Source organism: Electrophorus electricus, chromosome 7, assembly GCF_041902795.1.
Source record: "Electrophorus electricus isolate QZ-2024a chromosome 7, ASM4190279v1, whole genome shotgun sequence".
Classification (NCBI taxonomy): Eukaryota; Metazoa; Chordata; class Actinopteri; order Gymnotiformes; family Gymnotidae; genus Electrophorus; species Electrophorus electricus.
The window spans coordinates 22694738-22838916 of NC_137503.1; the positions used below are offsets into that span (position 1 = coordinate 22694738).

Consider the following 144179-nt stretch of genomic DNA (forward strand, 5'->3'; position numbering starts at 1 on the left):
AATAATGAATACATGAAATGAATTCGAATAAAATGCTATAACCGCTGTTCCTAATGAACTTGCTAGCACTTGCTTTGACAGTGTATGACTCTTCTATGACTCCTTTGCGACAGATTAGGGTTTCTTTCTGACACCTTGCCATTATTACCCACGGTCCAAAGCCTGTCGCGGCCACGGTTACCGGCTTCGGACCCCGTTGCCAGCGCCGCCCTCGTGAGTGCTCCCCAGGAACCGCTGTAAGTCTCCCACCGCATCCATGCTGTTCCATTACCCATAATCCATTACTCACTTTCAGGTGAGAATTCTTTTTGCCCCTCACTCACAGTGTCTGTAAATCTGCGAGGCCTCCCTGCCTGTCTAAGTGCAGAGAAAAGGAACAGAGGAGTTCAGCCATCTGCCAACAGTATGGCTCAGAGATCAACAGTGATGCCTTTTCATCTTAACTGCATATATGCCCTTACGCTAAAATTAATGAATTGGTAAGATAGCCCAGGTATATTTACCGATAATAAGATGGAGCCTTGAGACCAGTGAGGGCTCGTTGTGACTGGTTATCGTTTAATCTTTTTTTCTTTTTGCCCCTGTAAATCGCATTTATTAATGCTGAATCTCTCACAGCTGAGCAGCTCTGGGCACGAGGGACTTTTTTATGATGTGTAATTCCAGTGAGTGACTGGAATTACTGACAGGATTTTTAAGTGGAGGTAAACAAAAGAGGCTGAGCTGGAAATGGAAAAGGTGGCAGCCAATAAACCTGAAGTGCTGTCGATGCTTTAGGTCGTCAGTTCTGATTCACTCCCAGTACCTGCACTCACACACATGCACGCATGCGCGCTCACAAACACACACACACAAACACACACACACACACACACACACACACACACACACACAAAAAAAAAAAGCAAACACAGACACATTCTGGTGTTCCACCCCAGTAACCATCTGGATCAGTAAGGACAACTCTATCTCAGCTCCACAAGAATATGCCCAGACGCTGTCACATGCTACGGCATGGCTAATTTAATTGGTGCTGAAGCTGTGTGATGTCACTGTGTTTGACGCATGGGAAAAACTCTGTAGTGCAGCACTGACCAAATATTTCCTTCTGGCTATGAGCAGTAGCTGCACATGTGCAGATTGCCTTGTGGTTTTGCTCCTGTGTGTGTACGTGCAGGTGTGTGCAAGCACTCTTAAATGGAGAGAACACACAGATAAGGAGACTGATCCCGATCACTGCTGTTTCCCATTCCTTTATATAATTCTGTAGCTTGATAATGCCTCCCTTCTCCCTGACGGATCTTTAGAGGAGGGAGCTTGCGGAGGTGCCACGCCTCCTGACATCCTCATTAGTCCTGCTTTCACAAAAATACACCTCCTGTGTTTCCTCCCACGCCTTAGTGACCAGGCCGGACCCAGCTCCACACAGGAGAGAAGGCTCACAGGTGTAAGCACTTGCTGTGATTCCTCCTGGAAGCCAATCACATCTCTGTATCCAACCCTCCTGCTACTCTTCCAACACTAATTACCTGAAAGTGGGGCACAGCGGTTTATCTCTGCGATAACGGAGCAGTGGACGTACGCGACACATCACCGCTGTATTTAACAGGCCCAGCCAAGTGATTCGAACAAAAGCCCATTATAGAGAATCATTCCTCACTGACAAAGAACATAATTCCTTTAATAGTCTAAACACAGCAATATGCTACTCCACTATGCAAATGCACCAAAATAAAAATCCATGCAATGTTGGCATCAGTGCGTGTAGAGAGAAACCAGTGCTAATTTACAAATCATACCATATAAATCTGATTTATTGCTAGTAAGCAGCGTGGAAGCCAGTCCAGCACTGTTGTTCATTTAGTGGGATGGCTTAGGAGTAAAGCGTGAGTATATAGTAAAAGTAAATGATGATGCTCTCTTTTAATGTGTGTGCGTGTGTGCATGTGTGCAAGTGTGTTTATTTTGTGTGGCTTTTTACTATGTGCATGCATGTGTGTGGATGTTACCCCTATTTTAATGAAGTTTTATGTGTAGCTTTTTGCTGTCGGGGTGTGTGTGTGCGTATGTGTTTTTTATTTTTTATTTTGCTATTTGTGTGAGTATGTTTATATGTGTGTAGGTGTGTATTCGAGTCTAAAGTACTTGTACCCACGCACCACCTTGCAGGCAGTGTGCTAGCTAGCTCTCCGTGGTGGAGCTGTTGAAACACCCCACCCCCGGACACAGGGAAATGTCACCTACACCCTCGACTAGCTATTGCCCGTGGTCTTCTCTACGGAGGTGTGCATACTGATGAGGGCACCTTCACAGCCCCTGCCTGAGCACAAACTCCACGGGGCCCCTTCAGCTATAATCTCCTTCTCACCCCGCACTGAACGGAGAAACCCTGGCGCGGGGCCAGAGAAGACACCCAGCTGGCAGAGCCAGATAAGTGCAGAAGTTGTGGGTGGCCAGGTAGAGGAGCTCAGCGCACAGCAGACAGGTATGCCTAGAGATACCAGGAATAGCGCGTGACAAGGCGCCATGTACTGTAATGCCGCGTTAACGTAGACGAAGCTGGCTGGCTTTTGGGCACGCAAAGTTGCGTGTTGGACACCTGGCAATCGGAGCGATTGTTTCAGTGCCTGAACTGTCTGTTAACGTTACGGAGCTATGAGTGAGAACAGCCCGCTTTATGTGAGAGACTTGGCCATTAGCGTGGATGATAAAAGCTGATCTGGATTAACGAGTCTGGCCGTGAGGAAGGGCCAGGGTAAGCACTTACTGAACTGACACACACACACACACACACACACACACACACACACACACATACACACACATAGTGTAAGCCTGCCAGGCGTTCAGCCTCACTGCCTGTCACTGAAACTCAGCCTGTCATTAATGCCGAGCTCATGCTTTTTCCTGCACACTCCTGTGTGCACAGACACACACAGACACACACACACACAGATCTGAGAACAGCTCCATCTCTCTTTCCTGCATACTACTGCGCACACAAACAGATCTGAGAACAGCTCCGCCTCTTCCCATGCTCCACTGCAGAAGGTCTTGACCTATGGATTTCTGTATTCTTTCTCTGACAGGACTTCCACCAGATCTGTCCTACAGGTCACAATTTTGGCAATCATAAGAAATAAATGAGAGGATAAAGGATTCTAAACTTTAGCTGTTTGTTTGAGTAATGACATCTGGTGAGGCCTGTTCTACTGTGCTCAGCTACACATGGAAATGTTAAACCAGCATGTTTCACTGGCTTTCATAAAGTTTGCAGGCTGGAAAAAGAGAAGAAATATTACATATTGCCCGTGAAGGGGCAATATTGTGTATCTGTTGCAGACGATAGTGTCATACTGAATAAACCTTGTATTTACTTCTATTTTGCAGTGTGGAGGAACCTTCCAGAATACAGGCAAGGAGATTGGGTGATACTCTCAACCAAATGAGCCCTCAACCAAAGCTCCACTCCTTTAGCCTGGAAGATCACCTCCCTAATGGGCACCGTGTCAACTCCGTCGCAAGTGGCATCGGTTTGGATTCTTGCACTGCTGCCTATAAATCAGTCAAAACAGCATTAACCAGCCAACCGACTAAAACACCACAAGAAATAATAACTTCATTTTAAATTATACTTGCAAGCATTTGAAATATTCTTATATTCTTTGGTCAAAGCTCCACACCCCCCCACGCACCCCCACCCCACCCCGCCACCCCCACATCACTTTTTACCCTGTGGAACGGCCTATCATAGGCCTGTATTACTAATGAAGCCCCATTGATTCCATTTGGAAATTCTCCTCCTCTCCTCAGAATAAACATCCTGAGGCCTCGTTGTCAGTATTTTCACTATCATACAAAACTCCAGCCTTTTACAAAACATCATGCAAAATATACAAGCAAATATACAAATGACAAACCCGGCCCATCCCATATGACAGTCCAATCACCCAAGCTTTATTTGGAGCAGGGAGGAAGAATTTTCCAAGAAGAGATGCTCTGAGAAATTTGAAATATGCATAAGGACATTCAGAACATTCTATATTTAACAGCGAGAAAAGCATGTCCCCTCCATCCCATACTAATACATCCCCCAGCCTTGTATTCCTGGCCTTCGGTGGGCTTCTACCAGGTCCCAAGCACTTCATCACCTAAACACCTGTTTGGACTATTTAAAACAAGGGCTTACGGCCTCAGAAGAACAGAGAGATCGATAGAACTGTATTAGAACAGAATGCACTATAACCCATGATTCTTCTCAATGTTTCAATGCAGTTGCTATTGCTCAAAAGCATACAGATCCATCACATTAACACACTGGCCCTTCGAGGCTACAAAATACTTTAAATTTAGACCCACAGTTTAGCAAAATCCTTTAAACTTACCATATGATATTTTCAGGCATTTCCATGCATTAAATTAAGAACTGAGTTTAGGGTTTTTAGCCATTTTATTTGTTATTTTACACCTGTCACACCCCAGTGAGCCAAAACTAATTGTGGAATTGGTTTTGGGTGTAAAGGAATCACAGTGAAAAGATTCCTTTTTCTCTCACAGGAATGTGTTTGCTCTGTTTGGAGTGTGGCCTTTGTATTTCTATAGAAGAATAAGTCCCTTTAGAAAGCCATCAGTGAATAGAATACTAGAAAAAACACAAAGTAGCAGAGCAACACTAGTTTTTATCTAAAATTAAAGCCAGGAACAAAATTGACATTTAATTGAATGAAAGAAGTAACATGCCATAGTAAATAGTACAGTAGAAACTCTTTCTTAATTTAGACTAATCATGTCTTGATTTTGGGGATTTGGGTTTTGCTTCTTTGTTTCTTTGTTTGATGCATATTGTCCATGTTAAAAAGCTTTTGCCTAATGCTTCACTTTTATGAAGGTGTTTCCAGCTCGGAAAGGATACGCAACATCGTGGGATTCCCTTTGATATGCTAATCAACCTACAGAAACGCCGTCAACTACCTTGTAAAAAATCAATTTAACTGAGTTTTTCTGAGTAGTTGGGAATTACTATGAATCTCTGCCTAAGAGCAGGAATGTGTCTCACTGGGATTAAAAAACGACCCCTTTACTCTTCCTGCGGTAATGTGCTAATGAGGGCTAAATTGGACAGAATGTGTTTTTAATTAAAAGCATATTTCAGCTGCTACAGGGACTGAGCCCGCATCCGTGCACATCAGGTGTCACTCGACGCACGCCACGCCCACAATGTGGAAAACCACGAGATGGGCAGAGCGGAGCCCTGACAGACCGCTGGCTGCTTTAAACCGGAAATGAAGGCTGGCTCCAGTCAGCTTTCTGCTCGTGGCTTAATTGGATCTCTCTTAATTGGATCTCTCTCTCGCTCTCTCTCTTTCTCTCTATGTATATACTGTATCTCTCTCACTCCTTCTGTATATGCGCATACAAATACACCCCCCACCCCCACCCCTCTCTGTGTTCTGGCTGTGGTACCAGAAGCATTGACTTGAAGCACTGGTGCCTATTAAGCTTGCACACACTGCCTCCCTTCTTCCTGGTAACAATACACATTCTCATTCACACACATACCCATACTTCAACCTCCACAGGTAACTGTTAGCTTTCAATATTTGCCAACAACAGGGTAAATTTCTGTATGACACTGATCACACTGAGGTAGGAACCCTGTATACAACTCTTGACTGCCTGCAGAATAAATTTAACAGGATCAGTTCTGTGTGTTATCATACACAGAGTCTTGTCCTCGAACAGGGTTTCACGGCCAGCTCTTGTTAATTGCCAGTCCAAATGCACGACCACTGCAGCTATTCATCATCATTTAAATATTCTCACATGTTTTGCTATTGTTGTTGTTGTTGTTTTTGCAGAGCAAAACCTCAGCGGCTGGTCATCAGAGCTGAAGCGATGAATCATGTCCTGTCAGAAATAACACCAAAATGTGGCAGCGAAACCTTGAGTTTGGTTCCTCGATGTCGAAATGATAGACAGTAAGGCCTATGTTTACTGAACTGGTTTATTTGAATGTTTGTGAGCTTTATTCTTATTTGCTGGAATGATAAGACATGGCTAGTTTCCAGTAGAGAATTTTTCCTTTCCTCAGGCATAACTCCTGATGTCCCCACTGCTGAACACACACCCCATTCCTCTCTTTTGTTTGCCTCCCACAGGAAACGCTTGTTTTTCTGTGTTTCTCAGCTCTTCTTCACCTCAGTGTATCGTTTTATGATGTCAGATCTGTTTGCAAAGATGTTCTTTGGGACAAAATGTATATGTGCATGTATAAAGACGTGTGTGTGTCTGTGTGTGTGTGTGTCTGTGTGTGTGGATATAAAGCTATGCTTTATATGTTTAGAGGTACAACCTAAGCCATCAACACACTTGACTCATGATACAAATACGTACCCCTGAGATCTGTAATAAGCACTCTTCCGAGGCCTGACTAATTGAGTATTCTGATAGTAATAAAGTGGTTAATCTCCATTGCTAGCATCCTCTTGACATAGCACTCTCATTGGCAACCCCAGCATTCTTTAGCATCTGACACAGAGACACCGATATAGACTCTGTGTGTGTGTGTGTGTGTGTGTGTGTGTGTGTGTGTGTGTGTGTGTGTGTTGGAAAGTGAGGGTCATTATATCTGCTTTCTTCACTCTCACCTTCTTTCTGATGCTGGGCTGCTCATCAGCTCATGTGGGGGCAGGTGTGCACACTCAGTGCTGAGCATCCAGGTCTTCTTTGTGCAATGCTGCTGTTTCAGCACCATGGACAGTGCCTGCTGGACTGAGGGCAAGTCCAGCGATGGGACGTGGTATGGCGTCACATGACGATATAGCCTGAAAATGAATAACAGATTGTGTATGGTGACAGGATTATAGTTTATTGCTTCAAGGTAGGTGTTCCTAAAATAAGGTTTATCATTTGAATTTGCATTATATTAAGGTTTGTCTGGTCAATGCCAATTTATTTGCTTTGTACAAATATTGACTATTCATCCCTGTCTTTGAAATCTATGGGTTTCTGTACAGCAAGTTCCTGTTGTTGTTGTTATTATTATTATTTTTTTTACATTTGCCTGTTTAAGCTCTGAGCATAATTGTGTCAGACATCCACTATCTTAGAGAGAGAGGGAGAAGGAGACAGAGAATATGTGTGTGTGTGTGCATGTTTGTTTGTGTGCCTGTGTGTCTGTGTGTGTGCGTGAGAGAGAGAGAGAGAGAGAGAGAGAGAGAGAGAGAGAGAGAGAGAGAGAGAGAAAGAAAGAAAGACAGAGCACAAAAGAGACAGATGGTAATTGTAAGTCTCAGTCTTGAATCTGTCATTTTTGTGCAGGTCTTGGCTTTTACTGAAATTAAAAAGCTGCACAATTTACATGAGAACCACAGAATTTGTCCATTGCCACAGTTCTGCATGTGCTAGAAGCTAGCACCAGTTGGTCCCTAGCCATTGGAAGGCTGCTATCCTGAAGAAAGGACCAGGAGTGGGAAAAGAACCACCAAACTCCCATGCGACCAAGCCAAATGCCATGGCAATGCAAATGCTCAGTAAACCAACAAACCATTCTCTTTTACCATCGTCTGTAGAAACATATGAACAAAATGAATATAAATGGTACTGGAACCAGTTAAAGAAAATATGAATGCAATAAAACAGTAGTGTAGTGTAGTCTAGGCCAGGTACACATGTGAGAACCACAGAGGGATGTCCAGTAGTGTGCGCAGTGCAGGTGCATTTGTGAGAGCAGCTTGTCTGGTGGTGCCCATAGATACAACTTCAGTCAGGACTGGTGGGGCTTGACCATATGTAGATGTCCTTGTATTCTCTCCAGAATTGAAACTTCTGAGTCTGTGACTCACAAGAGGGAAATAGTCACTTCAGGAGGTGAGTCATGCCACACATACCAACATGAGGACTGGAAGTGCGTCAGAGTTTGAATAAAAATGATCATGTCCTTGGTCCTTGTGGCACTTGTTTCATTTTTTATGATATTTTCAGCAATTCCTTACAATAAATGCACAGTGTTTGTAATGTATGAAAAAACAAATGTTTGTGCGGCTATGAAATGAAGCATATCGCTGGCGCCTGCTGTGTTTTACAGTTTGCAGATCATATCTGATGTGGTAAGCTGACAAAACTAACAATAACTGCACATACCTAACGATAACTGCACATACCTAACAATAACTGCACAGACCTATCAATAACTGCACAGTCACTAACTACCGCCGGTCGCCTGCTTCTACGTGCTTCAGTGAGCTGTTTTTCACCGTTCTCCTGTCAAGGGCTGGTTGCCTTTTAAGTGGTGAACTGTCAAATAAAAATCACATAAATGCCGACAGAGATCAGAGGTTCAATCACTTTGACTGAACCAATTTTCATGCATGAGAGAGGAGAAGCCAATTCAATCACCTTGGCCCAACTTCGGCAAAAACACTATTTATATGGAAGGTCAGGTGCTCTGAACCGCATGCAGCACCTATATATGGAAATCGCAAGCACCAGAGAAAGTATTTTTAGAATAACATTACAAATCCCATGAGTTTTAAGCCACAGAACCGTGCCAGATCCGCATGAGATTGGTAAGACTGGCAGTTTATCAGCTCCTGACTCCAGAGTCAAACCACTATTCCTGGTACCTACATCAGCCTGGGCAATGCATGTAACATTCATCTTTTTTTTTTGTTTTCTCTCTCACATACATTATGCATGGCTCAAATGCCTTGACGCTGTGCGCCCCCCCCCCCCCCCCTTCCTCCCACCCGGGGTTTATAATCCAGTCCATGGGGACCTGCAGAGAGTCCTTTTGCAGTGTTCCAGCTCTTTATGCCCCTGTATTGGGGCATAAAGCGCTGTAGACCTCTTGATCACCTAGTTAAGGGATGTCGGGAGCTGAAACAGAATTAAAATGCTTTTATCTGCTTGTAAAGTTTTGTCTGTTCAGAGTCTGGTCAATGCATGATGTGGTTACTGTGTGGTGGGTGGTATTGCATGCATTTTTCTTGCTTGTTTGTTTTTATTTTTTAAATGATGTTATGAATAATTCAGCTGAGGCCTAGAGGCAGGTGTAGTAGTCATGGTTTGAATACGGTTTGCATTTGCATGAAATTGCCTTGAGAAATTCGCATGACTTCCCATTAATTCCACCTGAGGTCGTGTTTATATCCTACCCAAGCTGATAGCATTTGGATGAAAATGGTCAGGCTAATGCTGAGAGTGTGTTTTGCTCAGTAAGTGACTTGTGTTCAGGAAGTTAGAAGAACCCAGAGATAATGAAACACAGTTCACAAATTCTTTGCCACTATGCTTTAATGCGCCAGACGCCAAAGTCAAATTAGCCAGAGCCAAGATATGGGAGGCAGGCATGGGAAGTGACCTGGCAAGGAAAGAACGTAGACCGCTTCAACAACATGAAAAAATCAAATAATGTTAATGGTTGAAAGGAGCCAGGGCAGAGGGCTGCCATTGAACAGGCTCGGCGAGATGGACAAATGGTGCCAGCGAGCAAACGGAACAACGCTGGGTGATGGTGAAATCGAGCCCGAAATTTAGCTCAGCTAATGCATCTTCTTAGGGTCATTTAAAATGTATCAGCAGCTGCAGCTGAGAAAGGTCTGAGTGGGTAGTTCTCGTTAGGAGACAATTAATTTGTCTCAAGAGTCCTATTCCGCACTTAGTGTTATGGAGTGATTAGGAAGCTCCGGGAGGTTCCGGTGAGTGGTTGGATTTGAATTTCGTCCTTTTTTTTTGGCACCGGTGTTGGCAGGAATTGTTTCTGGGGTCAAGTCTGCATCTATGATGCAAAAGCACTTGGACATTCAGTGAGAAAATTGCGAAGAACGATGAAAAAGTACATTTTAAAAAAAGGATTCAGGTATTAGTGTGTTCTGGAACATGCTTAAAAAGGACCTGCAGAAAAAACAAAGGGGCAAAACGATGGTCTTCGGTCAAGTGTAAAGGTGCTTTGCTTATTTTTTTAGTGAAGTCATTTGTCACTGGTGGAGGAAAGCAGGGCATTAGACCCACAGAATGAGCCCCCATGTCACTATGTCGCACTGCTGCACTGGCAGGGGACATAAAGGTGACATACGGGGAGTTGTGAACTGGGGTAAGCTGTGTTATGCATAGTCGTGTCCTCAGGTTCAAAGCTCTTGCTGAGAGATGAAAGAATGTCCTGGTTACTATACGGAGAGCCCCTGGGGACAGAATGACTCAGCAGACATGGTAGCTTTTACTTTCACTGGTTCTGATATGCACAAAAAGCTAGTGAGGAAGATTTTAGTCATTTGATTCCTAAATGTTTTTAGATGTTGGATTTTAATTACCAGGTCTCAGCTCCTGGTGATGTCCTGCCTTGCAGGTTAGGTTTAAATTGCCTGGTGATGCCCTGCCTTGCAGGCTAGGTCTAAATTGCCTGGTGATGCCCTGCCTTGCAGTCTAGCTCTAACGTGCCTTGTAATGCCCTGCCTTGCAGGCTAGCTCTATTATACCTGATGGTGCCCTGCCTTGCAGGCTAGCTCTAGCTTGCCTGAAGATGCTACTAAGCCTTTTACTGTATTGTGTATGATAGATTAGGGTTGGAGCAAGACTATTCAGGGTAGTTTATCTCCAGGGCTTGGAGGGAGACGCAAGGAGAGAACTCACACTCCTTATGAGAACTCTGGAGCATAAAAATTCTCCTTTTTTTCCTTCCAAATGATTAGGAATGGAGAAATTGGGAGTTAGTGAGCCCTTTGGTGTCAGGTTCAGAATCGTTATAAAAGGGTGACTTGTCATAATCCATCGCAACCATTTTACTAAGAAACTGAAGACTGGCCAAAAGGATTCCACATATTGGCATTTCCTTTTTAAGAGCACAGGGGGCATCTAATCCCACTCCCCAGTATAAATCAAAGAGCTAAAGTGCTGAACCCAGCAATGGAAACATTTATGTCTTATTGTCTTTCTATCACCCTGGTAGCATGCTTTATGCCAGGTTTCTGTGACAGATTTAATCCTGAATTCAACCTGAATACCTGACAAATTACTTCGTCATAAAGATTTTTTTTTTTTAATTACAGAAAATAAAATGAGAAAAGTGCTATGATTTTAAAAAGTGTTATTTTTCATTAACACCAAGTGTTACATTCACCTCAGGGCAGCCAAACACTTTTTTTTCTTCTACCAAGTATATTTGAAAGGGCAGGACTATAAAGAAACTTGAAACATATTGATTTTGGAGAACTTACCACCTGTTAAGCCACCTCTCTCTCTCCAGGCTTCCAAATGTCCCTCACTTCACTGTTAGTGCTTTCTGTCATGGTTCATCCATTCTACGCAGCCCAGAGATTCAAGTTTAAATGGCTGAAAGGTTGAAACAGTTCCCCCTTCAAAAGTCCTTTAAGAGCCATCTCCTTGAGAGGGAGAGGCAGAAGCCTTTGATTAGGGAGCAGAGAGAGAGGGAGATAGCTTTCCCTCTCGGCCCGACCAAGATAACGACAGGGTAGATTACTGCAGGCTCACAAACTATGGCGTGACGCTGCATTAACGTACACACTGTAGTAGTTAATGGCATTCCAGGGTTCTGCATTTGACACAGACACTGTGTCTAGACTGCATGTTTGTACGTATATAATATATTCTGTCTCTTGTTATCTGGTTGGGTGTTATATCTGTCCAGTCAGGCCTTCTAGCAGAGTCTGGGGTCTCAGGAAAGGAGTTTTGCTGCTCCTAGCACTGCGTACTTCTGGATTTCTCAAACTCTTTCCTTTGGATGTTTCCATCATTTGGGCCACGTCTGAAATCAGGTGAACACATTTTCCATGGATCAATTTCAGGGAGAATTCACATTAGAATGGGAAAATTGAGCCATCTGAGCATGGTCGTTGATGCTAGACTAGCCGGGGCCAGTACAGATGGGAACCGCAGACATCCAGTTCAAGTGCAATTTCTGTCTAAGGGAAACAGAAAGGCTAGACACCAGTGGACAAAAAATCAAAAAGTGGATCACTAACCAGTGGAAAAACAAGTCAGATGAATCCAGATTTCTGTTGCACTATGCTGAGGGGAGGGTCAGAATTTAGCACAAGCAGCATGACTCAATGAGGCCTTCCGGTCAGGTGTCAACAGTTTATGCAGGTGGAGGTATTTTCTTGGTACATCCTATGTCCTCTTATACCTATGGATGGACATTTGGACAGTAGAGCTTATCTAATCATTGTTGCTGACCAGGTTCTTCCCTTCCTAGCAGTTGTTTACCCTGTGGCAGAACAGGACATTTTCAGCAGGATAATACACCATGCCAGGGTCATATAGTCACGGATTGGTTCCATGAACATGAGAGCGAGGGGTTTATTTTGGTTAGCTTGGACCTCACACCCAACTGCTAACCTAAAACCCAACTGCTGACCTAACACCCAACTGTTGACAGCACTTTTGGTAGGGGAGACGAGAGGCTCCAATAGGAGAGGACAGAAACATGAAAGGAGAGAGAATGGATACAGATGCACACCTTTAAACACAGCCCTTCTACCATAGCATATAAAACAATGCCATCCTGAATCTGCTATTATTACAAAACAATTACACCAGATGCATGCTGGGATAATGAGAAGAGTGGGTGCACCAGCGTGGGTGTTTTCACTGGATATCGCAGCATATAAAGGATGTAAGTGTTGCCATTAGCTGTGCGTCTAGGAATCATGGTAGGTCCGCCTGCCATCCCCTGGCCGCAGCCCATCTGCAGTGTAAGTGCCGAGGCCTGCCCCTTCTCACCTTCTGCAGCGGCGCGGGGAGAGCTTGCACGTGGCTGGCTGGCTTAGCGATCGATGTTCCCTGCAGGGGTTTTTGTCCTCGCTGTGTTAGCCGCGTGCGAAATGCCAGGCTTCAGAGCCTGGTTGCGTAAGCCAGGCAGACCGGCCCAGTCCACTGTAGGGATCAGACTGTTTCGGTGCCGTGGGATTTGTAGCCGCCGGAACGTGAGGCGAGCCAAGGCCATTCTCTGTTTCTGTAGCGCGTGAACGTTTTAAGCTGTAGCACTCTGGATATGATCGCTACGTCTGATGTGACCACCACAAAAAGATATCGACACACACTGGCCACTTTATTAGAAAGCTTCCTTGTCTGGTGTGTGTATAAATAAAAGAGCAAACCATGGGAATGATGGGAAGAGCAGCAGCAAACCATGGGAATGATGATAAGAGATGATGATGATAGTTACGAACTTCCCAGCTTTCTTTCTTTTAGATTCCCATTAGTCAGACAGCTCAGGTCGAAACAGAACCGTAACAGACCCGTAATCTGACCTGTAGTCTGAGTGGATTCGGCCTGCCCTCTTGTCTACTCATCACTTTTTTGACTAAGCAATCTGACAAAGACAGACCCCTGCTTCTATTTGATCTGATATTTACAGCTTGTGTGTTTGGGTCCTGGACATGTCTGATGTGCATATTGTAATAAACATATAAACAAGACACATGTTGATTTGGTTTGTTCATTTTAAACCTGAAACACTTCCAGGAACGTAATCTGTCACTTGTTTATCTTTGACTGTGAAGATGCTAATTCATCCTCTATACTATATACACTATGTGACCAAAAGTATGTGGGCACCTGACCATTTAAGCTTCACAAGCTTGCTGGACATCCCATTCCGAAATCATGGGCCAATATCTTGGCCAATATCACGAATGGCTGTCTGTGACATTTTGCATTGTGTCCGTGCGAATCTGTGCCCATTCAGTCAAAAGAGTATTCGTGTTAGGCACCGATGTGGGAACGGGAGGGCCTGGCTCGGAATCAATGTTCCAATTCATTCCAAAGGGTTGAGGTCAGGGCTCTGTGCAGGCCAATACACAAAACCTGCAAAAACAGCCCAGACCATCAGCCCTCCTCCACCAAACGTTACTGCTGGTACTGTGCATTCTGGTGGCTAGTGTTCTCCTGGTAGCATAAACCCATCCGACTCATCGGACACATCACTGCAATCCATCATTCTGTAGATCACATTTCCACTGCTCCAGGGCGCAGTTGCGGTGTGCTTTACACCCCTCCAGCTAATGCCTAGCATCGTGCATACTGACCTCAGGCCTGTGTCCGATTGCCCGGCCGTGGAAACCCATTTCACAAAGCTCTCAATACAGTTTTTTATGTTGCTTCCAGAGGCAGTCTGGACCTCTGCAGTGAGTGACACTACAGAGGATTTTTATATGCCATGCGCTCTGTTAGTGTGTGTTCTACTGCTTAATGGATGAGCTGTTGTTGCTTTTATGTGTTTCGATTTTAAAATAGCAGCACTTACAGTCGACCGGGGTGGATCTAGCAAGGCAGAAATTTCACATACTGACATGTGGCAAAGGTGGCAAGTCCCACGGACTTTTACCCATATGTTGTATTCGGTTTTATATAAATGACCTAGGACCGCATGACAAGACCACATGACAAGTGTTGTGAGGTTAGTGTGGCATCTCCGCAGGAACTGACGTAAAGGAAAGAGTACAGATATGTACTCCAAGCACTGTGTGTCTGCGGGACGGAGAATAAAGTGTGTGCTGTAGCCATGCGCATGGGATGGACTGCACACCAGTGTGGAACGCAGCCCGGCTTAATCATGTCAGGGAAACAGCTCAGGCTGCTAAGCCCATTGCATGGTTACAGTAAATACTGTCCCAGGGGAATGTGCTGCGAGAGAGTAGTTCCCAGTAGTTTCCATGCTATCGCAGAATTCATATAGATAAATATAGAGTCCTGCCTGTTTGGGTCCGGCCACTGGGGGCTTACGGCGGGAGAGAGGGAGACCGGTGGACAAGGGAGACAGTGTCCCTGCATAAGATAAAGTGCTGAGTGCAGAGAACAAGTCCTCAAGGAGGTGGACATAGTTGCTTATGAATATTCATCGGCTTGCGGAGCTTGAATACATAATGGATATTTTCTGTCGATGTGGGAAATTTGGGTGTGGGTGTGTGTGTGTGTGTGTGTTTGTGTATGCAAGTGTGGCCCAGCCTGCAATTTCAAGAGAGACAGATGTTATTGGCTCTTTCTCAGCATGTAGCCCCGCGTGTAAGGCCGGGAGGTTGCGGGGTCACCCTGGAGAGGTGTAGACAGAAGGTAGAACTGGTAGTTGCAGGGAGCGATGAGCAGATGTACACAGCAGAACACAGGGTCAGCAATGTTGATATATCTGTGATGGAGCATGCGCAGACACTGGGAACTAAAGGGACAAAAACTGATTAAATTTACCCAAACAAAAAAAAGTTAAACACAGTGTATATGTAATATGCAATGGTCACTTACTCTCAATATTTCAATACCGGGAATTAAAACAGAAGGCAAATTCATTAAGATTAATTAAGATTAAATAATACATTGCAGGCATGCTGCTTGCTTCCCTGCAGCGAAAACAGGTGGGGCTGGTAGGGGATCTGCTGCATTGTGGGTGAACAGAGGGTGTCTGGGCCCATCATCCGGACAACGCCTGTAAAGATGGGACTAGATGAGACTGCCAGAGGGACGTCGAGCCTGCGTGCTGTGACGGACGCTCTGGATGTGACCTCTCCCACCCTTTGTAGGCAGCCTGAGTAAGTGACACACAGCGTGGGGGGCCAGGCACTGTGAGGAAGGAGCGCAGATCTGCCGCCACACTTCAGTGACACAAACACCAAGGCCGCGCTTAAGCCCCGGACCTCCTGCCTCGCGCCGGGAGTGTGTGCGTGTGTGTTGTTTCACTGTCCTCTGTTGAGGCTGTGGGTGCGCTGGATTGATAATAACAAGGTCTCTATGGAGCTTGCGTCACATGACATGCACTTGTAAAATTAAGGTTGTTGTTATTATTGCATTATAAATTGAGATGTGGAGTCATTTCAGCTCTACACACATAACAGTTTGCCACATGTGAGGGTTATTCAGCGATGTTTGCTGAATTCCTATCTATAATATGTTGCCCTTTGTTTACTCTTGCATGGCTGTGCACTGGTCTCAGGCCTGTTGGCATGAAGATGGGCGTATGAAAATGGCTGTGTTCGAATGCACCAGTCCATACTGAAATAGGTGCAGTCGGAGGCATTAAATCCCCATGCCTCATGATGGATATTGATTTAGCATTCCAATTGGGCACAGAGAGGAGGAAAGAGGAGTGATGGGGTGGGGGGGATTGAGCAACTGACAGAGGGAGAGAGAAAGAGAGAGAGAGAGAAAGAGAGAGAGAGAGAGAGAGAGAGAAAGCAAGAGATACAGAGTGACAGAGTGACAGAGAGAGAGAATGAGAGATAGTGAGAGAGACAGAGGGAGCAACTGAGAGAGAGAGAGAGAGAGAGAGAGAGAGAGAGAGAGAGAGAGAGAGAGAGAGAGAGAGAGAATGATAGTGAGAGACACAGAGAGATGGAGAGACTGAGAGCTACTGGCTTATTGTGCCATTAAACGATTTAGAGGAAAAACCTCCAGAGATGAGAGCTGTGATCAGGTGAAGTGAGGTGCACGGGGGCTCTTTTGCCCAGATTTGCTTTCCCCTTCCTCTACGTGGAGTTTAACACGATGAAAAGGTCAATCATCCTAATGTGAATCATTAAAAGTCACGTCATGGTTAGAACGCGCCGTGTCCACACTGTAAGCTGCAAATTAGCGGTGAACCGTCAGGCCGTGAAACGGGTTCCACGTTGCACCGTGTTCGAGAGGTTTGTACAATGCGGTTTGATTGGGCTGACTGTTCCACTTTCCCACCGAGTGCGTCCTTGATTAAATTCAAAGCAGGTGCGGAGATCCAGGGGCGTTTTCCACATGCGTCGGAGGAAACGGAGCGCGATCTTTCTCCAATTACTTATTTTCTGCAGTGCAGTCTTTTCATTCGGCCGCTCGCGACAAATTTGCCTCTAGTGTCTCTTCAAAATGGAAAATAGCCCCAATAATTCCGAATCAGTCCCATATATAGTGACACGATCTGAACGTAGCATTAAACTTCAGGCTTCTGTCATGATAGTCAAGCTCATCCCTGGCATTTGCTCTGATTGTAGCCAGAACCAAGCTTGGAATCTTAGTCAGCTGTCGAAATGATGTTGCAACGCTAATGCTTACTGTGCTTTAGACAAGAAACTGAAGTACAAATGAGCCTATAGAATTTCAGTGACAGTGTTTCATGTAAACTAAACCAACTCTATTCTTCTCACGTCGTGCAACGTATAATTATTACTTGTGAGATGTATCATATACAGGCCTATCCACCATGTTTTTTGACAAGGTCAATTAAGACAGTGTTACATAAAAATGCAAAGAACGTATAGTAAAGTTTATGGGTGTTTAGCCATGAACATTATCTTTTCCCAACCTCGCAAACTCTAACTGTCCACGAGACGAGATTCCAGGTAAATATGGAGCTTGTCAAATGGCGCACGCGGATCGCTTCCATACGGCTCGTTATATTTCTCGTGCCAGTGAGGTCCTGTTTGCACAGGCAGTTTAATGAGGGATGCGTCGCCGTGTGGACTGGTGGCGTGACCGTGGAGTGTCTCCGGCTATTACGGTCTAATGATTGTTTCTCACGAGGGAGAATATTGACGTGCGAGGGATCCCTCGTGAACTCAATATTTGTGCGATTCTCCCGCGCGCGCTTCTGCTAGGATTCCTGAAGTCTAGCCTGCTTACAATGTAGCCTGCATTCTCTGTGCAGTTTTCACCTTAGATTACTGATCTAAGCCTCCGCTAAAGCGAACAATTATCTGAAGTGTTTAAAGGACTTGTGTGTGAGATATATATATACTGGATTTAACTAAGCAAATAGGTAAGAGCCTCCCATTGGATAATTACTGCATGGGTGATTATGTTTCATCTGGCAATAAGTTATTTAACCCTAACTGATGCAATGAGTAGCTTCTCATTTGTTAAACAACCATGTCGAAAGACACATCCTGTGGTTGTGGAAAAGATCAAATTATTGGCATGCATCAAGCAGAGAAAACATGTAAGTAGATTGCTGAAACTACTAAAATCAGGTTAAGAACTGTCCAACACATTATTAAAAAGTGGAAGGACAGTGGGGAAACATCATCTTCGAGGAAGAAATGTGGTTGGAAAAAAATCTTGAATGATCGTGATCGGCGATCACTTAAAACTTGTGGTGAAATCAAATCGTAGAAAAACAACAGTAAAACTCAGGGATATGTTTAATAGTGAAAGTAAGAGCATTTCCACATGCACAATGCGAAGGGAACTCAAGGGATTGAGACTAAACAGCTGTGTAGCCTTAAGAAAACCACTTGTCAGTGAGGCTAACCGGCCGGCAAAAACGGCTTCAGTTTACTAGGGAGCATAAAAATTGGACTCTGGAACAATGGAAGAAGGTCATGTGGTCTGACGAGTCCAGATTTACCCTGTTCCAGAGTGATGGGTGCATCAAGGTAAGAAGAGAGGCGGCCTAGAGCCTACCCTACAAGCCTGGGGGACAGTGCTATGATCTGGGGTTGCTGCAGTTGGTCAGGTCTAGGTTCAGCAACATTATGTGCCCAAAGAATGAGGTCAGCTGACTACCTGAATATACGACCAGGTTATTCCATCAATGGATTTTTTCTTTCTTAAATTGTGAAAGAGTGGTTCAGGGAGCATGAGACATCATTTTCACACATGAATTGGCCACCAGACCTGAATCCCATTGAGAATCTTTGGGATGTGCTGGAGAAGACTTTGCTCAGTGGTCCAAATCTCCCATCATCAATACAAGATCTTGGGGAAAAATTAATGCAACTCTGGACAGAAATAAATGTTGTGACATTGCAGAAGCTTGTGGAAATGATACCACAGCGAATCCGTGCTGTAATCAAAGGTAAAGGCAGTCTAATGAAATATTAGAGTGTGTGACCTTTATATATATATATATATATATATATATATATATATATATATATATATATATATATATATATATATATATATATATATATATATATATATATATATGTGTGTGTGTGTGTGTGTGTGTGTGTGTGGATTCACTCTGCACATTTATCCTGCGCTAAAACATTTTGTCTCATATCTAAATTCATTACCAGGTTTAGCGGACAAAAAATGAATGCTTATTAGTTTTCACTGAAATACAGGAGTGCAATTTTTCACCTTGACGGACCAATCATAGGTTAATATTTGTTGCGACAGTGCTCTGTGAATGCTGATGTTTCATTTGCATACCCATATTAATTGCATTGGATATGCAAAAGATTAATGATCAGCAAAATAGCGCAAGGGAAATTTAACATGCACCTGCCTAACGTGGTTACTCTTCACATCCATAATGCATTTGCAGGACAAATAAGTGTTGAAGGTGTTGCGTTTAGATTATTAATTGATGTGTGAGTTAACTCCCTCTCTTTGTTTTTAGCTAGTGCGTAGCTCTAAGCGCTAGCAAGACTTCGCAGTGCTGGTGCACACTCCTACTGTCTTAGTTCAGCGGGCTTGTATAGTTTTGGGATTGCTTTTGGGATGTTTGACTCCTTGACTTCTCTGATCCCCGCAGGTGCACGGTATTTCGTGCGTTTCAGCCCTCGCGCACACATCCCAGCGCCACGGGGATTAGAAGGATACCAAAGATAACCCAAACCAAACAAAGCTGCCTTTATTTCTGTTTGTTTCTGGTGAATTCTATATACTTTTGCTGACAGCGCAATGAATATAACCATCAACTCCAGGGATAATTACCTTGTGATCATGAGAAAAGATCCCCTGTCATTTCCTTCAGACATTCGTGTTATCCTGCGCTAGCATTAATGAGCTGTCATTGCAATCACTGCCCCCCCCCCCCCAACACTTTAAAAATAAAACTGTGATTTCAAAACTCTCCCCATAGATATTTTGCAGGGTTTTTGTTTTCCCATTTTTCGCTTAGGTCATTGGTGTGTAGGAGCTGGGAGGGGGCACTGGAGGTTTGACCAATGTGTGCCTTCCGCTAGCTTCTGGAACCAAATTCCCACTGCGGGTTCCTGGGCCAGGGTCTCATCCAAGCACACAGACAGAAGGTTCTTTGAACTTGTGCTGCTGTAGCACTGAGAGGAGGCTGTTTTTAAGTGCTTTGATCTCGACTTAAATAGTCACTGTGTGTGAAGATATGAAGACATGACGAATCCCTCGTGTACCGAGCACGGACATACCCCTCGCGAAGCAAGTGCAGATTCAAACCTATACAGTCACACTAATGTCTCTCTCTCTCTCTCTCTCTCTCTCCACACACATGAAACATGCAAAGTGAGGGATCGGGTGGTCAAGTGTCCAATCACCAGCACCCAGCCTGTGCTAGTCTGGCCATTGAGCCTAGCCGAGCCGAACCAAGCGGTGCTGTGCCGAACCGAGCCGAGCAGTGGAATCCTAGCGCACTCCTCTAGAGTCAAATGTAATCAGGAGCTGAAAGATGAGAGGAAGAAAATGCTGCACTTAAGATTGAAACAAATGAGCCTGAGAAGTCAAGTTCACCCATCTTGTGATGACGTTGTCCTTGACTGTGGAAGGGTGGCATTTCTTTTTCATACTGCAGGGGTCTGGGCGGGGGGTGAGTAGAGTAACAGCATTAGGAGAGTGTGATTCCGGAAACAAAAGCAAAATGTGCTGCTTCATTCTTCATTCACTGTTTTTCCGGGAAATTTTCACATTTAGGAGGAAAGTACTGATCACGTCAAAGGGCAAAGTCGTCTAGAACTCCAGCCTGTTATCTGATACACATCCCCCTTCCACTAATGTCTCATTTGCACCTGGCTTCCTGCACTCCCGAGCCTGCCCCGCTGCTAGATGCTACGTGTACCCCGCCAGGGTCCTCAGGAACGTCACTTAAAATGGCCATCACGTGCGCGGTACCTCCAAGCATGGAAGCAAGGGGTGGGGGCTTGGATGCCGAGCACATGCTGTTGGGGGGGGGGGAAGGGAAGCCTCCAGCAGAGCCCAGCCGCTCGTCGTTCCCAGCTAGGAAAAGCCCTGGGAAGAAACAGGGAGTGAGAGAGAGTGAGACTGTGAGAAGAACAGAGGTGGCAGACAGTAGGCCTACGTGGGCTGGCGACGGAGGCGTGTTCTTTGAGGTGCTGTCAAGGGGTGCGCAGGATCTGTAAATGGGTGTGGCTTGTGCAGCTTCATTCACTTGCATGGTAGTACAGGTCGAGCATTGTGCTTTCGACACCAACGTCATGGGTTTGATTCCCATGGCAATAACATGTCATTCCTTAAATATGTGCCCCTATAAATAAGAGTGATGGCCAAATGGTTTAACTGCATGTAGGACTAAGGCCTTATTATTAAAGCAGTATATCTGGTCAGTAAAATCTCTTTTCCTTTTCTTGCTTTTTGTATCGTACACACTGTCGTACAATGACTACCAGCCGTGGTCCGTGCGGTGAGCACATGCTTCCTCCAATACACGTGAAGCCAAGCACTGCGTCTTACTGAGCTGCGACCCACAATATAGGGCAGCCAAATGCACTTGTAGGAACACACTAGCCGCCCTCTTTACCCGGACATCCACAATTGGCTAATGTCGCTCCTGTGATTGACAGGGAACAGAATAAGCACCAATTTCACTCTCTTGAACTCTTAGCTATGGATGGCCGTGACGTCACCTCTCCTGCGGCGCTGGCCTCCTCCTAAACTCTCCCTCTAACTCATCCTTTTCTGCACCTCTCTTGTGATGCTGGCCTCCTCCTAAACTCTCCCTCTAACTTATCCTTTTCTGCACCTCTCTTGTGATGCTGGCCTCCTCCTAAACTCTCCCTCTAACTCATCCTTTTCTGCACCTCTCTTGTGATGCTGGCCTCCTCCTAAACTCTCCCTCTAACTCATCCTTTTCTGCACCTCTCTTGTGATGCTGGCCTCCTCCTAAACTCTCCCTCTAACTCATCCTTTTCTGCACCTCTCTTGCGGAGCTGGCCTCCTCCTAAACTCTCCCTCTAACTCCTCTGCCGATACGGGAGCTTCCAGCTCTCCTTAATCCTCTTTCCCTGCTCAGTTCACCATCTTCCCTCGCTCTTTCATCCGACTGCCCCCCTCGTCCTCCCCCTACCCTCCGGTCTCTCTTCTCCCCGCTCCATCCTCTGCTTCTCTCCGCGGGATACCGGGGTCCGTTCTGTTTCCGTCACCGTGGCTGAGACTTAAACACGGCCCCCACCCCCTCACTCCCCATCTGCTGACATGGTGTTTCATCTCTTCCAGAACTCTCCCCTCAGGCGCCCCGGCCCAACGCAGCCCGTTATTCCCCCACTCTGGGCCGGCACCGCTCAGCTGGGGAGCTTCCGTTTCGGGCCGTTACATCGCCTGGACTGACTGCGACCATCAAACTGCCACTAGTTGTCCCTTTTGGAGGGAGCAAAAGTGCATTTCAGAAGCGAGTGGGTTATTTCGTTCCAACACCCCGGTGGTCCGTGCGGGCAGCAACCCCCGTGCGACTTCTAAAGGCCCGTCTCTGAAATACCGTGTTTACACTCCACAAACACATTTGGTTTCCGAAGTGAGAAGAACTATTTGCAAGCATAACGACGGAAGGTCCCAGCCCTGCCTCCTGGCAGAGGTACAGGTGATCAGGTCCAAAGGGTTCTCCCATCGTTCTGGATTATCTCATCTGTTTGACTGAGTAAATTTAGCTGATGGCTGGAACATTTAGCAAATCCAGGCAGCTGGACCGAAGTTTCGAGGAGCACTTGTGCTCTGTGAACCTGAACCACCCACCTCAGCTTGCTGGTTATCTTGCCTTTGCTATGCAAATGCGACATGTTTACTTTCTCCCATGCCTTTCACTCTGCTCACCCCCAGGTCCCACACAGCTCTGTGATTTCTCTGCTCCAACACAAACACTGAATCTGGTAATGAAGCTGAGCCAAATTAGGAGTGTTTGTGATGGGCGGCCGCCACGCTGTAGGACTTTGCCCCCCCCATCCCACCCCTCCTGTTCCCCCTCGTAGCCCACCCCCCCATTCCCCTTTGGAGCCCACCTTCTGATCCTCTCGTTGTCCATCTCTCTCTTCCTGCGCCACTGGGCAGAAACATTAATAAACCCTCTGCTCTCTTCCACACCCAAGTCTCTGCTGCTCTGGAGGCACATGTGTGTGTGATTGAGTGTGTGTGTGTGTGTGTGTGTGTGTGTGTGTGTGTGTGTGTGTGTGTCCGTGAGTGTGCTTGAGTGCTCTCAAATTATCAAATTATTCTGCATTGGAGACACATGTTCGGTGCACTGTGTTACATGCTTAATAGCAGTTTTGTGAAATATGTCACTGTTGTTTTGTTTTTGATATGTGAAGTGTTATTTCTGGTCATTGTGATTTAGTTTCTCTATTGTCCTGTGTCCTCCAGGGCTTTTCTTCCTCCCAACGATTTTCACACTCTTTTCCCTGTGAATGTTTCATGAGACTAAATAAGTGATGCTAGAAAACCCATCAATGACATACCCAGAGAAAGTGAGTTATTCTCTCTTGCACAAAGACAAACTACCCCTTCCCTTTTTTACATAAAATATGCTTTTTTCTTCAATAAAGCAAAAATGGGAACAGAGCATTTTAAAGTGTGTGGCAATGCAAAATTTGTGTGTGTGTGTGTGTGTGTGTGTGTGTGTGTGTGTGTGTGTGTGTGTGTGTGTGTGTGTGTGTGTGTGTGTGTGTCACCTTGTCAGTGACTCGGATACAGGCAGAAATTAATTCCCCTTTACCGTTTCCAAGGCCCCTGCAGAAATAAGCCCCACAAGTGGCAGCTCTAGTGAGCAATACCCAGAGCTGTGTCATTCATCACACTCAAGCAGCGCCTGACAAACACCGCTGCCTTGTGCACCAGGCCACACAAACCCTCCACTTCAGTTAAACTCCCTTCCATTTGAACAAGGACTTTTACAACAGACATGTAACAACTTTACACTTTTCACCGAAAAAAAGAAAGCCATCACGGAGATCCAGGTCCAGACCCTAATAAGGTACAATGGAGGGAGTGTATAGAGCAAAGGCTCCTGTAGCTCACCTGGTAGAGCAGTGTGGGTATGTTACTAGCACGGCCTGGTAGAGCAGTGTGGGTATGTTACTAGCACGGCCTGGTAGAGCAGTGTGGGTATGTTACTAGCACGGCCTGGTAGAGCAGTGTGGGTATGTTACTAGTACGGCCTGGTAGAGCAGTGTGGGTATGTTACTAGCACAGCCTGGTAGAGCAGTGTGGGTATGTTACTAGCACGGCCTGGTAGAGCAGTGTGGGTATGTTACTAGCACAGCCTGGTAGAGCAGTGTGGGTATGTTACTAGTACGGCCTGGTAGAGCAGTATGGGTATGCTACTAGCACGGCCTGGTAGAGCAGTGTGGGTATGTTATTAGTACGGCCTGGTAGAGCAGTGTGGGTATGTTATTAGTACGGCCTGGTAGAGCAGTGTGGGTATGTTATTAGTACGGCCTGGTAGATCAATGTGGGTATGTTATTAGTACGGCCTGGTATAGCAGTGTGGGTATGTTACTAGTACGGCCTGGTAGAGCAGTGTGGGTATGTTACTAGTACGGCCTGGTAGAGCAGTGTGGGTATGTTACTAGTACGGCCTGGTAGAGCAGTGTGGGTATGTTATTAGTACGGCCTGGTATAGCAGTGTGGGTATGTTACTAGCACGGCCTGGTAGAGCAGTGTGGGTATGTACCTAGTACGGCCTGGTAGATCAGTGTGGGTATGTTACTAGTACGGCCTGGTAGAGCAGTGTGGGTATGTTATTAGTACGGCCTGGTAGAGCAGTGTGGGTATGTTATTAGTACGGCCTGGTAGAGCAGTGTGGGTATGTGCCTAGTACGGCCTGGTAGAGCAGTGTGGGTATGTTACTAGTACGGCCTGGTAGAGCAGTGTGGGTATGTTATTAGTACGGCCTGGTAGAGCAGTGTGGGTATGTTACTAGTACGGCCTGGTAGAGCAGTGTGGGTATGTTATTAGTACGGCCTGGTACAGCAGTGTGGGTATGTTACTAGCACGGCCTGGTAGAGCAGTGTGGGTATGTACCTAGTACGGCCTGGTAGATCAGTGTGGGTATGTTACTAGCACGGCGTGGTAGAGCAGTGTGGGTATGTTATTAGTACGGCCTGGTAGAGCAGTGTGGGTATGTTATTAGTACGGCCTGGTAGATCAATGTGGGTATGTTATTAGTACGGCCTGGTATAGCAGTGTGGGTATGTTACTAGTACGGCCTGGTAGAGCAGTGTGGGTATGTTACTAGTACGGCCTGGTAGAGCAGTGTGGGTATGTTACTAGTACGGCCTGGTAGAGCAGTGTGGGTATGTTATTAGTACGGCCTGGTAGAGCAGTGTGGGTATGTTACTAGTATGGCCTGGTAGAGCAGTGTGGGTATGTTATTAGTACGGCCTGGTACAGCAGTGTGGGTATGTTACTAGCACGGCCTGGTAGAGCAGTGTGGGTATGTGCCTAGTACGGCCTGGTAGAGCAGTGTGGGTATGTTACTAGTACGGCCTGGTAGAGCAGTGTGGGTATGTTATTAGTACGGCCTGGTAGAGCAGTGTGGGTGTTACTAGTATTACAACCCAAGGTTGTGGGTTCAATACTGAGGGACCCCATGTACTGTTATACTAACAAATATATGTGAGTTACTTGGGATAATAATGTCTGCCAAATGCTGCAAATATCCTCCTGTAAAAAGCCTTATCACTGGGGTCCCCAGTCCCTGCTCACTCCGAGGGTCACCTGTCACCTGTCCTCCTCTAAGAGGAGCTGGATAGTGAGGTGTGTGTCTGTTTTGGAATCCTTCTCTTATCTAAAGCCAGCCTTCCTGTGGGGGGTTAGGTGCACAGTGCCTACCATCTCTGTTAAGTCAATGAGAGCAGCCTCTTTACACAGAGGGGCTTGTGGCAGCACAGACACTAACTCACCCAGACAGAGCCATAAGTCATCCGAGTCATTTCCTGCTTCTCTTTCTCATCTGGGTTTCTGCTTATGTAAATAGAATTCAGAAACATCTCTTATGCAAAGTGCGCATTACTGGGATAATATCCTCCTTTCGGTCTATGTGCTGCTTCATGTGCTCACGTCATATGTTGTGCCAGTCTGAAGAGTATATGTTTGGACTTGCTCTGCAGGCATTACACATATGTACTAGACATTACATAACCTTACAAAGCACATTATAAATTAGAGCCATATTAAGACATTCTGGGGCCCTGGGCTGACTCCATCTCCGAGCCCCTACCACACCATAGAAAAGCATCAACATGTTGACCATGAAAGAGGAATGTTCTCTAGGAGATATCAAATCTAAAGGTCTGTCATTTTAAACTTATAGAAAGGCTACCAACAGTTGGCTGATTTTTAATCAACACAGCTGGGGCTATAAATTCCTAGTATTGTTGAAAATGTTACATGGGTCGTGGTATCACGGCGGGATAGCCTCTAGGCCGGTGGCTTAAATCCGGATGAGCACGGTCGGCGGGAGCTTCTGCTCCTGATCCCTCCAGCATGGTTTGGCTCTGCACCGTTACTGCTAATACTGGCTAAAACTCCTTTCGTGTTCGTCTTTTCCAGTTTTTCTCCGTTTTCTTTGCTTCTTACGCTGGAGTCGTTACTTTAGACACCCATTTTCATATTCTCTATCTGACACAATTCAGTTAAACTAAGAGGGGATAGACTAAGAGTTACGCTAGCTAAAGTCGACCGGCAAAAAGTGACGTTAGATGCAATACAATACAATTTAACTACAGCTAATGCAGAAGGAGAAATCTCAATCAGGCATATATTCCTAGTTAGGCTAATTGTGCTAATTTTTACCACTGCATTTTTCAGACTTGTTCGAGGTACCCCCTGGTGGCCAGGGCCCTGGGCTGCAACCTCCAAATCCCATTAGGTTAATAAGGCCCTCATTACATAACTTTACGTAGCACATGTATATTGTATGCTAGATTGCACCTAGTTACACATGAACACTAGAGATTGCACCAGGTTACACATGTACCCTACATTAGTAACACACATATAACGCGTTGCGTGACATTACGTAACACAAATACCGCATACTAGAGACTACGTTACGTAACACACGCTGGAAACTACTTAAGGCTACATTACATATTTTGTGATGTTTTTGTATATTAGGGTTTTCAGTCGAATGCATGTTCTTACACAATCACCTCCCACTCTGTGGCCTAGTCACTCAGGTGAGGTGCTCTAATAAGAAAAAGCAACGAGGCGGAGTCTTTAGCCTTCAGTTCAATCTGTGTATCTGCATCTCGATTACATGGCGCATCCTCCCCAGCAAACAAACCCTACTGGTGCTTACCTCAGGAAAGATTTGAAAAACCTCTTAATGTATTACTGAAATCTAATTCAACTTGAACAAGCCTAATTATCACATGTTAGGACCATAAATCTAAATAATTTAGGCTTTAATCGTTCTTGTTCATGTTAATTGTCTTAATATTCGTGGCTGTTGGAGTCAGCATTCTTATTTAAAACCTTGTTAACGATGCTAATTTTAAAGACAGTTCAACTGGTCGCAATTACTGTGTGATTATTTGCCTCCTGTATAGCTGTTGGGCTGTGATTATGTTTCTAATTGTGTAGAGACCGCCTCCCAGCTCGGCACACCAGGTAGGCTGCTGCTACGTAGAGACTGGCGTGCAGCTCTGCTGCCATCTGCTGGACAAAGAAAGCATCTAGTAGTCACATTACCATGGCAACCTTCAACCGACCAATTATATGCGACTTATGATATAGCTCTATATTTAGAAACTGCCACACATTAGGGAATCCAGAATCGCATTTCTTGTTCTCAATAATGTTTGCAACTATAAGAAATACGGTAAAAAGAATTCTCATGTAATTTCTTTTTATTGTTTTCCATTAAGTAAATTAATCTTTTGCACAAAACCACAACGACATAAATCTATGAAACTGACTTCAGTCAGTCTCAGTCTTAGCATGACTGGAAGCAGGATAGCAACCACACGCAGTGATCAGGTGTTACTGAATTATTTGGTCCTCTAGGCCTACATTATGGGGTTGTCTGCGTGTACCAAAAATAAGCAGTTAATTCCTAGTGTAGATCGTTGAGACTTGGCAAAGAGAGTACCAAGTACTCTCAACCCAACCCCTGTCCTGACCTTCCAGCAGGTCGGGGTTTCCGAGCAGATGCCAAAATCAACGCAGGAGAAAATTACATTTACCTGCGAATGTGCACGCACAAAACACAGCGGCTTCATTCGCGATTACAAGCGCCCCCTGTGGGTTGGCAGAGGGGCTGCACTACTGCAGTCATGGGTTCTAAGACGCTAGGCAGTGAGTGGAGTCTAAAGATAATTTGATATCAGAATTGGCCCATTTAACCATGTTGTGGCATGTCCCTGTCCATATCGCCGACAAATATTCATTATTGATCATTTGGGAGTCAAAATGATCATTTTTCATCTTTTCATCCAATGATTTTTCCCCCCCACCTTTAAAATGTCTTCTGATTTTTTTTATGTTGTTGATGCTGAGCACACAGTGGGAAAAATAATGTTAACCAACAATATCATGTCATGTTTTCACACTCCAGTCAAATTCTCATAGATAGAATGAAACATCTTCATGCATTATTTCCAAATGTCCTGTTTCACTCAGTATCTATGATATTGAAATACAGTGTGATTTATGTTTCATGCTGCCTTTCAAATCAACAGCGCGCTGGTTAGTTAATAGGAGCTTAAATGCTATTTCTTATCATTTTGTCAAAAGGACTGTTTGTTTTCTTGTCTTGTGTGGACATTTCATTGAAGAGTGTAATCGACAGTTGGTCGAACTGCAGTAGTTGGTCAATTTGCTAACTAATGGCTAAATGTGCATGATTTTTGGTTTTGATTTACAAAGCAGGTGTTTTCCTTGTGGCTGTAGGCATGGTGAGTATTGTAAGAGGACTGTGCAAAAGACACTGCTAAACAAAGCAAGAAAACAAACAAACCACTAAAACAAAAATCAAACAAGCTCACCTAGAAAGCCAACTGCTTAAGAATGAAGCAGAAATTCACTTGGACTTTGCCCTCTCGATCTTACACTGTATGTGGTAGTAAATGATGAATAGTAATTAGCTGCAGTAATAAGAGTATGTGGCAGTAAATGATGAATAGTAATTAGCTGCAGTAATAAGAGAATATGGGAGTAAATTATTAGTAGTAATTGGCTGCAGTAATAAGAGTATGTGGCAGTAAATGATGAATAGTAATTAGCTGCAGTAATAAGAATGTGGGAGTAAATTAGTAGTAATTAGCTGCAGTAATAAGAGTATGTGGTAGTAAATGATGAATAGTAATTGGCTGCAGTAATAAGAGTATGTGGCAGTAAATGATGAATAGTAATTAGCTGCAGTAATAAGAGAATGTGGGAGTAAATTATTAGTAATTGGCTGCAGTAATAAGAGTATGTGGCAGTAAATGATGAATAGTAATTAGCTGCAGTAATAAGAGAATGTGGGAGTAAATTATTAGTAATTAGCTGCAGTAATAAGAGTATGTGGTAGTAAATGATGAATAGTAATTGGCTGCAGTAATAAGAGTATGTGGCAGTAAATGATGAATAGTAATTAGCTGCAGTAATAAGAGAATGTGGGAGTAAATTATTAGTAGTAATTGGCTGCAGTAATAAGAGTATGTGGCAGTAAATGATGAATAGTAATTAGCTGTAGTAATTAGAGAATGTGGGAGTAAATTATTAGTAGTAATTAGCTGCAGTAATAAGAGGCATGCAGCTTTTTACTGCACTTTTCCCCACCTCTAGCATACCTGAATCGGCTCACCAACCAATCCTGAACCAATCCTGAACCAATCCTGAAACTCCTCCTGAGCCGAATGCCAGTTGTAATGAAATCACATAACTTGTCAATCAATAGAACCATGCACAATTTAGCCACTAGATATCAAACAGACAAACGGATGCAATCACACCCACTGTTGCTTTTCACAGGCGTGTTATAGTGGGGGGGAAAAACATAAAGATGTGGGTTTATGAGAACGGGATCCGGCCAAAGAATCTGTACTTTTCATTTCAAATTTTAACCAGCTTTCTTCCCCTCGGCTGAAGAGATTATGTAACACCGACATTGAGCGGGTAAGTGAGAGCGCTTCACTACCTACTACCCATCTGTACTGCTCTGCTGATGAATGCAAATTGATGTTTTGTAACATTCTTGCCAACATTTGGCCCCGGGACGGACTTGCTGTTATGAATATTAAACCAACGCACACCCCTGTCTGAGCAGTAACTGGCCAGGAGCGATGGAGTGTAATGTCTTTTAAATTATTTCTATCTGGGGTGATGTTCAGCATGTGCATATTCCTCAACGCACCCCTGTGGAGCTACTGAGTGCGCAAGCTTACAGTAGGCACAACGTGCATCCACTTAGTGTTTGGGAGGCTTACTGTTAGGAAGGCTTTGTGGTTCATCTGGTGTTCAGCCTTTGCAGCTGGGGCTGTGCACTACGTTCCAGTTGGACTAAGCACTCCAAAAAACGAGAATGAGTTTTTACATCACAGCCTGAAAGGCTGGCACTGGTTTTAAGTTAGAAACTTAAAGACAGAGACTCTGTCACAGACTCAGTTGAAAATGGGCATGAATTAATTACTGACAATCTATATCCAAGTACATGAACATGGGCAAAAAGATCAAAGATGAAAAGTTTGCACATGTGGCAATTCACAATGTCAATGTGCATTCAACAAAGTTAGATACCAGTTAGATACTAGTTGTTTGGCATGTAGATGGCAATATTAAATGTCAACGGTAGGTGGAAGCACCTCAATATCAGCACATTTAGTCCGTCATTATTTAATTTTTTCTTATATTTTTCTAAGAGTAATTCAGCGGGGGCACTACTGAAATGACAGTAGGGCTAAAATCAAAAGGCCAGCCTTGGCAATACAACAATCTTCTTATTGGAACCCGTTTTGAGCAGATGGTTCTGCTCGTTTAGTGATTCAGTATTCAAAGGAAAGGGGTCAATCAGGGACAGGTTAAGAGGGAGTCTGTTGCTTTAGATCATTGTCATTCCTAATCCCAGAAATTTAACGCAGTGCAATTTTTTTTCTATTTTCCTTCACCTAACATTACTGATTGGGTTGATTTAATAATTACCAAACCCTTAATCATCTTTACTGATGGTGGATTATTTATATCGAACAATGGTATAGAAATTAAGAGTTTCTCCAGCTTTCAACGCATCAACTGGTAATTGGCTGAGTTGAATCGTGTTTCTTGTTATTGAATCATTGCTCTTTCGCCTGCACCGATAAACAGTGCATTCATCACACCAGACAAACTTGTCGAACCGGGGAAAGAAACGACAGCAAAGTGATGATCGAGAAAACAAGGGACCGATTATCTGAGCTACAGACCCCACTTTTATCGTCAAGTAAGTCGCCTACACGACGAAGCCGTAAAACAATAAACCGTTATGTCCGGACCTGTGGTCACGCCTGGCGAAAAGCGCAGAGTTACGGAGCCGACCGGCGCGCCGCGCGCCCGTCTGTCCGCGAGGCTGCAGTACAGCAAACCGACGCTGGCGTGCGCACTGCAGCCTCGTGTCAACTCGGCACGCGCTGCTTGTCGAACCTCTCCGAGCGGCTAAAGCGACAGAGCGCGGACTCGCCGGGTCCCGTTTTTCCCATCAGCTGCTAAAAGACGTCTCCATCGCGTGGAGCGCCGCGCTTCATCCTTTGACGCGCCGGGTGTGAGGTATGTATGGCTCGGCTTTGGTGCGCGGGGAGGAAAGCGCGAGCGAAAGCGGTGTCGGTTCTGCCCCGCGGGGTCGCCCACTTCCCGGCCTGTTGCGACGTGCCTCGGTTGGTATCGTACTCGCGGTCGCGGTTTAGGGTCTTACTCTGAGCGACGGTGTTCGCGATAAGCAGCGCTCGCATCCCACGCCGCGTTTGCCCAGCCGCGTGGCTCTTAGGGAAAACCGCACGGCCGCGTTGTTGCACGGACTTCTCTCGTGGAACCGGTTAGTTGGGGAGTGTTTCCACGCACCCATGTTGACAAACAGTGGCCTTTGCTTATAGTTCTTGCTTGCAAGCTTTTAGAAGACCGATAAAGGTCGCGGGGACAGTCGTGGGATGGTCCCGACGCTACCGTCGCGTTGTAGCGTCTTAGTATGGAAAGCTTTTACTCTTTTAGCAACAATTAGTCGCGAATGGACCGACAGTCACCATTTTAGAGGAGACATTGTTGTCCGAGCGAACAGCAATACCGTGGCGTCTTAGCAATAGGGGTTTTTCAGTCCACGGTATTAGAAAAGCGAGTGATTACGACTGTAAGTGCCTCCGTGAAGACTGTTCAAACAGGCGTGGAGCCTTTTCATGACTTTGCTTTGCTTTCCTGCGGTTAAAAGGGGATCCGCCGTAATGCTTAATGGGACGAACTTGCGATGCTTGGAGAAGCGTGGTGCAGGTGTTTGTCTTGGAAGCAGGTCTGCGGCGACGTCTCCACTTTGTTTCCTTCCAGTTTAAATATCCGACAGAATAGATGGTCTTAAAGGCGTCTGTTTGGCAGAACGGACAGCGCTCCATTTGTTCGGTCTTTAAAACTGTGGGAAAATATCGTCATTTGGAAAAGATGCTATATTAAAAATAATTATAAGTTTATTCACAATGTGCGATATACCCCCAACCCCGACCCCCTCTGTTGCTTGGTTTTCTGTATGTAATTTATATTATGTGATTTCGCAGTGCAAAGTACCTATAACTTTAGAGCTCCGTTTCAGTGTTCCTCAGTCTTACTAAATGGGTAAGTAATTAGCAGACAGTGAAGGGCTGAAGTTTTCCAGAAGCAAACCCTGCTTCTCTGGTTTACTAATGACAATAAGTGATTATAATGGATTCTAATAAAGCAGTACCTCACAGAGTCAGCGAAATGACCTAAAAAGAAATCTACATTTATCACAGTGGCCACTTTATGCCAAATCTTTAGACTCTGTGAGGAATGGAGATACTTGCTGCTCGAAAGCACTTGACTCGTCTCCTCGTGTAGGCATTAAGCCCTTTTTGACAGCGGTCAGGGATGTTAGAGGTAGATTAAAACCACAGAGTTGACCAAAAACATCAGTCTCTCTTCCAGAGGACGGGAGCTTCACCCGCAGTTGTGCAAAATTTACAGATTCAGTAGAGGGCGGAAGAAAAGCAGTTTGAGTTGAGTCAGGTGTGTTATAGCAGGTAGCGGAGACTTGCGAGCGAGCAAGTTTAAGAGGGCTGTAAATGGTTTCAGATCAGCAGAATGTGTTTGCAGTTCTTTTTGCTGTTCTGAGGAACATTGTCGCTGCATAGTTTACTGCTTGCCACTTGATTCGGCGCAGGGAGGGTTTCGCACGTAACCGATGAGCCGAGGCCACTCTTGGAGAGAAAGTTTTGCAGGCCAGGAGTGGATTTGGCAGCCGCGTCCTTCGCCTGTGTGGCGGCGGAGCCCGGATTCGTTCCGGATGATGCTCTGTGCAGCACCATTTCACATTGCTAAAACTGCGCACATCTGTGACTATCCAGCTACCCTCCTGGTTTGAACCAGGCAAACTTGCTGCAATGGGTCTGGCTGTCACCTCCTGCTCTCACCAGCTGGCAAGTCAGACTACTGAGATATACATATATGTAAAAAAAACAAAACAAAACCTCAAATGTAAATGCATTTATAGATAGCTGAATGATTGGCTATAGATAGGTTTCACTTGCAAAGGGGAGGAATCCTGCCACTGTAACACCTGGCCACATATGGATGGGTGAACTGTGCACTCTCATGTTTTTGACTGAGTACACTTCAGGGTTCTATCAGTAGGAAGACACCTTAGACATCATTCTTTCAGTGCAGCAAAAGCATGAAAAGTAACATTATGTCCATGTACAGTTTGGCCATTCAATAATTGATCCGCGTGTCGTGATTAAGGTTGGCCTACAGCTGTTCCTTGCTGCCTTTTGTGCTTTGCGCAGGCATAATTACGTATGCGAGTGTGTGTGCGTGCAAGTGTGTGTGTGTGTGTGTGTGTGTGTGCATGTGTGAAGAGGGTGTGTGTGTGTATGTGTGCGCTTGCAAGTGTGTGTGTGCACAAGTGTCTGCGTGCATGAGGAGAATGTGAGTGCGTTTGTGTGCTTGGGAGTGTTTGTGCATGCAAGAGTGTGTGTGTGCAAGTAAGCTTCTGAGTGCATGCATGCATGCAAAAGTGCGCATGTGAAAGTGTGCTTGTGAGTGCATGCCTGCATGCATGCATCCGAGAGTGTGTGCTTGAGTGCATGCGTGCGTGTGTGTGTGTGTGTGTGTGTGTGTGTGTATTGTTCCTGCAGCTTCTTCAGGGCCCCTGCCCGTTTTCATTTGTGTGGTAATGACTCCATTCCCGTAACTCTGATGAAGTGCAGCAGCGTGTCTACAGCAGCGAGGAGGAGCTCAGGCCTGCCGCCTGGGTCTTTGCTCTGTTTTTACCTGTGCTTAAACAGCGCCGACGCCCCTGTTCGCTGGGACCTTTCTCCCTTTCCTCGCCGCTTCAGTTCCTTTGAAAGCTAACACACCGTGAGAGTTTGCAGTTCGGAGACTCTCTCCGAACTTTGTAGCTGCCTCCCCTGCTCATGTTTCTCTGACTGTGATTTTCCCCTCCCTTTCACACCAAAATGCTTTTGCTCATCTGCTCCTTCACATCACATTGTTTCAACCCGGCAGGTTTTGACTTGGGGGGGGGGGGGGGGATGTGGGGGGCGGGCAGTCTTTGCAGTATGACCGTCTACCTTCCTGTCCTGAGACGTCCTGGGGAGGTGTGTGGCTAGAAAGGTGTGCGGCTAGCTTCCACCGCGCCAGACGGGTCTGCACTGGGTGCATGGCGGCTAGCCGCAAACATACCAGACACCATGACGGCTCAGTCTGGTAATCGCTCCTCGGGGCACCGCAGCAGATGTGACAGGCGAGCAGCAAGGCCGTGTGCATGACAGCCCACTCCCATGTTTTAGCCTCGACAAAGAAAACACAACTACTAAACTGGCTGTGTACATCCATATGTGTGTGTACATGATATAACAATATGTGTTGGTGCTAGATTAAAGAAAAAATCCTGCATCATCTTTTGAAAGATTCTGTGTGTCAGAGTGGTTGTGTGTGTGTGTTCACACATTCATGCCTACGCACAGCGAGAGGTCAAACAAGAAGCCTTACATGAACACTGCTGGCATTTGGATGGCATTTTTTGACGACGCTTGATGGATGCAGTAGTCTTCGCTTCTCTTTGCACTTAAAGCGCAGTGAGTGTGTGTGGGCACGCGCATGTGCATGGCTCTTAGCGAGGTGATTAGATGGAGGGTCATGGTTACCCTGGTCTGGGTTGTTCTCTGAGAGATCTGCTCCTGTTTCAATCTCCATGGCAGTAGAAACCGAAACGCACAGCTGATGGATCCCTCGGACTTTGGATGGATAAACCAGCAGACTTGTAGTTATGTTTTCACTGACGCTTGTTCACTCTGCAGTGTAATATGTACCTTTGCTCTGAAAACAGTCACGAGGCTAACATCCAGTTTGCATATCTCTCTCCAAGCGCTGTTCCCTCCAACATCCCATCGCCCCCTGGGGGAAACGGATTCATTTTAATGATCATGGCAGCCGACTAGACATTTAAATTGCCGCTGCGATTTGAATGATTCGGGTGCTTTGTTTGGGTTCTCCCCCTCAGAAACGGTCGGACTAATTAAGGTTCGTTTGCATCGCCCGTGTTATCATCTAATTAACAAAGCGACAACTGAAATGTTTTTAACTGTAAAAACAGGTTTACTGGCAGGCTGCCAAGTCATTTCACATGTGTCGTTCAGCTGTGTTTGCGGATTCGGTCCTTGTCCATCTTGCGGTACGCCGTACAGATTCTTGCGAGCGTATTCCATCAGAAACACGGCTGCTGATGTGAGGAGAAGCGTGCATAACAATAGTGGCCATCTGCCATCTTTTCTTCCCCATCAGAAAGGGTCTCTGTTCTTGTCCTGTCGCAGTGCCCGTGGCCCTATGCACACAATACACTCTGGAGTCGTCTGCTCCAACACATATAACCAGTCCCTTTAATTAGCCTAAAGCATCTTCATTCTCACCTTAATCACTGCACTACACTTTTAAAGCTTAAATCTTATGATTTTTTTACATTTTTCTTCCTTTAACAGTTTTGTTTGTTTGTTTGTTTTTCTTTGCTTGCTGTTTTTATTTAGATTTTTAGGCCCTTTAAGTTTTTATCCTGTGTATCCTTTTTGGCACCTGAACAAGCCCGTTAGGCTCCATTTTCGCTGGATAAGTGGGTGTAGCTGGGTGTCCTTCGCCTGTGGGAATAAGGATTGGATTTAGGTAATTCTGTTTCAGAGGCTTGGGCCTCCTGTGTAGTCTTGTGTAGTCTTGTGTAGGCCTAAATCACGTAGAGTATGCCAGTCCACACAGCAGCAAGCATTCATGTTCTCTTGAGCATTTATATGCTATGAGGAGCATTTATATGGTCTCATGAGCATTTATATGCTATGAGGAGCATTTATATGGTCTCATGAGCATTTATATGCTATGAGGAGCATTTCAGTGCTAACAGCAGGCGACTTCATCTTGACTCATTTCCATTTTTAAAATAAATGGCAGAATATGACACTGATGTACAGTAAGCATAAGCATAGCACACAGATGTTTATTATTTATAAGGAATACTTTTTTGTTGGTCTGTTCATCACTTTTGTGGGGGGGGGGTTGTGCTTCTCTATTATGTCATCACTGTGACGCTACGAGGCTTAAGTAGGATGCGGGGACGAGGCACGTTGAAACAAACGTTTTAATAACACAAAACACCTACACTTAGCACACATGCTATATTTCGTCAAACACCGACAAACATATGACGACACACGAGATAGATATAGATATAGATATATATATATATATATATATATATATATATATATATATATATAGATATATATATATATAGATAGATTATATATATATATATATATATATATATATATATATATATATATATATACACACACACACACACACACACACACATGACAAGGATCAGGTGGATGACGGCGGGGTCGTATCGTGACACTCACATCCATGTTTGTAGTTCGGGTAATTCTATGGGTAACGTCTGTTAAAGTGGACTCGAAGTTCGCAAAAAGTATGTATTACCGCACTTAGGGCCTATATAGCTGGCAGGAACAGGTGCCGGTCACACACTGCCTTTTTAAACTTTCCAAAGCACACTTTTGTGAGCACTGTGACTGACATGTGTTTTTAGCTTGTGAAATGTGTTTCTTGTTTGAAAACCTGCGGTTACGTTTTGCGCTGCGCAAATATAGTCACCCCACGGCCCGCCCCTTTTGCCATGTCCCGCCCCTTTTCTCACGGCACGCCTCCCTGCCATTGCCTGCCTGTTGTCTAGTCACTCTACTATTGCCTCGACTTCCATCATAATCATCATCCTCATCATCCTCATGCCTTTGTTTTATCATGACAAGAACATCAAGGTTATTTTAATACTTACTGCACTAGCTCTTATCTCCTGGATTAAGTATAAAATCCTTCTGACTTTCAAAGCTCTTCAGGGTCTTGCTCCTGCCTGTCTGAGCTCATTCACTGACACCGCCCGTCTCGCACCCTTCCATCCTCTAATTCTGGTCTCCTTGCTGTCCCACAAACTCAACTCTCAGCCATTGGGCTTTGCGGATCCTCCAGTGCTCCCGCTCCTAAACTCAGATTCTGTAGTCCTCTCCATCTCTCTGCCTGGCAATTACCTGCTTGGCTCCACCCCGCAAGAAGTGAGCCTCTTAATCTTGCGTTTAAATCGGCTTCAGGTGAACGCCCTCTTAGCGAGCCCTTTGACCCTGTGAAAGTCCACGGGTCTAGAGAAGGCAAGATATTTCGGTTGGTCAAACAGCACACCAACTGAGCACGCCAACTGGGCACAGCTTCAAAGGGGCAGCCGTAGTGAAAGTTGTGTAGACCAGAAATAATTTCAGGTACTTCGAAATGAAATTGGCATGAAACATTAAGCACAACATCAAGTACTTTGCAGCATTTAGAATTAGTCACTCATTTACTTTAGGATATATGCTACATACTTTTTAAATTTATTGCTGACCGGCTGTCACCAAAAGAAAATATTCTTTAGTTGAATAACACAAAGAAAATTTGCATACAGTTCAAATAGGATAATGTTTTCCTTTACAAACATAAATGTTGCATTATTTATCGTGACATTTCATTGTATTGTCATTTAGGTTTGCTATGAAATAATTTTTTCTTCATGTTGAACAAAATTAAACTGTTTTACTAGGAACAGAATGGAAAAATATAACAACATCAAAAAACTAAAATAGGACAATGGCATAATGTGTTAAGGCCTGGTCAGATAGATGAGTGAATCACTATAACGATACCAACAACAAATCGTATTGCCCACCCCCACTTTTAAGCATAATATATTCTTCCTTTAAAACTCTTTGACTTCTGTATGAGAGTTTCCTTATAGGATTCCCCTCGTGTAATCCCTGATAATTAGCTAGCGAGGCATCACAAGCAATGTCACATCTGATCAAATTAAGCCTTTAATGAAAGGTACTAAATAATGAAATAACCCTTATGATAGAGGGGAAGTGATGCACGCACACACTTATCCCATCCTGGTACCACATTAATTTGAACCCCCGCCCGGGGTCTGGGCTTTTGGCGATGGTGAGTGAGTCGAACGCCCACAGCTGCGTTGCCCTCTAAGGCTCATTGACGCCTGCTGGAGGTCAGAATTGCTGCATTCTCTCGTGTGTTTGCCAGAAGCATGGGGCATTACATCCTGGATTCCGCTCGCACGTGCCTCTTACACTAAGGCGAGGCCCTATTAATGTCACTGAATCAATTTCTCCTTTTTAGTCTGAAAAATCCAAGGTAAAGACATCTTGAAAATGAAAGCTTTTGATTTTTTTTTTGTGGGGGAGTGGGGGGGGGGGGGTCATTTGCTTTAATTTCCACTGGAATGCAGACCGAGAAGAGTATTCTGATATGTTGCGGTATTTTCTGTAGATAGAGATACTTACCAGTCCCACAGAGAACTTGACCTTGCGGTGCGGTCGGGTCACGTGACAATAGGTTATCGTTATCGTACCACGTTATGTCAGGGCATTATGGGACCCTTCCGAACTCGATACCAAACCATCATTGTGCTGCATTGCTGTAAAGTGTGTGGCACATATGTGCATTGCGAAAGGCCGTTTCAGTTTTAGGAGTATTACTCACCTCTGCCCCTGAGTAGTTTTTAAAATGGCAGTTTTGGTCTGGATACGCGGACACGGGACAGCTGGGAAGATTTTTTTTTTTAACAGAAATCCTTCAGAAGGAAAGCACTAGCAGTAAGGATAAGGTAAAGAGGAGCATAATGAGTGAGTCTGTATGCAGTTATTTATAGATAGAAATGATTAACACTTAGTGTTAAGAGCATGTGTGTTATCTTTTGAATAAAATAGTGTCACAACAGTTTTTAAAAAGTAACCAGATGTGTGTGTGTGTGTGTGTGTGTGTGTGTGTGTGTTTGTGATGGGGATATTCAGATGCGTTTTAGTTTTAGGCAAATATTTCTTTAAAATAATAATAAATGTTCTTTCTATAAAAACACTTTGTCTCAGTTAAGGATAATGTATTCTTGAATAAATGCAGTATCAACAGGGATAAAATGTTGTAGTGGTTTTAATAGTCCCTTGTAGACGTTCAGTTCCGAGCTGCGTTTCTTTTCAACGTGCAAGCCAACACATTGGACTGTCTACCAACTTTGTACCAAACAGCAGAAGAGTCATTAAACGCACTTCCAGCTGACAAACAGGCAAAGGACCAGGCCTGCATGGCCCTTTTTCCTGAGAATAAAAAGAAAAACCTTTGAAAAATATCCAGTCTACCCTATCACAGACATGTTTACAGAGAAGCTCGTCCAAGTCGGTGCTCTCCTAAATGAAACAAAACTGTCCTTCGGGGTGACTTTCCGACCAGCCAGATAACACGTCTTGACAGATTTGGTGAGTTACAACCAGGAAGGCCTCTGTCTATATAATGGAAAAGAACCAATTATTCAGAATCCAATTTCTGCCAACACTTCACTGGCAGTTGAGATGAATATGGAAAAACATGAGTAGAATAAATCACCATTAGAAAATGGTTTAAGTGTTGGTTTTAGAGGAGTAGGTTGGTCATGTTGCAAAACTCCTTCATTTGTCCGATTTAATGAGCGTCCAGTCTGTATGATTCTCACATTACCGTCCAGTCTGTATGGATCTCACACGACCATCCAGTCTCACATGATTCGCACATGTAACTAGCTTTTTTCAGTCTTTATTGTTCATACTTAAATGTTTTCTAACAATATTTCTTAATAATATAGGGAGAGAAGTGATTTTTTTTACTCTGATATTTTTTTACGCTGGTGTGTGCGTGCGTGCGCATGCCAGAGAGAGCACGGGCTGACTGACGTTTCGAGGAGCCACAGGAACTGGCGTGTGATTGCCGAGAGTGATTGACGGCTGATATAATTAGGCACGAGTGGGAACACCTGCGATCGACAAGATTGCCGCCATTTGGTAAAATGTCAACAATGCGTCGCTTTTTTTAATCCGCCGAAAGACGTTCTATAGGGGTAAAAGATGCTCCGCTTCTGGGTAGAAAAGACCTGAAGGACCCTAATGCAGTTTGATGTCGGAATTGGCGCGCTGAAAATTCTACCTTCCTGTCCCACGGCGTCTTATCTCCATGATGTTGCAAGCGGCCAAAGGCCTGCCGGGATTGCGTCATAACGCGTGTGCGCGCGTGTGCGTGAAAAGACCTTGCTCTCTGAGCGCATCTGCCTGAAGAGACTGCTGTGTAGCAGAGTGGCTGAGAAGTGGCATGGTAATTTCAGAGCAATTTTGGACATGTCCCCAAATGTCTTTTGACGCTATTTTCCGAAGGAGGGGGATGCTGGCCTGGCGGAGGGGCTGCCGCTTGCCGGACCACTCCCCAGAACGCTGGCGCTGAAGGATTTTACCCCAATTCCTAAACCACCAAGCAGAGATGGTATGCACTTACACACATGCCCATAAAAAGGCCAATAACTTGGGGCTGTTTAGGTCACTGTGTGCATGCGTGCGTGCGTGCGACTCTGTGTGTGCAAGTATGAGTGTGTGTGGATGCTGATAAAGCCCTCTGTTTCCCACCCTGGGAAGGTAAGCTGGTGTTGACTGCACTGCTGTCTGACGCATGTCCCCATGGACTCTAGTTCCCTTGCCTGTCAGAGCTCCTCTTTCAGGGAGGCCTGTGTGAAACGGGGCATCTGCTTCAAGACCCCACTCAGTGAGGCCTTGCTGGGAAACGGAGATGAAGCACTATGACCAACAGGGGGCGCCCAACAGCGTTACTCGTTACCATATAACAAAGCGCTATATTTCTATACTTTGAATGTTTGGTTCAGGATCATTATGTTGAGCACATTTTGTGTGTGTGTGTGTGTGTGTGTGTGTGTGTGTGTGTATATATATACACACTTTGGTTTCTTTGTATTTCTTGTTGGTCTGTTAGAATAGTGGGCAGCCAACGGACAGGAAGAGAACACAGGGGGTTCAGTGAATCATCATCAAGACATCTGGATAGATGAAAGGCTGGGACATCAATGACATGCAATCTTATTACTAGCCTCTCTGTGTAAGAGTGTGTGCGTATGTTTGTGTACGCGTGCGTGTGTTCGTGCCAGTGAGTGTATGCATGCGTATGTGTCTCTGTTTGTGTCTCAGTGTTTTGGGATTGTGTTTGTTTCTTGTCATGTAGGGACGTGCATGTGTGTGTGTGTGTGTGTGTGTGTGTGTGTGTGTGTGTGTGTGTGTGTGTATACAGCAGGTGTGTTTAGAGAGTTCAGGTTGGCTTTGGAGGTCTGGCTCAGACGTATTTCCCTGGCACATACCAACTCAAGTCTGCCAACTGGCTCAGCGCTGTATGTGTGCTTGCACCCACGTGTTTGTGTGTATGCATACGCTCAGTGGCCTTTTACTGCACTGTTCTCTATGCAGACTGATCTGTACTGTACTGATCTGTACTGTATTGTTCTCTATAGAGACGGATCTGTTCTGTACTGTTCTCAATGGAGACTAATCTGCTCGAAAAGTAACACGCCACTCCCCTGTGGGATCGTGTGATTGGCTGAGGGAAGAGGAGTGTGACTGGGTGCATGCTAGGTGGGCGGGAGTCTTGCCTGACTGGAGAGGAGAGCTGGTATACCCAGACCAACACACTCTGCCCATTAAAGGCCCAGTCAGAACCTGCCACACACATCCTCCAAAAAACATCAAATAGCAACACCTACCTGTGAAAGCTTTAGCCTAATGTCGTGAAGTGCCTTTTCTCTCCTGCTTCTTGTTTAGACCTTTCTAGCAGAAAGCTACCCACACCACTGTGGAGGCCTGGACAGTTTTTAGTGGATTTTTTTTCTCCATAACAATACAACATAGAAGCATTCTGTTGAGTTTCGTTTTTTATGTGCTTAGGACCTTTTCAGACATTTTTGCAAAGCGGCTTCGCAGAGAACATTGTCCAGAGCGTTAACGAAGAAGCCAAGGGTGACCAGGGTGGAGAAAAGTAAACATGAGAAACTATGAAGAACGTACAAGCAGCTCTTACCATCGTCTGTACATACATTACCAGTGCATATTAGCATGTTATTACCATCATCTCTACATACATTACCAGTACATATTAGCATATGTTGTTACCATCGTCTGTACATACATTACCAGTACATATTAGCATATTTTGTTACCATCGTCTGTACATACATTACCAGTACACATAGCATGTTATTACCATCATATGTACATACATTACCAGTACATATTAGCATATGTTGTTACCATCGTCTGTACGTCCATTACCGGTACATATTAGCAGCATATCTTGCTTTTTGTCATATCGTTTTCTTGAAAGATCTACCCATGTAATTTTTAACAGGATTAGTAACACAGGTCAGTAAGGAATATTTGAACAAAAGCCTTCATTCAGACAGCTAGAGACAGGATAATGGTCCTCCCACTCTCATAGTCCAAGGGTGACCATTGAAGTGGCGGCCATCGCGGTTTCTTTCCCACTGGGCCTGGCTGCGTGTCCCGTGTCCCCTGGGCATATCGCAGGGATCAGCCAAATGCCCCTGTGGTTTCTGGACACCCGTTCCAGTTCGGCAGTGCACGCAGAGACGCGGTGACAGCCTCTCTGCTTTCCTCTATTTCTCTCACACGCTCTCGTTCTCCGAAGCGACATGTTGTTGTTGTTTTTTTTAAACCTTAGCACCTCTCTAGTTTTATACTAAATATATAATGCAACATTTTATTTCTGTTTATATATTCTAGTTTTTTTCTATTGTATTTTTTTCCCCTCAGTTTTATTCTTTGTGACCTTTCGATGTTGTACTTATTAATCTTTTGGATTTTTTTTATACATTAGTCATTGCTTATGATTTCATGCTTGGTATTTATTTGTATTGTATCTTTCAGTATTTCTTAATTGAATAAAGGAGTGAATTTACACTTCTACAACTCTTTCCTCAGAACCCAAGGTCACTTTGCCATATTCACACGGCTTTTACATCCAGTCATAGGCCAGTGAGAAGTGGCAGCCGTTTGAGCACAGCGTACTCTCAACCAGAAACCTCAGCCCTCTGCGACTCTCACCCCCCCCCCCCCCCACACACACACAGTGTACTCCAGAAACCTCAGCCCTCTGCGACTCTCTCACCCGCACACACACACACACACCATGTACTCCAGAAACCTCAGCCCTCTGCGACTCTCTCACACACACACACACACACACACACACACACACACAGACAGTGTACTCCAGAAACCTCAGGGACTGAATCAGGTGCAGGGAGGGGAGAGGGGACAGGGGACAACACCCAAGACAGAGCGCCATTCACCACTGGGCATACAGACATACAATCATTCACAAACACACACAGACACACACCAGGACACTTTCTTAGGGTTGTCAGTTTTTACCAAACCTCCATGTTTTTGGACTGTGGGTTTTATTAGATTAGATTTTTTTTTTATGTTTGCTTTTTCTTCATTGCTCTAATTTCTAAACCTCTCCTCTTTATCCGTTTTTTTATTTTTGCCTTTTTGAGCTGCACATCTTTGTATTATCATGATCTTTCTTCATCCCTCTCTCTCTCTCTCTCTCTCTCTCTCTCTCTCTCTCTCTCTCTCTCTCTCTCTCTCTCTCTCTCTCTCCTCTTTCTTTCTCCTTCTCTCTGGGTGGGGACCTCACTTCCTCTCCCAGCAGCAGCAAAAGACACAGCTTTTGACACCTGCGACCATTAATAAACCCACTGAGAGGAGGAGCTCGGTCCGTGGTGACGCCCCGTCCCGAGCGGGAGCCCGCACACCACGCGTACCCCCCAGCGGGGGGAAGGCCTGGGTCGAGAGCGCGCCGGAAGGGGGCAGCAGCGTGCGATCACCCCTCCAGCTCCAGCACGGACATGAACTGAACCGGCCCCGGAGGCCTGGGCCACAACTCCACGCCCTCATTAGCTTGGCCCGGCAGTCTGCGTTATCGAGTACCTGTCGCAGACGTCGAGAGCTGTCACTACGCTCACACCGCTCCAGGTCACAACTAATGAAGGTATTGGAATTGGTTCTGGGGCAGGCCAGGCGGCCTGAAAATGATACTCGCATTATGTTCAGATAGCCGGCCTTTGACGGGTGTCTCAAATTTGCGCAAATACTGTTCGCACGGCGCATGAGTGTGGAGCGAAGGAGGGGCCTCAGTTACGGCTTCGCTCGTGATTCTTATTTCCACATGAATGGGGGAAAATGTAACGAACTCACAATATTATGATTTTCAGGACGTCTGAGGAGCATGAACTAAATATCACAATTATGATGTCTGTACAAGACCGCAACCTGCATCACAGCTAATGGAGGAAAAAAGTGTTGTCTGGCTTTAAAAGAGAAGGCGGATCGCATCCATTCAGGAAGGCTTTCTGTTAATTTTGTATTTCAAAGGACTTTCTCTCTGATTTTATGTATGCCTATTGGCACGACCACATTCTCCAATTAGACACAGGGCTTAAACTACCTCTTCAACTTTAAAAGGCAACCCCGAGGGCAAAACTCCCGACGTGCATTCGCCGTGTGAATAAAGCACGCATGTGCTTAACTCGTCCTTGACCTTGCCAGAGACGGCGGTCTAACCTCACCTTTATCCCATAATCCTCCAGTATTCGTGGCCAGCTGTGCTTAATTAAGGCAACCAGTGAGATGTTTGTCACTGCGGCAACCATCTCCACGGACAGGGACTGTGTCTGGGATTAAGCAGGTCAGAGAAGGGCGGAGCTTTGCGCCAGACAGAGCAGTGCTGCGTCAGATCTCCGTGTTCATCTTAACTGGGATTAGCGAGCCCCTCCGAAGCGGTCGATTGAATACACTTTCCTTGGACGATCCCCCCCCCCCCACTGTTGCGCATACTCGATCGTGAGCCCGAGCACACATTTTGTGCTGCTACTAGACTTTTTTTTTTTTGGTGGGGGGGGGGGGTTGTGAACCCTTCAACCTAACTGTCTTCATGTCCTGATGGCTATCGCTAAAATAAGAGGCTCCGAAGAGTCTTTTTGCGACTGTTCTGGCCTCTGTAATCAGTAACTCCATTTCAACACCACCTGGCTGAGTTAACTGACTGGGACAGTTGTTGGCAAGGAGGAGGAGGTTCTGCCTGTCAATCATTTTTGCAAATGCAGGCAGCTACACCCTAAGCAGGCATGTCTGTGGAGACATTTGTATGGAAGGCGTGGGACTCTAGAGGAGTATGAGTGAGTGGTGCACTCTTTTGGTGGTCTGGTAGAACATATCAATAACCAACATCGATCAGCACTCCAGGTCTTGAGTATGGTATGCTAATTTGTGTCTTGAGTATGCATGTGCCTGATTGGTTAGTATGCAGAGTGCATTGAATTCAAGGATGGGAAAGAAAAATCTGGAAGAGGGTTTGTATTAGTTCGCTACTCCAGAAGGAAAAGACACGGACCCAAACTAACCCCCCAATCTGAATCATCTGGAGACGTGATCCAGAAGAAAATTAACTCTTTTTATTATCAAACTGTATAGGAAATAGTGTTATTGTACTTTTGGTTGTAGACATTTCCATACTAAGCAGTCTCAGATCCAAGTGTAATTACAGTAATTATAGCATGCAAATCCATAGGTGTTTTTGAGCCAAAGTGCACGTCAAGAGCCAAGTTGGCCTACTTTATGTTAAAGGCTCATCAGCATGAGATCTGCTCTTTAGTGTGCCCCACCCACTAAAGACCCACGCAGTAGATCAGCTCCGTCTACTGTTTGTGGGGTCTCTGCCCCCTCGTATTCGGTGGGCGGAACCCATGAGCAAGCCACGCCTCCCCACAGCAGCATGTGCAGGACATCATGGCCAATAATCGAAGGCCATTGTCGGTACTTGGCTAATGTGTGGTAATCGGGGAAATTAGAAAGGGAGTTCTGGTCCATAGACAGCAAAACAGCAGGGAGAGTTATAGGATGTGTGTGTGTGTGTGTGTGTGTGTGTGTGTGTGTGTGTGTGTGTGTGTGTGTGTGCGTGAATGAGCGAGTGAGCTTGAGAGTTTTTATAATGGAGTGTGTCGGTGCATGAGCGGATAATCAATCCTTGTGCTGTTTTCTGTAGTCACGCACACTGAAAGAGTGTTCGCATATTAAACAGAAGCAAAGAATGTGGGAGCATAGAGACGAAGAATCTCAGGCTCTTGAAACGGGCAATAAGATGGCTCCCTCCACCCTGCCGTCCACCCCAAGGCCCTTTTTATGTTCTTCACATCCCACACCCCCTGACCCAGCATTGTTCTCTTTGGCCGGTCTCTGTTTCCCAACACCCATCTTTCTCTGTGTAGTGATTGTAGAATAGCTAGAACAAAGGAGTACCATCAGCACAGTACCATCAGCACAGTTACAAACAGTTCCTCATAATGATTTTAACATCTGCAAAGCAGCGTTGGCTTGAGAGCATGGAAAGAATGAACCAAATTATTACACGACTCATACCTGAAGTTGTTTTTTTGTTCACGATATTTGAATGAATCTTTCCCCGGTTAACAGAGGCAGGTCCTGAACCGGCATATATAACATCTGTTCTGGAGCACTGAACATGTGCTTGCGAGACGTTGTCATTTCCTGAAGGTTAAGGCATATTGGGATTTTCCATTTTAATTTAACGCCTGCTTTTCACCCCCCTTTGCCCGCAACGTCATCGCCAGTGGACAATGTGGAAAATTCCTGCTCGGTCCCCGATCAGCCTTCAACGCAGGCACAGATCTCAGGACCTTTTAGCCTCACCCGGGCTGGTTTCCTTACCCAGAACGCCCGCAGAATTGCACAGCGCTCGGCTAGCCTCTGCCTGAGATATCGGCTTTTAAGAGCCGTGTCCCATGAGGTCGCTGGGGGTCACGGATTTGCTCGTCTTTTTTCATGGACGAGTGCAGTGAAATGAGATCTTTGTCCAGCGGTATCGTGATATGGGCGTCTGCGCTGCTGACATCACCGAAGGCAGCAGTATGGACATGGAGCCAAATCGTGCTGAGTGTTCACGCCGCGAGTGGTGCGTGGGTGTGTTGAGTCACGGGATACGTATGCCCTGCTTCAGCAAGCGTGAATGGTTTTGTCCGTGTGGCACAGGCTGGCCCTTCACCGCATCGAGTTCCTCACTGAGTTTCAGTGGGTTGTAAGGCATGTCTTAGTTGCAGCATGTGACAAGTATAAACGCAATTTAATGGCTTGTCAAAAAAAAAGTAAATCAAAGCTGATTTAAAAGTCAAAGCAAAGTGAACAGACACACACACACACGTATGCACACACATGCAGACAAATGCTAATTGTAACCCAAAGGCAATTGCTGCTGTCTCATACACTCCCACTTACAGGTCATCACTCATTCTGGGCAACGTCACCAGTTCGGACAGATGCCTGTCAAGCATCTCATTTGAACATGCTGTCAGACCCGGACCAATCCCCGCCCCTCTTCCATCCACACGGTCCGTCTCTACAGCCCATAATCATCCCAGCAATCAGTCTATCCGTGCACATTCGTCCCGCATGCCATCCCTCGCCGGTGAGGCCCAGCCATGACCATTGCCGCGCTCCGCAGCTAGACCGAACTCTCTCTCAGCGCTGTAAACCTAACACACTGCACCGCTGCCGATGCATTTTGCCGGTTCCGCGCCCACCTCTCTGATTTGTTTTACGCTACGGAGCTGCCTCGGGGCGGGGGTTGGCATAGGAGGTCAGCATAACAGAGCACCACCACCTCCACCCCATGAATGGTTTATGACACTCCGTCACGGCAGGCCTGGTCCACCAGCCCAGGAGGTTTACGGCTCTGGGCGTGTCCGGCTGATGTTCGCGCTTCCCTTCTGAAGGACCCGCTCCTCCGACATGCCACGCACGGCTCCCGCGCAAGCCTGCATGCGGCCTTCGGAACCCATTAGTGGGCACGGCAGACTCGAACATTCTTCCCCCGCGGGTCAGAGGCCGCTGCCCCCTAGCTGCCATTATCGGTGGGGGGTGCTGGCTTATCTACTGGAAGCAAATGGCATCGTTTAGTTTGCTCCATTAGCAGCACGCTCTGCACTTTGACTTTTTGTTTTGTTTTTTTGTTTTTTTCCCTCTGTCTCAAAGGTTTTGGCTTCTGGTTGCTGTGGCTACTAGCCCTAAGCTGCTTCTCTGTTTTCTTGCGTGTAATCGCCGTTATTCAGTCAGGAGGGAGTGTTTGACCACAGAGAGATGAACACAGAACTCTGTGTGTGTGTGTGTGTGTGTGTGTGTGTGTGTGTGTGTGTGTGTGTGTGTGTGTGTGTGGAAGGGGGGGGTGCTTACAAGTGTGGGCAGGTGTGAGAGAGAGTCTGTATGCAGGTAGGTGTACTCCCACTGGGTAAAGGCTTAGGCAGACCTATTGGTCCAGGTGCTGGATCTATTGGTCACGAATATAAATATGTGTTATATAAATAGGTTAATTTTTGAGCAAGTCCTAGTTACCCCCCCCCCCCCCCTTTTAGTGCAAGCAGTGAGTGCAAGCGGCAGCGGTGCAGATATGGGACGACGCGTCACTCTCATCCCGGCAGGAAGGAGGCAGCTGCCGGGGGCTCGCCTGCGCCGTGCCCCGCTTTAACGAGTGCCGACGCACGACTTGGGCAGCCCCTGTCGGTAAAGAGGCGGCTCCTCGTCCCGTGGCGGTCACAGAGTGGGCGTGGCGCTCTGGTGCAGAGGCGCACAGCCCTGACTCATGCCGAGCTCCCGAAGTCAGAAAGGACCGTCTGCCCTTTACCTCGCGTGCAATATGCTTACCCACACACACGCACGCAAGGTCACGATCCCATGCTTTCTCGCTCTCTGGGGTCCTCTCTCAATGCAGTGTCATTCCCTTCAGCGAGCTCAACTGGCGTGGCCGCATTCGTTTATAGTATCGCCAAAGCAGTGTTACCGTAAAACAACGTGAATATTACGGAAATTACGAACTCGACTATATTTTAATAATTAATATGGAAAGACATAATTAGCATGAAAGAATTGAAGTCAGGATGACAAAATTACAGAAGGGAAAAGAAAGGGCAATAAATGAACAATAAGGAGAAGATGAAAAAATTTTTTTAAAAAGAAGATTAAAAAACGTATAATAGTAATAGAGTATCTCTCACACAAACAAACATATAATCACATAAACACACACGCACAGAATCCATGTAGCGTGTAATGATTGGTGTGCTTGTAGGTAATTAGAGACTGAGGTGGCGGGCTGTGTTCTGTGTGTGTGTAGACGCTGCCTGGACCTCCAGATGGCCACTCAGCTAGATACACACCTCTCACGGACACAGGCAAACCCACACACGCGCACACACACTAACACACACACAGATAAATACACACTGCTCACAGATGCAAATAACAAGACCCACAGAGGACCAGAACTGTTGTCAAAACCTATCCATCTCCCTCTCTCTCTCTCTCTCTCTCTCTCTCTCTCTCTCTCTCTCTCTCACTTTATCCATGTCACTGTTTGCCTGGTTGTCAGGAATCCATGTTTGATTAGCCATGCTGCTCCCCTCGTTGTTTAGCTGTCCTGTGGTCTGTCCTGTGGTTTTCCGACGGTCTCTCTCTCCCTTTTCCCACTCCTGCTCTCCTTCCTCCTGCCATCACTCGGCCGTTCGTCCGCTCTTCCCTCTCTCCGCTGGCTGCTTCCTGTCTCTGTTCGCCCCTCGTGTCCTTCTTACTGTTTTTTTCCTCGTTCACGAGGAGAGTTTCTCCTGCTCTCTTCATAGTCGTCTCGGTGCCGTATTAATGTATTGGCTTCCCTTCCAGCTCCCCTGGAATCTTCTTCAAACACGGGTGGTAAAAACAAAGTAAAGTACAAATCGCAGTTTCGTAACAGGATGTTTCGGACAGAACTCCTTCATCAGCTGTGCAAGTAAAGTGCTTGTGAAAGCACATTTGAAACCAGATTATGTTGGTAAAAGTAGCTGTGTGAATCCCAACACTCCTTCCATGGGGTTCTCAACTTGCACGAGTGTAGATCAGTCCTTTTCCTTTATGCTAACAGTCCATTAGCCTTGCCACTGGAAATGACAAATCCTTAGTCCTGATGTTCCACAAAACTAACAGCCATCTATTGGTCTCATCAAAGTCTATCTGACTACATGTAAGAGATACAACAACATTATTATTATTATTATTATTATTAAATAGTTATTCATATAGCACCTTTCAGAAAACCTGAGGTCTCTTTACAAATGTTAACAAACACATAAAACAAAATACAAAATGGACCAGACTAAGAATTAATCAGACAACTAAGATAGGAGGTTAATGGAAATACTGAGAGAAGAGGTGTGGTATGAGCTGAGATTTAAAGGGATGGATGGATGGATGGATGCTGAGTTAGGAAATGTAGCACACCTAGAGTGGTTGCAGGCTACAGAACCTCCGTTATTATCCAAATGGTCATTTATCTCAATCTTGACGAGCATATCTTTGATGTTTTGGTGTCACGGAACGCTCACCTCCCGCGAGGCACGTGGTTTGGCCAGCTACGTGCAGTAGGAGGACCCTCATGGCCACGCCTGCACACACCTGTACCTTGTTTTGTCTATGTGCATTTATTCCCACGTCAGGGAATGCAGCGTCGTTGGTCATTGTTGCCGTAACATTTCAATGCAGTGTGTTGTTAATAATGTTAAATGTCATATTCATCATTGTTGGATGTATTTATCGTGTATTCATCGTGTTCATTTAATGTTAGTCGTTTCATGTTCGTGTCCTTCATTTGTAACACGTGTGAGTGCCATTGTCTTTGTATCTGTAAAATAAATGTACGTCCCAATCGCTGGAGTCTGTGCATCCTGCCCTGCGGCACTCGGGCCACGACACGTTACATTTGGTCTATGTAGGAGATTAGTGGAGGCTCCTTAAAAAAGGATGCAGTATCTACGTTGTCCTGGGAGATTCTGAAGTGTTTAATTTTAGCCACCGTTTTATTTGTGGGATGAGAAGTCAGCACTAAAGGAATTCTTGTTGTCCTAACAGTAGATTGTTTATAAGTCAGTACCTCCATGCTCTGTGAGCAAACAACTTCCTTAGGAAACCCACAGTTATAAAAATATTCACAAATTACATACTTTTCTGGAAAAGGGCTTTGTTCTCACTGAGCTCTAATAGCTGTGAGTACGGGATGCGTGTGCAGGCCTCAGAACATGAAGAAATGCATTAAAAATAAGAATGAGATTAGGAAAGTTTATAATAGATGGTGCTATTTAAACCAGACTTAGCTTTTTTAGATATTTCAGTTATCTTCTTGTCAGGGTGTGCTATATTTCATGTATTTTGCAAAGCTGCATAGAATTTGGAGAAGGACGAAATAAACACTTAAAATTAACAGTCGTGTGTGTGTGTTTCTGTTTGTGTTTGTTTGTAGCAGTAGCAAAAAAAGTCATCAGTGCACCTCAAATACTTTGGGTACAGAAATGTATGAAAAATAATATGGAATTTGTACACACAAGCAAGGTCCAGAGACGAATGTGGCAGAGTTTTTAAGAAGCTCCAGAACTGAGCTTGTATTTATCCTGACTTTATCTTTTTCATTTGAAATCCAGCTTTTCAATGACGCAGGCGGTCAGACTCTCGTTCCAGTGCTGAGCTGTTTCATTGCCACTTACTGCAGGGTTGAAAAAAATAATAATAAGAATTTTGGCCTTTACTCACTCACCACAAAACCCAGGTCCAACCAACCATTTCAGCAGTGTGACGGATATTTTAATGTCCTCTAATGTAGTCTGAATCACAGAATGCTAAAAATGAAATTCTTATCTCATAATAACTAACGCAATGCGGTGTTCATGAATTGTGGGTGCACATCAAGTCCAGTGGTTTCTGACTGGTCTTAGAACCTCACAAAACGGTCTCAAAAAGGAAAAAAACAAAATTCAGTCAGTAGACTCGTTCTAGAATCGCTCATGAGCGCATTTGATCAAAATCAGTTTCTGCATAGCAACAGCAGGAGATAAAGTAGAGAGGCCTTTGATAAATCAATTAAAAGAAAGAACTGCTCATATTTTAACATCGGAAAGTGGCGCAGCCAAACGGAGCCAGGGTCCATACGATGCCACTACTACAACAGCAGGCCTCGAGAGCTTTGGCCTAATAATTACCCATATCGTTTTGCATCTCCACTCTGGTGTGGTTACAGAATATAATTGGACCTTCAGACTTTTTTGTAACTAACAGTTCCATTCAAACTAAGTTTAATGAGTGCATGACAATAGCACAGCTAACACAGTTTTTCGGGGGAAGAGTTCACTGGAATGTTCAGAAGTGGAGCTGCTTCGTAAAGTATAGTGGAATCACAAACAGTTTCAGGTATTCTTTACACACCAATCAGGTTTTATTCTTTCATCACTGAAAAGCTCCAACAGGCCCACAGAATTTTACCTGGAGGCCCAAGCAGTGGAAGCAGGTCTTGGTCAAAGGGGGAATTGGGGAAGTAGGTTAGCCGGCTAAAAGTTGGGTTTCCCACAGGCGAATACTGTTGGGGGCCCCCACCGGACTTTGGTAGCAGGCTAGTGGGAGGAGCTCGGTGAGGAGTACGGACAGGACCTGCAGGATGCCATGCACCTCCCTAGATTACTTGTGTGTGTTTTGTTCAGTTATGTTTCGTCTTTCCCTTTTAGCGCTGAAATAGCGTTTTGGAATTGTTCCAGTAGTTGTGGCATGATTTATTGTAATTTTCCCTCGCCTGTTTAGCTACGTAGTTCGTTTGTTTCCTGCTTGTTGGTGGTCTTTTGAAGACTTTGCTGCTGCTCTGAGGCGAAATGGAATTCTAGCCATCTTCTTCCAAGCCAGCGCTACGGTGTAATTGTGTGTAGAGATAAAGTTAGAAAAAATAAACATTTACATTAACAAAAATAAACATAAAGGTCACGCAACACAATCTAACCATTTAAATTTTCCAAACAATCCCAAAACAAATGTCAGTCCTAGCGTCGGTGCGGAAGAAAAGTCAGATGACGGTGTTTCTGCTCAAGGGGACGCTCTGTTGAACAGTACCATCCCTGTCACGGTACGGCCCCTCCCCCCTCAAGTCTGTGTGTGCGCGTCTGTGTGTCTGTATTGCCACGCCCTCTTGTCGTGCACCTGATCCCTGTTGTGTGTAATTGTCATGCGTGTATATAAGTCTCGTTTCGTATCGTCAAAGTTGTCAGCGTTTGATCCAAGTAGTCTGTGTTAAGACGTGTATGTTTCATGTGTGAATAAAACATATGATTGTGTTTGACGTGCCTCGTCCCCGCATCCTGCTTAACCCTCGTCCGTCACAGAAACACAGACCTACCAAGGATGCCTGGGAAAGGAAAAGGGAAAGAAGGGAAGTCAGTGCACTCCCACATCACACGCAGCGAGGTCTCCTGTGGTTGTGGGCACCCTTCTGACTCCAGGTGCTGATCTAAGTACGGAAGCAGGGGAGGTGTACGGAACCCCGGCGGGCGACCTGGACTGGTACAACGACTTCCAGTACTCGGAGTCGGACTCTGTGGACTCATACTGTCCAGCGGGGAGGCCTTCCCTCATCCTGGCCTCACTCCAAGAAACTACTGGGAGGGAGGAATCCACTGAACAATTCTGGGGGGGGCACTGTGTATGGCCCGGGATTGGACATTGCAGAGTGCTACGGGGAACAGCCAGACCAAGAGGACCGCTACTCGGAGATGGACTCTGCTAGGTCCTACGACCCATGCCTAGACGTTCATAGGGGCTACACGGATTACGGAGAGACAGAGGAGTGCAGCGACGTCTGTCTGTGGTCGGAAAGGGGTTCCAATCGTGAGGAGGAAGCTCCAATGGAGGTAGAAGAGGACCCTCATAGGGATGTTTCCTCCCACGGTGAAGCCAAAAGCTCACAGAGCAATGAGCCTCCAGCACCTAAGGAACCGCCCAGGGCACGCCGCTCAGCCTGCGAGCAGGCTAACCCGAGCCTGCGAGCAGGGAGGTGGCGGCGTCGGATCAGGACACTCCCCCCCTCAAGGCGAAGAGCCCCAGAGTGCATGCGCCTACGCTGAAGCCTCGTGAAGGCAAAAAGGCAGCGGTACCAGTACCCGCACCAGAACCGGGCGACAAAGCCTGTGCGCTTCCCGACATGCATGTGCAGAAACCAGGACAGTCGCCGCTACCTAAGCTGACGAGGGACACGCCCCGCCAGGCTTGTCGGTCTCTGACCCAGGCGACGACTGGGAGACTGGCTGGAGTTCCTTCCCCCTTTCCCGGACTATTGAATGTGTGTGGTGTCGTTCATGTGCCTGTCCCTGTTACCGTGTCTGTCCCGATTACACTAAATGTACCGGTCACTTTGTTCACCTTTGTGTCTGTGCCCGTTAGTGTGTGCGTCCCTGTGTCTGTCATCATCTTGGTCCCTGTCCTTCCTCCCGCTACCCTGTTTGCGCTGGCCCGTGGCGGGTTGTCTGGTCCTCCGTCACCTTTTGGCGTTGGTCTCAGGGCCGCAGCCCGGTAGGCTGGCGTGCTGGGAGTCGTACTCTTGAGGGGGGGCTCTGTCACGGTACGGCCCCTCCCCCCTCAAGTCTGTGTGTGCGCGTCTGTGTGTCTGTATTGCCACGCCCTCTTGTGTCGTGCACCTGATCCCTGTTGTATCTAATTGTCATGCGTGTATATAAGTCTCGTTTCGTATCGTCAAAGTTGTCTGTGTTTGATCCAAGTAGTCTGTGTTAAGACGTGTATGTTTCATGCGTGAATAAAACATATGTTTATGTTCGGCGTGCCTCATCCCCGCATCCTGCTTAACCCTCGTTTCTAAAACCCTAGTGAAACTAAAAAAAGAACATAATCCAAGATATTCACACAGTGCAACGTGAACAACAACATTTAAAACATTAAATTTAATCTATATTCAAGGCACTTTTTCACTGTGTTGTTCTCCGCTCCCTCCTCTGGCCAAACCCTAGTTCAGTGGACCCAACATTTCAGCCATGTCACTCACACTGTCATGGACAATTACATCATTTCCTGTACAGGAGAGATGGGAGAGATAAGCTCTATGGCCAAACACTGCTGGAAATACGGGAATATGTGAAGACCCCACATGGTGTTACCAGAGTCCTCGCGTCCGGCCTCTGGCTTCATGTACAGAGGGTTCCTTGTTGGAGAACCTCAGGAACAGCTTACGGCCTTCCTCTTTGGTCATCTCCAGCACCCTCTGTCGTTTTGCCAAAACACAAAAAGCCCCAACATGCCAGGACGTTCCTCTGCTTCCGGCGGCAGGTCCACAGTCCTGCGTTGTGCCCTGGAGGGCTGCCAGCGCTCACGCTTATGACGAGATGCCACAGGCGTGACTTGAAAAAAAACAAAAAACACCAGCACGGCCGCTGTGTCACTCCGTCAGCCTGCGACAGATTGTGGGCGATCTGACTAGTCATTATATATGCGCAATATGTAAATCCACAATCCTGCGTATTCGTGTTTTCTGGTTGAGATTGCGTGCCTTTGTCTCTGAGGCGTCTCGATGCCGTACACAGAAAACCCTCGTCTTGCTGGGCTGCGTCGTGCTGCTGAGGCGTGTTTTTACAGGAGAAGTTCCGGCGCGGCAGAGTCGAGCCGTCGTGCCGTGATGAAGGAGAAGAGGAGAGATTTGCCACAAACTTTGGGAGACACTTCACACGCAGACTGTTCTTAGGTTTTCACACATATTGTTCCCCGAGAAACTGCAGAGAACAGCAGAAAGGCATGAGTGATCTGAAAGAAAAGTTTGTTGGTTACATCATATGACAGGGAGGTTTAGTTGTTGGTAGCTGTGTGTGTGTGTGTGTGTGTGTGTGTGTGTGAAGCAGTACTTTTGTTTGTGTGTGTCAGTCTCAGGCTGTCAGATTTCGCTACTGACAAGGCAGCAAATTTCGACGATGCTACAACTTCGACGAACACAACAAAGAGCAGGGGGGACCGCGACGGACGTGGGCTTTTCAAAGCCCAGCAGTTTAGCATTTGATGTCGTTAAATTCCAGGAAACGGTTTAAAACTTTGGAAGGAGACTTTCTTTTTTTGAAACCTCAGAAGACACAGAAGCGTTCGGGAGCTTTCTGTAGGCAGAGACAAGAAATTGTGACTTAACTCAGATTTCATACACCAAATGTAGTGAGAGATCACGAAACATAGGGGATATCAGAAAAGTGGGGATATCAATGTGCAACAAGAAAGTGTTTTTACACGCGGAATAAATGTTTTGTGTCCCACTAACTTTGCCTCAGACACAAGATGACTGGTTGTGCTGTTTCACAGGATGATCAGCTCAGCGAGGAACACCTACACCAGTCCGGCAGGAGGAAAGAAACCTAAAAATTGTTAGGCAACATGGACAGAGCAGGTCTAATAGACATGCAGCGTTACCTGAGCCACAGTTTGAAACAGTGTGGCAGCGGTTAGGCATGTATACAGACAGGAAAAAAAGGATTCAAAACACGCAATTTCATTCTAATACCAACTGATCAGTTTTGCATCCATAAGAGCGACGGGTGTAGAGAACCAGTGAGCCGGGTAGTTTGGAGCTACATGTGGGGTGTGCTGCTGTTCTGCGGTCATTAAAAATGACCAAATTAGACATTCAGAAGCTCCAAACCAAACTTGACCTGAAAGTGTTTCTGTCTTCTTGCTATGAGTAAGTGAGTCTAGTAAGTATAGTCGACGTGTACGCATTACATGTTTGTGTCATTCTCCTGTCTGTCTATTCCCTTCACGACTTTGCTGTCTGTTCTTTGGTATTGTTGCCTTTGTTTGTTTGTTTAGATTTGGTTTTATATTCGGATTCCTAATGAAAGTATGTTGCATAGCCTTGTTATAGCTTGTACGTTAGCTTGTACGTTTTTCCTATCAAGAAGGGTTCCTTGACAATGCAAATTTTTTTGTTGTTGTTGTTGTGCTTGGATTTTTGTGTTGATTTTTGCATATTGTCACACAATGAAAATCTCACCTGAAACTGCAGCATCTGTGTCTCCGAGGCACAGCATGTCAGAGTTCCGTGCGGGGCCGGTGCTGATGTCATTCGCTACTGCATCACTCTGCCTCTTCTTTCCTGCTGTCACTTCGCTGTTTACCTCTCAAACAGCACAGTCTAAGGACAAATATTTGTTTGTGTTTGTCTGCAAGCTAACAGGTTTGAACTGCTCTCCAAACACTTACAGTCCTCAAGCAGGGCTGTGCTGATTCAGTCTTTGGTCTAAGAGGCAACTGTAGGGATCCACATCCTACAGACCAGCATTATCAGAACACTGCAGGCTTCAAATGTTCACTCTTTTTGGAAATCCAAAGCAGATCTTAACAACAACAAAAACAAAACAAAACATCAGGCTAAAAACCACAGCCTTTATATTGTAGCTATGTGCGTTGAATTAGCTATGTGCCCCCCGCCCCCACGTGCACATGCTCCTAGGCTAACTGGAGCGTACTAGATTGGTCACATGTCTTTCTTTACCCCGCCCACTTCTTTTCTCAGTCTTTAAAATACAACAGTGGTAATGAGACATACACAATCAGAGCCCCCGATTCACTGCAACCTTTGCCTGCACACTGCGTGTGCGTGGGAGTGAGGAGAAAAACACTGCACAGCTCAGATTTATGCGAGCTTGTGGGCTCGCAGCCGGACTGCGTGGCGGTGTTTGCTTAGTTACCCAAAGCTACAGAGCCCCATGTGAACGTGATTGGCCCTTTTGATCCGAAATCAATCAAAAGTTGTTGAAACTGCAATCCAGCTCGCCGTCCGGGAATGAACGCGGACCTGAAGCACCTTGGAGCAGGCAGGAGAATGAGTCAGGCACGCTAATGAATTCCAAGAGACTGAGCATCCTAACGAGTTCATTATTTCAAGCCCCGGTTCAGGGTAATCACCATTCTGCATCCCGTACCGTCGGAGACGGAGGCGCCCTTGTCAAATTAAGCGGGGTGCAGATTTGGATAAACATTTGCATAAGTGCGGGAATGGCGAGCGGCACCTTGACGCCACTCCAGCGGCAAGGCAGGTGTTTCACCAACAGAAATGTCTGGAGTGGACTCCGGGAATGGGAAAGCTGGTTAGCAGTGGTGAAATTGCCATCTTCGTCTTCTCCTCCTCCTGAATATAAGCGAGTAGGACTGAACAGATTTGCTGGAAACTGTGGTCAATACAGAGAGCTTCAGGGAAGGTTAAATGTTGAAAGGAATCAATATGGTGAGTTTATATTGGATAATAAATATCCTGGGCAGAATACAGGCTTAGCGCTTCCAGAGTTTCTAACTTTAAGTTCCAACCTGTGTTGTTGTTGTTTTGGTCAGCGTCCAGTTTGTCAGCATGTTTAGGCCAAGCATAGGAAGGTTGGAGGAATGATCAGGCGGATTTCTGCTGGTTGTTTTGGGCTTTTTAGAGGAACTCTGCTCAATAAGAGCCCTCAGGCTCCATCCACCCTTATCTGGATATTTTGGAAAAAAGATTTTTAATAAATTCTCAGATTTCAAGAACATATTTGTCAAGGCTTTTTGAGAATTCAAAAAACTCTTAACACGTGCATTCTAGAGAGATGGTACATTACCTCATACAATATTACATAAAGAGGAACGTTATGAGCATGTGTGTCGCACAAATATCGAGAAACTATTTTTCTAAAAAAAAATTATTTGGACCGACCACGAAGTCCCACCAGCTGCTATTCCGTCTGGGCCAGGTCCAAAATTGCAGTTCGCAGTAAGGGTTGTACTAGAGGTGCATGATACAACTGCAGACGATATAGTATTTTTTTTATCAGGACAATTTTTAAATTATTATTATCTGTTCGATATAGAACTTTTGGCTGATGATTACAATCTGTTTTGCTCATTAAGCAAAAGATCTGATGTTTGTGACTGCACTGCTTTGCAGTTATGATTTATTGTACCAGCACAAATTCAAGGCATAAAATGGCACTTAACATTTGAGAAAGGTTAGAAAATGAAATGTAATGAAACTATTTTTGGTCACCTTTTGTCAAGAGCAATATATGTTTACAGTAACTATGATGTCTGATTTATCTGCGACAAGACTTAAATTCACTAATAATCCATTTTTAGAGTTGAACATATACATGCTGCACTTCATTAATAGATTATAGTTTGAATGTGCTTTAAAATGATCAGTTATTGCTATTGGTATTGGCCACATCAAGGTACAAATGATTAGTTATCATATTGGCCAGAGAAGTTTAATATTGGTGCATCCTTACTTTGTATCTTTGAGTAGGTGGATTTAAAAGTACTGTGTGAAGCGCATTGTGGCCCCTCTGCACTGTAGTGTAATTTACAAGTAAAGTAAATTCAGCTGTAATCAGTCCCCAAACACAGGGCAAGCAAAAGCAGCCAAGTGCCACGCCATGTCAGTTTGACCGAATTCTCAGTCGATGAAGACAAACAGACATGCACATGTCGCCACATGGTTTCAAAGAGCTGAATTTCTCCTGTCCCCGTGACCAGACTGAAAGCAGTGGTTTCGACAATCTCCACCCTGGAGAGTGTTTTTCAAAAGCTCCCTTTTTGTGACCAAAAAACGTTTTTGTGGGTACGGGAGGCAGATTTTAAAAACATCTGGATCCATGTAGCCAGAGCTTCAGTCTTTACTCTCCAGTTGGGGGAACAGGGGTCTCTCCCCTTGATGGACACCCAAATCCCCTTTCTCCTATTTCAGTTTTTGTTCGTTCTCTGAAGCAGTGCCTGTTTGAATTCAGTGCGTGAATTCTGACGGGGTTTTCTGTTACATGAATCAGAAAAATAAATAATGGATTTTTTTTTTCAAATGAATATGGAGTTGCTAGGCAACAGTTGTTGGCGTTGGATGCGATGGTTGAAATAAAGTAGGACTTGTGTTGAATAAAAAGGCCAAAAATAGGTTTCGGGGACAGGTGCCAATTTGCTTGGTCTAGACGGAACAATTATTGATGGACTGGATTGCACCCAAGTTTGTTTGGAGTGTCTTTGGGTGTGAAATCAGCTGGAAATGAGTCTATAGGCATTTGGCACGACAGATTTCAGTACGGGGTCTTTTTTCAGTCATCATGGTCCACATGAATAACAGGCTGCGAAGCCTCTTAAAAACCTGCTAATGGACAGATATAGTCAAAAGAGTCTAGCACTGGCATCATGGCTACAGAAGGGAATTCCCACACAGGGTGGTGTAACTGCTCATGTGTGTGTGTGTGTGTGTGTGTGTGTGTGTGTGTGTGTGCTAAATAAATAAATAAATAAATAAATAAATAGATGTTTGTGTGTGTGTGTGTGTGTCGGTGTGGGTGGGTGGGTGTGTGTGTGCATAGATTAAAATTCCCCACTCATCCTCCTCCAGGCGATCTACCAAGCTCAGGTCCTCTATTAGAACCCTGGGAGCATGAGGGTCCTGTGTACTATCTTAGCTATTCCTAGGAGATCTCAGATGTTGTTCTTGGGATCTGCTGGAGCCGTTCTCCAAGTTTGGGTGTCACAGCCCCCCAGTGCTCAGATTAACCTTGTTGCCTTCACCTTTTCCAGCTCTTCTCTCAGCCCTTGGTGTTCCTTGTTCCTGATGTTGCTATGTCAGAGGATGTGGGAACTTATATATATTACATATATACACACACACACACACCCAGACATCATGGAGTAACTGTACATGAAGCACAAGGGTTCCAGAGAAACAGGACGTTTCAGACAGAGGTCCTTCATCATGCCATGCAAGCAAAGTGCTGGTGCACTCTGTCCGAAACATACTGTATACTTCGCTGTCATTTTTTTAATATAGCTATCTATCTGTCTATATATACTGTGTGTGTGTGTGTGTGTGTGTGTGTGTGTGTGTGTAATTAATATATATATATATATATATATATATTAATTACACACACACACACACACACACACACACATATATATATATATATATATATATATATATATATATATATATATATATATATATATATATATATATATATAAAAAAATGCAAGAAAAGTGCTTCTAAAGTTCTAGGAGGAGGAACTAGTTTATATTAGCAAAAGTAGATCTTTAAATCATAACATTCACTCCATGCAGATCAGTTCTTTTTCTCCTAGTTTCCTAACTTCATTGCTGCCATAGCAACAACTGGCAATGCAAACAGATATGTCATTAATGCAGTGTCCATTAGTATTAAAATGCCCCGCCACTGCAAACAACAAATCCTTAATTCTGATGGTCCAAAGGTGTTCGACAAACCAATCAGCAACCCATCTTGGTTTCTCTAATATAAAGCTGATTTACATCCATTACAAGTAATACAGCAGACAACTCCCACAGTGATGCATGAGGAGGAATGGGGGATGGCAATTAATTTTTTCATTATTTTAGTGGAACTATGAATAAATTTACATGTAGCACACCTAGAGTGGTTGCATGCTACAGAACCTCAGTTATTATCCAAATGGTCATTTATCTCACTCTTGATGAGCATGTCTTTGATGTTATGGTCCATGTAGGAGATTAGTGGAGGCTGCTTAAAAAAGGATGCAGTATCTACGTCATCTTGGGAGATTCTGAACTGTTTAAGTTTAATTTTAGCCAGCGTTTTATTTGTGGGATGAGAAGTCAGCACTAAAGGAATTCTTGTTGTCCTAACAGTAGATTGTTTATAAGTCAGTACCTCCATTCTCTGTGAGCAAATGTGAGCAAACAACTTCCTTAGGAAACCCAGTTATGAAAATATTCACAAATTTTCATACTTTTCTGGAGTAAAATTTCATTCTAACTGCACATGCAATTAACTCTTAGTAGCTGTGAGTAAGGGATGGAGTTTTTTTTCTTGGTACATGAAAAGTTGTTTTGCAAATAGGAATGGGAGTCCGTAGGTTTATAATACATGGTGGTATTTAAACAGGAATTTCCGGACTTAACTGAAGCATCCAAAAATATTATCCTCATGCCAGGATGAACTGTATTCGATCTATATTCCAAAGCCAGGAAGAACTTGCAGAAAGAAGAAATAAAGAATTGGAGTTTAATGTGCATGTAGCCGTACCAAAAATGTCATCAATGTAACTCAGAAAAAGTAAGAGTACAGGTCTAGTATATTGTTCAAAAGAGTTTCTCAACAAATATACCTTTGCCGGACATTTTATGAGGTGCAACTGTTCAACTGCTCACTAGCGTAAGCTGATTTCTGAATCAGCCATGATAGCAGCTCAATCCATTTAGGCATGTAGACGTAGCCAAGATAACCTGCTGAAGTTTGAAAGGTGATTTAAGCGACTTGGAATGTGAGAATCTATAAGGTTTCTAGGGAATGTGGTCCGACAAAGAGAAGCGGCAGTTCACTGGGTGAAAATGCCTTATTGATGCCAGAGGTCCGAAAATAATGGCCAGACTGCTTCGAGCTGATAGGAAGTCAACAGTAACTCGAATAACCAATTGTTACAGCCGAGATGTGCAGAAGAGCATCTCTGAACGCACAACACGACAAACCTTGAAGCGGATGGGCTACAGCAGCATAAGACCACACCGGGTGCTACTCCGGTCAGCTAAGTACCGGCAACTGAGACAACAGTTCACACGGACATACCAAAATCGGACAGTAGAAGACTGCAAAAATAGTTACCTGGTCTGATGAGTCTTGATTTCTGCTGCGAAAATCGCATTTGTAGGATCAGAAATATGAAATCATGGATCCACCCTATCTTGTATCAATGGTGCAGGCTAGTGGTGCTGGTTTAACCCAAAGAGGTCCACACACGCCCATAATTTTTGATGTTTTGCAATGTTTTTATGAATATCTTTGTGATACAACAGAGTAGAAATATGGTTCAAACATTTCCTGAATCTGTGCAACCTGTCCTTTGAACGGTAAGAATAAAAAGCCTGAGATGTTAGATATAGAGGTTAGACCATAGGTTAAGGTACATGTCATCCGCCTCTCACCATGTGATTTGCGTGTTCGCGTGTCAGGACTCAGGACTTGGCCATATATTTGCCATGTTTCATTGGTGAATTTGTGTGTCAATCTGTATGAAACTAATCAACAATAACGAAATCACTAAAAATTTACCTTTCACATCGGAAACATTTCCTTCCTCGTTCAATTGACATCTACCTAGCCAGGTGAGCCAAAATGTTCTACAACTAGTGTATAAGTGTTTGCAATGCTCTAGATCAAATGGTACCTCACTGGTAAGAGATTGGTCTGAACATTTTGATATGAAACATGGGTATCACGCTGTAAGAACCTTTAAGGTGAATTTAAGAAAATATGCAAAAACAGAAAATACCCTTATACGTCGGGGGGATAATGGTGTGGGGGATATTTTCTTGGCATACTTCAGGCCCCTTAATACCAATTGAGCACCATGGCCAACCTCAGTATTGTTGCTGACCACGTCCATCCCTTTATGACCACATTGTACTCAGCTTCTGATGGCTTTTAACAGCAGGATAATGCACCATGAACATGACAGTGAGTTAAATGTACTCAGTTTCCACAGTTACCAGACCTCAGTTTAATAGAGCACCTTAGGGATGTGGTGGAACGGGAGATTTGCATCATGGATGCGCAGCCGACAAATCTGCAGCGACCGTGTGATGCTATCATGTCTAAGGAATGTTTCCAGCACCTTGTTGAATGTACACCATGAAGAATTATGACAGTTCTGAAGTCAAAAGGGGGTCCCACCCGATACTAGCAAGGTGTACCTAGTGAGTGAGTCTGTGTGTGTATGTGTGTGTTCAAAATTGCAGTGAAGTACACAAGGTTTCAAAAGAAAAGTCTCAGGACAGAGGTCCTTCATTAGCTATGCAAGTGAAGTGCACATCATGACTGTATAATATGACTTAATTTCTTCCATAAAACAGGCCTGCTAACACATTGCAGTTCTAAAAAAAAATAAGGTCAAAAGAATCTTGTCAGGAATACAGCTTTACTCATGAAGATGAAAGAAGCCTTCAGATATTAAATGTTAGACCATTAAGTGCACTAAAATCAGTAAAAGACTTCTTAATAGCGTAGGTTGCTAGCGAAAGCAAACAGGTGTAGTATTACGTTTTCATGCTGTAGTTTCTCTGGATTAATACTGTTAAATGCTGGGGACCTAAGTGAACATTATATTCTGTGATCATTAAAAAGAATAAGAATAAAGCATTACTGAACTTTAATAAATAAATAAATACACACAAGCAAGATTAATGGGATGAAATGGCTTGAAACAAACAAAAGGATGTGCAGAGGCATTAAGAACATATGTTACACTACAAAATAAAAGACATTTGTAAAGTTTCTGCCCCTGCTCTTTCTCCATCTCTTCCTGTGCCCCCAGTTTCTACCTCTGTCTTTCTCTCTACTCAGAGGCACGCTGTTAACCATCGGTGGAAGCTCATTTTGGTTGCTGGGCGACTCGGACGTAGTCAGGATTCAATGTGTGGGCTGTGGACAAGAGAGGAGAAAAAGAGGATATGATAGAAAGATAGGTGGTGGTGGTGCAAACCTACACCAGGTACAGAAGGAGAAGTAGGCGCGTGGCCCATACATCCAGAGCTTGTAGAAGTGCGGACCTTGTGGGAAAAACTCAAATGCTCATGGATGGCTAACTTGGTTCTAACTGGGTGTGTGGTGCAAGACCATCCTAATGTCCTTTAACTTGGCTGACAGTATTATTTAATTAAAGGCACATCGGAGTTTTGATTACACACTTAATTACAAGTTAATTATGCAGACTAAGCGTGTTTCTAATCGGCGCTGTGCTTCAGAATTGTTCAAGCCAGTATTTGCTCATTATTTTTATGTGTTTGTTATTGTGTTGTAATGGTAGTGTCGTAAAAAGTGAGCCCACTAGTGTGTGGCGATGTGTTCCTGTTGGTCAGGTTAGAGGTGTGAAATACCCTATCATTCCATGCTGACATTCTCAGTTCATTATTTCACCTTATGCGAACTCAACACAAAATGTATTAGCTTAGCATTAGTGATGGGACCAGAATCCGGAGGACGGGAGGTGAGCTGGTGAACCCTCCTTGGGATCAGGGAGGTCGGCCTCGTCCCTGTGCAGAATGGCGCTGGGGCGGGGGGGGCTTTTCCACTACGCACCGCTCCGACCTGCGGTTTCTGGCCGTTAGCATCCCTCCGCTTCACCCCTCCCTCCCCCGAAATCCAGCGCGACGCCCGCTGCGTAGATAAGAGTGGAATCAGCATGCGCCGTGCGTGTGCCGTAACCTTGGATACCGCGTCACCTTCACTGGTGCTGGGGGTTGGGAGGAAGGAGATCGGGGCCTGATGGCTGCATGCGCGGGGGAGGGTAGCGTAGAGACGGCAACGCGCTTCTAAGCATCTGCCGGAGGTTAAATGATTTTATACAGCTCAGAGGAAAAGTACGTGTACGTGGTCTGTTTTTATCAGGCTTTTTTTTAAGTAAGGCGGTGCAAACAGTGAGACCAAGGCGCTCTTTGATCAGCGACTCGGGTGCAAACGTGAAGACTCGAGCACAGGGTTAGTGAAGACTCTGAACCTGCAAAATTTCACCATCTCTTTGGCAAGCAGCTCATAAATGTGAGGCAGGCTTTGTGCGGTGCTTCCAAATGAAGCGACGCGCGTGACAGGGTCGGAGAAGCAGCAGGAGGTGCAGTGTTTACTCACAGCCTGTCTCTGCGACGTCTCTGCTGCAGACATGAATTAAACATGACATCACGCCGCATATCACACCGGCACACAAACACATACGTTCCCTCTCTCCGTCCCTAAAGCGCTCTTATAAAACGGACATCATTGAAGCATGATGGGAGGGTTTTTACCGTTCACAGCCTGTAAACCATTGCTTAAGGTGAAATCTGTCACTTGGTTCATACAGTGGCGATCTTAACAACTGTATCAAGTAGGACTGGGAAGGCAGGTCTGAGAAATGAGTTCACTCTAATAAGAGGCAGACTGGCGGGCAGGCTGGATGACTGGTTGGCTGGTTAGCTGGCCGGTTAGCTGTGTGTAATGTGGGCCACCTAGAAACAAGCTGTCATGCTCAGGCACCCAAATAGAGCCATCTGCAGTTCAGAGGTGACATACAGGGGCCACTATCTGTGTGTGGAATTTGAGAAGGCGGTTGGATGGAGTGAGAGACTGATGGTGAGAAGACAAGTTAAAGGACATCAGCTGGGATTAGGGCATATTATGACTGCACAGTGTATTATAACTGTTACTGCATTATTGGCCTTTGCAATCCTAATTCAGCACTCTCAGATCATCCTGACCATTCACAAATGTAACTGAACGGTCAGGCAGTGCAGGCCAGTCTTCAACCATGCCATGCTAATGTGAAAGCATCAAACATAAATACAGCGAAAGCCGAGTTTCTAACTTGTGACTATCGATAGTTAGAAAGCACTTTTTTTTTTAACAAACTCAAGGAATACGGCTTTATAAAATTGTTTTTCGCCCGCTGTCTTCGGAATCTCAATCACGTCAAATGTGTGGCGTAAATACTTGGCCCATTTTAGTGGACATTAGCTAACTTTGCTAGCCTTGCTTGCTAGCTAGGGTAGTAGCCAATTTACTGACCTGCTAAGCTTGTTGGCTCCATCTATACTAGGCTAAAACTACTTCCCTTTGTTGCATTACAGAGATTTATAGAGTATCTTATGAATGTGAATGCGACGTAGGTCGCTTTTACAATAATGATAACTAACCGTTTGCGTTTAGCCAGCTACCTATTGTCATTAATAGCTCAGTGTGAAGTTTCTAGTGTTCGTTATTTAGCTAGCTAGCTACGCTACGTTTCCCATAATGATCCAGCATCTTTCCATACATGAGTGGTTAACACTGTCAGTTTATTTCAGTTTTTTCAATATACGAAGTTAGCACTAGAAAATCACTGAAGTCAGCCACACAGAAGAGAAGACAATGATAATTCATACATTTTAAGGCCAGACACGTATAACCTAGACACATATTCGACCACTAAAGCAAATGTATTAGTATTAGCTAGCTTAGCTAAGACACTGGTTATTAAGGGAACACTGCTAACTAGTTAGCTAGGTTAAACAGGTTACATGACAAGCTAGTAAAATGATAAATATAACCAGTAGCTAGCTAGCTAATCAAACGCCCATGCTATAAATAACTGTTAATAGACAATATTACTTTTAGTAATACTTTTTACTTTTAGGATCAGTTTTCTGTATAATGGCTAACATAAAAGGTTTTTACCGGTCGGGATATTCATTCTCTCTCTCTCTCCCTCCCTCTCACCCTCTCACCTCTGGAATCTGAACAACCATCACTGGAAAATCGCAGGCCAAGTCAGACATAATGGCATTTGATCGCGCCGTTGGTCACTGTTGTCCACCAGTGCCGTCACTCGGCAACTTTCTGGAATTTCCGGAGCGACATCGGGTTTTTTTCTTCAATTTTTAAGAAAATAACACGTTATTTTCATTTTAATTCACGTATACCTTTTTTCAGTAGCTAAGATAATGTGATATCCTCAAGGAGGTCCCTTAGGTGGTGCTTAGCCTTTAAGGATTTCCCAGAGTGCCTTAATATATTGCAAGCTTTATTTGCAATATGATGTTTCTATATTGCACCTGCCTAGTTTGCTTTTTCATTTGGAACACATACCTGTCATCGTCATTTGCATACACCCCTATTCGCAGGGCTTGAGAGCAAGGAGGCGGGGCAGTGTGAACCTGAAAAAAAACTGCATCTGCAGGAACAGGCAGCGGTCTCTTCACCAGCTCTCCTGAAATGCTTCCTGCCAGTTCCCTGCACGTGTGCACACACACACAGTCACACCCTCATCATCCGCAGTGCTCTCCTACTCCACACCTCGCCTCTGCTCTCTCCAGAGTGCGATCCCCCAAAACCCCCACTCCCTAACCCTACCCTTACCACTGCTAACCCTGCTTTCAACAAGGCACCAGGTTTACACAGGCTGTACAAACAAGAAAAAACAAAAACAAAAAAACACCACTGCCCCATCAAACCTCCCACACCAACAGGGCGGCGCTCTGCACCCATAGGCTGTGCGTGTGCACGCTGAGGCATTAGCATGCTGCCGATGATCCATTCCGCACCACTCTTATTTCGTGCCTGACAGCCGGACAAGATGGATTTTTGTTCTCCTCCCTTTATTAAGTCGGAAATGAAAGAATAATAGCATTATTAGCCAGTAAAAGGACCGTCGTTAAGGGTTCAAAAACAAAGTGTCCTCTCGTTCGGTAATTGCCACGTTTGTTATAATCTAATGAAGATGTGTCAGTGTTGGAGACTCCAGAGGCTGGGGGTGAGGACGTTGCTCTCCACTGCACACACACACTCTCACACACACATGGTCCTCTCACTCTTGCTGCAACTCCAGCAAATCCCTGTTTCTCCTACTGAGTGCAAGTTTTCCTCAACTGTGTGTGTGTGTGTGTGTGTGTGTGTGTGTGTGCGCATGCGTGCGTGTGCATGTGGTCCTGTCAGACATGCCCGATGCTTTTATTTGGCCTGATCTATACAGACCTCATCGATCACTAAGAACGCCCTTCACCTGTTGTCAGACAGTCTGGTGGGGGGTGAGCGGGTGAGGAAGAAGACCCATATTCACAGTTAAAGTGCGGCTGTCTGTCAGACACTTTGCCCGCAGACGGCCCACAGCTGTACATGATACGGTTATTGATGCCGGCCGTCAGCGCTTCCAGCACTTTCTTCAGAGAAGCCATCAGTGGGGTTTACCACTTCCATACGCACACTGGAGGGATGAGCTGAAATGAGCTCATTTGTACAGTGCAAGTCATGAGGCGTGTTCTCATCCCCTGTGGCTGTAAACACCGTCAAAAGCTGATGTCACTTCTTGGGAGTGTTTTCATTTCTTTGTTCTTTTCTTTGTGTGTATGCGTGGTTGTGTGCGTGTGTTTGTCTGCTGATGAATGGATTTTCTAGACTTCTGGCACATTAACTTTGGGCTAGACTAAAGTCGGAGAGTTGTGCCTTTCCACATCTCCCAGTCTGCTACACTGCACTCTCTAGTCCTGAAGGCATCCAAAATGCCATTTTGGCCACAATGTTGGTGAGGTTTTTAAAATATATAGCTAGAGTGTGGGAGTCAGGGCGTGTTCATACAAGAAAATGGTTAGGATGGCACTTTTTGGCCACGCCCCTTCCACACATCAGCTATCTTCATTTTTCTTCACCTCTTTCATCACATTTTAGCAACAGGTCAGAGGACTCGCAGCCATGAGGTGTGCAGAGTCACCACTTTACTGCCGTTTCTAACCCAGAGAAAAGGCATTTATGCTTCTAGTGTTCTTAAACGACTTCAGTACCTGCTTGACCTCTACAACCAGAGTCCTTCATTTTCTTTTGTCTCTTGCCTGTTTAACAGTGGAATTAGCAAGGCATTGAAAAATATTCATATCAAAAGCTCTGACTAAAATCCATTGTAAAATATTGTATTACCCATTATAAGATATTCTTTAAAAAAAACCTTTGAAACTTTTCCAAATACATTCTTGATTTTATGCTTTGTTTATGCAATCAAAACTTCTGACTGAAATTCATTCTTGCATGATATTGATAGAAAAAAAAAAGTAAGCCAAAACATAAAACATTTGAGCACTTGCAACAAAAAACATATAATCAGATATTTCCCTTTTCTCTGTAATCGTTTTTTGATTTTGTCCCTTTACATTAAAATTACATTATGACATTAAGTATCTATTATTTAGACTTACCTTATATCAGTTCTGTGGGAATTTAAAAACACAATTTTACGATAATGCTCTTTATTTGTAACGAGCGGTTAGGAGGCAGATGCATGTGCAGAGAAGAGCGAGATTTATTATGGGCAAATCCAGAATCGTAGTGGTTGCCACAGTCTAGGGTCAAATGACATGGAGAGTCTGGGAATACATAATAACAAACAAACAAAAGCACACAATGACAAACAGGGGATGCAGGCTAAAACAAAGAGGCTAGAATCAACACAAGGCTAGGTAACACAATCAGCTAGGAATAACAAATAAAGGGATGGGATATTACACACAGAGGTTTGGATTAACACATGGGCTATGATTAACAATGACCAGCCACAAGACTTTAACTAGCACAGGGCTTAAATACATGATCTAATGAACACTAAACAAGACACAGGTGCAAATCATGAGTGGCAGAGAAAAGAAAACTAAGGAACGGAACCTCAACGAGGAAGTAAAGCCAAACAAAAACATGAGACAGGGAAACCATGGAGACATGGACGCTAGGAAGGTGGCCAATCCTTAGTTGTTTGGCATCTTTAGTTGTACTGTCCATGGTGCTGAGGAGCTTCATGTCCGTCGCTCTGGGTTGCTCCTGGAGCTGGAGACATGCCATCCCACAGACCCTCACTGCCCCTACCAGTCCACACATAGGCCACGTGATAGTGATTAACTGAGAAAGTGATGAGGTAAGGTTATAGCCTATGTCAGATATAGCTGGTCTTGAGCATATTCTGTAAAAAAAAAAAAAAACCTTTCTGCATTTAGAGCTGTGCAGTATGTGGAAAATTGCAATTATGTTGCTAATTAGAAACTTTCCATGTGCTTTAGAATATATTATGAAAACAGTGGTGATTAATGTGATAAGATCGAAGATTGGCGTGTATTATTAGCCTGCATAATAATTTTTACCAAAATGATTTACTCTCGTTGGATAAGGTGAATCCTGGGATTCATCATCACACACCTTCACACTGTGAAAGATGTTGATGTATACTGTAGCCTTCACTGGATTTAAGAGACCAGTGGGAGTGAGGTGGGGAGGAATGAGGCAGCGACACAGACGATGGCACGTGAGAGAGCAGGCTCATGTAGAAAGGTGTTGTGTTGGATCTGACTGCTGCAGCAGCGCATTAGTGTGTCAGCACTGGAAAAGCAAGAAAAGCATGAGCCATGTAGCAGGGAGCGAGAAGACGCACATCGATTCTCAGCCCAGCCCTCAGGACCCACTAGATGGGCCTGATTTTGTTCCCCCTAACCTGCTCCATCATATTTCCGATGCCTAAACCAAGCCATTAAGGACACGAAATGCCTGGTACTGGTGTACTGGGTGGTGTGGTGTACAGCAAAAATGTGGCTCTCAAGGATCTGGTTGAGAAACACTGGTCTAATTAGACCTTAAGATACGATCTCCTTTGTTTCTCTGAGGAAATATTTATGGCCTTCACCTAATCCTATGTATGAAATACATTTGAAAGGAAATGAATGCACTTCTTGTCAGGTTCTAGATACCAAAATACATTAGTTTTAGCTCACACGTTTCACGCCTCAACTTCATCTTGAACCACAGCTCCTTAAGAGACAGGGAAGATCTGTCTGATCCACAAGACTATCTGCCCTAGCACCCAGGTGGAGGACTGAACTCCCCCTGCATGTCCCTCCAGCAGATCTGCTTTCAAACATAGACTGAAAACCACATATATATTATTTATTCTATTACTTGTGTGAATTTTCCTTCTGTGTATTTTCTATCTTATAGGGCTGATCGGGTTCTAGCTGAACAATATCCATAGTCTCTGCATATGGATTTCTTCCATGTACACAACAAAGTACTTTTATAAGTCACTCTGAACAAGATTGCTGTCACTAAATCCTGTGAATGTAATGTAAAATACATGAATGCGGTAAAAAAAAGATTTTTTTTTAAGTAGGTAATTTGAAATTACTCAATTTCTTAAGTAAATTTTGTACAGCTAACACTCTTTTTGGAGTAGCTCCCCACATGATTGGTTCTTTGCAGATCTGTTTGCACCAGGAAAAGTTAAATGGTTTTCACTGAGGACAGCAATCTTCAAGCCATAGACTTTCAACTAGATTTAGGTCAAGTCTTTGACAAGACCACTCCAGAACATCCACCTTGTTCCCATCAAGCCACTCTGTGGTGGCTTTGGCCTTGATGTTTGGAGCCATTTTTCTGACTATAAATTTGACTCATTTCAGCTGTTTTGCAATTTTGATCATGTTCTTCTGCAGAATCTCCCTGTGATTGGGTCCATCCGTCCTCCCATTATTCTTGATAAAACTTCAAATGGGATTCCAGATGGACCTACATATACAGTATCTTTGATACTGTTTGATGCATTGGGTTTCTGGTGGCCTTTTTGATTAAGTGTCTTCTTTCCCAATCATCTACTTTTCATGGACTCAGAGTTTGGCAGACTACAGGTGATGCCATGCATTTTCCATTTTTTAATGACGGGCTTCAGAGTGCTCCAGGCTTTCCTGAAAGCATTCGAAAAGATTTTATATCCCTCACATGATGCTTGCAGTATTGGATCTACATTTGCAAACTGAAGGGCTATAGTAATCAATATAGTTTATAGTTTATTCAAGCTGTCAATTTAATTGCTGTGATTTCATACAGGTGTTGGAAAATTAAGTAACTATAGGACCTTGAAGGTAATTGGTTATGCCTAAGATTGTTTGAGGGATGTTACAGCATATGCATATGCTGTACACTGCATATGGAAAGGTTTTAGAGCCTTTCCTTATTTTGGTATGTTTCAGACTAAAATGTTTCAACTAATTATTTCTAATTAAATTAAATAAAGTATACACACATTCCACACATTTTAGCTGTGTCAACATTCCGTAATGACACAGCTAAAACAGGTTTTTAAAGAAAAAACCCCCCAAAATAATCAGTTTACATAAGTATTCAGACCCTTCACATTTGGCAGCCTCATGAAGCTATAAGCTGGGCCTGTCTTTGTTGGATGTTTCTCCCATTCTTCTTGGCAGAATCATTCAGGCTCAACTGGCTTGAATCGGGAGCTTCAGTGCCCAGCCATTCTCAGGTCTTTCGAGAGGTAGTCTACTGCTGTCCAGGTCCAGATACTCGCTGGGTCACTCCAGGAACTTTTCCTTGTTGAAATGCAAACCTTATTCCCTGCCTGAGATCTTGGGCACAATGTAAAAAAAAAATTAACCATTGATTGCTCTATATTTTGCTGTATCCAGCTTTTCCTCAATTCGCCTAGTCTCCCAGTTCCTGTTGCAGAAACACACCCCTACAACACGATGATTAGTGATGTATATCATATATCACTTTGAATGACCCCAGTGTATGAAAGTGCCTGGTCACTTCCACACATGCTGCTGCATTAATAGAGCTGGGCTAATTAGGTTTGGGTTTCATTTGATTCTTTGACATTGTAAAGCTACCTTTGGTAGGTGAAAGGCATCATATAATCTAACTTATTATATCATTATAACCATAAGCAAATGTAAATATAATACACACACACACACACAAAACATCGGTCAAGTAATTGTAAACCGTATCAGTAATAGACAATAAAACCTTATAGTAGCACGTCACTCATGCACCACGGACAACATCGGTACCCTTCCAAACTGCAAAAGTAACTTCAGTCAGGAATTGGTAGAAAGTTTGTTCTCTTAATACATTGGGAAAGTGTAGGTGTATTCATTTTCTATTCACTGTATGCATGTTGAATCCTGTTCCCATTTTATATATTTATGTAGTTACTTAATAAACTGAATGCTGTTAGCAAATTGTAACATCTAAATACATGCCTTTTTTAAAAGCAGACACAAATAACATCAACTTTATTAACCTAGTAATGGGCACAGACTAATGTGAGGGGTATTGTTGTATTTAATTGCTTTAGAAAGTCAAAAGCAGCATTAACAAATTCTTATTTATATGCTTTCATCATCATCATGTGTAAATAAAATTGCGTATGTGTATATTAAAACTGCCATTGCTCTTCAGATGGAAAGCAAGCCTGAAAAGTCTTTTTTTCACATTTAAAAGGTTGCATCCAGGCCCACATGCTCTTCAAGATCTTCTTTGTTTAATATGGCAGCAGCCAGAGGGACAATCAGTGCAGTCCATGTGCTTGGTAGAGAGTAGAGTAAGCATGGAGGCCATTTAAGAGGATTAAGAGGTGACTAGACAGATCATTAAATTGTGTGAAAAACACACAGCCATTAGCCACGCTGAAGAGAAGGTGGCAGGTGTTCTCAAGAGAGAGATGATCTAGCACGAGAGAGAGATGATCTAGCACGTGAGAGAGAGATGATCTAGCACGTGAGAGAGAGATGATCTAGCACGAGAGAGGGATGATCTAACATGAGAGAGATGATCTAGCACGAGAGATGATCTAGCATGTGTCTCCTCAGCCCCCTTTCCCGCTGTCATCACGGTTTTTTTTTGCGTTCTGCTTTTTACATTTTTGATGCCAGCAGGAGATGCCACCACTTTCCCTTCTGCCAGCCTCTCTCTCCCTCTCCATGTCATCCCCTTCTCCATGCTGCTCCCTCACGTTCTCATTACTTGGCCTGAAGCCAGCTCTAGTAAGTGCTCCTCTTCTGGCAGTGCCATGGCAATATTTCTAAACAGAGGCGGTAAATTTAGCTGTAGAGGGCTGCTGAGCTGGATTGGGTCAATGCTGTTTATTACATTACATCTTGATCTTATTGCACTGGCAACTGCAAAATGAGACCCCCAAAAAAAGAACCATGCTACAGTCTGCACATGCTCTGTTGTTTTGCTTTTGTTTCTTTAGATTTAGAATCTCAGCTGTTTCTGTCCTGTTCTCCTGTCTCTTCTCGTGCCTTCTAATCGCCTCCTCCTAGTTCATTCACTGCTCATCACTCATCTCTGCAGCTTTATAAATCACATAAGAGTTGGTCATTTTCACTGATCCTATATTTATTTATCGATTAATAAATGAATGCATTTGTTTAAAAATAATTGATGACCAGAGCGTAGTGACCCAGAGCTATACTTAGAGGGAGCCTGTATCTCCTATGCCTCCAGCCCTGCATGGATAAAGGTCACCTGTCAGTGCAGCTCATTATGGGAGAGAGAGAGAGAGAGAGCGAGCGAGAGCGAGAGAGCTCAACCGTGCATGCATACACACAGTGACTGTGGTTTAAGCATGAGAGATCGAGGTAATTAAAACCCACTAAACAAGATTTACGGTAATAATAGCTGTTCTGAAACTACAATGTCCGCAAGTGTATCTGTCCACCTACTATTTCAGTGATATCGAAATACCTATATACTATATACTTAAGTTGCATTACTTTGAAAGGTATAAGTAATTTGGCAAATCAGTTTAGCATAGGTTTAAAGGCAAAAGTAAGGCATCTAGAAAACAAACTCAAAATGCGTTCAAGTATTGATATGGCTGTGCGATATAAGCGAAAAATATCCCGATATCGTTAATTTCATACCCAGATAACGATACATATCGCAAAACAGCACAATTTTCTGTAAATTCAATAGTTTACATAAAATCACCTCATTTAAAGGCCTACTTCTTAATGTGATGACACAGCCTTATGCTGAAGTAATTTTGAAACAGTGGGATTTAATAGCGGTGAAGTTGATTGAATTAACTTTTGTAAGCCAAGTAACTAGCTAAATGTAAAACGGAAGCATTAGCAGTTAGCTAGCGTTAGCTAACCTAGTTAGTTTGCTAACTGCTAAAACACTTCCTAAGAACATTTAGCTATTTAAAGGCGAAACTGCGTGTTAGTAAGAAACGTTTATTAGCATTTAGCTAGTAACCTCGTTTTGTCTTGGCTGGTTAGACACCTGCTGTTTTTAATTACCCCAGTCTGTTTTGCAGTCACTCTCCTCCATTGTAACGGTTGTCAGTTAGCCAAGCAGGGTTCCCTCTCCTCTGCTCGGCAGGGCGAACCAACGCCTGAAACTTGACCTTGGCTCCCGTTACCTGCTCATCAGCATGGCCGCTTAAGCAGCCTTCCTTCACGCCTCTTCGCGCAGCATTGCGCCGTCCTTGTGCTCTTGCTCCGTTGCTTTGTATCTGCGTATATTTCCGAGTATCATTGTAATATTTAAAAAAATTATTATTATTTTAACTTGTTCCCTTGGCTACCTAGCTAAACGTTGTATTTGGTATATCGTTGTTTGTTAGCTATCTATATTTCATGGTTTCATTGTCTGTTCTCTGTTTTTTCAGTTTATTAAACCTGCTAAAGCGTTCGTGATTCGTCAGTAACATCCAAAGCGTTATTGTGACACAACAATATAGCATAATATGAAACGATGCTTTTCTATGATCATACAATATATAGCTACCGTAATATCACACAGCCCTAAGTATTGAGGTACATTGATAGGAGCCTCAGTCTGCATTTAGAAAGCTGCCTGCTGCCGCCTTGAGCCAACATGGCTCCATGAGTGTCAGTTTCACATTTAAGAGCTTGGAAAAGGGCAGCAGACCGGCAGAGGTTGTGGATTATCTCTTGCTTTTTCCCTTCTGGGTAAACATGCTACCCTTGACCTTGCAGGGGCCTGATTATCAGACTGCTGTGGCAGGTGTGGGACAGGGCACCATGCTTATTTAGACAAGGCCATAAAACTTAATGAACATTTGCGACACTTTTTCAACCATGATGGGGTGTCCCCTTGTCCTAATTAAAAACATTTTTAGCATAACAGTTTATGCTAGCACCCATACACATGGGACAGACAGGTCCCATGAGGTGGGTGGGTGTGTTAAGCTTCAGTGGCAACTTTCTTCGGAGGTAAACTTGAGGGAAAGGCTGTATGTGACTAAGACAAGTATATAGAGCTTATTATATAGTATATTTGTATATCTGTATATTTGGCCTACAATATGTTTTGGTAGCAATGCATTTCAATCTTGTTATAAGCATCAAAAAAGCATACTGACTTGTAATGTGTTACAACAGTTGACTATCTGGGTCTGTTTTCTGTTCTGTCCTGGTTTTTCAGCTTTTCTGAGCTGTGTGTGTGTGTACCATCTCTGTTAAATAGAGCTATGTGCAGTGTTTATGCCATCTCCGTTAACAGAGCTGTGTGTGTTTGTGTACCATCTCTGTTAATTGAGCTTTGTGCGGTGTACGTACACCATCTCTATTAATAGAGCTGTGTGCAGTGTGTGTTCCATCTCCGTTAACAGGGCTGTGTGCAGTGTGTGTTCCATCTCCGTTAACAGAGCTGTGTGCAGTGTGTGTTCCATCTCCGTTAACAGAGCTGTGTGCAGTGTGTGTGCCATCTCCGTTAACAGAGCTGTGTGCAGTGTGTGTGCCATCTCCGTTAACAGAGCTGTGTGTGTGTGCCATCTCCGTTAACAGAGCTGTGTATGTATGCCATCTCCGTTAACAGAGCTGTGTATGTGTGCCATCTCCGTTAACAGAGCTGTGTATGTGTGCCATCTCCGTTAACAGAGCTGTGTATGTGTGCCATCTCCGTTACCAGAGCTGTGTATGTGTGCCATCTCCGTTAACAGAGCTGTGTATGTGTGCCATCTCCGTTAACAGAGCTGTGTATGTGTGCCCTCTCTGTTAACAGAGTTGTGTGTGTGTCATCTCCGTTAACAGAGCTGTGTGTATGTGTGTGTGTGGTTCAGAGCAGTAAACAGAAACTCATGAAATATTCAGCATCTCCAGCTGCATGGAGCTGAAGCTCTGCCCAAAGCCCCTTCTGTAGCCCCTCCCACACTGCCCACAGCACCTCATAACACAACACTTCCGACAGGCCCCTCCCTCACTTACCACAGGCCCCTCCTGCACTTTGCAAAGGCCCCTCCCACACTTACCACAGTTTCTCCTACACTTCTATTCCAACTTTCCAACAATCTATTCCGATTTTCAGGTTCAGGTATCTTAGAGGCAGTAAAGCCATTCTTGTTTAGAAGTGTAGAGAACTCACTTTAGGAAGTTTTTTAAGTTTTCAGAAAAATTCAGGCCACTGTTTTGGGGGCTCAATGACATGTACTGTAAAGATTCCTCAGCCTGGCCATATTTGATGAGCTCAGAAAGCATCTAATTCTCAGCTTAAGATAGATGCCCTAGATTAATTTAACTCTAGAATGACCACATGTACACACACACACACACACACACACACACACACACCCACACACCCACACACACACACACACACACACACGTGTCACTGTGGAGCCTATACATTGTAATGAAGTTGGCCTCTCGCCTTTAAAAACACTGGTGATTCAACACAAATTCATACATTATTCAGCACCTGAGTGGAGTTCCCACATGAGGTGTTTACTGTCGACCAGCTGTAGCTGTTACTAATGGAACACCGTCCCCTGGTGTATTAAAGACGCACCGCTCTGAATAGCGCTTGGAGCATGTCAATCGGTGCCACCTCTCGTATTTAGGTCTCGCCTGACGCATACTCTCGAGGATGATGATGGAATAGTAATGTTGGGCCACTGTGGTGGAAGAAGACTGCGAAAGGATGTGGTCTGCAGTACCGACGACCGATGCTCGTGGGAACGTGCCAGTTATGTCCTTCCAGCATCTGTGGTTTTCCGGAAGCAGGACAGAATGGATGCGTCTCGTATTTCCTTTAGGATGGAGTGACTTGGAGAGCTTTGGGGGCTTTTTTAGGCCTTTTGGTGACAGAGAAGCACAGGTCTTGGCCGAGCGGTTTGAAATTTCCCATTCGTCACCAAAATCACAGAACTTCAGTCCTCGCACATAACCCTCTACTGTATCTCCGACTGGAGTTCTAAATCTTAGATTTCCCAGGAATTTGCCTCTTTTCATTTTTTTTTTTTTTTTTTTTAACTTTGAATTGAAGTCAAGAGTTCCGAGATGCTTCCGCACTGTCAGAATTTGTTAAACTGTCATAACATGATGTGTATTTTGTGATTTAGCACTCAGGAGTTTTGGGATGTGTGTTAGCTTTGCGTTTCCGTGAATGACTTAAACAGGCCGAATCTCAAAATAAACAGACTTCTGGAGTTTAAGCACTAAACCTGTTTGCCAAATGTCTCCCATTTTGGCAGCTTTACAGCCTGACGCTGCGGGGGTGTTTTGGATATCCAGAGAGCCTGGGTCTCTAACCAGCATGTTTTACCTACTACTTCATTACCACAGGATGTCTGCCCCCTGCAGACGAGGATATGCATTGCACCTTTTTAAAATTCCCTTTTGTGTATTAAGTTACTAACTTTACTAACCTTACACGTTTACTTATTAGCAAACCTTTACTTATTAGAAACTCCTTGCAAGTTTATACTTAGTTAGCGACTACAGCCCATCTTTTTCCATGCATATGTTGCACTGGCTAGCCTCTAAATCTCATTTAGCGGTCAGTGTCTGATATGCCTCATGAACGCAGATCAGCTTCAAAGCCTACCACCACGGCACAACCATGTCGGTGTCACTGCCACATTAAGGGCTGTCCACCATCCAAATATTTTCCAATCAGCATTGGTGAGAATATGTTCAGTAATGAATGTGGTAGACAGTGGCTGGTGTAGAGCGTGTCTGGTGCATCGATACACATGGGCTTCGATTTGTATTAGTTCGCCAGTAAAGGTGAGTCTAATATAATGACCGGTGAGTTTAGGAGATGGGTAGGTGTTTGTAATCAAGTGGCTCGTGATTGTGGATCATGGGTACCGGGGCACTTGATTGGCATGGCCAGTGAGGCATGAAGTCCATTTTCCTCTGTCTGTATGCTGTTAACCCAAAAGCTCGACATCACCCACAGATGGACTAAACCTTCGGTCCCTCCTTTCCCCACGGAAGACAGCGGCGCAGCAGGAGAACTGGAGCGCCTTGGTTAACGCCATCCCCTTTTTCCCGTAACCTTGCATCCGGCGCATCTGAATTATTTATCCCGTTGTTGTCTCCCACATGCAGAGTCATGGGGATGAAAGAATGTGGGAATGAGCTCGGCTGGGCAGGGACACGGGATGGAATGTTTTCCTCCTTGCTGTGTGGTTCGTCGCTGAGACTTTGTTTGACAAGTACGGCAGACTGCTTCATTGTTGGCGATGTGAAATTAAAAAAAGCTCTCTTGTGAACACACGTATGTGACGTCCTGCGCAGTCCCACGATAATGCCCAGGGCGTTGGGTTTTTCAGCAGACATTTGGCGAAATGGAAAAACCCATGACGTATAACACCAAGTCTCCGATTTGTGAACCTGCATCGGTTTCCTATGGTGGACTCATTTATGAATGCAAAACAAGAGTGCTTATGTTCAGAGCGAGAGAAGCCAGCGGTTCATGGACTATACAGCACATGGGCCCTAACAGCCCTGCTCTCAGTCAGTAAAAGGGCCGGGACTTTTGAGTGAGTTAAAAGAGTCTCGGGCCTGTAATGTGAACTGTAATGGGATCCTCAGTGTGAAGGAGAAAGAGAGTGGAAAAGACACTCTGACAGAGACAGAGAGACAGACACGGGGAGACGGAAAGACAGATAGAGGGAGACGGAGAGACAGATAGAGGGAGATGGAAAGATAGACACAGGGAGACAGAGAGACAGGAAGGGAGGCCGGAGAGATAGACAGAGGAATACAGAGGAAGAAGAAGAGACAGACAGGAAGACAGAGAGACAGACGGGGGAGACAAAAAAGGCTTTGGGTTTTAACATTATAAGCATAATTCAGTTAGGAATTGTAATCAAATTAAACTGATAACAATGTTTTCATGTTTGTCTTACTCTGTCAGCAAAGACTAAACGAAGTTTTATTTACTGTTGGCAAAAGTGAAGAGTGCTCCATTGTAATCCCAGAAATGCTTCTGCATCCCTTCCACATCCCCCCATGTCTCCCCCCACCCCACTCCCCCATAAAAATCTGCATTCCAGCAGTCCAGGGACAAACAGAGGGTGAGACAATGGGATCGAGTTAGAGAAAGTGCAGCCAAAGTTGAAAAGAAAGAGAACCTGAGAAAAACAGAAAAAGTGTGGCAAGAAGGGAAAGAGAGGGACACAGAGAGAGAGAGAGATAGAGACAGAGAGAGAGAGAGAGAGAGAGAGTGTGTGTGTGTAACTGCTGATTGTGCCAAAACAGCATCTGTTTGTGGAGCGAGCGGTGCACGTTTCTTTAGCTCTGTCAGACAGAGTGACCCCTGCAGCTACAGTGAGCGGTCACCGGGTGGCGTGTGCATGGGCAGGAACAGCATGGGTGGCGGTCTGCTCACTGCAACGCCACACGTCCCGCCTCCGACACAGACAGCACGTAGTTGACACAGAAGCACTGAGGCATAGGACTCATGACAGCTACAGGACATAAGCAGATGTGCCTTTGCCAACGCACACACACACACACACAAAGAGCCACACCAGGAGCTACTTCACTGATGCACACTGACCTCTACCGTCGTCATCGGTCGTTCATAGACAAACTGTAAGACGTTTTCCCTCCCTAAAGTGAAGCAGTACATTCAAACATGAGTTTATTCTTCAGGTTTTGATCAGACCATGAAACCATGATGTGCCTCCACTGGCTAACGTCATTTCCCCCCCTCTCACGTGACCTTGAGGGCATATCCAAAAACCAGAGGCGGACAAAAGTCATTTTCATTTTGGGGCGAAACAGGCATGATGTCTTGTAATGAGCCTTGCAGAAACACAGCCAGGAGCGCAAGCCGACCAAAGGGGAAAGGTCAGCTGCCCTTTCACCTGTCACCATACAGTACTGTCCAATCAGGAAACGCTGGGCTCCTGATCAGAAGAGTCGAGCAGGATGTCGTCATGCCGCATGAGGAAGAGAGTATCATGTCAAAGGCATTTTCTTCCCCTCAACTCTGTTCTCTCGGTGCACCTGTGCGGGGCTCCTCCGTCATCTCCAGTCACGCCGTCCTCTTCTCTGTTACCGTCTGATGAGGGTGCATCTTTCCCTCTGGCCCTCTCTCCCACTCCCTCTCTTTCCATCTTTCTCTCTCTTTCCTTCTCTCTCTCTCCATGTCTTTGCTCTCTCTTTCTCTCTTTCGCTGTCTTTCTCTTCGATTGTGATGATACAGGTATCTTTCTCGTGCTGCTCCAGTGAGCTCGTGCTTTCACCTTGGCAGCCTGGCGTGTGCGTGCGTGCGTGTGTGCATCTGTGTGTTTGTGCGTGTGTGTGTGTGTGTGTGTGTGTGTGTGTGTGTGTGTGTGTGTGTGTGTGCGCTCCTTTCGTGAGTGCTGACACAGCAGTGTGGCTGCATGAGGTAGAGATGCTCACGGGGTGGACAGACAGCTTGTCCTACGGAGACTCCCTGTCACGTTCAGCACAAAATTACAATGTCATGTTGATCAGACTGCAGGATTGCTGAAGAAGGAGTTTCACCGAGGAATGACAGAGGATGAAGAGGAGAGAGGGAAAGGCAGAGAACCTGAGAGGGAAGGATGGAGAGGGGGGGAAATGGAGAGAAAAATGAATAGAGAGGGGGTGAGGCAGAACGGAAAAAGAGAATAATTGAACATATTTTGCAGTGCGTGTGCATTTGAACATTTGTTATTTCTGTGTAGCACACGGTGTTCCACTGTTTCTCTCTCTGTGTTTGCACAGAACCAGAGAAGCCCGAGCACGCCGAGCAAGATCGCGCTCCGTGGAGACGAAACGGACCACGCCGAAGTCCGAAACGACCCCGTCACATCTCATGTCTGCTGACCATGCCTGACCGTCACCGTCGCTCTCACGTGACCACTTAGACGGCCCCTCGGCCAGACGAACCGGAACCGCGAAGCCCGAGCTCTCCCAGCCCCTCCTCCCAGGGCCCTCCACCCCTCCCGGCCAGAGATGGCCAGACGCCTGCTGCCGTGGTGACCGGAGGCGAGGGGGGGGCGGGCGGACCGGGAGCGGGCGGGGCAGCATGCGTCCATGGACGGGGTCGTGGCGCTGGATAGCGCTGGTGCTGCTGGCATGGGGGACCCTGCTCTTCTACATCGGGGGCCATCTGGTCAGGGACGGCGAGCACGCGCCCCGCTCCAGCCGGGAGCTGGCCAAGATCCTCACCAAGCTGGAGCGCCTCAAACAGCAGAACGAAGACCTGCGGCGCATGGCTCAGGCACTCAGGTGGGGCTGTGGGCGAGGCTCAGGGCATATGGGGGGTGGGATCGGGTTTCGGGGGAGGGGCATGGGGGGTTGAAAGGTCGGGGAGTGGTGTCAGGTCTGGAATGTGGGGTTTGTTTTGGGGAAGAGAGAATAAAGTAGCTTCTGTGTTTAAATGTGGAAATATAGAAAAAATGGATCTTTGATACCATATCTACTACTGACTACAACTACTATAGTAGCTTTTATTACACAGAATAATATTTACTTACTGCTAAAAATGTCTTAATACTACTACTACTACTACTACTAATAATAATAATAATAATAATAATAATAATATTAATATTGCTTCATTAATAATAATATGTTTCACCAAACTTAATGAATGTTAAACTGAAAGTAGCTTTGTCTGGGAAAGTGCAGAATGGTATCTTGCCTTTTAGGTTGGGAAAAGTGTGTCAAGCAAATTTTAGACATGCACCAAATCACTAGGCACATTGGTATCATGCTGGGCTGTTACATGCGCGCACACACACACACACACACACACACACACACACACACACACACAGAAAAAGAGAATGTGACTTCTGCGCTCTTCTCAGATTATGGCCCAGATGTGAACATTGCTTGTATCATTCAAAAAAGTTAAATATAAAAAGTTTATCCAGTTAATCTCAGATTTGTAAATGGCTGTTCTGTGAGATTTTTCTGGTTAATCACATCTCAGATCTCTGCGCAACTAATCTTGATTTACATGCAATCACTTGAGAGAGAAAATATTGTGATTTTAACATTTTTAGCTTACACTTTTTACAACATCAGCGTTTATGGTTGTGCATGGTATCTGAGCTCTGATCCCCCATGGAGACAACTCTGCTCTTACACACATTTCACAGTGTTTTTCATAATGTATACGCACACAGTACACACATAAGGACGCACACACACACATGCATGCGTCAAGCTCATCAAGAGCAGGAGATGGGTGAGAATTTATGAGTCGAGCTTTCATTTTCTCAGGATAAATATTCATCCTGTTCTGTTCCAGCTGCTGTGTGAGCTGCATACTAGTGTATGAAGATAGCTCATTAAAGTCATAACAACATACGCTCACCAGCCACTCGGGTAGAAACTCCTGCTCTGAACCCGCACTCACTGTCCACTGTAGTAGGCAAGCTAGTCTTGAACAAGCATTTTGTAGGGAGGTCACTACGAACATTACAAGGGCCCGCCCCTCCCTTGTGACCATGTGACCACTACTGATTGGACGATTTAGGTGATGGACCATCATGAAAAGAGTAGACATCTCCGCCCTCTAGCCACCCTCTGGAATCTTCTAGACAGAGAGTACACGCGCGCGTGCACCACACACTTATTTGCAGTGAGGAGACGTTGCGTACATCGCCCTTATCAGAGTGTTGGACGGGTGTAATGGAGCGTGGCAGGCTGTTAGCTAGCTGTCCGTCATCCTTAAGCCCTCCCCTTTCTACTCCTGTCATGCATAGTGTGGGAGAAGGCTGACAGAGAGAGAGAGAGAGAGAGACAGAGGGAAAGCAGAATTCCTGAGACACACAAGTATAGAGAACGTCTTACTGCCTCACTCACACACACAAACACACGCGCGCGCACAAAAACAAACAAGAAAATACACACACACACAGGATTAGATTTACTGTGACACAAACACATGCATATAGAAAAGACTATATCCTCCGCCACACTTAAGCACACACATACACACACCTGCCTCTGCATCACACATCAAGAACTACTCCTTGCCACACACACATGTAGTTCCCATATGCGTAATGGGACAGAAACAGACAAACTGTAAGGAAGAGCAGGCTGAAGAGTGTGTAGGTTTGTGTGTGTGTGTGTGTGTGTGTGGCCTTTCAAAATGAGCACAACCTTACCACTCTCATCAGGAATCATTTATTAGCTAAAACTCACACTGCCCAGCAGTCGCACTGCCCAGCAGGCAGGACACAGAGGTTAATGAGCAGCGCTGGAGGTGATCAACACCACTCGTGTTCACTGCATCATATCCCTCTCTCTCTCTCTCTCTCTCTCTCTCTCTCTCTCTCTGCTTTAAAATATTTAAAATTAAAATGAAAAGGCTGCATAGAATGTCCCTGTAGTTTGAGTAAATACTCTTTTATTCTTTCTCTTGCTCACTCACTCAGTCTCTCTCTCTCTCTCTCTCTCTCTCTCTCTCTCTCTCTGCTTTAAAATATTTAAAATTAAAGACTGCATAGAAGATCCCTATGGTTTGAGTAAATACACTTTTATCCTCTTTCGCTCACTCAATCTCTCTCTCTCTCTGTCTTTCTTTCTTTTTCCTTCTTTTCCTCCCTCCCTCCCTCCCTCCCTCCCTCCCTCCCTCTCTCCTTGCCCTCGGTGTAATAGATGGTGTTGTTCAGGTGGCTCCAGCAGTAAGTTGATGGAATACCAGGTGTTGTGCTGTGGAGAGTGATAGCCAAGTCATAAGGGCACAGCGAGACACACACACTCACACACACACATGGCTGGCACATGTCCGAGAGCTATAGTGAGGGAGTTTCAGTCAGAGCACTGTGGTTGATTTAAAGCAGGGGTGCTCAGCTCCGGTCTGGGGACGCCTCTCTGGGGCCTGTAATGTTCAACTAACTCTTGAGCCCCTCGTGGCCTTCAGCAGGTGCGATAGATCGGGTCTGCAGTTGAGAACCTCTGGTACTCAGGGTATAAGAGGGTATGAGCTGTAGGGTATAAGAGGGTATGAGCTGTAGGGTATAAGAGGATATGAGCTGTAGGGTATAAGAGAGTATGAGCTGTAGGGTATAAGAGGGTATGAGCTGTAGGGTATAAGAGGGTATGAGCTGTAGGGTATAAGAAAGTATGAGCTGTAGGGTATAAGAGGGTATGAGCTGACAGACATCTCTAAGAGGAAATGAGGGTCTGAGCAAAGAGACGCGAGAAGTACGCAGAGGCAGGTGTGTGTGTGTGTGTGTGTGTGTGTGGTTGGGTGAGTGGCTGTAGGTGGGCGTGTCTGCGTGTGTGTGTGTGGTCGAGGCGTTGTAAAGGCAGAAGGTGGAGGATGATGGATGAGGAGAAGCCCACTCCACACGTGGGAGGGCTCCCCCCACGTTAATGCTTGCCCCTGGGGAGCAGAGCGACAAAGCAGGTGTGAGCAGAGACGGATGAGAGACGCCTCAGACCACTGACACAAGCAGGGGGACAAACAGACAGCAAGAGGAGGGACGCATAGCAAGTGAGAGGAAGAGAGGGAGAGACAGCCACAGAGTATGAGGAAGACAATCAGTAAGGAAGAAGGAGAGGCGGCGAACATTTCTGTTGTCATTTCAGTTTGTGCGCACTTTTCTCACCCCACATCGCAGCGGGGCTTCCTGTCTCCGCCAGTCTCATTCATCTGCTTTTTCCAGCTCCGCAAAAATACGCACACACACTTCAGGACGTTGATCTGTGGTGGCGGAACAAATTTTGGCTGTAATGACATTTAACAGGGCCAGCTTTCTGTCACCCACCCTTTCTCTCGGTCATCCCGCCGAGCAGTGTAGAACTCTTCCCACCAACCCCACCCACTCCCCACCTACACCTACACTGACATGAGGTTTTTACATGGGATTTTAGGTACATTTCTGGTTGACAGGTTTATGGTCATCCACCATGTACATTAAAGTAAAGAAGAGATTGACTTGAGCTCACCTTTTCTTTCCCAAGAGCAACAGATCTGGTCTTCTTTCTTTTTCTTTTTCTTTTTTGCATATGCGCGTACGTGGAGTATCAACATCGTTGAAAGCACACGGATACACACGAATACGTAATACATAGCCTTACACGCCCGAGATATCCACCCTCTGCACTCAGACATGTTTACTGTTGTGAGCCTAATGAGACTATTCTGTACTTGTTGTGCAGCGGTTGGGGAACAGAGCATGGTGGAAGTATTTTGGCATATTAAGACCTGTTGTTGGAGAGCGAATTAACGAAGTTAGTTAATGTTTTGTGCCCCACTTGAGAATAAATAGGCTGGCAAGCCCTCATTAGAGGGCTGTTTGTACGGAAGGTGTTCAGAGCAAGCGTGTCAAAGCAGGCTGAGGGGAAGTGGGGCCATCATTTAGACTGTAATTACTGATTATAAGCTTAAGACGAATCTAAGCAGCAGGCGTAGTGTGCGCACTAAGCGTGGTGCCGTGGAAGTCAGAGGCAGACGTTCCGCTCTCTCTTACTCATGGGCCGTTTGTAATCAGCACTCCCCGGATCAACCGGCTGCGCTCACCCGCGCTTCTTCATGCTCCCTACCCCACCCTTTCGCCATTCATCCTCATCTTATTCTTGCTCTCTCTCCACCTCTCTCTGCCTCTCTCTCTCCACCTTTCTGCCTCTCTCCACCTCTCTCTGCCTCTCTCTCTCTCCACCTCTCTCTGCCTCTCTCTTTATCTCTCTCTCTCTCTCTCTCTCTCTGTCTCTCTCTCTCTGTGTGTGTTTATATCTCCCCCTTCCCTGTCTGCTGTCACCTGTAAATCATAACAAGCTGAGGGTGGACAGGCGTGTAGGGTGTAAAGGCTGTAGAGGATGTGGATGGTGTACAGGGTGTGTAGGGTGGAGGGTGTAGAGGGTGTGTAGGGTGTGTAGAATGTAGGGTGTAGAGGGGATGTAGAGGATGTAGGGTGTAGAGGGGGTGTAGGGCGTGTAGGATGTAGGGTGTAGAGGGGGTGTAGGGTGTAGGGTGTAGAGGGAGTGTAGGGCGTGTAGGGTGTAGAGGGGTGTAGGGCATGTAGGGTGTAGAGGGGGTGTAGGGCATGTAGGGTGTAGAGGGGGTGTAGGGCGTGTAGGGTGTAGAGGGGGTGTAGGGCGTGTAGGGTGTAGAGGGGGTGTAGGGTGTAGAGGGGGTGTAGGGGGGGTGTAGGGTGTAGAGGGGGTGTAGGGTGTAGACAGTGTAGAGGGTGGTGTAGGGGGGTGGAGTGAAGGCTTTGCCCAATACAGAAAGAGTGAAGAGTAACCTCAGTCATTCCTCAGTGTGTAAGAGCTCTTCCTGTAAGATAGAAAAGAAGGACTAATAATATGTGTGTGTGTGTGTGTGTGTGTGTGTGTGTGTGTGTGTGTGTGTGTGTGTGTGTGTGTGTGTGTGCCTACGTGGGTGTGTACCCTCTATAGGATCCCTGAAGGGCAGTCGGGGAGACCGAGCTCCACAGGCAGACTGCGTTCCTTGGAGGATCAGCTAAGCAGAGCCAAACAGGAGATCCACAGCTACCAGAGGCTGTTTGGGGAGGGTAAGCTAGAGAGCCTTAAACCCAATGCCTCCTCAACGTTTCTCAGCCCTGGTTCACACGGAAGAACAATATGAATATCATATCAATCGATCATCAGAAGTCGAGGCAAAGATTTGCAGAGGAAGGCGCTTTCTGTTGTCGGGCTGGTGCGCTCATTGTTATGGAAGGAACGTCCTTCTACCCCCGACCTAACTGACCGAGTTATGTCAGAGGATACACTCCGGAAGGGATGAAAAGGGATACAGCTAAGAGATGCTTTTCTTTTTCTTGTTTTTGTCTCTTTTTTTGTCACTTTTTTGGGTGAGATGGGGCGGGGGGTCAGCAAGCAGGATCACGGCCAGCCCTCCGGAGATTTAAAAAACCCCGGGGGGACGACAGCGGCCCAGTGAGAGAAGGCAAGAGGAAAAACAGAGAGTGGAAAAAGTGTGATGCCTCACGCCTCCGGTCCCACGTCTACCACAGCGAGGCCAGGGAAGGTGACCTGCGTCTCGGTCACCCGCGTGCGGACGAAGGAGTGTGGGAGGACAGGCTCCATGTCATGGTGCTGTTTTGTAGCAGGCAGTGGATCGTGTTAAACGTAACAGTGGAAATAAGGGCTGAGCAGGAGACAGGAGAGTGGGGGGAGGGAGAGAGGGAGGGAGGGAGGGAGGGAGAGAGAGAGAGAGAGAGAGAGAGAGAGAGAGAGAGAGAGAGGATACTTTGAGTCTTAACCTTGAAGGAGACAGGAACAGAAGGTGGAGAGGAGGGGAGGAGAATGTCCGAGTGAAAGAGACCAGAGGGAGAAATAGTCCTGGGGGGCTACGAGGGGCTACAAAGACAATCCAGCACTTTTACATTCCAACTGGATCGAATGACCAGAGTGGACAGAAGAAGACACCTGGGTCCACCCTGTGATGTCTACTCAGCCTTGTTCCGTGTGTGTGGACACACACTTCGATTCCCACTCTTTCTTCGCGTCCGTTTGTCTGTCGCTCATGCCCCTGGCCTCGATCTTGCTTGTGCACTCTTGTGCCTTGTAATCTCGCCGCCTTCCAAGCCGGCAAGTGGTTGACGCAACGGTCTTTCATACCGAGAGCATCTGTGAAGGTAAATAAGGATGCGAATCGGAAAACTGCGAAGGGCGAAGTGGGTCACTTTATTACCCCACAGTGCCCAACAGCCTTTTACAGTCAGTTCCCCCACAGCCATCACCACTAGTGTACTCGTGAGGTCAGACGACTGTCCCTACTATCATAACAGTCTATCGTGTGTCGCCTGGTTTTGACCAAAAGGCAGGTGTCGGCTTGATGGCTGTAAATTTCTTTGTCAGTATCATCGGTGCAGACACAAAAGAGCACCCCAGGCAGGCTGCCTCGGGTCAGCTCAGTGGACATGACCGGTTACTCACCGACCCTCGGGCTGTGACACCACGGGGCGGTTTTGGAGAGGACCACTGCTCTGTTTAGAGGAGCCATGGTTTTTACTGAAGCAGATGTGAGGCACGGCACCAAGTCGTATTACTGTGATGAGGTTTTCTTGGCACTCCGAACACTTAACGGTGTGGAAGAGGGTGAGTTTTCTGTCTCCTTCATCGTCTGTTTTTGACGCCTTTGGGGATTTCTTTCGTGCGCGTGCACCGTAGTTGCCTTGTTAGCATGAAGGCTGCCTCTTCTTTTTATCCCTGATGATGAAGACATTCCCAGCCGCCCCCTAATGGTTTTTCGCCCGATATGCCTTTTTAGTTTGTCCAAAAAACTGTGGCGCGAACTGGCTCTGGTCAGCAGCGGTGCTCTGGGGCTGGTGGCTGGGGACGTTCGGGGTGTTAGCTGGGTACGTTCCACATTCCAGCACGAGGAGGTGGAGGACGTACAGCAGCTCCAGGTCACATGAGCAAACTACCCCATTGTTTAGGGTGTGGACGTGTGCATCCCTGAAATCCCTATGGTCATTGAGCTTCCTCTGTCTGCATGCCCGTCCGTCCGTCTGTCTGTTCCCAGCGGGCCCCGGCCGTGAGCAGGAGCTGTATCGGAGGAAGGTGGAGAATGGCGTGAGGGAGCTGTGGTATTTCGTGAGAAGTGAGGTGAAGAAACTGAGCCATGTGGACCCAGCCACGCAGCAGAAACGCACAGCCATGCTTCTGCAAGACCTCGGTCACCAGGAGAGGTTAGTCGCGCACTCACACGCAGACACACGCACACGCCCACGCACACGCCCACACACACGCCCACACACACGCCCACACACACACACACACACACACACACACACACACACACACACACATACACACAATCAACATACATTTATGTATATACACCAACATACAGACACACCATTGACAGATAAAAGATGTTGACTGGTTTGTAAGAGTGTATATGTGCATGTCTGAGTGGGGAGCACAGGGGTGTGTGTGTGGGGGGGGCAGGTGTTGTGGCGAGGGAGGGGTGGCTAAGCCCTGCTGCGCTAAACACAAAGCTTTGCAAAGTGAGGAGCAGGAAGTGGCCCAAAGAACAAAAGACAGAATAAAAGACTAAAATCCAGTGAAGCACACTTGGATTCAATCACAGGAGCTAATAACTTTCATTTGGAAATCATAAAAATGTCATAAAAATTGGTGTGTTGTGATATAGAAGTAATACGTTTCTCCACACCAGGAGTGCTGATAGGTGGCCGTGTAGGATGGAGTCAAGGAGAGCTTGGTGATTTCTCACCTCTAACACGCCTGATTCAGTGCACCAGTTAATCGCCAAGGTTTAATAGGTGTGTTAGGGAAGGGAGGTTAGGTTTAAAAAGAAAAGACAATCTCTCTCTGTCTCTCTCTGTTCTTCCCTCCCTCTCTCTCTCTCTCTCTGTTCCTCTCTTTCTCTTTCTTGTTCTTTCTCTTTCCTAGTCTCCCCCTTGCTCACTGTGTGCTGGGTGTTGTTTTTTTGGGCGGGTGGGGTTTTGTTCTGTTTTCTTCCCTCTGTCTCGGCCTCCATCTGTCCTCCCTGCCTGTTGCTTTATTGGTTGAGGAGATGTGGCAGGGTAATTGCCCCGCTATTGGACGTGTAATCAAAGCCTTCAGCCGCCCGGTGAGTCCTGCAGTCTATTGTCACCTGTGGTCATCTCAGAAGACTGACGCAGAGTGCTGGTGGCATCCCTTTTTCTACTTCCTGATTGGGGCTTTCTGTTCCAGTCTTAACGGTCCGAGACACATTGGAGAAGGTTGCCTGGCGGAGGGTGAAACGTCGGAATGAGAAGAGTCCGTCGTGTGCCTGTTTTTGAAGGCATCGAGATTCCCTTGCATCGGGGTTCGAAGTTGCTACCTATACGTGGAGTGAACAGATGGCATGGATCGTTTGGAATGCCGTGGAAAGGAGCTCGCATTGAGATATGCTGAGTGTGTGTTGGGCACAGCTGGGAACAGGAGCGCGCGTGAAGATTTTCCGGTTTCCCGCCACCAACGACTCTGCCATCTAGAACTGGATGCGTGTGTTTGTGTGTGTGTATGGGGAGTGTGTGTGTGTGTATGTATGTATATATATATATATATATATATATATATATATATATATATATATATATATATATAATTTTTGTAATTTTTTTTTTTGTGTGTGTCTGTGTGTGTGGTTGACCCAGGTCATGTTTTGTTGCAAAAATACGCACATGCACACTCTCTCTTTCTCTCTCTGAATGGGTGTTGAGTTTTGTGCTGTTGAATAGCATTTGGGAGTAGTGGTACTGCTTTACAGTGCCACACAGCTCATGACCTCAAGACATTATGTTGTCAGTCCCTCGCTCGGTATCCCAGATATGACAGATATTCTGTGGTATTGCACATATGAAAATAACTGCTGCCTGTAAGCAGGCATTTGATCTCCTCATAGATCACAGAAGGTTTCCCCAGTCAAATAACACCATTCTGAGGAAAAGGTGGTGCTGTGGAATCTTAATTTTCCACTCTGTGTCTGTGTATCTGTATCAACGTGTGTGTGTGTGCCTGTGTTTGCGCCCATACGTCCAGGTCCATCATGACAGACCTACACTACCTCAGCCAGGCGGACGGCGCAGGCGTGTGGCGGGAGAAGGAGGCGAGGGACCTCTCCACCCTGGTGCAGAACAGGATCTCCTACCTGCAGGTGTGATGCTCCCACAAAGCCCAGGCCCACCAGCCCAAAAGGGCCCCATCCTGACAGGCTGGGGGATCTCCTGTCCTGCCGCAGCACCTCCTGAAATGGGCCTGGGCCCAATCCTGAAACACCCCAAATTTTGACAGATGTTTTTGGGTCATGCTGTATTCGCAAACCAGAACCTTGAAGTTTGAGGCAGGTTTGAGCTCCGGCCTCAAGTTCCAAGCTCCTTATTGTACCCTGGTGATGATGCTGAGATGCCGAATGGCAAACTGTTCTATGCTCATCTCCATTAGTCCTTCTCTCCACTCTCTCTATCTCTCTCTCATTTTCTCTCTCTCCCTCCTCTCTTTCTGTCATCACTCTATTTTCTGTCTTTTCTCTCTCTCTCTCTCTGTCCGTATCCCGCTCCATCCCTCCATACAGCCATCCCGTTTTCCGTTTTCTCCCTCCGACGCTCGGTCGGACTCGCTTGCCGGGCCCTTTTCTCACCTCTGATTTGGAGAGGGTGTGAGCCACCAGGCTTAGAGCTCCAGCCCCCTCCCTTCACCATTTCTCCGGCTCTGACCAGCCACCCAAGAGCAAAGATCGTGCTCATCTCTTTAACCCCCCCTTTGCTTACCCCCTACGCACGCGCGCACGGGTGTGTGTGTGTGTGTGTGTGTGTGTGTGTGTGTGTGTGTGTGCGCACGTGTTGCACTGTTAACAACAGCTGTAGGCAGTGCTTAGGGGCTGCTGTCTTTCACTCTCTCTCTCTTCCGTTACCTCATTACTAATTCATCGCTCCATAGCGCCCCTCCATCTCTCCCCTGAAGCAGGACAGCCCTGATGGGTCTGTGGGTAGTGTGGAGTGCTATATGTATACCTCTACTCTTCCTCAGGCTCTCTCTTCTGATCTCTCTCTCTCTCTCTCTCTCTCTCTCTCTCTCTCCCTCAATGTCTCCCCCAATTGGGAATGCACCTACTGGCGTAACTGTATTATTTACAGTATTTCCAAGGCATAGAAAAGCAAATGTTTGTGGAGTAACTCTTGGTTACTGGCAGCACTGTTCTAAATATCCGTACCAGCTCAGATTGTGTTCGAATCATTTTAGACTACATAAGGAAATATGTAGCCCAGCTTCAAATGTGTTCACGTTCATGATGCACGCTGGGTGAAGTGTCTCATTGATGTGTTTGCACTCACGTTTTGACTGAGCGCTTGCAAAACCCAAACTGTGTTCTTTTTTCCTTCATTTTCCCTTCTACCTGTGCCAAAGACTTGGGGAAGACATTTGATGTGTACCCTCCATCTTCATGTCGAATTATTTTTCAGTAAAATGGTACCTGGATTTCCTTTTATTAGAAATAAGCTGTTCAAATAGGAATTCTGATGAGACACTAGCTGTGACACTCCAGGGTTATTATCATTAACGAAAACGAGCAGCGAAAAAATCGTTAACCTAAAAATAAAAACTAATAATAAAAATCTAAATTATAATTCACTACAACACAAGTGAAAACAAATCAGAATGACAGAGAGAGAAACTTTAGGTAAGTCATTTGTGATGGCTTTAATGAATTCCTTATGTGAAAAACTCAAATGGCCAGGAGATCCCGATGTCATCAAGTGTCCTACGGAAGGCAGGCGCTGACGTTACGTTTCCATGGGAACACGCGCTCCCTCAGTCGGAGTGAGCGGCAAAACCTTCTGCCACATGGCCGCATTTGCTGGGGGCATTGAGCATCACCTGCGCACTCCTGGTGCAGTCCTAACGGCAGAGTGTAGATCGGTTTTATGCTAAAATGACTAAACTTGTCAGAAAGAAACTCTTTTAGTTTCTATATGTATTTAGTATTTTTTATTATTGTAATCTAGTCAGAAACATCTGGTCTTCACAGCTTGCATAATAAATATGAAAAATTTAAATAATAAAAACTAAAGCTAATCTTCTACAGAAAACAAAAACAAAATTAATATTTGCACCCTGTTAAAATAAAGCTGGAAAAAGCTGAAATGAACTAAATATAAAGTTATAAATTTGGAACTAATGAAAATTTCAAAACTAATAACAGGCGGGTGTGCGTGTGTGTGTGTGTGTGCACGCACATGTTTTGTAGCTAATGAAGGCTGTACTAACCCACTTGACCTTGCGTCAAGTGTGGAGTTAGCATTCTGATCTCCTCCCCTGTGCACAACTGTCTGCATCAAGCACATGGCAGGAGAAGCTTATCTGCCTTTATTCACACATAAGCAGAGGCTAAAGATGTTGCTGTGATGGTGGTATTCACGATTAATGTGACATTGTCGTGGCATCGAGTGTGATTAGTGTTCTCATATTAATCGTGATGGCACTGAGTGTGATTAGCCTGATCATATTAATCGCAATGGCAGTGAGTGTGATTTGTGTGATCATATTTATCGTGTTGGCACTGATTGTGATTAGTGTGATGGCAGGAAATGTGAATGGTATTACGACAGTAAGCAGCATTAGTATGACTGCAATAAGCAAGGTTAGTGTGATGGTAGTAAGTATAATTCTTTTTGTGATTGGTGTGGTCCTAGTCAGTGGGATTAGTGTGATGGGAAAAAGCATGATCAGTGTAAAAGCAAACATGAATTTACTGTGCCCCATCCACTCCTGATGACTGAGACCTGTGTCATGGCAGTAAGTGTGTCTAGTGTCATGGCACTTAATTGTGTGTGTGGTGATTAGTGTGTTGACAGTCGATGATTAGTGTGTCAGTGTGACAGTAGGTATCAGTGATGAGCGTGATTGATATAGTGACCGTTTGAGTGATTAGTATGTTAGTAATGTGTATGATTTGGTGTGATCGCTGTAATAGTGTTGGCAGTAAAGAGGTCATGAGTATGCAGTTCACGGTTTGATCATCTGTTAGTGATTGCTTCACAATCACTGCCATGAGTTCAGTCACGCCGCCGTTCCTGGGTAATCACCAGGGGTTCACGTGACTTTCAGCGTCCGTCTCTCTCTCCTCACTCTTTTTTTCTGTTTTCTCTTTTGACCGTAAACCAAATGATACAAGCAGTTTATCTGAATGTATTTAAAGCCTCGTTGCATGATGCGTGTGAGCTGAAGCGATTCTCTTTCAGACTGCCAGAGCCACATTCACGCTTTTTTTTATGTGGTCTGCTCTTTCATTAGGCCGCGGTTCAGTACACGCTGTTACGCATTGCCGTAACGATTTACTTCCTTTCTCCCTCGCTGATGACGTCCTTCACCTTGTTTTCTTCGGCGTCATCATCTCTGTTACCAGTTGATTGGCTCACTGAGCCTTTTGTGTGGACCGTTTTCTGAAACTTTGCCATAAGACATGCCGCCGCCGTCGTTTCCTGAGGAGATGTCATTTCCGTCTCTGTGACGCGGTTTCAGGGTCTGACAGCAAGGGCGTTCTGCCCAACACTGGAGGAAACAGTGGTCCTGAATACGTTTCGTCCGCTTCTGATATGAACATTTTACTCCGCGTTTCTTTTCTTTTCCTTGGAAGAACATGTTAGTGGGCTGACAGAGAACGGCTTTGGTCTTAATGACATGTTTGTGCAGACCACTCTGCTCTGTAGCCCTATTAATGTTATGGCTTCACATGTACCAGAGCGAGCACATCTTGTGACCGCTGAAGTGGCAAAGCCGGCATAAGAGAGCCGATTTGAAGTCATTTTGGGTTTCTAAGTCATTAGGGGTAAATGGATCACTGACGACAATCTTTGAAAATGCTCAGAACAAGCCGGCTATCCCCATTGGCTGGAGGGACTGTGGTGAATACAGCTTTGCTTCTCTGACTGTCCCTGCGGGAGTATGGGGGGGGGACGAGAATAAGCGACAGCTCTCGTGCCTTATGACCCCACCACCAGTCAGTCAGAACAGAAGGGCTGTGAATCATCTGGGTGAGCTTATGCAGTGTGCATCTTAATGGTTGCCTCAGCAAGGTGGTCTGGATATTTTATTTTATTTTTTTACTCTTTCCCTGAGGTCTGGTAGCCTGTACAAGTGTGTGTGTGTGTGTGTGTGTGTGTGTGTGTGTGTGTGTGTGTGTGTGTGTGTGTGTGTGTGTGTGTGTGTGTGTGTGTGTGTGTGTGTGTGTGTGTGTGTGTGTGTGAGTCAAACCCATAGATGACAGTTCCTGGGGCGACAGCCACATGGAGCAGCACTGGGCTGGGTTGGGGTGCCTTAAACGTCTGAGACTGCATCTTAAGCTGCTGTGTGGTGTGCCTGGTTGGGTTTTTGTCTTGTACAACCAGATTAGCCATGTGGAAAAGCAGAATAACACAAATGTTAGGACATAGCTTAGTGGGTCCAGTGGCCATGTTTAGGGTTCAACAAACACCTAACGCGCTGTTAGCGTGTCTGCCTGGGTTCATTGAGGTCTGGGAGCTGAACGCAGTGCTATGTACAATAAAATGGCACTGGTTACTTTCTGAGTATACTGGAATAGTTCTAGGTGTATTCATCAATCTTTGTTGTTAGGTTGTATTACCATTACAATTTATGACTGTGAGGCCAGGGAATGAGATAGAAAACAGAATGTGGAGACTTTTACAATGTCTCATTGTCCCAAATAAGGTGTCTTTAAAATTCTCATTCTTTTTCTCTCTGTCTCTGTCTGTCTCTTTCTTTTTCTGTCTCTCTCTCTGTCTGTCTTTGTGTGTGTGTGTGTGTGTGTGTGTGTGTGTGTGTGTGTGTGTGTGTCTCTCTCTCTCTCTCTCTCTCTATCTCTCTCTCTCTGGTCTCCCAGAACCCACAGGACTGCAGCAAGGCCCATAAGCTGGTGTGCAACATCAACAAGGGTTGTGGTTATGGCTGTCAGCTGCATCACGTGGTCTACTGCTTCATGATCGCCTATGGCACCCAGCGCACGCTCATACTGGAGTCGCACGGCTGGCGCTACTCCACCGGTGGCTGGGAGACCGTTTTCCGGCCGGTCAGTGACACGTGCACAGACCGCACTGGAGCTTCCACGGGACACTGGTCAGGTAGGTGAGGTGGGGTAAAGTGAGAGGGTGGGGTATAGAGGGGTAGAGTGAGAGGGTGAGGTAGAGAGTGGTAAAGTGGAGTACAGTGAGAGGGTGGGGTAGAGTGAGAGTATTGGGTAGAGAGGGGTAGAGTAGGGGAGAGTGAGAGGGTGGGGAGAGTGAGAGGGTGGGGAGAGTGAGGTGTTGGGGGAGAGTGAGGTGTTGGGGGAGAGTGAGGTATTGCGGTAGAGTGAGATGGTGGGGTAGAGAGAGGTAGAGTGGGGTAGAGTGAGAGGGTAGGGTAGAGTGAGAGGGTGGAGTAGAATGAGAGGGTGGAGTAGAGTGAGAGTGTGGGGTAAAGTGAGAGTGTTCCATTAACTGAGTGCCAGAAGGTTTGAAACAATATCTGCATAGGTTTGTATTTAAATCCTATTTTATTATATTCTTTTCTTTTGCCATTCTGTTGGCCAGAACAGCAGTGATGGTGATTGCCTTTTGGGGGAACTAGATATTTTGCCCCTATCTTTTTTATGCATCACTCTTATTCTCAGAATCATTTTTAAAAAGCTCTCTGTGAAGTCTGGAGTGTTTCTCTCTCTCTCCTCATCCCTTTCTTTCACCAGTCCCACTCTTCTCCGTTTGCCTGTATTAACCAGATTCCTTTCTCACTCATGCACTCTTTCATCTCGTCAGTATTGTCCTCTCATGCTAATCTCTCCACTCCACTGCGGAATTCCGAACCGCAGCTCCAAGGTGACAGATCTCTGCTGCTGGACAGAAGCACAACTTGCCCGTTTGGCTTTTTTTTTTTTTTTAAACAAAAAAATCTCTGTTGGTGCACTCCACTGAACACAGATGTGTGTTGAGTGTGCTCAGATTTCCCACTTTATTTGATCATCTGTGAGTTGCATGTACATGTGTTCTTTAGAACGTCGGATATCAGACACAGACATGGTCATTAATGATTGACACGTAGACACCTCAGTTGCAGAATGACACACATTTTCATTATGGACTGACACATATTTATGGACTGGCACACAGACACTTCCATTATAGACTGACTAACACACACACGCACTTGCATTAAAGACTGATGCACTTGTGAGAGACAGATCTACTTGTGAGAGACACTTGTGAGAGACTTTTTCTCTTGTAATAAAAATAACACTTTTATTTTAATTACAAACTGACAGAGACAGTTCCATAATGTACTGAATGTGTCACATACATTCATACATTACACACTGACAAAGAATCTCTCTCTCTCTCTCTCTCTCTCTCTCTAACTCACTCATTCAGTCTATCAACGAGAAATTAACTTCTATCAGATTTGGAATACAGCTCCTCACACTTAGAGCAGTTAGTCCAAGTTATTAATTTAGATTTGAGGACAAGCTGCAAGTCTTTTCCTTAGTTTTGTGTCCTAATTAACCCAGTTGGGGCTGCTGGGGGAATCGATTATCCGAAATACTTTGCCAGAGGTGCTACAGCCTCTACACAAAAGACAGCGAAAAGTATCATCGTCCCCCGCCGCCCCCTTCCCCACTTCCCCCCTCCCGCTCTCGCGGGAGCCGCCAGCGCTTTTATATCAGCGCCGCCCAACGCTCGTGCGTTTTTTGCCGTTAAATATTTGATGCCTCGCCCAATTGAAATTCGCGGCACGCGCCTCGCGCTCTGTGCGGAAAGGTTCGCCTCGGCGCTCGGCCCGCGCGGAGGAGCGAGCGCTTCGCGGCACCTCGGCCATTTGCGATTTGAGTTCTGAGGCGCCGGTGCCGTCGTATGAAGAGACGCACCCTAGAAATAAACCGCGTTATTGAGGAATGCTCTCTGTGTCGCGCGTTTGCGAGAGTGCTCATTCGTGGTTTGCGTGCCGCTGTATGGCTTTAAATGGCGCTGGGTTAATTGGAAGATATTCTATTTAAAAACAAAAGAGAAAATAGCAAACATTCAAAGCATATCTCTCTCTCTCTCTCGCTCTCTCTCTCTCTCTCTCTCTCTCTCTCTCTCTCGCTCTCTCTCTCTCTCTCTCTCTCTCCCGCTCTTTCTGGTGGCTTGTCCTTCCTCTCGTTCTTAATCAGTCTGGCGCAGTCCTGCTCCGAGCCCCGCGCCAGCGAGAAAGAGGGAGAGAGGATGAGTGAGAGGATGTCACCTTGCCTTATAATACTTAGCGCTCAGGCCGTGAGGTTGATAACCACCCGCCTCCAGTGCTGTCGCTCGGTCTCTGTCACTCTGTCTCTCCCTCTCTCCATCTGTCTGTCCCTCTCACGCTGTCTCTTTCTCTTGCAATACATATAGCACAATTAACTCTCCTATTCAGCGGACTCTGCATTTGCTGATAGCTCTTGTATTAGCATAGTATTTAAATACCACACAAGTCAGCAAAATTATATATTTATGAGTGGAGGATAATATATTCATGCTTTACACATGCTGTATAGAATACTTTTAGTCACATTGTTCCCAAGTGATGAGCTAAAATACAAATACATTGTCTTTGACCTCCTGTGACTTTATATTCCGTATGTTTATCATTGTGCAGTGTGTGCAAAGCATGCAAATAATTTGCATTGCTGGTAAATATAGGGTCGGAATCCAAACATCTCAGGTGATATGTGTATTTGAGGGTCTGCAATCTGAGGGTCCCTTTTTTCTCTCTCTCCTTCGGCTAGGGGAGGATCACGATCGGGACATCCAAGTGGTGGAGCTGCCCATTGTGGATAGCCTCCACCCCAGGCCCCCGTACCTCCCACTGGCCATCCCGGAAGACCTGGCCCCCAGACTTCAGCGGCTGCACGGAGACCCGTCCGTCTGGTGGGTATCTCAGTTTGTTAAGTACCTGGTCCGGCCGCAAGCGTGGCTGGAGAAGGAGATGCAGGAGGCCAGCGTCAAACTGGGATTCAAGCACCCCGTCATCGGGTAAGAGCTCTCTAACCTTACACCACCATGTCTCCGCCCCTCCCCACCTCTCCTCGCCCGATCAGAGTCTCATCCCATCGGTCGTTCTCTCACCGGATTGGCTGGGAAGACAATGAAGAGGGCATAGGTTTTGAGACGATGACAACAGCGTTAATTGCCGAGCCCTGTCCGTAAACCGGGATCATGTACCCACTAAACGGTGCTGCTCAGATGGGGATACGCTGTCTGATTTCCCACAGGGAAACTGCATCATATCTTGTCGTGTTCCCTGTTTGTTACCCAGTGTAGATTCTATCGCTGAGGCCTAAGTCGATCTAAATGCTTCCTTTTTTTTCTTTGTTTTTTTTCCTTGATACTGTCTTGTAAAAAAACAAGAATTGTTGTGTAGCTGCAGTTGTTACAGCAGCTCAGAGGATGTCCCCTGATGTGCTGCGTACTTTTACAATCAAGAACCGTAAACCGTCGCCGACACCTGAGCTTATCTGCTCGCTGGTCCTGCAGTCTACACTCGTGACGAGCACTTCCACTTTGTTTTCCTTCCACCCCTCGGCACTCAGACGGCTCTCCTCGCGGTCATTAATGACCTTTCCCTCTCTACTGACTCTGCCGCCCTTAATATTCTTCTCCTCCTTGATCTTATTTCAGCGTTTGATCCAGTTTTCTGTGGCATAATTCTTCCCGCCCGCCACTCAGCCATTGGCACTATTGGCACAGTTCTCTCATGTTTTCTTTTACCACGTCAAAAGATGTTTTGTCTTCACTCGAAAACGCAAATCCTCTTCTGCTCAATCTGCCCCAGCCATGTTCTCCAGGGAAACCGTTGTCAGCCCTCGCCGTTTAAAGGCGTCTCCTCGGGAAAAGTGCCCAGTGTCACAGCCTCAGTCATCGTTGCTGAGATGGTAACGTGAAGATCCATTTGAGTGTCCGTTCCGTTCCACCACCCCGCTCATTAATGGAGTGTATCCGTGAAGTGAAGCTCTGTCTGGACCCCAGAGTCGCAAGAGGGAAAACTCCAGTCCAGTCGCTCTTCACTCAGGAGTCAATCAAATGTGCTTAGTAACATCAATGGGGTTTATTATTATTACTACCACTACTACTTAAATTGCCTGACTATAATTTCTCATTTCAGTGTATATTCCTTTGTTGTTGATGTTTTTTGTGGTCTCACTATTATAAAAACCTTTAAATATTTAAGAGAAGTGGAATGAAAAATGAGGGACCTTTGTCCATCACAATGCTTCTGAATCACACACGCAAAACACACGTTTGTCATTATGTGAAAGTGGCTTGGTGTGTGGATCACGTCAAGCTGACCCCATGGATTCACTCAAACTGCCGTAAGTGTTAAAAATCTTTTTCTTCGGCTGTCCACTGACCCGAGTGGATATACAGACTGGACAGCTGCACTGCCTAGATCCTTCACGTCAGTTATCTTCTCTTTTAGTGACACGGTTGTTATCAGGTCTGGCTGTTCCCTGCCGCTGTGCAATGCTCCACAGATGTTTGTCTCCACATCTGTCTTCCACAGACATCATATTGGGACAAACAGAAACAGAAAGCAGAGCCCAGCGTGTGAGAGAGATGGCGTGCTGTGGGTAACCTGCACCTCCACTCCTCCACTTCAACATGGTCGATTCCGTGGTTGTCTTTTTTTTTTAAGCTCTTCATATCTGGGCTGGTGTATGCCCCACACACTCTCTCTCTCTCCCCTCCTCCCCACTCTGCACCCATCCATGTATTCATCTGTCCACATCTTCCTCCCCTTATTGCGTTTCTCACTCTTCTCCCAGTTGTGTAACTCGTTTTTTTCTATTTCTACAACTTTCTCTCTCTCACTCTCCCTTTGTCTTCATAATTCTCGGAGAAAGAAAATTGCCGATTCGCCCTCTCCCTCAACCCCTCCTCGCCATTCTTGATCTTTTATACTCATCTCTATCACTCTTCTTCGCTCACCAGCCCCCTTCCCCCAAGTGGCCTTTTTCAACCCTCTCCCTTCTCCCCACCGGGAGCATGAATGAAAAGAGAGATGAGTGTTGGCACTATAGGTCTTCAGGAGCGCCGCTACAGGGCCGTGCTGAAACCCTCTGAGAGGACGTTCCGTTCGGGGGGGGCTCAACACAGCCTGAGAGGCAGGGGGTGTTCTTCCAGAACAAATTCAGGAAGCCAGACGCATTTTTGCAGAACGCCAGCGCCTGTCAAGTGTGTTAATACAGCTCAAAGGGTTTAATACCCGAACAAATAACAGACAAGGATTCTTTAAATTAAGACCAATTATTGTGGCAGAAAAATATATTTGCTCAGATTTTACACTCCAGTTTGAACGTGTTAACACCTTTGCGTAGCATTGTTGTATACGATTGGTCGTGAGCAAATGCAGCAGTTGGACTTTTATTAATTATTTATGTTCTCTTTATAACGTAACCATCGCTCAGCAAACCACGGGTAGCACAGACGCCTTTCCATGCAGGCATCTGTCCGGACCTTTTTTTGACAGTGATGGATCAACTTTCTCTTGTCAGCGTGTAGAGTTCAGTCGGCTTCGTCCAGGTTTGTTTTCTCCTTCAGAGTGCGTCAGCTCTGTCTGTGGTACGCCGGTGCTGTTATCGCTGTGTTCGAGCCCCGTTCCTATCCTTCCGAACACACACATCAGCTTCCTGTGCAACATGCCTTCCACGTGTGACGTGTCCTCAACGGCCAGTGAGTTCAGGGAATGAATATTTTTAAAAAATAACATATAATTACACCACAGGGAATGTAAAGGGTAGCACACAATAGGAAAGGCTGCAATGATGAGTACTGTCAAAAAAAATATCAATAAAATTATCAGAGAGAATCCTTTTTAAAGGTCAAGAAAAGAGAAAGAAAAGTCCAGAGTGACTTACAAAATTATGCAGAGAGACTAACAAAAGTGCTTTGTCATCTACTCAGAGAATGCATTCTAGCCAGTACAGTAAGTTAAGACACCAAGGCACCACCAAACTAAGACACTGCTAGATACAGGAGTCAATGCTGTACCAAACAACAACACTGTTTCCCATTAGCCAGGTGGCGCTTAAATCCTCTATGCTTCCGGATACTCTGCCGGCCAGCAGACCAGTGTGCGTGAAATTTTAATTTTACCCCTCATCGACGTAAAGACCCTCTTTAATATTTGGGAGTGTGGCGGCAGCAGTGCCGTTTGTGCCAACGGGGGCGATGAGTTCTTGATGGGTGACTTGGATGATCATGGGATTGAATGCCTTGGTTAAGTTGCGTGTCAAGGATCCTAGTGAGCGCGTCCCAGCGAGGAGGGCCATGCCAGGAGCTGCCTGAGAGGATTTTGGACCCAGTTCACCCGTCTTTCATCTCACTGTCTCACGTCTGGTTCTGAGGACGGCTCGGCTTCAGTGTCCATGCCGCAGCCTCTGATCAGTGATCCTGGTCCCTAGGAGGTCCCTGGTTTTGGTCCCAAATCCCACCCTGTCACCAACACCTGAACTGAGGCACCTAGAATGACGAACACCCAGCGCAGTAGTACCGGGAGGTGCCTGATTCAGAAGGCTGGGCCAAGTCCATCGTCCTTCTGATCACTGTTTCATGTCTGGTTCTGAGGACTGCCTGGCTGCCGTGTCGCCGTCGCTGCTGTTAGGTACGCTGTTATTCCATGAAGCAAAGGCAGTGGTTAACAGAAATTAAATTAAGAGTGCAATGTTTTTTTAAAAATGGTACCGCAAATCAGATTGAGGCTCGTAGCTCCAGTCGACACTGAGCTGTAATCTTCATATCCCCCCCCCACCTACTAACCACAAGTAAACAAACATGGGAGAAACTTGGGAACTGGTTGGCTGGATTTTCTCTGCTTGTGTGTGCATAGTGTATTTGGTTTTTAAGGATTTTTTTAATGATTATTTAGAAAGGAACTTCTGTTAGATGTTGAGGAGATCTCAGTTTTGACCGTCTCTCGTGTGATGCGAGTTGGGCGGATTGGCAAAAGTTGACTGTACAAACAAGCCTGGTGTAAGACGGCAGTCACATAAGGGCACGGCTCTGCAGAGGACACTCTGCAGAGGATACCAAGAAGTGTGACAGCATTTGTTAGCAGTTGATGGGGGATGAGGGGGGGTTAATATTGATTTCTGGATGCTACACACATCAGTGTAGCTGAGACAGCTAGCGAAGGATATGGGGGGAGAGGTGGAGCGAGAGAAGAAAAGGAGAACACGGGCGTCAGGGTGTGTGTGTAAGTGTGTGTGAGAGAGAGAGAGCTAAGTGAAAGAGCTTCTCCACATCAGCCGGTGAGAACAAGCAGGGGAAGCTATACAACGAGAGAGACAGAGAGAGAGATGGACGAAAAAAGAAGGTTTTTCCCTCCTGACCCACCCTGTGAACTGCCCTGCAGGCTGCGATTTTGGCCCTCTCACGCCGTTCCTGTCTGGATGCGTGTCTCACTTCATTGTTCTGTCCTCCTCTCTCCTCCCCCGCTCTCTGTCCCGCCTGCCCAGCGTAAACAAACTCCTTCACAGCCACCCCGAGCTCATCTGACGGCCGGCCAGCTCTGCTAACGAGCAACGGTGGGGTATGAGCTCCAGCCCTTCGCCCAGGGCCTGGCCTGCTTATCCGCTCTGTAGTAAACAGCCAGCACGGACGCGGACGGTGGCCGCGTCGTGTTTGCTCCTGGTCGTCTCTTCTCCTTCCCTCCCTTTCCATTCCTGTCCCCCTAATCTCAGCATGCTGCGCTTAGCTCACCAGTTGTAACTAGCAGAACCGCTCGTCATCCGTGTTTTTTGTGGTTTGTAGCAGTAAGGGAGGATGAACGGTATTCTAATCTTGTCGCATACATGAAGGACTCCATCGGTTGGGCTGCATAGTGCAGCATTCCCCAGTGTTTAAACCATCGCGGGTGATGTAGTGGAACTCGTTAAGAGCCACCAGCGTTGGGAGGTATGAACTGATGTGAGACTATTGTTCACGCAGTACGAGGACTGAAGCAGATACAAGGTGATTAAATGTATGGCCTTAAATCGTTAAAATGCCTAATGCTTGTAATAAAACATATACAACAGCAGTAACATTTATTTAAACATACTCTTTATTTAAACTAACTATACTTCTATCATAAACACGCCTGTGTGCGCATGTATGTGCATCGGAATGCACACACATCCACATACACACAGAATGCATAATCTAAAACAGAACCTGTACACTAAGGCCCACAGCTCATGGCGTTAAGTAAAACTAGGGTAGGATATTCAGCATTTCCTTCTCTTCTATTTCTTTTCTCTCGCTCTCTTGCTCTCTCCCAGCCTTTTCCTGGCTCGCGCCCACATCTTTTCAAAGTCAGGTTCACATGTGTTTTAACAGCATGGCTGCCCTGCCTCATGGCCATTAGTTGTCTATTAACTGTTAGCTGCCGACAGGCAAGACCACACTGCCCTGGGGACCAATAAATGATCAGACCAGGCTCAATGGATTTCCAGCCAGCTGGAGCTAAACATGGCGTGTGTGTGTGTGTGTGTGTGCGTGTGCAGGGTGCATGTGAGGCGTACGGATAAGGTCGGGACAGAAGCGGCATTCCACCCAATAGAAGAGTACATGACCCATGTGGAGGAGCAGTTTCGGTTGATGGCCCAGCGAATCCAGCTGGATAAAAAGCGGGTATATCTGGCAACCGATGACCCCGCTCTGTTACAGGAGGCCAAGACCAAGTGAGTCTTCAAAGAAATGTGTGAGAAGAGTTGATGTGTTTGTGTGTGCGTGCATGTGTGTGTGTGTGTGTGTCTTAGAGAGGTGGTCAGATCGTTTCTTAAATCTCTGGATGCGTGTGTGTATGTGGCCATCAGGTACCCAGATTACGAGTTCATCAGTGATAACTCCATCGCATGGTCGGCTGGTCTACACAACCGCTACACAGAGAACTCTCTCAGAGGAGTTATCCTGGATATTCACTTCCTGTCACAAACCGACTTCCTCGTCTGCACCTTTTCCTCACAGGTACACAAATACACACATACACGCAGGCTCAGACTGCTGACCCAAGGCCACTGTCATCCTGACCCTGGCCACCATATGCATTAAACATTTTTAATACACCTGATCCAGCTTACAAAGGTTAGATCTGAGACCTTTAACCACAAAGAAAATTATATAACTACCAGTAATTACAGTCAGGCCCATTGCTGGTCAGGGGAGGAGCTTCCGTTTCTAGATCAATCAAAAAAATGATGGCTTCTGCAGAGGTATCTGCATGCCCGGCATCTGATTGGCCGTGTGCTGTCCATCCCGCCCCCAGGTCTGTCGTGTGGCTTATGAGATCATGCAGACGCTACACCCTGACGCCTCCTCCTACTTTTACTCTCTGGACGACATCTACTACTTTGGCGGGCAGAACGCCCATGACCAGATCGCCATCTACCCCCACCAGGCACGTACCGCCGAGGACATCCCCCTGGAGCCTGGCGACGTGGTGGGCGTGGCCGGCAACCACTGGGACGGCTACTCAAAAGGCGTGAACCGCAGGCTGGGTCGCACCGGCCTGTACCCATCCTACAAAGTGAAGGAGAAAATCGAGACAGTGAAGTACCCCACGTACCCCGAGGCCGACAAGCTTCTTATGACCTAAAGGGAGGAAGAGAAGGCTCAAAGAGAGAGGCAGGAGGACAGAGAGAGAGGGGGGAATAATTTGCTTGTGATATTTTCTTTTCCTGTACAGAGGTTAGATAGGAGAGCTAAGACATAGCCCATGTTTAGAAGACACCCCGAAGACTTGTCGGCACGTGCACGCGCGCGTGTGTATAAACGTGTATTCAGGCATAGCACGTGTCTTCTGCCATGAACTTGGGTAGCTGAAGTGGACTCCGATATGAGCAAAGGGGCATCTCTACGTTTGGCTGCGGGGGCTGCCCTTTATTCATTCATCGTTTGGGTTCCGTTTTAAATGCATTTCTTGCCTTTTAAACCACCCCCCTACCCGATCACAGAACCCGCCTTTTAACGCCTTTTTCCCCTGCTCGCAGTTCCTGACGCAACCCTTTTATTCACTTATAACCCTTTTCATTCTTGTTTTTCCAACACCTTGTGCTTTCACATATTTTAATAGTCTTTAAGTGTGTACGTACATGTGTGTGTGCGTGTGCATGTGTATGTGCATGGGTATGCGTGAGTGGATGGGGCCTGATGTGGAGTTTTTATCACCGTGACGTTCGGCCTGACGGCGGAGATGAACATCATGGATGCAGTACTTTGAAGTCACCCTTTATAACAGTACACGGCGGCGAGACATTGAGACAGTATCACGGCTACGAAAGGACTGTCGGCGTAGAAAGAACGTTTCCTTGTATCTGACATATACTTAAAGCTGGGCACACCGCTGTAACGCTTGCATTTTATATATGAGTTTGATTTCAAATTTGGGGATCAGTGATAAATGACGTTGAGGTTTCCTATTGAACAGCAGTTTGGGGTTTCGTGCAGACATGTCTCCGGTCATCTTTAAAGCAAAGAAAAAATACCAACGAGAAGAAGGAAACGTAGAAAGAAATGAAGACAAACCAACGCCATGGTGTTCACACCGTACTGACTGATCAGGCTTTATGAATACACTGTACAGTATTTTGTGGTGCGCCTAGTAGACTAACTCAGTTGGCCACTCCTCCATGTGTCCTCCTTCCAGTCAAGACTAATGGTTTTTCTTTTCTTTTCTGATTTCCACTTATTTATTTGCTGCATCTCTTTGCCATCTTTGAGATGTGATTATGAGATTTGTATTTATTTTATAATAAAGGAAAATACTGAAGTTTTTTTTTCTTCGTCATGGGAGCGTGTCTTCAAAGACAAAAAAAAGGTTTTGTACATTCTGTTTGAGGGCATTGTGTTTGATAAGCCACAAATCAATTAAAATGGAGGCCATAACAAGTTGGGCTCGTTTGTTCTGTCCTCATGTGTCCTGTCCTCGTGGGTTCCTCTAGCCGCTGGCTAAAACACTCTTCCTGTACAAAGCGCAAAAGGATTGATCAGCAGTTTGCCTTCCACCCACCACACTCCGATCTGTTAAAAAGGTCAATAAACTCCATCGGGCTATTTCTTTACCCGGGCACGAGCCGGGGGGTTTCTTTTCTGCTCCACTACTGAGTGTGGATCACTGGCTGCAAAGCCGCCAGGAAAAATGGGGTTACAGGGGAATGCAGGAAAATAAGTGGCTCTATTGCCTTCACCCCTCTGACAACAATTCGTAGGCAATTTAGCCGGCTCTGACAAACGCACTTATATATATATGTACACACATTCACACACCAGCTAAGTGAATTGCGCTTTCTCTCAACTAAGAGTACCTCGAGGGTTTTATGAATGCCCTGGTTAACTCAAGGGCGCTTCCTATAAAAGTGCCCTTCAGTCGTCACAGCTCCCGGCTACGTTCGTTTTGAGGGAAGCGTTAGTTGCGCTAATTGTGTGGATTGCCCGTCTACTCTGCGGCTCGAGCGATAACCCAAGGGGAGACGTGCCTGCCTTTGTTTCTCTCGCCCCGAGCTGCTCTGGCCAGCAGAGGGCAGCGCCGCAGAGCGACACGGCCCTACGCAGCAGACACCAGCCCTGCTGTGAAGAGGGCGCGCTGCATAGAAGTATATCCTACCAGAGAAAGATGTAGGCAGTTTATATTTGCCGATATTTTTCTAAAATAATGTCAGGATTGTTCAACTTTTACACATTATAGTCATTGTGTCTTACGAAGTGAAATGATCTTATTGCAGATGTGCTTTATTTTCATCAGAAGTAAAATGAACTGGGAATGTAAATATTTATTATTAGTAAATAAAATTTACAAGTATGTCTAGAAATAGGTTGAATAGTAATAATTTGGGGATAAATAAACTGAAGATATATTGCCTGCTTGTTTGTTTTTCTTAATTATCCATTTATTTGTTTGCTTATTTGTTTAATACTTTGAACTTGTACATGGTACATAACTAATGTTTTTGTCCAAAGTGGCTTTAAACATTAAATATAGGGAGAAAACTGTTTTTTTGTTTTAGTAATGCTGTAGCAGTAATCTTCATATGGGCCTAAAATTGAATCTCTTACCTCATGTTAAGAGGGCTCGATAGCCGAATCACCTTCACCATATTACACCTAACCAACTACACAACTTGATGTCGAGTCATCACTTAGAATGACATCGAAATATAGAAATCTATAAACATTTAATGACCAAACGTATCTGTCACTGTAAGAAAATGAATAGAGATTTGTACATGACCAACGTAATGTCTGTCCACTTTTTCAGCTGTTTTGATGAAACTGTCAACCGCTGAACAAAGTAATGGGACTGCCTTGGCTGAGGTCTGGTGGTACATCCAAAGTGTCTTACACGACACTTCTAAAGAAGAAAGCTTGCAAACAGAAACTTCTCTTATCCGTGACACACAGACAGGGCGAACTTTTCCCCAAAAAAGAAGGGGGGTTGGAAGCAGCTTTTAAAGGTGGAGCTTTAAATGTGAAGGTCATTGTAGCCCCTATTACCGATACCGATCTCTAATCTGTGGCTCCACAGTGTTCAGTGTTTAGCAGTCCAGACCTGGTCCTGGACCAGCACCCCTCCCCTCTGACGGCATCTCCGGCCCCAATGAAGGCTGCCCGCGTCCTGCTGCTGTCCTGCTCCCTGCCTCCCCTCTCTTCCCGCTGGGCCGACCATTAGGGACGGCTGTGATCAGCCGGAGATAAATGGTGATTTAGAGCTCCACTCCCCCGGGGCACCGCTCTTATCTGCCGCGCTGCCGCCCCGCCTGCACGCGGGCGCGCGCTCACCACTGCGCCCCATCTGTCCCCGTCCAGCGCGCGGCATACCGCGAGATGTTATTGCTATTGCAAGACGAACTCGGAGCCGGGGGGAACCTGGTGCTTTTGCTGAACGAGTTGGAAAAGATCGGCCGCGAGCATGGAGGTGAATGAGCTGGTAATTTCTTACGGCCTCTAAAAGCCCCCGCACTCTCTCCGCTGAAGCAACAGGTTGTCTGAAATTGAAACAAGTCGAAAACAAAGAAAACCCCGAAACACTCAGCTGGAATGAGAGCAGAGCTGCTCATAAAAATGCCGAAAGCCGAAAATACTGCTCTCTGCCTAGCGCAAGTGGACAACGTGGTACATTGTTTTGGCAAAAAAATAAGGTTTTTCTTGTTTTGCTAGAGATGTGTCTGCTAACACATAACAAACTCTCTGTTACGTCTCTGCTTCATTTGCCTCAGATAACTCTGACATATCATCATTCTGCTGCAGGAGATACTTTGTTGGACACTAATCCACAAATTCATATTCACAAATTCAACACTTGTGCCAGATTGCAAATTTTCTTTGAAATGACTGGCAAGAACATCCTCTTACAGTGTGTTTTAATGTTGGGGCATCAAAAACTCATATGTTTGATCGGCTTTTTAATCCAGTCATTGGTGAGTAAGGCTTAATGTGAATGATGGCATGTTATGAAGCTTCGTGATCATGACTTGTTATGAGCATCAATCATAAGAACTGCTGCTGGAATGACCATTGGCCAATATCACTGGGGACCTATGGACTGTACCATTATGATCCACTATACTATTGTACAGTTCCATATAAGACAGAAGACAAGTACAACAATGCACACTTAAGATGAAAGGTTCAGAATTTGAGCTTCAGTTCCAGGCTTTTTTATATACAGCATTCAGGGGCTCCGTGTCTCCGGGTTTGTGCGCTGTAAATGCACACAGGGTGGGGTTTGGCTCGGATGACTGAGTATGCTGTGGTTTCTGCTGTCTCCCTTCACTGCAGTGCAGGTCAGCCTTCAGCTCGTCGATAATTTATTGTGGATGACTGTATTCTTTAGTGATCCACTACTGTGACCTTCACTGTCATTTGCGACTGTCAAACTCATTAGTTGATTGTAATGTGAATTAGCTGTGTATCCAGCATATGTTTATATTCATGGTTTCATTTAATTTCAAATGCAGAGTACAGAGTGAAAACAACAAAAGGCTGTTTCACAGTCATAATCATATTTAATAAGGTTATAAAGAGGTTTTAATAACCACATTTAATAAGGTCAGAATATTCGACATGGCCTCCGGGCTGTAACGCAAAATCCGGTCCACTGCACATATTCCTATGCCAGATCTAATATCCAAAAACATGGCAGACGAACGAAAAATGATGAGCCTGCCGTCACTAAGAATGTTCACGAAAGCATTGTTTCCAAAAGCCAGCTGGCAAACTGCTCCGAGGAAGACTGGTCCGAGGAAGAGTCTTGCCCCAAGCGCCGCCTCCAGCAGGTTCTGCCTCCACAGCCCGGACCCCGACGCACCTGTAAGCCCGCTGTGGCGAGACAGCCGAACGCCTGTGCCGGGAGACATGGGGTCTCCAGCCTTGAGGAGAACTCTGGTGAGAGCGCTCAGGTGTTTTAGCCTAAACCAGCCCCTGTGGCTCTTTAGACCAGGAGCCGACAGCTACGAGTCTCCGGCGGCCTTTCAGGGAGGCAGGCCTTTATATAAACACCAGGCGTTTTCATCTGACTCCCATCGTCGTGGTTTGACATATCAGAATGAGTTCAGCAGATAGACGCCCACTTGCAGTCAGCTAAATCCGTGGGACGTCGGGAGGGCTCTCGCGATAAGGTGTCGGCTATCTACTCTTCTTCTCTCAGTCACTCACACTCCTCATCATCTTTTTTTCTCTCACTCATTCTCTCCTTTTTCTTTTTTCTCTTTTTTCCCCTCATTGTCTCTCTGGCTCATTTCCTTTCTTTCTTTCTTTCTCTTTCTTGCATTCTCTCCCTTGTTCTTCCTTTCCTCCCTTTGAGCTGATGAGTAAGTAGGACTGAAGAGAGCCAGTTTAATTAACTGTGTTTCTAAGGTTAATAAGTTCCTTTGTCCTGTGACCTCCTCTGCGATTTACATTATCACCACTGGGACACCTCTGAGTTCTGCCTCTTCCTCACACAACATCTATCTATCTCTCTCTCTCTCTCTCTCTCTCTCTCTCTCTCTCTCTCAGAGGAGGTTGCTATAGTATAATTTAAGGTAATTTTCTGTCATTCTCAATTTATGTTTCTTCACATTATAGCTATAGAACACATAAATAAGATCACATTTCATTGCTGCCATTAATGCTGCAGTCGTTAAGATTGAGAAGAGAGTGGACCTCGCTTGACAATTGAAATGACTACAACTCCCAGGTCCCTCCCCCTCCCTCTCACAGCCCCGCCCCCTGAGGAGACTGATGTGCACGTTGCGAAATGTCAGCATTGCTGGCCAAGAAGCAGAAATAAATCTTTGATAGGAAATGTAATCTGCAGCAACATCAATTCAGCAAAAGATGTAGCACAGACTTACTTTTAGTGCTTAGATGTTAGATAATATATAAAGTCTATTATAGTGTTAACAGTGCTAAATAAGCAGTAAACCACTTAAGACAGAATTAACCTGTGAGAGCTCACACACACACACACACACACACACACACACACACACACACACACACACACACACACACACACACACACACACACACACACACATCAGGAGAAACATCTGATACGACTGCCTGGGCACTTCACAAAGAGATTTTCAGCTACTTTGAAATAAAACAATGCTAACCAGTAGCCTTAACATCAGAAATAAGATAACATTAGTCCAACTGTAAAATGAGAAATATGGTATGGTGTTACTGTCACCATTACCATCTTTGTGGTCAATTTTATTTGATTTTTTGGAAAAATTAAATAATAAACAAATCAAGTAGGCATAATTGCATGTCAAGCAGGAATTTGGCTAACTCTGCATGACTTTGAATCCTTTGAAGTCCTGCAGCTCTTTCCACCTCTGAGAAACCAAGCTGATGTTAATCTCTATTTTATCTTCTGTCTTCAGTCTAATTATTTCTACTCAGATGGCTTTTCTTCATTTGTCATCTCCTGTTTACTTGTCTCTGTCAGGTAAACTGTTGTCGGCAAAGCGGGGATGGGCGGTTTTTGCACTGATGGTGGTTATCTGCCATTGTAAAGTTCCTGATGCCTCTCACTGATTGAGCTTGACTGAGTGAGAGCATCCACATGCACGACTTGTGACTGACACGCTGTCAGAGATTGGTTGTTTTGATTCTTGCGCAGTGGATTATTACTAATGGCTTTAGTAGGTGTAGGTGGACCCAGAAGTGCTTGATTTTTTCAGAGATGATCTGTCTCATGTCCTACTGTCAAAACTTAGTCACAGTTTTAGCATATATGAAAAAATACATTTTTATATGAGTTACCTACTACTGTTTTGAGGATGCAAATTAGCATTTATTCACTCGCTTCCATCAAGGATGCAAATTAGCATTAATTCCTGTATAGCCTCTTAAAATCCCATAAAACCAAGCCAACTGCTAGACACTGGTGGCAAAACTGCCCTTGTTGGGGGGGGGGGGGGGGGGGGGTTCCATTTGTTTCTTTTTGCTCATTTAGCATTTTGTACTCCTTTTGATCCAGCACAATTAAGTGGATTCATGAAGAACAATGCCCTCAGCACATCTGGGTTTTCCAATTATAGTTTATTTATTCATTTAGTACAAATGTAGAACACATTGCTGTTAAATTAGAGCCATTTAAAGAATACATTTGTATTTTTTACCATTTTAGCTAAAACTTAATTTAACTTCCATAATAAATCAGGTTTTACAGAGTAGTTTACAGAGTAAAACATTTAAAATTCCTCAAATGCTATGTTGTTGCGATAAATGTTAACAAAATTTCTTTGTTCACTGATGTAAGGGCAGATATGTTTATTTTGCTGTGGTAGAGATTAGAGTGAGGATAAACAGTTGTTCCAGGATGGGTGGTGAGGGATTGTATTTTTTGGAGGTGTATTGTGGCGTTGTTTTCTCATGAGGTAACGCCACACACTACAAGCTCTCTGGCTGTGTGGACACAACACCACTGCTCACTACTGCTCACCACTGCTCACTTCCCTATCTGATTTGGCCTGGAAAAAACATTGCTTGGTGAAGGCATGCTTTTATACAACATTTCAGAACCAATAAGATCATAAATGTGTAGACTATATTACTAAGGGGCATACAGTACATGATTTGCATACCAGCCTCTGCTAATTTTACACCACTCTCTACCCACAGGCCTCTAGCTCTTTGTGCTGATATCTCTGCATGGGACGTTCACTTTACACCCTGGGGTTGAGTGAAAGCCTGGGTCTGAATGAAACAGACAAGTGAAGGCTCAGTTCACACCGGTCCATGGTGCTTCCCCTGCCTGCCTGGTTCAGCCTGGTGGTTAGCCTGCTTGAGCACCATGCGCAATCACACTATCTCACGCTTTCACCATCCCAACGCAGGAGTTCAATGTGCCGTTCTTCTAACAATGGAATCCCCTTTTTCCTGGTCACTTCTCCATCAGACAGGATCAGCATTCTGTAGTACATCAAAATGAGACCGGGAATTTTAATTTTGTAACAATGGTATCCATGACTGGAATTTGCTTTTAAAATGTAAAAAAATAAAAATAAATGGTTGGTCTCCACCATTGCTGCTTTCAGATAATTTGATGAAGTGATGGTGTAGGAAGGATGAGTAATAAGGCTCTGGGTCCCAGACAGCAGTTAAGACTGTCTGTGTTATTGTGTGTCTGTTTGGCTGCACAAGGGTCTGTTAGGATGGGAAAGTGTGTGTGGGTGTGCATGAGGGCTAGGCTGTTGGTGCATTGAAAGGCAGTGGTGTGTTTTTATTGAGCACTCCTGCCGAGGCCCTCCAGAGCTGATGAGTATTTTATAGCAGGTAGTGAAGAGCTCTTATTTCCTTTGCTGTGTATACTCGATAGATACACTCTCTCGCTCTCTCTCTCTCTCTCTCTCTCTCTCTCTCTCTCTAGCTCTTTCTCTCTCTCACTCTCTCTCTCTCTCTCTCTCTCACACACACACATACACACACACACACAAACACACACTCTCTCTCTCTCTCTCTCTCTCTCTCTTACCCCACAATATAGTTACATGCAAACATTACAGCTTAAGTGGTTTTGTTTGTTTGTATCCTAGGAATGCCCCAGTAAAATGATCAGTGTGATACCTGGAATTTGAGCACTGGGAATGGGAGGAGCCACTTCTCCTTGCACTCCATGTGAAGAGTGGGTTTCACAGGGGGCTGGGTATCAGAGTGGCTCTTGTATCAGAGTGGATCGGGTATCAGAGTGGGCCGGGTATCAGAGTGGCTCTTGTATCAGAGTGGATCGGGTATCAGAGAAGACTGGGTATAAGAGTGTGCTGGGTATCAGAGGAGCCCGGGTTTCAGAGAGGCCCCCACTCAGGCTGCTACTGGAGCCTCAGTTTGGTCAAAAGTTTTTTCAAAGTTTATGTGTAATTATTTGTTAATGAAGAGGGTGTCACAAACATTCTGCTTCAGTCTGTGTTTATCTCCGCCACATTTGTCGCGCTCCTTAGCCCGAACTACATCTCACAGCATTCACCTGTGCCAGCTCTCCTGTCACAGTCCAGTTCCTCCAATCATCACACCCTCATCAGATCTGCATCCCCGGACTACTGATTGTTCTCACCTGTTCTTCATTAGCTCTATGTCTATTTAAGCCCATCCGTTTCCCTGAGTTCTTTGTAAAGTGCTGCCATGATCGACATTCTGTCGCTCTCAAGTCAAGTCAAGATGGCTTTATTGGCAAAGCACTGAATGTCACGGACTGCTCCTCTCCCCACTAGTCACGTGGTTCAGCCCACTGCATGCAGTGGGAAGTCATTGTGTTACACTGAAAATGTTTACTTTTTAACTTTACACAATAATAATAATAATAATAATAACAATACATGATAATTTTGCAGCAAGGGTTGATATATGCTCTGCTCCAAGAAAGAGTTGTAATTTTTCATATTGGGTCATATTACTGAAATTTGGTATTATATTGTACTTTTAATGTGATTTTTTCACTCTGTTTTAACCTCACCTGTCATGCATTGACCACATATTCTTTCTGCTTTGGGCAGCCTGATCTTGTACATGGTTACCTGGTCTGTCCCTGCTTTATGTCTCTGACACAAAACAATGAGTAATGACATACACTGCCAATTCATCCTCTCTTTAGGGCCCGATAACACTCTCATTTACTTTGAGTCTTAGTTTCATATTCCTCGCGTTCCAAGTAGGTATTTTTAACTTTGCTTTATAATCTGATTTAGGGTTTTTAGAATCATTCGGCAGAATTCTGCATATAGGACTTCTGTTGGATGCTTTTCCCCATCTTGTGTCGCTGCGACGTCTGAGTAGACCCCACACCTCACTTCCGCACGGTGCAGCGGGCTGTCACACTGTCGAATAATTTGGACCTAATTGAAATAGGTGTATCAGTGTTGTAGAGTTTCCTTTTTATTGCATATAGTGGGCTTTTTTCCTTTAATGCATTCACCGTCTTGCCGACACTCCGAGGTAAGTGCATTGCGTTGTGTGCTCTGAGTTGGTGCTGCCTGGAGTAATCTAATGTCTGTATTCCTGGAATCTGGGCTTCTTTTGGAAACTCAAATGTTTGTCTTTTTAAGGTTCTGGATGTAGTTCTCCAGCAGCTGCTGCAGAAACCCCCTGTCAGCCCAGAGCAAGACTCGAACTTCCCTGTCTTGCAGGGTGAGTCCATTGGATGAGTCCAGACTTTTCCAGCTGCACTACTAACTCATATGTAAATACTTAACGGTGTTGGACTGAGGCTGCATATCTGTCTCACTCCTCTCTCCGTACATTTGTTGCCAATTCTTACCCCACATTTATTTCCCAAATACACAGATTTAATACTGTCATAGACTTTACTCCCTACACTTTTTAAAATGTTTATAATATAGTCCTTCATGCTAAATAGAATCAATAGAATCAATGCCTATTTTTAAATAATTACAAATAATTACAGGCAAAGTTTTTTTTGTTTGTTTTTTTGTTTGTTTGTTTGTTTTTTGCTTCTTTTTTTTTTACACGTTTATTGATTAGAGTGTGCAGGGTGTAAAAGTGATCAGCTGTACGGTGATTTGGAAGGAAGCCAGTCTGACTCTTACCCAGGACATCGTGGTCATTAAGGAAGGTCAATATCCTTCTATTTAAAATGCTACTAAACACTTTCCCTAGATTACTGCTCACACAAATGCCTCTGAAATGGTTTGGGTCCAGTTGGTCTCCACTCTTATGAACTGGGGATACCAGTCCGCAACTCCAGCTGTCAGGAAAACCGCTTGAACTTAAGACGACGCTGAATAACTTAAGCACTGTCCGTTGTAGCCCAGGTGTAGCTCAGGTGTAGCCCAGGTGTAGCTCAGGTGTGCATTTAAACATCTAATTTCTGACGTTTTTTTTTATTTTAAGGATCTAAGTTTCTGTGCCAGTTCTTCTTGTGTTATTGGATAATCGAGTGGTTTTTGGTCTTTAGTGCATTCAAATGCAATTTTCATTGATTAGATTGGAATTTAAAGATTTTCAAAATAATATTTCTAGATTTCATCATATTGCAGAGGGAAGTTATTTCACATCTCCCAAAACTGATTTTGGTTAACAGAATTTTCTGTTTCATGCAGAATTTTGTCTGTGTGACATATAAAGTCAAATTTTTGACTTTGATTAATTATTTGTAATGTTTACATTTTTCACAGAATATTATTCTTAAAATTTTGTTTTCTGGATTATGGTGTTTTAAATGAGATAGTCTTCTTAATCCTTTTCTTGCAGATCTACAGTTGGTACCAAACCATTTTTCATTTTTCATTGTTTTTTCCCTTTGCTGTATCTTTTCTCAATAGCCGCCATATTTTCTTCTTTTTGGCATATACTGTTCATTTGCTTAACAGCAAGGTTTACATTAGTTTTGTCATTTTTAAAAATTAAAAGAAGTGTTAATAAAGTTTGTGATGTTGTTAGCAGGATCAAAGGAGTCTCTGTTTCTCTCTTGCTCCTTCTTTCTCTCCCAGTCTGTCCTTGCTTCTCCCTTCTCTTATTCTGTCTCTCTCTTCCTCTTTTCTTTCATCCCGTCTCTCTCTTCCCCACTCACTACTCTCTCTCTCTCTCTCTCTCTCTCTCTCTCTCTCTCTCTCTCTCTCTCTCTCTCTCTCTCTCTCTCTCTCATTCTGTCTATTGCAGTCAACCCCCACTGGTATTGCAGTCATAAAGCACCTCATGCTCTGCTGGAGATAAAAAATTGGGAGAGCAATAGCAGGAAGTATATCAACCTGTTCATTGGGGGATTACTCTGATGAGATTACTCTGCTGGGATTACACTGGTGGGATTACTTTCATGAGATTACACTGGTGGGTTTATGATGATGATATTACTCTGATGAGATTACTCTGATGGGATTATACTGGTGGGATTACTCTGATGGGATTATATTGGTGGGATTACTCTGATGGGATTACTCTTCTGGGATTACTCTGATGAGATTCCTCTGATGGTATTACTCTGATGGGATTACACAAGTGGGATTACTCTACTGGGATTACACTGCTGGGATTACACTGGTGGGATTACTCTACTGGGATTATGCTGGGGGTGTTGTATGGTGGAGAGGGCCCGGACCTGCAGGGAGCTGCTGAGAGCAGACAGTGCTGTTTGTGGAAGAGAGGACTTATTAGGGTTAATCTGTTAAGTGTTGGTTTATCTTTTAGCTTTAAGATATTGGTTTAACTAGATTTTCATTGTGGTGTATTTTATTGCCTATTGTTTCTGTCATGACAAAATCATGACAAATCCAAATAGATTTATCAAAGAGTCTTGCATTTTTAAAATGTTTTAAAGGTTTATTGAATTACATAACATTTCAGCATGGTTTAAACATGTGTGAATGAGTTTGGCATGCAGGATGCTAATGATTGATAATAAGATTCCTTAGTTAGCCATGTTATCTTATAGCTCCACTGCGAAAGTAAAGAAACAAAATTTAGACACCAAATGTAGTCTTGTTTAACCAATTGTTTGTTTCTAGTCTGTTTAACTTTCTTTGGGGTAAGGGGAACATTGTCAATATGTACATCAATAAGAACATTAATACACAGTAACGATCCCACTGATATATTGTGTCCTGTATATATAGGCATTGTGTTCCCCCCACCCCCACCCCCGGCCCTCTAATAATTCCCCCTCACACTACTCACATAATGTGTTAGGGTGGGTGGTGTGAGCGGTGTCCCCCTCACACTACTCACATAATGTGTTAGGGTGGGCGGTGTGAGCAGTGTCCCCCTCACACTACTCATACAGTGTGTTAGGTTGGGTGGTGTGAGCGGTGTCCCCCTCACACTACTCACATAATGTGTTAGGTTGGGTGGTGTGAGCGGTGTCCCCCTCACACTACTCACATAATGTGTTAGGTTGGGTGGTGTGAGCGGTGTCCCCTTACACCACTCACATAATGTGTTAGGTTGGATGGTGTGAGCGATGTCCCCTTACACTACTCACATAATGTGTTAGGTTGGGTGGTGTGAGCGGTGTCCCCTTACACTACTCACATAATGTGTTAGGTTGGGTGGTGTGAGCGGTGTCCCCTTACACTACTCACATAATGTGTTAGGGTGGGTGGTGTGAGCGGTGTCCCCTTACACTACTCACATAATGTGTTAGGGTGGGCGGTATGAGCGGTGTCCCCCTCACACTACTCACATAATGTGTTAGGGTGGGTGGTGTGAGCGGTGTCCCCTTACACTACTCACATAATGTGTTAGGGTGGGCGGTGTGAGCGGTGTCCCCCTCACACTACTCACATAATGTGTTAGGTTGGGCGGTGTGAGCGGTGTCCCCCTCACACTACTCACATGTGTTAGGTTGCACGGTGTGAGCAGTGTCCCCTTACACCACTCACATAATGTGTTAGGTTGGATGGTGTGAGCGATGTCCCCTTACACTACTCACATAATGTGTTAGGTTGGGTGGTGTGAGCGGTGTCCCCTTACACTACTCACATAATGTGTTAGGTTGGGTGGTGTGAGCGGTGTCCCCTTACACTACTCACATAATGTGTTAGGGTGGGTGGTGTGAGCGGTGTCCCCTTACACTACTCACATAATGTGTTAGGGTGGGCAGTGTGAGCGGTGTCCCCCTCACACTACTCACATAATGTGTTAGGGTGGGTGGTGTGAGCGGTGTCCCCTTACACTACTCACATAATGTGTTAGGGTGGGCGGTGTGAGCGGTGTCCCCCTCACACTACTCACATAATGTGTTAGGTTGGGCGGTGTGAGCGGTGTCCCCCTCACACTACTCACATGTGTTAGGTTGCACGGTGTGAGCAGTGTCCCCTCACACTACTCGCATAATGTGTTAGGTTGGGTGGTGTGAGCGATGTCCCACCCAAAGTTGAAATGAAACCTACACCACTGCCTGTATATGTTTAACATCCAGGAGACACATTCTCGTGTGTATTGTTTCAAAACTCTACCAAGGAATTTAGTGAGTAAACTAAAATAGGACAGTTAAATAATACAAGAAAACAAACAAAGAATCATGCACATAAAATAAAGATTCGTGTCCATTATTAATGTGTCGCTAAGTGGTCACTACCATGATTGAAACATTTGGAACTTTTGTTCCTTGTAATTTCAGCAAATGCAGAGATCTGTACGAGACTCGCATCTCCCTCTCAGGATGCGGGAACACGGCCGGATATGTTACTTCGTACAAACGGCGAAAAACTATTCGCCAGCCTCCACTGCAGAGCAGTCGTATCTGAAGGCGATGCAGGCAGTGAATCCCAGAAGAACAGGATTGAGGTGTGATCTGTAGCCTGGTTAGACTCTTCACTGAGACATCTGGGGACAGGAGGAGGGAGGGGCACTAATAGGGTGTGTCCCTGGGGCTCGTACTGAGCCCCGCAGTCATTTGCAGTTTGGGTTCTGGGGAGTCGGCAGCCAGAGGGGTGCTGCGATCAGTATTCCTCTGGGCGCCTAGCAAAGCTCTGAGGAGACAAGGCAGGCAGCTATCCTGTCTCACCTGACGTGTGAGTGTGTGTACGTGTGTTTGTGTGTGTGTGTGAGAGAGAGAGAGAGAGAGAGAGAGAGAGAGAGAGAGAGAGAGAGAGAGAGAGAGAGAGAGAGATAGATATGTGCTCCTGGACAGAAAATAGCTATCTGAGATGAATGCGAGGGATTGAATAATTCAGCTTTTCCAAAAATACGACTGGTCCGTCAGATTGAGGGCTAGGGGTCCTGTGTCTCTCTGTGTGAGCTCTGGCAACAGAGAAAGGATTTAATCCACTTCAGTGTTATTGTAATTTATGGGAGTAATGATCCTATAAATTCAATTACACCTAATTGCAGCATGAAGCAACTTTAATCTTCTTTTTTTTTCATAAACTCCCCAGTCCCCCCACACACGTACTCAAACTCAGACTCACACATGGAGATGTTGTCAACCAGCACCATTTGCCAGTCTAACAAATCTTGTGTACGTCTTCCTCTGTGAGCCTCTCTCTCTTTCGCTCCTCTGCATCTCTTCCCACCTCACCATCTATCTTAAGCTACCTTGCTCTGAAGTAACTCCCTCAGATGTGCTGAGCAGAGACGTAGTGAGGGAGGGTGTAGGGACCAGGGAGGGAGGCAGGGAGGGTGTAGGGACCAGGGAGGGAGTCTATAGGGAGCAGGAAAGGAAGGTGTATGTTTGATCTGATGAAGAAAGAAGTATTTACTTTAGCGAGCTCTGCTCTCTGTGCTTGTGGAGTGTGTGTGTGTGTGTGTGTGTGTATTCCCAAGGGACATGATTTGTCACTTTATGTCAAGATTATCAGGGACCATGCAATGGAAAACACAGCCCTATTCTCTATTCTTTTTAATCTCTGTCACTCGCTGTAAGTTATTCTCTGTATTCTCTCCAAGTTATTCCTTCTCTCGATTCAATATATTAGTTTTATTGACACAACTGTCTCAAACATGATGTTGCCAAAGCGCAATAAAATATAAAGTTGAACTCTGTGGAATTCATAATAATAAAATGTAAAAAAGTGTTAAGAAAATAAATAAATAATTATTTTTGCTCTTTATCTAACACATATACTCACACTAGGTTGTTTGGAAGGACACAGATTACTGTACACATATGGTAAGCCCGATAGCAGCAAAAGCTGTACCCTGATGGAGGGCACCCCCCCCCCCCCCCCAAAAAAAAAACAAAACAAGCAAGCACAGAAACACACACACACACACACACACAATTTCTCCTGCTCAGTGTCTGGCTCTGCTGAGCATCAGCATCAACCTGCCACTCCCCACCTCCCCCTCCATCCGCCCCACCATCTCCTCCGCTGCCTGCCCTCTCTCCCCTCCTCCCTTCATCTGCCCAGCCTTCCTCTCATCCACAATCCCCCTTTCTCAGGGCTCATCTCGCTCTGCCCTCTGATCCCCAGTTACAGCCTCTGGCCAGTGGATTTCTGAGTCCACTGTCTCCCGTGGTCCTTTGTGATTTTCCCAGTAGGTTATCTTCTAAAGCTTTAACAGGGAGAGTAAATCTTAGAATTGACTTATGTTATGTGTCAGCATTCCGTATTTATATTCAACTGCCGAGTGCTTTTATAGGTCATTTTCGAGTGTAATTTTGAGTATATATCTGTGACAGACAGCCTTGGTAGAAAATGCTATGCATTTTACTCAGTCCTGTGCCCTATGCTTGCACTATAGATGTGGCCTTGTGGTGACCCTGAACTCTGATGGAGCGAAAAAGAATTGGACCAGAAGCTTCTCTCTCATAAACACACACACACACACACAAACACACACACACATATATGCATGTTGAGACAAAATAAGTATCAGAGTGTCAAAAGTGTTATCATTATACAGAAAACATCGCTCAAGTATGCAAAAACACACACACACACACACACACACACACACACACACACACACGCACATATTTCTGCCCAGTTAAGCAGACCTCATCCATCCTGTGTGACAGCTGCTGTGATTTCCGTTCCACTGTGATTACATTGTTCTGCTGTCGTGCAGTGCCAGGGGGCTGTAATCAATGTGCTCACTGCACATGTGCGCCTCAGCCCCTACCCACCGCACTATCAATCCCACATCTGGGGATCTGGGCTCGGCTCGTATGCCTTGCCTGCCGTCTCTTGCCTAGAAGAGCCCTTCTGTTTCCTCGCTGTCATTCTCAGTGGAGAAGCAGCAATCGCATGCTGCTAGTAATGAAGATTCATGGGACATAAATCAAATCTAATCGTCTAAGGGAGTCTCGCGGCACCCGCCTGCAGCCCTTGCCTGGGCATTTGCAGTGGGTGATTGATAGGACCTGACGCTGGGTGGCACGCTGCCTGTGATGGATGGGTCAGTTAGGGCACTAAGAGAAGTGTATACTACTCATCTGAGTGTGCTTGTCTTCACTATGAACAAGTTTAGCATCCTGATGGGTGTTACTCCAAGGGGGGACGGAACATATTGGTGTAAAACTATGTAATGCACTTTCTTCAGCAGTTTGGCGCTGTTTGGTTTGTGTGTATGTGTGGGTGTGTGTCCAGGTAGGATTTTTTTAGAAATATGAAAATGAAAAAGTTCAGTGAGACTGACTTAAATTAAATATTTATTTAGTCTTTCAAAAATTCTCTCGAGCACCGCCGTGGTGTTCAGGTGTTGAGTTGAGATGGTGGAGCAACAGTAAATGCATTCTGCTCTTTAAGCCGTACCGTAGTTTTGCATTGCCAGCAACTATATGCACCACGGCAGTCTTTGCTCTGCGGATTACGAAGGATTGAACATTCATAAAGACTGTGCTTACTCCATCTTCTGCATTAATCATGCTTTTTTCTTTCTTTCTGTCTTTCTTCCATTCTGTCTTTCTCCCTCTCTCTGTCTCAGTTGAATTCTGGGTGCTTTATTAGCGTGACAAACAATGGCACATTTGTACTGACAAAGCTTGGGGGCTTACAGAGTTAGTAACAACAAGCGTCTGAGCGTTGTGGAGTTAAAGGTGAAAAATGTTAGGATTAAACTGTTAAGATGCTGCAGACAGAAGGGTCTAAAAGGGTCTAAAATAAACGAATAGCGTTTGACGTAGTTGTGAGATAGCTAAGCGTGTGCATGAGTGCATGGTGAATTTGTGTGTGTATGTGTGTGTGCATGGATGTATACACTTTTGCATGGGTGTATACAATTTTGCATGGCATGGCAATACTCACAGTCCCTCGTACAGTGACTGGAATATATTGCTCTGCCCCTTTTTTGCAAGTGGATTCCCCTGAATGGAGTTGTGTGTGAACTCCCAGCTTTCTGATCCCATTGACTAGCATGTCCGTCCAAGCTCAACCCAATGATGCGTTACCATGCTGGCGTACCAGCTGCGTGGTCACTTTACCCCACCTGGAGGCCCACGTTCCACACCTGAAACGCCTGAGACTGTCTGCCCCTTCTGCCCCTGTTCCTTCATCCTCTCTGCCTCCATCTGCTGCGTCTGGCTCTCCCTGCTAGTGAACATGAGGCAGCGGTGCTATGTTCCATATCCCCTCCTGTAAATGATGTTCAAATTAACATGGTCCTCGCTCCCCTTCACAATATTCGGATTCGAAACTAGACTTTAATTTAGACTTTAATTTACCGACCCGTGACACCGCTTCTATATATATACACACTGCTTTTTATATATATATATGTGTGTGTGTGTGTGTGTGTGTGTGTGTGTGTGTGTGTGTGTGTGTGTGTGTGTGTGAAGCTCTTGCAACCAAGTTAAATGATTTGCCATATTTGACGTGAGACGGAAGAGAATGTCTGCTGTTACCCAGCTAGAGCGGTAAGAAGGCATTTCTTTTAAACTGTGTTTAGAATGACTTCTCTAATTTTATAAGGTAGTGATGTGTGGACCCACGTGAGTTTTAGCTCATGTTAATAGCTCTAATAGTGGTGGACAGGCAAGTCTGCAGAAACACCGCCTGGCTAGCGCTGTAGATGGGAATGCTAGGTAAAGTGCTAGCTAATATAAGTTGCTCTCGGTACTTTTGTGAAAGTCACTGTTATTTGAAGGGCCAAAGCCTTGTTTCTTTCTGTCTTGCTCATTTGCTTATGCAGGTTAAAGACCATTTAGTCTATGCGTAAGGGAGACCTTTCTGCGGTGCAGTGAATGATCCATTCACCAAGAGCAGCACCAAATAAGATATGAGCGGTCTAAATCACTGCCGTACTGCGATACTTTTGTGTCAAAAGTCTTTCTAATTTGTTCTGGAGAAATTGCTTTTCTGTTGGTATTTATTTTATTTTATTTTTTTGTTCTTGCATTAAAGTAATTCATGTCTTTACTCCATTGGTTCTGCATTGCTTTTACAGTGTGTTTGTAAAATCAAACATCATTACATTTTCATAAACCATCAGTTAGCTGTGCCATTTTCTGACTTGGTACTTTGTATTTTCTGCTGATAATGTTCATTTTTGGGTAACCTTTCTATCTATCATATATCTGTCCTCCCACTGAAACCCCAATTTCACAACCTCTGAAATTTCGTAGAACTTCACTAACTTGCTAACCCTTGAATTTTGAGATAGAACTTGGGAAGGAGCGGGGGATTTGAAAAAGAGGAAGTGCACACCGAGAAACCTTCTGCGGGACATTCAAAGGTGCTGAACGAGAGCTGACAAGCTCGTTAACCCCCTCTTCTTCCGCCACTGAGTCACTGTCCCTTCTAGAAAAGAGAGAGAGAGAGAGAGAGAGAGAGAGAGAGAGAGAGAGAGAGAGAGAGAGAGAGAGAGAGAGAGAGAGAGAGAGAGAGAGAGAGACTTATTAATCTCATACTTAACAGCTAAACAGTGGATCATTACTCTAAACATGCTCTCTCGCCAGGAAGCCCCACAGACAGTGGTTTAATTTTGACATGTACAAGCTTTTCTTGGTGGGTTCATAGCTAGACTGTTTTATTAGTTTGGGCAAGTTAGTGCTTGAGGAACGCAAAAAGACTGCTGTCAAAACCTCAACCAGTTTACCAAGGCTCACTTGCTCTCTTTCTTTTGTTTGGCTCTGTACGTTCCACACTGACATAGGAGTGGACTGTAGTCAAAAACACTATGGGTCAGAAATTATGAAAATATATGGAAACATATTATTTTAGCACTGTTGTCCAGAGTTATCTGCGAGGAAATCAATAAATGCGCTAAAGCCCATTTCAAGTTGTACCAAAATAGGATTTGAAATTTGTCAGATACGCTTGGCCAAAAAGCATAGAAATACATATGTTTTGACCGTAAGATCAATGTAGCATGTTGGTCACACAACAGATGCACAGGGACTCAATGTAGCAACGTTAGTCACACAACAGGGACACGGGGACACAACTGGACAGGGTTGGACAAAATTGTTATTCAAGCTCTATAGATTCAGACTTTGGTGAAATGTTCTCAGTGTCCTTCTATGTACCTTCTCTATATGCCCCGTGGCTGTTTCGACTGGATGGTGATGTTCTGCCAAATATAGGATAAGAAATCCTAAATACAGATTTTTGCAACATTAAAACCAAAGTTTCTTTCATGGTGCTGATTTTAAATTAAAATAAAAACATTCCAGTGCTGAGAACAAACCAGCCTGATCTTTCTTCCTATCAAGAATCTAGCAGACCTCCACCTGAGGCTACTGAGCTGGCGGGGCTGACCTCTAAAAGTGCCTGTAGCTGTCCAGAGAAACTGTACGCGTTAGGCTTACCAGTCTACCTTCAGAGTGGGGCGGGCGTGATGAAGTGAAAAAGATTTTGCACGCACGGGGCATTAGAGGTTACCATCTGAGCACTTTGAGCTCTGCAAGAATGCCTGTGTGTTTGTGTGTGTGTGTGTGTGTGTGTGTGTGTGTGTGTGTGTGTGTGTGTGTGCGTGCGTGCGTGCAAAAGTGAAAGAGGCAGAGTGCAGAATATAAGTGCAGAATATGGTATGAGGTACATAAGTCAAAGCAAATAAATAAAGAAATACAGTCCAGTGTGGAGAAAAGGAAACATTATATTCACGAGACACGTCCAGTTCAAAAGAAGCTGACATAAAAGGATCTAAGGCAAGCTGCAGACTGATGGTGATGAAAGAGGAAAAATTCAGAGATATAAGAGAGAGAGAGAGAGAGAGAGAGAGAGAGAGAGAGAGAGAGAGAGAGAGATTAAGATGGTGTTCAGTGATCTTATGGTATCTCATATCATGCATCTAAAGCACCTTGAATTACTAATTCCTAACTGAGAGGAAATAAATTTACAATGTAAGGGATTTGTACAAAAGGGCCAAATTTTTAATTTAAAAAAAGGCAAAGACATGGTTTTTGTGTTTGATAGTAACTGCTAGAACTGAAGAAAAAAAGTTTTTTTCATTTATGAAATAATTAATGTACAAAGTTTTTTTTTAATATATTAAAACTTTGTGTGGTGGGGAGGGGTTTGGGTATATGGAGCACACTTTCATGTAAAGGTGAGATTTGACGGGTGTAATAGATCTAGCTCCATTAGCTCCATTTCCGGGTAAAGCCCCCATTACACACACACACACACACACACACACACACACACACACACACACACACACACACACACACAGAGAGAGAGAGAGAGAGACACACACACAAAAAAAAAAAAAAATAAATAAATAAAAGCCCCTCTACAATTTATTTTACTAAACCACACAGGAACTAACTGAATTATGATGATATAATGCGAGAAAAGAAAGGCTCCAGTATTATCAACAAGGAAAACTCGTTTGCTCTTCACTCTACTGAGCAGTTCCTGTTAGTTAATAAAGTTGAAAAATGTACTGCCTTTGAAGCCAGTAACCTAAAAATACACAGGGAAAAAGATATTATAGACAATAAAAGAGCATCTTGGCCAAATATCTGTTTTTACACAATTTCCTACTTACCACAAATTTAGTTGATTGGAGAGTACATGTTTGATGTCCAAATTTCGTTTCTTTGGTGTCTGTATATCTCCCAATATATAAAACGTCAAAACATGTTCCCAGGTACATGAGCAATTTTGGAATGCGCATGCGCAACATTATTGCGTCCGTTAAATTCAAATTTAGCATCAATAGAAACGCAAAAGTGTTTCCCACAAAGAATAACACATTGACCGAACAACTGAAGCGTTAAATGTGAATAAACATGTATTTTTGTGCTGCTAGCATGTAGCTGGTCAATCTTGTTTTAAAATAATGGTTTCACAAAGGAAAAATGAAATATATATGCCCGCAGGTTCATTCAAATGTGCGTGGGCGAGAAAGTTGGTTAAATCAGCGCACGCTAACTTAACGGGATTTCATTTCTATGTGTAGTCCTCTGGCGAAACATTCTCTTTTACCTCCTGGCGGTCTATTTGACATTGGCTGCGGCGATGTTTCTGAGATGCCGTGAGAGAAGTCGAGTAACTGCACCTCCTTCTTCGCGTAAGAGAAACACGCGTTTTCCCCTCCTGCTCATTTCACGTAGAAAATCTCTGCAATTTGTTGATTTGCATAATCTCCTCCCATAATTTTGCGCTTTAACAGTGCAACTCTTAAAATGCATATGCATGAAGAGAGAGGGGCTAAAACCTGCAGCTCAGTGGCGACCTCGTCTGCACACGTAAAGACGTTTTCTGCACGACTTTGCTAAATCAGCTTTGAGCACCCAAATATCTGGTCCTTTGTGTTTTAATTCACCACTGAGCACGAAGTTGTTTTGCGGTTGGATTCCACTTATCTCATGAGCAATAAACTTTAATTGCTCATTCTGTCATAGCCGTTGGCTTGATGTTAATTGTCGGGATGCGAGCTTAGTTTGCAAATCCTATGCAGCGTCTTTGATTCTTCTGTTAACAGAGAATAAAGTAAGAAACTCAGGATTACAGCACAAAGTTGGTTACGGAAACCAGTGGAATCACATTTGAGGATTACATCATCTATTAACCTCTCAGTCTCCCGGTTGTAAATGTCTTCTTAACCATGTTAAATTGCCCTTATTTTCTCATATAAAACTAATTTTTCAAAATTCGATATCCCCCCTGATATCCCCTGACTGTGACTGTGTGCTTATATTAGGCCAAAGGGAGACATAGAGCTCATTCGTTGTGATGTTAAATGAGGGATGGATACTTTTCACTCGCGAGGAGCAAATTGAAAGACCTGCGTATAGATGTTTTGACACTGTTCACAAAGTTGTAATTCACTTGACGGATCTGCCATGGATGTCGCTATAGCAACCGTAGCGGCTTAGGCTGCTTGCCACGGCACAAGCCGTAGTGAAGGCCAGTGGTACTAGTGGTACTAGTGAAGGCCACTAGTACTAGTGGTACTAGGCCATATGTACAGCGAGTGTTCCGCATCCCTGCGTTCTGCCTCACAGCAAAATGCCCCATTACTGAATACACCCTTACAGGGTTCGCGTGCGCCTACCAGGACTTAGATGAGCGCTGTGGGGGTTGTTTTTTTCCGCTGGGCGTGCGGCTGATCAGAGTATCTGTGTTGCTGGGATTTCTCTGTGCGGAGGATGTGCGGGAAACATTCAAGAAGAAGATGAACTGATTTGAAGCAGAAGAGATGCATGCTAATGGGAGTCTGAGTCTGTGAAGTCAGAGCCCCAAGAAAGCTGCTCCTGTAGGGACGTCTGCCAGCACGCTCGAACAAGGCTGTTTGCTGTGTGGCTGTTCTTATTTTGTCCGAGCACCTGATGTCTTCAGCACTTCGCCTCAAACTAGTGATTCCAAAAGACACTAATTTGAACATTCTCTCTCTCTCCTCTCAAATTCAAATGTTTTATAAGCATGAGAAGCATCTATCTATCTATGTCTCTCTCTCTCTCTCTCTCTCTCTCTCTCTCTCTCATATATATATATATATATATATATATATATATATATATATATATATGTTCTGTTTTGTTCTGTATGTTCTGCTTAAGTCTAACGCTAGTTACAGCAGTAGTAATGTTAGTTGTGGCAATATTGTCGTTGTCACCTGATCCTGGGGATTGCGAGATTTATTTTTTGCAGGTATTGGGTGATCGGGTGTTAGAAAATAGCCTTAGAAAAAGCATTAAACAAAGGTGAAGTAAATGGAAGGGTTTGATAGCCCCGGCGCAAAGGGTTCAGTCCAGCCTGGAGAGCCCTCTATAAACTACCATACACTAGACCTCATGGTATGATCTACAGTCGAGAATATTACATGGTATAGTGGTGGTCAGTCCTTTTGTTTCAGTTTTATACCTAACTGTGAAACCTGAGCGTCAACCTTGTGGCATCAGGGAAACAATTTTTCACTGTTTTATGGAATCTTCCAGGTTAACGTCTTTGTTTAGCAATTATTTTCTGTTTGGTGTTGTTTTTACATTGGCACTGTTCATTTGCGGGTACAATTGCATGCAGAAGAAGAAAGTACAATATCAGCTCTTGAATTTCATTCCAGGGCAATCTGCCAAATTCCATAAATGTAAATGTAAATTCTAGGGCAATTTAAGATGGCAGTGTGGATTAGTAGGAAGTGTCTGATTAAGGGCCAAACCAATAGCAGCACTGTAACTGTGTTTAAAAGATTGGTGAAGAGACATATCGTCTTAGATTTTAAGTTTTAGACTGCCATGAATGATCTGACTGCTTTGGAAAATATTTGGAGTTGCAATGATGTTATTGGCTCTGTAAAAAATTAGGGTGTAGTTTTTGGTGATTTTTTTGGGGGGGGGGTTAATTTTTTTTTTGTAATTGTCAGCTTTGTGTCATGCCCTCTAACATGCTATATTGTATCTAATATAGTTTATTGTAACTCTCTCTCTCTCTCGTCACCTTCTCATTTCTCCTGTATGGCTGGATTTTGGTCTGCTACTGCTAATATCATCTCTGTGCTGATGTATGTTCTTTATTTCTGTTTGTTTGGATTGCCTTTTAAACCACCCACTTGCATCCTGTCTGCTCTGGTCTATTTTCAGAAGAATACAGAATAGTTTTTCTCCCACACAAATTGGATTCTACAAATTGGATTAATTGGGGAAAATTGCATGCCTTTCATCTCATACTTATATAGTATTCTTCCTTCCTAGTCTCACTCTGTCTCACTCTTTTCCACACACTCCCTTTTTCATTCACTCTCACTCTCTCATGCTCTTTTTTACTCACTCTCAATCTCTCTCCTTCATTACCACTCTCTCTCTCTCTCTCTTTGACTCACTCATTTTTTGCAAGTCTTTTATCTCTGTCTCCCACTTTCTTTTCAAGATGCATTCTGATGTTATGAAAACAGAATTGCTGCTGAGTTTGTGCCCCCTGCCATATAACTCAATGTGCAATGCCATTGTTCACAGTCATCTAACGTGGCCAACAATAAACAGTAGGCATTAAAGCTCTCCTGATGCCGGTACCACCAGCCTGATGCCAGTACTGCCAGCCTGCTTGAGACTGTTGTTTCTGTGGATTCAGGGGATGGAACCTGCTGAAATGAGACAATTCACCGTCAGGTTCTGGAGTGAAAAGGACTTTTAAGCTGTCGCCTTCCAAATTGTATACGAGGGATTAATATGAGTCAAACTGCATTTCCCAAATGTGATATGATTAATTACTGTCTGCAAAATGAGCTCCTAAACTAGTGAACGTCCCAGTCCTAAGGACCACTAGGGACCCCTCAGAAGCTCGTGAAGGGCTTGCATACTGCCTGTGAAGTTCAGTCAGTTTCTTCAGAGCAGGGAAATCACAAGCATGTGCAGCTCAATAATGCCTCCTACCCCCAGGGACTAAACTACCTCTCAAATATATAGAGCCAGTTATGTTTCTGGTTCTAAATGAAGGTCAGTATCTGATGTTGTTTCCCGTCACCGTGGCCGATGGATTGCTTCGGTGAGAGGCTTTCAGTCTTTTCTCCCACACAGCTGGTCCATGGAGCATTTTGCAGACCTTCCTATCCGGAGACATTTGCATGCGTTTGCTGCTTTGACAATGTGTGAGCTCTTGGGAATTGAACCCATGATCTGTGTGTTGGGCGCTCTCTGCTGTGATGGCTGTACCAGGATTGAAGGTTAAAGTTAGTTCAAACTTTTTTCTACCTATGAAGTGGAGCTCTGATTTTATCACACTTCTCAGTGTAGCTTTGACTAATCTAACACGTTTTCCAGTGCAGTTCTGACTAATCGAACACATTTCTCAGTGTAGTTCTGACTTAAACACATTTTCCTGTGTAGTTCTGACTCTAACATGTGTGCTTTCCTTTACTTCCACTTCCTGCTACTCTTGCCTCAGGTGGAGGAAATTTATGTAATGAGAAAGCAACTGATGCTTAAGTAGCATAATTTCCAGGCCAGAGCCTCAAGATGAAGTCTGATAAATTGTTGTTATTATTATTATTATGATAACCTCATAAAGCACATGGGACTTTGTTTGATATTAGTAATCAGCGGTGTGTGGGCTCCCTGGTGCTCATCCCATGGTCGGCTGCAGTGTGCTGCCCAAACGCGTCAGCTGCTGGGTTGTCGGAATTATGCTGCCATCTAGTGGTAAGGTTTTGACTTGCAGTTTCAGATCGCGGCAGCGAAGAGATTTTTTTTTCGTTTGCGGATCCGTTACCCTCGACCCTCGCTGAAGCTGACCGCATCTGATGTTTAATTCGTAAGGAGCCTGAGAAAGGACTAAACGTATTAGGGGGCGCCAGGGAATGGAAGCAGCTAATGGAAAATGCTTGTAGGCGCATCTTCATTAAGGTTCAGGATCTCCATAAAGGGACTTTATCTGCAATTCGCACATGAGCTCGCCCAGTTTAAGACCCGGATTTATTTATTTATTTTTGCCACCTTAAAATGGTATAAATGTGTCCTCCAAATAGGCACAGCGTCATATCAGTCCTGACAGAGTCTTTCCTATACTGGCACCCACGGGCTGTGCGACAGACGTGAATCACCAATCTCGAAAACGAAACTCGGAGATAATACTAGGCCTCCAGAAAAGCCCAGCCTCGTCGAGGAGACCGGCTATGCCGCACGCGAGACGGGGTTTATACACCTATTAATCCCTTCATTCGGTGCGGCTGTCGCTTAGCGAACGTTCGAGCTGAAATATGATATCTCGTCCAAGGTGGGAGGAAACGGTATTGTTTTCCGAAATGTGCGCCGATCTTCTCTCCGCCTGTCACACGCTTGTCATTAACGTTCGGTATATCTTAGACGCGAGATTTTATGAAAAAAAGTTGACGGGTGGTGGGAGAGATCTGCGCGGTGCCTGAACCCGAACGAGAACATTCCGATTGGATTTGACGCACCGGAGACGTCGTGGTCAGGCAGCCGTCACCTGGAATTGATCCGTCACGGAGGCAGGCAGCAGTTTGGGATGGGAGCGCCAGTTACATGCAGGAGTTCCCGTCTGCTCCTGTCGTCCTTCACGTTTTGGATCAGATGAGCGTTGAGCGAGGGCGGGTCTGCCAGCCCTCCGGGGTCTTCAAGAAATCCCGCCGTACAAGCCTAACCTCTCTCTCTCTCTCTCTCTCTCTCTCTCTCTCTCTCTCTCTCTCTCTCTCTCTCTCTCTCTCTCTCTCTCTCTCTCTCTCTCTCTCTGCTCGCTGGGAAATTACACCGTCTACAACGCTGAGCGAGTTTGCAGTACAGTCAAGACAGTTCCTAGCAGCACGCTTTCTCTGGGTGGGTTCTGACACTGGAGAAAAGTTAATGCTCTAGAAAAAAAAAACATTGTTAAAGGATTGATTTTCCCTTCCGGTTTCATCTGAAATCAAGAGACAAATCGCGCTCCTCAAACAGAACAACTAAACTAAACTATGTCATCTGACCTGTAGTTTGGACTTGTGTCATTCATTTGAAAGCAACGGAAAGGTGAAGTGGTACCTCACTTCATACTCAAAAATTTGGCAGCTGAGTTTTAACTTTCTTTGAGAGTTCTGACCTTTGCAGGAGCCAACAACTGCAGCAAAACCCTCATTTCGATGGGGGATTTCTGGTCAGGTCATGGCCTCCCTGTCACAAAAGACTGCAAGCCTCCTACAAGTAATTAAGAACACTTGTCAGTGTGATAAGGCACCTCACCCTGTCTTTCTTACTTATCTCTGTGTAAAATTAAAGGTACAATCTATGGCTGCTGTAGATAACATTTGCCCGTGGCTTATCAGGCCTCTAATTGTCACTCCTTGATAAAAGCCCCCCAAAATTCATATTTTCACAGATATTCTGCATATAAAAGCATTTTGGATCACTTCTACTCCTGGAGAGAGAGCTTTTTTTTTGTTATGTTTTGATTTGATATCTCCATGTTGTTGAGCTGTGATGCTTACACAATGTGATCATGGAAAAGAACTGTGGTTGAAGGATTGTATCACAAACCCAGTCAAAGCAGAGTTTATGTGGCCAGAGACTGAGGATTTCATTGGAAGCAAAGAAACATCAATGAACTGCAATCAACTGCATCAGTTATCTTTTTCTATATAATGGTGTTTGGAGAGCCTGTTCATTAAGCTACATGGATACGGTGGCTGCAGGTCAAACCTCCCTCACGCTCTCTCTCTCTCTCTCTCTCTCTCTCTCTCTCCCATCTCCCACTCTGTTTCTCCCTCCCTTTTCTTTTTTTTGCACTTGCTTACTCTTCTCTTCTACTTTTGCTCTTTACCTCTTATTGCTCTCTTGCTCATTGTCTCTCTCCCACTCCATCACCCCCTAACTCTCATCCCTTTGCTCCATTAACACAAGCACTACCATATCCATTAACTATTGATCTGCCTCGGCCTTTCTAGTACACCGTCACCCCTGGTTTTTCTCCAGATCAGCCTGCAGGAGTAAGGCCTCCGTGTAGAGCAGTGCGGGGCGGGGGTTTAGGACCGGCTCGGGGCAGGCAGGTGGACGGCTTGGGAAAGCAGGGACGATGGCTTGAAGCCGGGATACCGCCTAGAACTAGGGTCAACAGACAAGGTCTCCGAACTGATCTAGGAATTCTCTCCTCTGTGACATGTTCGATGCCTTGACGTCCAGCCTCAGAGTGGCGCGGTGTTAAAGATAATAAATAATAACCATAAAGAAATCTAATAGTTGAAATGCTTTAAAAAAAACTCACCTGATTGATACACTGGAGATTGTGTTCCGTGCTGTAAGTATTTTACATTTTAGCTTTCATGTCAGTCATTATCAGTGCCTCTCCTGGGTAGATGAAGATATCAGGTAACTGTGAAGATTTTCATCAGATAAACCAGCAGAATCCTTTAGCCAGGTGTGTTAAACCAGTATGATTGGTTGAATGGAGTTATGGAGAGCTGTATGATTGGTTGAGGGGAGTTATGCTGAGCAGTATGATTGGTTGAGTGGAGTTATGCTGAGCAGTATGATTGGTTGAGTGGAGTTTTGGAGAGCAGTATGATTGGTTGTGAGGAGTTGTGGAGAGCAGTACAATTGGTTGCGTGCACCTTAAGTGAAGGAAGAAGGCAGTAAATCCTGCCTGCCTTTTTGTTTCCCTGACTGGAGTAAAATCCCACAAATAATTTCTTGTATTTGAAACACTCTCTCCTTCCCCTGACAAGGTTCTCTAATGGTGGCTGAGGTTGTGCAGGCAGTTTGGTGGCCTGGATCCTGAAGCTGGGTTGATGCTCACTTTGAGACAAGCCATAAGGCAGTCAGCAGGCTGAGGGTTGTGTCGGGGTAATACGCAAGTGACCAACGCCCACCACCCACCCCCAATCAGAGGAGGTTAAGGGCACTGCCGTTCATCAACCCCCCGCTCCTGTCTGGCTGACATATGGTTCTGTTTGTGACTGTGTGTTTGTGACTCTGTGTGTGTGTGTGTGTGTGTGTGTGTGTGTGTGTCTGTGTTTTGAAGCTGTCATGGAATGCATGGTGTGTTCGTTGCCAGGTGAGGATAGAAAGGAGAGATATGATATTGGGGGGTGGGGGTGGTAGATGATGGATGGGTGCTTGGAAGGTTGTATAGATGGATGGATGGGTAGATAGAGGAAGAGAGCTTGAGAGAAAGAGAAAGAGAGAGAGAGCGAGAGAGAGAGAGAGAGAGAGAGAGAGAGAGAGAGAGAAAGGACCAGCCCCAATAACTGTGTGGCTGAGGGGATTGTGAGTAGGGAGTATCAGCTCGAGTAGTTCTTAACATGCACAGTGCATATTTCTGAATTACAGAACAGCCTTGCCATGCTTTGCTAGGTCAACTGAACTCTGTGTGTGTGTGTGTGTGTGTGTGTGTGTGTGTCTCTCTCTCTCTCTCTCTCTCCATCTCTCTCTTCCCCCTTTTCCCTCCTGGCCTGCACCCTCCCCTGCCCTCTCATCCCCACTTGAAGGTCCTCCCTCCTCTTCTTGTCTCCTCTCCCTCGCCCTCTATCTCTTTCTCCATAACATGAAGAACTCATCAGACTGCAGCTCACATCTCACAGGAGTCCCCCAGCCACTCCACCCGTCCTCCGGCCGCTCCACCCGTCCTCCGCCCGTCCACCGTCTGTCCTCTAGCCGCTCCACCCTTCCTCCGCCCGTCCACGGTCCGTCTTCTGGCCGCTCCACCCGTCCTCCGCCGCTCCACCGTCCTTCGCCCGTCCACTGTCCGTCCTCCGGCCGCTCCACCCGTCCTTCGCCCGTCCACTGTCCGTCCTCCAGCTGCTCCACCCGTCCTCTGCCCGTCCACCGTCTGTCCTCTAGCCGCTCCACCCATCCTCCACCCTTCCTCCGCCCGTCCACGGTCCGTCTTCTGGCCGCTCCACCCGTCCTCCGCCGCTCCACCGTCCTCCGCCCATCCACCGTCCGTCCTCCAGCCGCTCCACCCGTCCTTCACCCGTCCTCCGCCTGTCCACCATCCGTCCTCCGGCCGCTCCACCTGTCCTCCGGCCGCTCCACCCGTCCTCCACCCGTCCACCATCCGTCCTCTCCACCCGTCCTCGTCCCGTCCTCCGCCGGTGCTACTACGCCCCTCCACATCACACTCTCGTCCGCTTCACTCCCTCCATTACTATTCACTTGCTCTTTCTCTTTCTTCCTCTTTCTCTCTCTCTTTCAGCTCTTCCACTTACACACGTTCTTTCTCTTTCTCTCTCACTCCCTGCTTTCTGATGCTTTCTCTGTTTACACACACACACACACACGCACGCACACACTAACACACAATGCACGCTAAGCAGGGAGGATTGAAGCAGAGGGGCCTTTCCAGGCAACGGAGATCAATAACCCGCCTGATTTATGCGGCCCTGCTGTAGAACTGTGTTCGTGAGAGCGAGCTCGCCGTCACCGTACGGCTCTAGCAGGAGCAGTAGAGTCGCGCTGGGCTATTCGAGCATTTGATCTTCCACAGCGAGGCGGCTCGCTTTCCCCGCTGCCTTGTCTCCGAGCTCCAAGCTGTGCATTAATGCTGACGTCTTATCTTCAGTGCTAAGCAGAGCACACACCTCCATGTCACACACGCATGCACACACACGCACACATAAATCTACACAAATCTCGCTTTATTAGAACTGCATGCAACATTCACAAACCCTTTGCCAGCATTATGAGGTGTGTGTGTGTGTGTGTGTGTGCGTGTGTGTGTGTGTGTGTGTGTGTGTGTGTGTGCCTGCAGTGCTACACAGTGTTGAAAGATCCTTGATGCTAATCCAACTGCAATCTTGGGAACAAATGGGAATTAGTTGATGTTAATCTGGGGTGTGTGTGGGGGGTGCATCCATGTGTGAATGTGTGCGTGTGTGTGTACGCACACACACATGGATCAGGAATGCTGCTGAGAGGTGTCTCATAAGGTAAGGTGTTTAGAGCTAAATCTGTGAAACACTTCTTGCGCATACATATGAAACATTTTCACATAAATAGATTACTACATTTGCGTATAATAACTTACACCTATGCAAATACTTGCACATTCATTCACTGGTGCATAAATACAGTTTCACCATGCTTGTGTATATGTATGTGGCTATGTGTGTGTAAATCCATTTTCAGTGCACCTAGAAGTCATTTCATTGTAACAGGAAGGCAGATATTTAACACGCATACTGCACACTCATCAAAATAAGGTATGGAGCACTCTGATATTTGTTTAATTGCAAACAAGTTTTATGTGCTTATGGTATACGAACTCCTGATGACTTATGGAAATTTGAAAATTTATTTAAGATTGCGGGTTATTGATTGGGCATAGCTATTATTAGAAATAACATTAAGATTATGATACATTATTACAGTAAATATTCAGAATGAATGCTATTGATATTGGGAGTGTATTCTAATAAATGATGACAAGATATATGTTCTGAATATTTACTCACTGTAGGCCGATTGGAGAATACTGAGAAGCTAACCTAACGGTATAATGTAGCCACGTCGTTGCCAGCCAGTCTAAAGGCTACATAGCATAGAATTTTTTATCATTACTAATTCCATTAATGCTGGAAAATTTGAATGTAAACTATCCGAACATAGTTCTCTTAAGCACTGGGAGTTTATTCCAAAGTTTGCTTATGAAAATGTTTCCTATGTATGCGTGAGTTTTTCATATGTATGTGCAAGTAGTGTGCGTGTGTGCAAGTGTTTCACTGATTTCGCGTTAAACGGCCTCCCATAGTCTCAAGGCCATTTCTCTTTGTTTCAGTGACGCTCCTGTCCTGCTTTTCCTTTCTCTCTGACACATGCACACACACACACAGAGAGAGAGAGAGAGAGAGAGAGAGAGAGAGAGAGAGAGAGAGAGAGAGAGAGAGGGAGAGAGAGAGAGCGAGAGAGAGAGAGAGACTTTTACTTCTATTCTTTACCTGTTCTTATAACCTGTTGTTGTTCCTGTTGTGGTATCCAGTAATGACCATAATTTCATGTGAAGATGGACAGTTCTTTTTTGTCTTGGTTCTTCTTACGGTTTCCTCATCATGCTCATATGGAGTTTCTCCTTGCTGCTGTCTCCTTTGGCTTGCTCACCTGGGTCATGGACTCAGACGTCTGTAAAGCTGCTTTGTGACGATGGCTGTTGCGAAAAGCTCTATAGGAATACATTTGACTTTGACCCACTGTCTCTCTCTCTCCTGTTGTCTTCATTCACCTACCCTTCTTCTCCTGTGATTACTTTCACACAGCTCCCCACCTGGTATGTGTGTGTGTGTGTGTGTGTGTGTGTGTGTGTGTGTGTGTGTGTGTGTGTGTGTGTGTGTGAGAGAGAGAGAGAGAGAGAGAGAGAGAATCAAAATCTCACATAAATACCCTCCAGTGGCAGTACACTGAGGTTAAGCAAGACTTGAGTCCAATATGGGATGGGATTGCAAATCTGCTATTTGAAAAAACACTGAAAGCTCTGGAGATACCCATGGCTGGGAAAATGTGCATCTGTTCAAATAGTTTCCAGACCCATACACAAAGCCAGACTAAATAGTGTGTGTGCGTGTGTGTGTGTGTGTGTGTGTGTGTGTGTGTGTGTGTGTGTGTGTGTGTGTGTGTGTGCTGGGGTGGAGGGTGGGGCATCACCATCTCAAAGCCTGGTGTTTGCAGCAAAGCGCCTGCATAATCTAACAAGAACCATGGCAAGAGGTGCTCATGTACATGTCAGCAATATCATTGGTCCGAGACAACACCAGCATCATGCTATGAGTTTTGCTTCAGAGCAAAACAATCCCACCACCAGTCAGCAGCATAAAGATGTGTAACAGGTCCCAGGTAAGAGATCTGACGCTGAAGATGAGGCTTACTTACACGAAGGACTCACTGGTCTGAGAGGACATTTCAAGAATACGGTAGGTAATCACAGCACAGCCAGTGTTACTCTGCCTCCTACTGGTAGCATCAGAAAACAGTAGGTATACTTGCATTCCATTAGAAATCTTAGGAGTAAAGTTCGCTGACAAGCAGTTTCAAATAGATGTATAAATATGCAGATATATCATAAAATAAAAGAAACATATGAACACAAATGTGACATTTTATGGGCATCACAGATACATAGCAGAAGCCAAAAGCTACCCTTTAATGACCTTGGAAAATGAGAACAAGGCATGTTCTTGAGAAACACAGCCAGGGTTCTTACATAAACACCCACTGAAAGTCGCTGAAAAGTGTTGGAATGTCCTGCCAGACCAAGGAACCGAGGAGGAACCTAAGAAGGTTCAGGTAAATTACTCAAAGGGGAACAAGAGGAATGGAGAACAGATTCTCCAAGTCACAGTGGGGGATGGGCAGAGATTTACCAAAGAGAATTAAAGTTGGAATTGCAAAATTGATTATAATTGTATACACTCCTTCCTATCCACCTGCTATGGAATACCATGTTAAAACACAAATCATGAAGTCATAGATACAGGATTGCTTTGCAAAACATAAGGATTCCAGTTGATTTCATAGAAAGTAAACTAAATGCAGTGTCTTACTTTACAATTACAGACCTGTCTTATGTAGTATCTGTTGCCTCACAAGAATCTGCACTGACTTTTTTTGGATCGCTGGTCTGAAGGAGAGTGGGCTTGCTCCTGCATTCTGTTCCTTTGTCTCTGCTCTCTTCCACTTCACTGAGTTTCCCCTCCTACATACCCCCATTGCAGTCAGGCCTCTCAGGACACTGGACTCCACGAGTCGGAACAAAACAAGGCATAAAAGGACTAGAGAGGCTGAGAGTGCAAGAAAACAAACAAAAACTCGAGGTGGCATGAGAGAGAGAGAGAGAGAGAGAGAGAGAGAGAGAGAGAGAGAGAGAGAGAGAGAGAGAGAGAGAGAGAATTTCAAATGAAACCTTTCTGAACCTCAGCCTGGCCTTTCCCAAAACCCCAACCTTCCCGAAAACACAAAGCATCGTGCCGGCAATCCTTTGGCGATGATGTAACTGTGCAAGGCCATGCAGATAAAGTCTAATGAATTAAACTGATAGAAAGGAGAGTTGTCTTTTAATATGCCTTTAATGCATCTGCTTCGCATCGTTCAAAAGGAACCCGCTTCAGTTCTCCCGCCCCCCTGCTGCTAATCCCCCTCAAGCCTCGCAGTGTCCACCAGCACACACACTCAGCACACGGTCCCTGCTGTTAAGTTCCTCTGAACCTCATCTTCAAAACACCATGCAGTCTCATAGGTCCCCCAAATCACCCATCGTCTTAAAAAGAAAATTTCACTCCAAAGCTGGCAGTGACCAAACATAGACGTTGTAACTGTTGTGTTAGTGAACCACAGATGTGGGTAGTAACGCGCTACGTTTACTTAAGTACAAACTGTACTTTTAGGAGTTTAAGTCGTTTTAAAAGGGTGCTTCATACTCGACTACATTTGCGAGGTCAAAAGCTTTCACTCCGTCATATGGGTCAACGTTCCTTCCGTGACATTTTAAAATATTTTTAACATTTTGCACGTTTTCGCCGCCGCTTTGCTTCAGCAAGTTACAAAACTTGGACAGTAAACCGACCAGCGAACTGACAATGGAAAGTAGCTGGCAGCATATCCCGTCATTTAAGGCTCACATATCTGTGTGAAATCGCTGCTCAACTATAGAGTATTATTAACATGAAAGTAAAGTAAATATCTGATATTCTGAGCATAAACGGCCGGCTAACGCTAGCTACGCAGCTATAAACTACAAGCATCAGAAAAATAAGTGCAGCAACTGAACTCATGACGGGTAGCAATTCATGCACACCGACGCATGTTTTCAAGATTATAAAGGTTTCAAGGTTATAAAATGAAGGTTTGTTATTGATTTTAGATATTAATAGTTCTTTCGACCACATGCAGGCGCAGTTGTTAAGATAGCTAGGCAACGCAGATTACCTAGTTTAGCGAGCCGGCAGGTCTGACTCAAATGTAAATATAACGAAAAGTCAAATGTCAATGCTCGGAATATTCCCACAAACTAAGTGATCACCAAATCCAATGGGATGCCTGTGGTTATATGCACAATATTTAAACCTCATGAACTAAATCTCATGACCTAAGTAGGACAAAGACGAAAAAAAGAAAGACGACTGTTTATAAAGTATTGTTGCCCGCCGAGTCCAAATATGTTTTCAGAATTTCTCTATCAACCACTGGGTTTTTGTTTGTTTGTTTGCTTGTTTCAATATATTTACATCTAGATGAATGACATTCAGCAGACTTGCTCTACCAGAGCGCTTTTAGCTGTCTACTTGAATAGGACAAATATTTTACAACTGATTATCCTCACTTATGTATAGCAGGCCTATGGAAAATCAGTAACAAAAGTGGAGCCCCCCTATTTTGGTAGACTATTATTGAACACTAAAGAGAGATGTTCAAGTGTTCAACATTGTACACATTTTTAACAGATACTTTCTTACCTTTACTTAAGTGATCATTTAAAAGACACTTAAGTAAAGGTAAAGTATCTGTTAAAAATGTGTACAATCTTGAACACTTGAACATCTCTCTTTAGTGTCCAGTAAAAGACTACTTTTACTTCTACTTGAGTAACTATTTTAAAGTCATAGTACTTTGACTTGAGTACAGTTTTTGACTACTCTACCCACCTCTGGTCTGGCAGACCACCCTCACGTTCTAATTCTTAGAATTAACCAAACAGCCAATGCATGCTGACCAAGAAGCAAAATTAATTCATCAACATTTGCGTCTGTGCAGAAGTGTATTGTGGATGCAGCATGAACTATCCAAATAACGTCTCAGGCTCTGTGTGATGAAAGGTTAATAGTTGGGAGGAAAGCCCAGGACAGAGACTATCCCAATACAGCCAACTGTTGGGGCACGACCTTACCAGCCAGGGCCAGCACGCACTGACCAATCAGGGCCAGTATGCGCTAACCATTCAGGACCAGCATGTCCTAACCAATCAGGGCCAGCACGACCTGACCAGTCCCGGCCAGCATGCACTGACCAATCAGGGCCAATATGCTCTAACCATTCAAGGGCAGCACGACCTAACCAATCAGGGCCAGCATGTCCTAACCAATCAGAATCAACTTTCTTGTTCTCTTTCTCCCTCAGAGCACATGTTCTGTATCCTAAGGCTTTCTTAGATCTTGGCACAGGGGATTTGTTTCTGTAGTTATTTAGAGCTCTTATAATGTGTTTAGAGCTCTTATAATGTCATTATAAGACTCTTTTGAATTATTTTGTTTAAATTCACATGAATTTATCATTATCCACTAGTGTAAGAAGTTTTGTTTTGTAGGCTAAGTTAAGAATATATTAAAGGCAGGCTTAGGAGTTGTGACATTTTTTTGTTTACATCTCAATTCATCTTAATTGTCTGATGAAATCAGATCCTGTTAAAAACTTTCTATCAACAGCCTCCCAAGCTAGACATTTATTTAGGGTGGTGTTCTTTTCTACAGACATGTTACCCACATGCACACTGTCAGTGCCGTGTAAAAATGAAATGACTCGCAGACTGTCAGAGTTATATAGGAACGTCTGCTATAGCAGGACTCTTGGCCCAAACTGTGCAGCCCTCGATCTGTCTCTCGTCACCATCAGCGAAGTTATAATGGTCCCTCAAATGTTCTTCTTTACTAGCAGCTATTAGCAGCTCTTCTGACAGAAGGGACATAAGCTATATGTGAGCCTGTCCTTTCTGAAGTCTTCTGAATAATCGCTTCAGCGGAAACAGTTGGACAAGCATCGAGACGCTTCTGTCCATTCATTTACCCATTTATTAGCGCTTCTCTGAAAACCAGGCTCGAAATCACTAAATCGTTTTTTTTTTTGCATGGAAGTGACCCTGAGCCCGCAGAGTAGAATTAAAGAACCGTAGAACTGATGAGCATGTTTGCTTCTGACACCTCTGAAGGCTTGACTGACAGTGCCTTTTCTTTATGTGTGCGCGCATGCATGTGCGTGTCCGTGCAGGACACGTGAAAGTCTGACCCTTCTTAAGTCAGTCACAGGATTAAATCAATCAATCCACAGGAGTCCATTGG

At 45.1% G+C, this 144179-nt stretch overlaps 1 protein-coding gene and 1 long non-coding RNA gene across 5 annotated transcripts; one reads left to right on the forward strand and one right to left on the reverse strand.

Annotated features, from left to right (window-relative positions):
• The first annotated feature begins 31221 nt into the window (after window positions 1–31221).
• Window positions 31222–108365, forward strand: fut8b (fucosyltransferase 8b (alpha (1,6) fucosyltransferase)). Of its 4 annotated transcripts, none has more exons than XM_081718277.1 (11): window positions 31444–31623; window positions 44206–44547; window positions 82732–83238; window positions 88375–88490; window positions 90467–90632; window positions 92476–92590; window positions 97316–97553; window positions 100205–100451; window positions 105962–106138; window positions 106274–106424; window positions 106723–108365. In XM_081718277.1, the coding sequence occupies exons 3-11, from the start codon at window positions 83036–83038 to the stop codon at window positions 107050–107052; spliced, it is 1743 nt and encodes a 580-aa protein (XP_081574403.1). In that variant the 5' UTR covers window positions 31444–31623; window positions 44206–44547; window positions 82732–83035; the 3' UTR covers window positions 107053–108365. The 4 variants fall into 4 exon arrangements, with proteins under 4 accessions (XP_081574406.1, XP_081574403.1, XP_081574404.1 ...); XM_081718278.1 differs by having other exon boundaries at window positions 44209–44547; XM_081718280.1 differs by lacking the exons at window positions 31444–31623; window positions 44206–44547 and adding an exon at window positions 31222–31300.
• LOC113581102 (uncharacterized) lies at window positions 64591–68190 on the reverse strand. The gene is made up of 3 exons (XR_003411033.3): window positions 68054–68190; window positions 67693–67836; window positions 64591–64879 (listed from the first exon to the last, which is right to left on the reverse strand). It is a non-coding gene; the product is annotated as an uncharacterized LOC113581102 (long non-coding RNA).
• Window positions 108366–144179: the final 35814 nt, after the last annotated feature.

Bases quoted from the DNA above. Each gene is read 5' to 3' on its own strand.
- fut8b (XM_081718280.1), top strand. From the start codon at position 83,036: ATGCGTCCATGGACGGGGTCGTGGCGCTGGATAGCGCTGGTGCTGCTG. The intron at 97,554-100,204 runs GTAGGTGAGGTG...TCCTTCGGCTAG, and splicing joins TTCCACGGGACACTGGTCAG to GGGAGGATCACGATCGGGAC. The intron at 106,425-106,722 runs GTACACAAATAC...TCCCGCCCCCAG, and splicing joins TCTGCACCTTTTCCTCACAG to GTCTGTCGTGTGGCTTATGA.